Below are 144,179 nucleotides of genomic sequence, written 5' to 3' on the forward strand. Positions count from 1 at the left end.
GCTGCTCTATTCCCAGTCTTGGGCTCAGCACCAGTAGCTGTCTGGCTAGGTTTCCCCATGAAGCAGTGGGCATTTCCTGTATCTGGGGCCTGCAGAACACGGGAGGGGCAACTCCTGGGCTCAGGAAGGCTGGTGGGTTAGTTCCAGCCTGGGCATGTGGCCCTCCTTCTCTGGCAGGAGGTGCATGAAGAGGTATTTTTGGAAGGTGCAGGAGTTCTGTAGCCATTTGGAAAATGCCTGCTCATAGGCTGGGCTGGATTTTCATTTTAAAATGATGATGTGGCTGAAGGGCCTGACCTGGCCAGTTTTCCTGGATCTACGGGTGGGGAAAGCGAAGAGACATGCTCATTTTTTCCCCCTTTTTCTTTAAATTGTGTCACCATTTTCTTTTTGTCTCAAATCCCTCTAACCCACAAGCTTCAAGAGAATCGTGAAGTGTCTCCCGCAGTTCATTGGCTCTTTGATGCTGTTTGCAGGTAGGTGTTTTTTCTTGTCTCAAATCAGCCAGGGCTCTGGGGTCACTTTAAGTCGAGTGAGAGTTTAACCTTCAGTTCTCCACCAAGGATCTCTGGCTCTGGAGCCCTCACCTGGAGTCCCCTGCGCTTCCAGGCAGGGCCCTGAGTGCCCTCCTACTCTCTCCCCTGCGTCTCTCTCTGCTTTGCCCTGCTGCCTTCATCCTCACTGAGAGCTGCAGCTTTTTTAAAAAAAAAAAATTGTAATTGATTTACAGTGTTGAGCTAATCCCTACTGTATAGCAAAGTGATTCTGTTATATATACGTATGTACATCTTTTTCATGTGTTTTCTATTATGGTTTATCAAAGGATATTGAATAGAGTTCCCTGTACTGTACAGTCGGACCTTGTCGTTCACCCAGTGTATATATAATAGCTTACATCTGCTAACCCAACCTCCCACTCTGCCCCTTGCCCAGCCCCCTCCCCCTTGGCGATCACCAGTCTGTCTTCTGTGTCTGTGAGTCTTTCTCTTTTGTAGATAGGTTCACATTTTAGGTTCCGCATGTAAGTGATATCATACTGTATTTGTCTTTCTCTTTCTGTCTGACTTAGTATGATCATCTCTAGGTCCATCCATGTTGTGGAAAAGGCATTATTTCATTCTTTTTTATGGTTGCGTAGTATTCCATAAATATATACTACATCTTCTCTATCCTTTCATCTGTCGATGGACATTTGTTTTCTTGTCTTGGCTATTGTGAATAGCACTGCTGTGAGCACTATTATAGAGGTGCATGTATCTTTTTGAACTGTGGTTTTGCCTGGATATATGCCCAGGAGTGGGCTTACTGGACCATATGGCAACTCTAGTTTTAGTTTTCTGAGGATCATCCATACTGTTTTACGTACTGGTTGTACCAACTTACCTTCCCACCAACAGGGTAGGAGGGTTCCCTTTTCTGTACACCCTCTCCATCATTTATTTGTAGACTCTTTTTTTAATTGGAGCATAATTGTTTTATGAGGTTGTGTTAGTGTCTGTTGTACAATGAAATGAATCAGCTATATGTATACGTATATCCCCTCCCTTTTGGACTTCCCTCCCCAACCCCCCATCCCACCCATCTAGGTCACCAAAGAGCAACAAGCTGAGTTCTCTGTACTGTATCACAAGTTCTCCATTTTGACCGGCATGAGGTGGTACCTTACTGTAGTTTTGATTTGCATTTGTCTAATAATTAGCAATGTTGAGCATCTTTAATGTGCTTATTGGCCATTTATATGCCATCTTTTGGGATACCCTCATAGCTCAGTTGGTAAAGAATCCGCCTGCAATGCAGGAGACCCCGGTTCGATTCCTGAATCAGGAAGATCCCTTGGAGAAGGGATAGGCTACCCACTCCAGTATTCTGGCCTGGAGAATTCCATGGACTGTATAGTCCTTGGGGTCACAAAGAGTCGAATACGACTGAGTGACTTTCACTTTCATATGCCTTTTAGAGAAATGTCTATTTAGCAGCTGCAGGTGTTTTTTATTTTAAGTGATTTTATTTATGTATTTATTGGCTATGCTGGGTCTTGTTGCTGCTCAGGCTTTTGCTGTAGTTGATGTGAGCAGGGGCTACTCTCCAGTTGTGGTGGGCGGGCTTCTCATCGCAGTGGCTTCTCTTGTTGCAGAGCACAGGCTCCAGGGCATGTGGGCTGCAGTAGTTGCAGTTCCTGAGCTCTAGTGCACAGGCTCAATAGTTGTGGCACGCAGGCTTGGTTGTTCTGCTTATGGGGATCAGGGATCAAACCCATGTCTCCTGTATTGGCGGGCAGATTCTTTACCACTGAGCCACCTAGGAAGCCCCAGTTGCCGTTTTTGCTAATCATCTATCCATTCACTCACTCATCCATTCATTTGACCAGTGCCAAGCCCTGTCCTGGAAACAGGATGGAGGATCAGGTAGACAAACGACTTTGTATCATCACCATTTTTGCCTTCACCCTTGAGAACTCTTTGTCCCCACTTCTCTACTTCCTCCCAAGGCCATTTCCATGCTCTCTGAAGAACCTCTGCTCCTTCACTTGCATAGCAAAGGGAGCCTGTCCTCCCCATTATCTGTGTCCAAACCCCTTGCTCAGTTCAGTTCAGTCGCTCAGTCATGTCTGACTCTTTGTGACCCCATGAACTGCAGCACACCAGGCCTCCCTGTCCATCACCAATTCCTAGAGCTTACTCAAACTCATCTCCATTGAGTTGGTGATGCCGTCCAACCATCTCATCCTCTGTCGTCCCCTTCGCCTCCCGTCTTCGATCTTTCCCAGCATCAGGGTCTTTTCCAATGAGTCAGCTCTTCGCATCCAGTGGCCAAAGTATTGGAGTTTCAGCTTCAACATCAATCCTTCCAATGAACACTCAGGACTCATATCCTTTAGGATGGACTGGTTGGATCTCCTTGCAGTCCAAGGAACTCTCAAGAGTCTTCTCCAACACCACAGTTCAAAAGCATCAATTCTTCGGCGCTCAGCTTTCTTCACAGTCCAACTCTCACATCCATACATGACCACTGGAAAAACCATAGCCTTGACTAGATGGACCTTTGTTGGCAAAGTGATGTCTCTACTTTTCAATATGCTGTCTATGTTGGTCATAACTTTTCTTCCAATGGCCGCACTCACCATCTGCAGTGATTTTGGAGCGCAAAAAAATAAAGTCTGCCACTGTTTCCACTGTTTCTCCATCTATTTCCCATGAAGTGATGGGACCAGATGCCATGATCTCAGTTTTCTGAATGTTGAGCTTTTACCCAACTTTTTCACTCTCCTCTTTCACTTTCGTCAAGAGGCTCTTTAGTTCTTCACTTTCTGCCATACGGGTTGTGTCATCTGCATATCTGAGGTTATTGATATTTTTCTCAGCAATCTTGATTCCAGCTTGTGCTTCATCCAGCCCAGCATTTCTCATGATGTACTCTCAGTTCAGTTCAGTTCAGTCACTCAGTCGTGTCCGACTCTTTGCGACCCCATGAATCACAGCACGCCAGGCCTCCTTGTCCATCACCAACTCCCAGAGTTCACTCAGACTCACGTCCATCGAGTCAGTGATGCCATCCAGCCATCTCATCCTCTGTCATCCCCTTCTCCTCCTGCCCCCAATCCCTCCCAGCATCAGAGTCTTTTCCAGTGAGTCAACTCTTCACATGAGGTGGCCAAAGTACTGGAGTTTCAGCTTTAGCATCATCCTTGCCAAAGAAATCCCAGGGCTGATCTCTTTCAGAATGGACTGGTTGGATCTCCTTGCAGTCCAAGGGACTCTCAAGAGTCTTCTCCAACACCACAGTTCAAAAGCATCAATTCTTGGGGTGCTCAGCCTTCTTCATAGTCCAACTCTCACATCCATACATGACCACAGGAAAAACCATAGCCTTGACTAGACAGACCTTTGTTGGCAAAGTAATGTATCTGCTTTTGAATATGCTATCTAGGTTGGTCATAACTTTCCTTCCAAGGAGTAAGCGTCTTTTAATTTCATGGCTGCAGTCACCATCTGCAGTGATTTTGGAGCCCAGAAAAATAAAGTCTGACACTGTTTCCACTCTTTCCCCATCTATTTCCCATGAAGTGATGGGACCGGATGCCATGAGCTTTCAGCCCACTTTTTAACTCTCCACTTTCACTTTCATCAAGAGGCTTTTGAGTTCCTCTTCACTTTCTGCCATAAGGGTGATGTCATCTGCATATCTGAGGTTATTGATATTTCTTCCAGCAATCTTGATTCCAGCTTGTGTTTCTTCCAGTTCCAGCGTTTCTCATAATGTACTCTGCATATAAGTTAAATAAGCAGGGTGACAATATACAGCCTTGACGTACTCCTTTTCCTATTTGGAACCAGTCTGTTGTTCCATGTCCAGTTCTAACTGTTGCTTCCTGACCGGCATACAGATTTCTCAAGAAGCAGGTCAAATGGTCTGGTATTCCCATCTCTTTCAGAATTTTCCACAGTTTATTGTGATCCACACAGTCAAAGGCTTTGGCATAGTCAATAAAGCAGAAATAGATGCTTTTCTGGAACTCTCTTGCTATTTCCATCATCCAGCGGATGTTGGCAATTTGATCTCTGGTTCCTCTGCCTTCTCTAAAACCAGCTTGAACATCAGGAAGTTCACGGTTCATGTATTGCTGAAGCCTGGCTTGGAGAATTTTGAGCATCACTTTACTAGCGCGTGAGATGAGTGCAATTGTGCGGTAGTTTGAGCATTCTTTGGCATTGCCTTTCTTTGGGATTGGAATGAAAACTGACCTTTTCCAGTCCTGTGGCCACTGCTGAGTTTTCCAAATTTGTTGACATATTGAGTGCAGCACTTTCACAGCATCATCTTTCAGGATTTGGAATAGCTCAACTGGAATGCCATCACCTCCACTAGCTTTGTTCGTAGTGATGCTTTCTAAGGCCCGCTTGACTTCACATTCCAGGATGTCTGGCTCTAGATGAGTGATCACAGCATCGTGATTATCTTGGTCGTGAAGATCTTTTTTGTACAGTTCTTCTGTGTAGTTAAATAAGCAGGGTGACAATATACAGCCTTGACATACCACTTTTCTATTTGGAACCAGTCTGTTGTTCCATGTCCAGTTCTAACTGTTGCCTCCTGACCTGCATACAAATTTCTCAAGAGGCAGGTCAGGTGGTCTGGTATTCCCATCTCTTTCAGAATTTTCCACAGTTTGTTGTGATCCACACAGTCAAAGTCTTTGGCGTAGTCAATAATGCAGAAGTAGATGTTTTTTCTGGAACTCTCTTGCTTTTTTGATGATCCAATGGATGTTGGCAATTTGATCTCTGGTTCCTTTGCCTTTTCTAAATCCAGATGCCTTCTCTAAACCCCTTGCTGCTGACCCTCATTTCTAGCTCTCTTGGTCCGAGACAGAGAATAAAAAAGTAATTCCTTTGGCATGAGTTTCTTCCGCAGCTTTCCCTTTCTGAGACCCTCTCTGTCCCCCATCCTCTCTCCATGCCAGATCCTGGAATGGAAGTGCCATTTGTAGGCACTGCTGTACTTTTGTCCTTCCAGAAACCAAAGCAGGGAGTTCCCCAGTTGCCTAATGGTTAGGACTCGGAGCTGTTACTGCCCAGGCCCCAGATTTGATCCCTATTTGGGGAACTAAGATCCCATAAGCTGCATGGGTCAGTCCAAATAAAAGAAACCAAAGCAAAACCAAAGAGTGGTGGCAGAGGTGAGAGGAAGGGATGGAGAGGGTCTCAGAAAAGAAAAGTTGGGGAAGAAAATAAAATAAGGGCTCTGAAGGGCTGGGCTGCTTGCTGGGAGATGACTCTCTGAGGCAGAAGCAGGGTAAAGGGTGACCTAGAAGATGGCAGTGGCTTCTGGGTGCTCACCGGGGTGTCAGTGAACACTCTTCCACTTCTTCTCTTTTCTTGGACCTGCCAGACTTGAAAGAAGCAGTCTCTGAGTCCTTTAAACTGCCTATTGGTCAGAGGGAGAAGCTGTCTAGGCTCTCAGGTAAGGTCTCTGAATCTGAGCTGATCACCTGGAAGAGGTGTATAGCTGGGGAGGGAAAATAGATCCAGGGCATTCAGAGAATATGTGCTGAACCTGAGAGTCACTAAATGACACAGAGCAATACATATGCCATGTGAACTGGATGTTCATAAAGCCTTGATCAGTGAGTTTTCCAGAAAAGAGTCTTTAAAAAAATTACATATTTGTTCATTTCAAATAGATAATCCAAGCACAGGGCACAACATTTCAAAAAGTGCCAGAAGGTATGCGTAGTAAAAAATAAATGTCTTTCCTCTTCTGTGCCCAAGTTCTTCAGTTCCCTTTGCAGAAACAACTACTGTTGTCAGTTTTTATTATTGTTGTTCAGTTGCTAAGTTGTGTCTGATTCTTGGCAATCCTGGCATGGATTGCAGCAGGCCAGGCTCCCCTTCACTATCTCCCAGAGTTTGCTCAAACTCATATCCATTGAGTTGGTGATGCCATCCAGCTCATCCTCTGTCACCCCTTCAATCTTTCCCAGCATCAGGGTCCTTTCCAATGAGTTGGTTCTTTACATCAGGTGGCTAAACAAAGTATTGGAGCTTCAGCTTCAGCATCAGTCCTTCCAATGAATGTTCAGGGTTGATTTCATTTAGGATTGACTGATTTGATCTCTGAAAATCACAAGTGTGTTTGTGTGTCTGTGTGTACTTGAAAAAATACAAATGGGCATATTATATATACTGTTTTTAACTGTGTTCTTTTAAGAGTATATTTTAGAGTCTATTTTCTTAACATATACTGTATGGGTTGGGGTAGCTTTGAAAAGCAGAAAAACTTTGTTCCCATACAGCCCTGGAGCTTTACTTCAGATCAAACAGCTCCTTATTTGCAGCTGTTTTTTTTTTTTTTTTTTACAGACAGTGTGGTCCTGGGGCGACCTGAAGCTGTCTTGCTCAGGGAAACATCCTGGCATGGAACAGGCAAGGAGCTAACATCCCTGCCAGATTTCACTGGGATTCACGTCCCCCATTCATATGGAATTCCCTACATCTGGAATTTGTTCTCAGAGTTTATATGAGAGATACCAGCACCAAGCTCCTACCTGGCTACTCAATTTTTTTTTTTTCCCCCAGGTCTTGTAGGTGGGTGAAGTGTTTTCTGGGTGTTGTGGAGGTCATTTCACAAAGCTGCATTTCTGGCTCATGGAGAGAGGCTGGCAGGGGCTGTGTTTAAGGGATTAATGCCCCATGGTGCTGTCTGTGGCTTCAAGATTACTCAGGTCAGGGTGAGCTGTTTCCCTGAAGCGGTCTGGAATGCAGGAAGTGGAATGGGACATAGCTCTTAATGTTAAAAGACTGGTTAATCAAACCACTTTGGGTGCAGGTGTATCTGAATCACCTTGTAGAATGCTGTGTCCTTTCCCTTTCCTCTTGCTCTCTGCCTGCCAACGTTGTTCATTTTCTTTTCTTTTTCATATTTATTTTATTCATTTATTTGGCTGTATTGGGTCTTAGTTGCATGGCACAGGGAATCTCTGATCTTTGCGGCATGTGGGGTCTTTAGTTGTGGCCTGTGGGATCTAGTTCCCTGACCAGGGATCAATCCCGGGTCCCCTGCATAGGGAACAAAGAGTCTTAGCCACTGGACTACCAGGGAAGTCCTGCACCTTTTCTTTTGATGAGCTTTCTAATCCTAGTGGTCCATTTCTGCTGCCCCAAAGCAGCTTGGGTCAGATCAGATCAGCTTCCTATTTGATTTAATGTTCCAAAGAAAAAATATCACGGTGGGTATTTCTTTAAATTTCGTCAGATCGAATTGCTTACAAGATTTTTCCAATCAAATAAAGGGAAAACAACCAGATATAGTGATCCCTTGTTCTTAGAGTGGCACCATAGCCTGAGGCTCTTGGAGGTTTATTACCTTATTTGCTCTTTTAAAAAAATAACAGCTTTATTCAGATATAATCCACATACCATATAACTCACCGATTTCAAGTAAACAATTCAGTGGGTTTTTTTTTAATATATTCAAAGAATTGCACAACTATCGCCTCAATCAATTTTAGAACATTTTCATCAATCACTCCCTCCCATCAAAAAGCCCCATAGCCATTAGCAATTACTTCCCCCTCAGTCCAAGGCATCCACTAATATACTTGTTTTTTTCTATGGATTTGCCTGTTCTGGACATTTCATATAAAGGGGCTCATATAATATATGGTCTTTCAAGACTGGCTTCTTTCATCTAGCAGGGTATTTTCAAGATTCAGCCCTGTTGTAGCATTTATCAGTACTGACTGGAAGAAACACAAGCTGGAATCAAGATTGCCGGGAGAAATATCAATAACCTCAGATATGCAGATGACATCACCCTTATGGCAGAAAGTGAAGAGGAACTCAAAAGCCTCTTGATGAAAGTGAAAGTGGAGAGTGAAAAAGTTGGCTTAAAGCTCAACATTCAGAAAACGAAGATCATGGAATCCGGTCCCATCACTTCATGGGAAATAGATGGGCAAACAGTGGAAACAGTGTCAGACTTTATTTTTCTGGGCTCCAAAATCACTACAGATGGTGACTGCAGCCATGAAATTAAAAGACGCTTACTCCTTGGAAGGAAAGTTGATGACCAACCTAGATAGCGTATTCAAAAGCAGATACATTACTTTGCCAACAAAGGTTCATCTAGTCAAGGCTATGGTTTTTCCTGTGGTCATGTATGGATGTGAGAGTTGCACTGTGATAAAGGCTGAGTGCTGAAGAATTGATGCTTTTAAACTGTGATGTTGGAGAAGACTCTTGAGAGTCCCTTGAACTGCAAGGAGATCCAACCAGTCCATTCTGAAAGAGATCAGCCCTGGGATTTCTTTGGAAGGAATGATGCTAAAGCTGAAACTCCAGTACTTTGGCCACCTCATGGCGAAGAGTTGACTCATTGGAAAAGACTCTGATGCTGGGAGGGATTGGGGGCAAGAGGAGAAGGGGACGACAGAGGATGAGATGGCTGGATGGCATCACTGACTCGATGGACATGAGTCTCAGTGAACTCCAGGAGTTGGTGATGGACAGGGAGGCCTGGCGTGCTGCGATTCATGGGGTCGCAAAGAGTCGGACACGACTGAGCGACTGATCTGATTTGATCACTCTTGTTTACGGTCAAGTAATATTCCATTGTGTGGCTCTGTCATATTTTACTTATTCATTAATTAGCTGATGGACATCTGGGTTTTTTCCACTTTATTGGCTATAATGAGTAAGGGTTCTATGAACATTCCTGTAGACATTTTTGTGTGGACCTCACTTGAATTGGGCATCCCCAGTGGCTCAGCGGTAAAGAATCTGCCTGCAATGGAAGAGATGCGGTTCTATCCCTGGGTTGGGAAGGTCCCCTGGAGGCGGGAATGGCAACCCACTCCAATGTTCTTCCCTGGGAAATCCTATGGACAAAGGAGCGTGGTGAGCTACAGTCCATGGGGTCACAGTCAGACATGACTGAGCACATAGGTACACTTGATCTTTACAGCAACTCTCAGAGGTTTACAGACCTAGTTCTATAGACAACAAAACTCATTCCAAGATTGTAGACAGAGCCCATGCTTTTTCCAGTCTATGTTCACAGAGCTGAAATAACTGCTTCGACAGAACGTGCTGTGGATATGTCCGCAGGAAGGACCTGTGAACAGGAATGGTTATTTTTCAGTTGTGAAATTTCAGCCCTCTCCCCAATGTCCCCCTTCTCTTTGCCTTTTCCCTCCTCTCCTAGTTTTCACTTTTAAGTATCGGGGTTTCCGCCTCTCTGGTGGGTACAGAATCCACTCTCACTCATTTATACTTTGATGTGGAATATAATTTTGTGAGAATGTGATATTTGCACTTTCGAATCACCCCGATGAGGTGAAATCTCCTCTGCTAGTAGCAAGCACTGAGGTGCTATTTGAAGCAGGGACAGGCAGAGGGAGGATTTCTTGGAAAAGCTCCTTCTCCTGTCGGGTCCCAGGTTTCCAGGATGAAGGCCACCCACCGTGGGGGTTGGGCTGCGTGGACCGCCACCTGTCCGCGGCCTCCCCTCTACCCCCAGCTAGGCCGCGCGCACCGTTGCTCTGCAACCACCCGCTCACGCAGGTGGCGGCCCCAGAACCCTGCAGGGAGCGCGCGCACACACCGGGACTCAGGGCCGCCCGCGCAGCCCCGACGTCAGACCCACCCCTCTCTTCAGTGCCTGCCGGGCCCGGCGGGAGGCCGAGCCCCGCCCCCCTCGGAGGGCAGCCTGTGGAACCCACGAATCAGAGAGACCGACACATCGCCCAGCCGGGAGCCGGGCAACCAATCGCCGCACGTGTGTGATCCCGTGCCCGCTGGGGAGGCTGGCTGCGGGAGCTGAGGCGGCGACGGCGGGAGTCGCTGCTGAGGCGGCCGCGGGCGCGGGTCGTGTCAGCGCAGCTCCTCGGGGCTGGGCCAGGCTGGCAGCAGCTGGCGCCTGGCGGTGAGGGCGGGCTCCCGGGGTGGGCGGAATGGCCCCCACCTAGGGCCGTGGCAGTAGTGGCTGAGCCCAGGATGCTGAGGAGGCGGCGCGGCGGCTCCTCGCTCTTTCCAGGTAAGGGGGACGCCGCGCTCGTGGCGGCGCGCCTCCCCGGCCCCGCTGTCTCCCTGCTGCCGCTCACCTGGCTCCGAGTCCCGGCCGCGTCTGTCCTGGCATCCCTCGGCCCCAGTCACCGCCGGCCCGCGTATCTCCCCTGGGGCTAGTCCAGCCCCGCCCCCTCAGCGCGGAGCCCCGTGTCCCGGCCCGGCCGGGCCCGGCTCCGGAGCCCGCACCCCTGTCCTCGGCGCCCGCGTTTCCCGGTCTCGGGCTTCCCCGTGGCCCGACTCGCCCCCGCCGTGGTCGGCCTCCGCTCTCTCCCGCCCCCTCCTCGCCTTCCTGTCCCTCAGGCTGGGCCGGCACAGTTTCCCAGCCTCCGCAGTCCTTCGGGGCGCCTTCCGGGGATGAGCCGCCAGGGCGTCCCCCGGATCGGACTTCTGCCCTCTTCTCTACCGGGACTTCCCTTACCCAGGCTCACCCCATCCTTGCCCTCCTGTACTGGGTCCTCTAGGCATTTCACTCGCGCCCTCCCGCCCCCCACCCCACGCCCTGTGTCCCTGGGTTTTGCCCTTTTGCCCCCAGATGCTTTCCTTTCCCAACTCGCCCCTTCTCTCTCCATTTTCATCCCCCACCGTCGCTAACACATCTTTTCCTCTACGCTTAAACCTTCAGACAGTGGTCCTCTGCTGAGTGCCCGGTCTATACAGTTTTAGCGTAAGTCGTCTTTAAATGAGCGACACCCTTAACAGGTAAAGTGTGTTGCTTAGAGTTTGGCACACAATAGGTCTGGTACGTGGTAGGTGCTCACGCGTGTTACCCTCTTCCTCCTTTGAGGCCTTTGTGCCCTCCAGATAGAGGTAGCAAGACGTCCAGTATCCAGTACCTCAAGAGTAGAATGGGAGGTGGCAGGATGAATTAGGCACCTCCAAGTGTGATGAAGAGATTGCATTGTCAGTTATTTACTTACAGCAGTCATTCCGAAGAATTGAATTTTGCCATCTTTGTGTCATGTATCGTTTTCTAATAATTGGCTTTGTAAAGAGTTCTTAATAAGGTTTGCAACTTAGTCCCACCACCCCATCTCCTTTGCTGAACTTTTATTTTTAGGGAAGGAAGAGCCCGCACCTCCTAGTTGAAATTGCATTGTGTCTAAGAAGGGTTTAGAGTGTTTATCTCCCAGCTGGATAGTCCAGTCCCGCAGTGAATTTTCACCCTTTAAGAACCTAGAGAAATCAGGTTTAGATTTCTTGGAATCAACCGTGGAAGGGATCAGAAATGCTTAGGAGTGGAAGTTCTGACAAGTTCTCTCAGAGTGAAGGAGGAATTAGCCACCCCCGCCCCGCTTTCTGGCTATCAGAGGAAATAACTAGAGTCGATTTTTAAAAAGAATAAAATAAGTTTGACTTTTGAAAATTATAAGCCGTGTTACTGGCCTCAAGCCATTCTTGCTCATTTGCTCTGATGATTTCCAAGCCTGGGTGAATCAAACAGTTGGCTTTTTCTGCTCCTGGAGGCTTGAGGAAAGCGTGTGACTGAACTGCTGGTGCTGTTCTAAACTTTTGGATTCCAACTTTGCTCGCGATGCCTGGAGATCCTTTGACTCACTACCTATGTACCTCTTATGTACCTAGACCTCATTGCTATTTCTAGAGCTTTACCATTTTCCTCTTCTTGACTTATCTTACTCTTGATTTCTTTACATTTCTTATTTTGCCTCTTACCTCGCAGAATTGGTGGGCATCAGCCCTGAACCCTTAAGGGTCTGTCGTTTATCTGTGTGCTTGTACCTATCTGATTTCTGATCGCCTTTTCTTTTATCAGAGGAAGAAGGTATTACTTTCTGAGGCTAACATCTTTCATGTTCTGTATTCTCTCTTTTTCTCAGCTTGCACACATGCTCAGGTTTTCACCATCTACAACAAACCAAAACGAAACATTGCCTTGATGTTCTTTCCCTTAGATTAATGTGGTATTCCTTAGGATTTTGTTTTCTGTTCTTTCCCCTGTCCTCTAGTTTGTGTTATTACACTTTCGTTCATGGCTTCTAGTAGCACCCATATATTTTTGGTTTCAGTTCAGTTCAGTCGCTCAGTCATGTCCGACTCTTTGTGACCGCATGAATCACAGCATGCCAGGCCTCCCTGTCCATCACCAACTCCTGGAGTTCACTCAGACTCATGTCCATCAAGTCAGTGATGCCATCCAGCCATCTCATCCTCTGTCGTCCCCTCTCCTCCTGCCCCCAATCCCTCCCAGCATCAGAGTCTTTTCCAATGAGTCAACTCTTCGCATGAGGTGGCCAAAGTACTGGAGTTTCAGCTTTAGCATCATTCCTTCCAAAGAAATCCCAGGGCTGATCTCCTTCAGAATGGACTGGTTGGATCTCCTTGCAGTCCAAGGGACTCTCAAGAGCCTTCTCCAACACCACAGTTCAAAAGCATCAATTCTTCGGCGCTCAGCCTTCTTCACAGTCCAACTCTCACATCCATACATGAGCACTGGAAAAACATGACCAAAAAAAATATTTTTGGTTTACAACGGTATATATTCAGTCCTCATTTTTCTTGAACTTCAGGTATTTCATATGTTTGTCTATAGGATAACTATACTTGGATACTTGTACTTCAAACTGGGGTATTTTTTCCTTTCTCTTCTTACTCATAGCTGCCTTAAGGACATCCACAAACCTCCTATTTTAAGTTCTGTACCCTAGAAACTTTAGAATCCTCTTCTTCTCTCCTATCATTATATCTGCCATAGATCCTGTTGTTGCTACCTGAAATCCTTTTCTTTTCTCTCCTCATTGCCAGAAGATTGCTTGTGGCCTGGGTTATGTTTTTCCTGAACAGATTGCAACCCAGGCTCTACTTTAAAACCACCTGGGAGTTTCAAAGGTTGAGGATGAAGGGATCAAGGCCTCCATAGAGATTCTGGGTCTTGGTCTGCTGTGGGGCCAGACCTTTTCATTTAAAAAATCTTTCTCATGCAGCAGTAATAGGCAGCAAAGGCTGAGAACTGGCTTGAGAGCTCTAAGAGGGACTGAGAATGGTGAGGAGCTATATATAGCATTTAACTCATCCTTTAAAAATCAACGTAAATGTCACTTTTGTTGGCATGGTTACTTTCCTGACTTTGTATATTTACCTGTTAAAGTACTTATCACATTAAAAAAAATTTTTTTTTAATTAGAGGGTAATTTCTTTACAATGTTGTGAATTTCTGCTATACAACAATGCAAGTCAGTCATCATTTTATATTTATATGTATGTATATATCCCTTTCCTCTTGAGCCTTCCTCCCACCTCTCATCCTACCCCCCAAATTTTATTTAAATCATTTCTCATGGGCCCATTTTTCTCATAACTAGGATTTTCTTGAGGTCTGTGATTATGCCCAAAGGTAAATTATTGTTTCTTACACTATTCACAGCACTTCTGATACCAAATATGTAGGTTTTTCCCTCACATTAAATAGTTCTCCAATTCTCCAGACAGCAACTGAGTATTCTACACTTTAACTTAATTATTACTATTAATACCTGGATTTAGTGCAGACCCCATAGATTAAGGACTCAGTCCCACAAGACTCCTCTCAACTTCAGACCAATCCCAAGTCTTAGGTTGTGACCTGTACTTGAAGCCAGTTGGCAATAAATTGAGGCTTCTTACAACTCCCTCCTCAGGTGTATAATTTGCTATAAAGGCTCACGGAATTCAGGAAAGCTCATTACTTACTTTTACCCATTGACTAAACAATGAAAACAGTGACAGATTTTATCTTCTTTGGCTTCAAAGTTACTGTGGACTGCCACCATGAACTTAAAAGATGCTTGGTCCTTGGAAGAAAAGCTATGACAAATCTAGTCAGCGTATTAAAAAGCAGAGACATCACTTTGCCAACAAAGGTTTGTCTAGTCAAAGCTATGGTTTTCCCAGTGTGAGAGTTGGACCATAAAGAAGGCTGAGCACCGAAAAATTGATACTTTTGAACTGTGGTGTTGGAAAAGACTCTTGAGAGTCCCTTGGACTGAAAGGAGATCCAACCAGTCAATCCTAAAGGAAATTAACCGTAAATATTCATTGGAAATACTGGTGCTGAAGCTCCAATACTTTGGTTACCTGATACAAAGAACTGACTCATTGGAAAAGACCCTGGTGCTGGGAAAGATAGAAGGCAGGAGGAGAAAGGGATGACAGAGGATGAGATGGTTGGATGGCATCACCGACTTGATGGACCATGAGTTTGAGCAAACTGTGGGATATAGTGAAGGACAGGGAAACCTGACATGCTGCAGTCCATGGGGTCACAAAGAGTTGGACACGGCTGAGCGACTGAACAACAAAATTCTGGAAGCCGTTCCATATGCTATTAAGAGGTTCCAGGGAAACTGAGACTCCATTGTTTCCTGGGTTAAATTTGTGGTTAAACACACTTTTATACTGGCTTTTGATGACTGACTTTTGATTGTATCCTGGACCTTTGTGATATTTTGTTAGGAGACTCTGGATCCTATTTAAATCTTTTATAGGTGAGGGAGATTAAGAATTGCTTCTAGTTATAAAATAAATCTTGGGGATGAAATATATAGTACAGGGAATGTAGTCAAATATTGTAATAACTTTGTATGGTGACAGGTGGTAACTAGACTTATGGTAGTGACCATTTTGTAATGTTTAAAAATATTAAATCACTATGTTGTACACCTAAAATTAATATAGTAATGTAAGTCAGTTACCCTTCAATAAAAAGAAAAGTCTTCTGTTTTAGTAGCAGTTGCCCTAAAAAGTTTCATGCATAGGGCCCAGTCTACTTTCTTTTATTTTTGGTAGCAGCTTTATTGAGCTATCATTCACATTTCATACGTTCGCCCATTTAAGGTATAATTTTTTTTAGTATGTTTGGTATATTTTAGTTGTTGTTTAGTTGCTATAGTTGTGCCAGATTTTTTTGCAGTCCCATGGACTATATCCCGCCAGGTTCCTCTGTCCATGGGATTCCCCAGGCAAGAATACCGGAGTGGTTTGCCATTTCCTTCTCCAGGGGATTTCCTGACCCAGGGATCAAACCTGGATCTCCTGCATTGGTAGGCAGATTCTTTAGCACTGAGGCACCAGCGAAGTCCTGTGCAACCCTTATTACAGACAACTTTAGAATGTTTTCAAGAAACTGTGCACTCCCTACCTGTCACTTCCAACTCCCACTTGTCATCCTGTCAGTTTAGTTCAGTTGCTCAGTTTTGTCCGACTCTTTGCGACCCCATGGACTGCAGCACTCCAGGTTTCCCTGTCCATCACCAATGCCTGGAACTTGCTCAAACTCATGTCCATCAAGTCGGTGATGCCATCCAACCATCTCATCTTCTGTTGTCCCCTTCTCTTCTTGCTTTCAATCTTTCCCAGCATCAGGGTCTTTTCCAATGAGTCGGTTCTTTGTATCAGGTGGCCAAAGTATTGGAGCTTCAGCATCAGTCCTTCCAATGAATATTCAGGACTGATTTCCTTTAGGATGGACTGGTTGGATCTCCTTGCAGTCCAAGGGACTCTCAAGAGTCTTCTCCAACACCACAGTTCAAAAGCATCAATTCTTTGGTGCTCAGATTTCTTTATGGTCCAACTCTCACATCCACACGTGACTACTGGAGAAACCATAGCTTTGACTAGATAGACCTTTGTCAGCAAAGTTATGTTTCTACTTTTTAATATGCTGTCTAGGTTGGTTATAGCTTTTCTTCCAAGGAGCAAGCATGTTTTAATTTCGTGCCTGCAGTCACCATCAGCAGTGATTTTCGAGCCCAAGAAAATAAGGTCTTTCACTGTTTCCATTGTTTCCCCATGTGTTTCCCATGAAGTGATAGGACCGGATGCCATGATCTTAGTTGTTTGAATGTTGAGTTTTAAGCCAACTTTTTCACTCTCCTCTTTCACTTTCATCAAGAGGCTCTTTAGTTCTTCTTCGCTTTCTACCATAAGGGTGGTGTCATCTGCATATCTGAGGTTATTGATATTTCTCCCGGCTGTCTTGATTCCAGCTCCTGCTTCATCCAGCCTGGCATTTTGCATGATGTAATAAGCAGGATGACGACATACAGCCTTGACGTACTCCTTCCCCAATTTGAAACCAGTCCGTTGTTCCATGTCTGGTTCTAGCTGTTGCTACTTGACCTGCATACAGATTTCTCAGGAGGCAAGTCAGGTGGTCTGGTATTCCCATCTCTTTCAGAATTTTCCACAGTTTATTGTGACCCACACAGTCAAAGGCTTTGGCGTAGTCAATAAAGCAGAAATAGATGTTTTTCTGGAACTCTCTTGCTTTTTCGATGATCCAGCGGATGTTGGCAATTTGATCTCTGGTTCCTCTGCCTTTTCTAAAACCAGCTTGTACATCTGGAAGTTCTCAGTTCATGTACTGTTGAAGCCTCGCTTGGAGAATTTTGAGCATTACTTTGCTAACATGTGACATGAGTGCAATTGTGTGGTAGTTTGAACATTCTTTGGCATTGCCTTTCTTTGGGATTGGAATGAAAACTGACCTTTTCCAGTCCTGTGGCCACTGCTGAGTTTTCCAGATTTGCTGGCATATTGAGTGCAGCACTTTCACCGCATCATCTTTTAAGATTTGAAATGCTGGAATTCTATCACCTCCATTAGCTTCGTTGGTAGTGATGCTTCCTGTGGCCCACTTGACTTTGCATTCCAGGATGTCTGGCTCTAGGTGAGTGATCACATCATCATGATTATCTGGGTCATGAAGATCTTTTCTGTATAATTGTTCTGTGTATTCTTGCCATCTCTTCTTAATATCTTCTGCTTCTGTTAGGTCCATACTGTTTCTGTGTTTATTGTGCCCATCTTTGCATGAAATGTTCCCTTGATATGTCTAATTTTCTTGAAGAGATCTCTAGTCTTTCCCATTCTATTGTTTTCCTCTATTTCGTTGCACTGATCACTGGGAAAGGCTTTCTTATATCTCCTTGCTATTCTGTGGAACTCTGCATTCAGATGTGTATATCTTTCTTTTCTCCTTTGACTTTAGCTTCTCTTCTTTTCTTAGCTATTTGTAAAGCCTCCTCAGACAACCGTTTTGCCCTTTTGCATTTCTTTTTCTGGGGATGGTCTTGATCACCGCCTCCTGTTGTACAGTGTCACGAACGTCCATCCATAGTTCTTCAGGCACTCCGTCTATCAAATCTAATCCCTGTCCCTTGGCAACTGCTAATGTGTTTTCTCTCTCTACAGATTTGCTTGTTCTGGACATTTCATATGAATGTAATCATACAACATGTAGTCCTTTGTTACTGGTTTCTTTCACTTTGCATGTTTTCATGGTTCTTCAATGTCGTAGAATGTATCAGTATTTTATTTCTTTTTCTTGCTGGATAATATTGTTTTGTGTGTAGACCACATTTATATATTAATCAGTTGATGGGTGTTTGGGTATTTGTACATTTTGACTATTACGACTAATGCTGCTATAAACATCTGTGTACAAATTTTTGGGTGCGCATGTTTCATTTCTCTTGGATATACACCTGTGGGTGGCATTGCTGGGTCATATAACTCTAGAACTGTAGGTCTGATATCTTGAGCAACTGCTAGACTGTTTTCCAAAATGGCTACTCTGTTTTGCATTTCTGTTAGCAATGTATGAAGGTTCCAATTTTTCTACCTCCTTGCCAAAACTTGTTATTGTCTGACCTTCATGTTCTAGCTATCCTAATATGTGTGAAGTAATATCTCATTGTGGTTTTGATTGCATTTCCCTGATGGTTAAAGATGTTGAGCAACTTTTCATGGGCTTTTTGGCTATTTGTGTATCTTTGGAGAAATCTGTGTTCTTTGTCCATTTTCAGATTGAGTTATTTGTCTTTCTGTTTCTGAGTTGTAAGGTTTCTTTATATATTCTGGATACTAGACCCTTATCAGATATGATTAACAGATATAAATCTCCCATTCTGTAGGTGTCTTCACTTTCTTGATGGTATAAAGTTTTAAAATTTTGATTAAGTCCAATTTGTCTTTTTTTCTTTTGTTGCTTGTGTTTTGTGTTTCATATTTAAGAAACTGGTGCCTGTTCAAAGTCATGAAAATCTCCTATGTTTTCTTCCAGGAGTTTCATAGTTTCAGCTCTTACATTTAGATCTTTAATTCATCTTTGTGAATTTTGTATGAGGTATGAGATAGGGGTCCAATCTCATTTTTTGCTTATAGATATTCAGTTGTCTTAGCACCATATGTTGTAAAAATACTCTTTTACTCTTTGATTTGTCTTGACACCATTGTCTGATTGGAATTTTGATAGAGATTGCATTGAACAGTTTGGGGAATATTGGCATCTTAATTCTTATTAGTCTTCTAACTCATGAGTGTGTAATGACTTTTCACTCATTTAGATCATCATTAATTTACTTCAAAAGCGTTTTCTGTTTTTCAGTGTACAAATTTTGCATTTTTTTTGTTAAATATTTTTCTTTTGTTTGTTTCATTTATTTTAAACTAAGGAGCATCTTAGATTAGTCATTATATAATGTATTTTTATCCACTTTCCAGTTTTTCTTTTTTTTTTTAATTTTTGTTTTGTTTTGGAGTATAGTCAATTAACAGTGTTGTGATAGTTTCAGGTGGACAACAAGGGGATTCAACCATACGTGTACGTGTATCCGTTCTCCCCCAAACCCCCTCCCATCCAGGATGCCACATATCTCTGAGCAGAGTTCCATGTGTGTATTTCTTAATGTTTCATTCTTTTGGTGCTATTGTGAGTGGAATTCTTTTGTTAATTTTGTTTTTGGATTGTCAATGATAATATATAGAAATATAATTGAATTCTTCATATTAGTCAAGTATCTTAAAATCATACCGAACTCATGTAACAGTTCTGATAGTTTTTTAGTGTTTTATTAGAATTTTATATATACGATATATACTCTCTGAAGAGAGGTAGTTTTACTTCTTCCTTCCAATCTGGATTGCTTTCTTTTTCTTTCCTAATTGCCCTGGCTAAAATTTCCTGTATAATACTATTAGAAATGGTGAGAGTGTACATCTTGTCTTGGTCCTGATCTTAGAGGGAATTGTTAAATGTGAAGTTATCTGTGGGTTTTCTTAGTTGTCGTTTTTCAAGTTGATGATGTCCTCTTCTATTTCTAGTGTATTCATTGTGTTTATTGTGAAAGAGTGTTGTGGTGGTGGTTTAGTCACTAAGGTGGGTCCGACTGCATGACAGGCTCCTCTGTCCATAGGATTCTTCAGGCAAGAATACTGAAGTGAGTTGCCATTTCCTTCTCCAGGGGATCTTCCCGACCCAGGAATCGAACCTGGGTCTCCTGCACTGCAGGCAGACTGAGCTATGAGGGAAGCCCGAAAGAGTGTTGGATTTTGTCAAATGCTTCTTCAGCGCCTATTAAGATTTATCAGGTGGTTTTTGGTCTTTTATTCTATTAATAATGGTGTGTGACATTAATCTATTTTCATATGTTAAGTCAGCTTTACACACATGGGATATACCACATTTGGTCATGGTGTGTGATCCTTTATATGTGTTGCTGGATTGATTTGCTGCTATTTTGTTGGAGATTTTTGCATTTATATAGTGAATATTTGTTTATAGTTTTCTTGTATTGTTTTCGTCTGGTTTTGGAATCAGGGAAAACTGGCTTCACAGAATGAGTTGGAAAGTATTCCTATCTTTTCTGTATTTTGGAAGAATTTATGGGTTGGTGTTCATTCTTAATGTTTCATAGCATTCACCAGTGAAGCCATCTGGTCCTGGACTTTGGGGGAAGTTTTGTTTGCTAATTCAATTTCTTTACTTGTTATAGCTTTATTCAGATTACTTCTTTGTGAGTTGATTTTAGTACTCTGTGTTTTCTAGGAATTTGTCCATTTCATGTAGGTTTTGTAATTTGTTAGATTATAGTTTTTTATAGCATTCCCTATAGCCCTTTATAATCATTAATGTAAAGTCAGTAGTTATTTACTGATTTTAGTTTTGGGTCTTCTCTCTTTTGTTCTTGTTCAGTCTAGCTAAGTGATTGTCAATTCTTCTGATCTTTTCGAAGAATCAACCTTTTATTTTGTTGATTTTCTGTATTCTTTTATTCTCTTCTGTATTTATTTCACTAATTATTTCCTTCTGGCTTTGGGTTTAGTTTGTTCTTCTTTTACTAATTTCTTGAAGTGGACAGTTAGGTTGTTGATTTGAAATCTTTTTAATTTTTAAAATTTAAAAGTTGAAAATTGAGATATAATTTACATAACATTGTATAAGTTTAAGATGTATAACATGCTAACTTGAGATCTTTTTTTATGCCATAAGTTTATTTACAAAGATAACAAGGCTGCTGAGTTCAAATGTTTGATCCTTTTTTCAGAGATTGCACCGCTTAAAATGATCCTCTTCATATCTGTCTCATGGATAATTTTTTAAGCAATTAATGTCTTACTATAAAGAAAAGTGCAGCAAATCCAGTCCCAGAGCACAAAATCATGCTAGTAACTTACACTTGTTTTCCACTGAAAATGGTATATTCTTCCCTGGACTTTCCTCCTAGTGGCTCCTACAGACCACAAAGATCGTGAACCTCTGGACGCTGTGTCCCATCATAGTGCCAAAGGCGCAGAGACTGAAGGCACAAGAAATGGCAGCAGGGTACCATGCGCTCCTTTCCTCACGACCTTGTTCCCCTGAGTTGAGTTTTTTTTTTAACTAGAAGTATTTACAGCTATAAATTTTCTCATAGTGTGGCTCTTGCTGCTTTTGTTACATACCATAGGTTTTGTGTTTTTATCTTAAAGTATTTTCTAACTTCCCTTATGATTTCTTCTTTGGCTTATTGGTTATTTAGGGGAGTAGTGTTTATTTTCACATCTTTGTGTGAATTTCCTAAGCTTTTTTTCTGCTATTGTTTTCCAGTTTCATTCCATTATCTTTGGAGAATATACTTTGTATGATTCCAGTCCTTTAAATTTACCAAGACTTCTTTTATGGCCTGTTTTAGAGAATGTTAACATGTGCACTTGAAAACAAAATATATTCTGCCATTGTTGTTTGGACTGTTTTATAGATGTTTGCTATATCTAGTTGACTTGAGTGTTGTTCAGGTCTTCTGGTTCCTTGTAAATCCTTTGTCTGGTTATGTTATCCATATTGAAAGTAGAGTATTGAAGTCTCTAACTATTATTATTGAATTATCTATTTCTTCTTTCAATTCTATCAGTTTGTAGTTGTTGCTTCTTATATTTGGGGTTTTTGTTAGGTGCATATGTGTTTACATATGTACCTAATATGTTGACATACTTTCTACAAGTATGTCTTATAGAAAGCATATATTTGGATTTTTTTAAATTGTTTTTTATTTCTGTTTTGATCCATTCTGCCAATCCTCACCTCTTGAGTGTTGAATCCATTTACATTTAATGTGATTACTGGTATATTAGGATTTATTGGGTTGACCAAAAAGTTCATTCAGGTTTCCTGGTAACATCTTATGGAAAAATCCAGTGAACTTTTTGGTCAACTGAATGTGCTGTACTTGGTTGCTGAGTCATGCCGGACTCTCTGTGACCCCGTGGATGATAGCCCGCCAGTCTTCTCTGTCCATGGGGATACTCCAGGCAAGAATACTGGAGTGGGTTGCAATGCCCTCTTCCAGGGCATCTTCCCAACCCAGGGATCGCAGCCAGGTCACCCACATTGCAGGTGGATTCTTTACTGTCTGAGCCACCAGGGAAGCCCTGGCCAATCGAATATGTCTCCCATTTTGCTATTTGTTTTCTATATGTCTTAACGTTTTTTTAGTTTCTCTATTCCTCCTATTCCTATACAAGAAATAAAGGGAGCCCTTAGTGCTGAAATGAAAAGACACTAGACAGTAACCCAAATCCACACGAAGAAATAAGCACTAATAAAGGTAACTGCACAGATTAATACAAGAGACGGTGAACATGTTTTTGCTTGTAACTTGTTTCTATATGAAAGAAGACAGCTGCATAAAGCAATAACTATAAAACTGTTGACAGGATTAAATTTTTTTGTATTAAAATTTTCCAGTATATGTTTACATTAGCTTATTTCTTTTATTATAATATTTTTTATTTTTCTGGAGATTACAGTTAATATCTTAGAGCAATCTACTTTGGATTAATATCAATTTAATTTCAATAGTACACAAAAACTTTGTTTTAATAGAGTTCTGCTCATTTCCTCTTTCTTTGTATTCTTATTGTAAGGTGCATACTTTGTATTACAATTCTGTCAACGGTTTTATAGTTATTGCTTTATGCAGTTGTCTCCTTTTGTATAAAAAATAAGTTACAAGCAAAAATATGTTCACTGTCTTTTGTATTTATCTGTGCAGTTACCTTTATTAGTGCTTATTTCTTCGTGTGGATTTGGGTTACTGTCTAGTCTTTTCATTTCAGCATTAAGGGCTCCCTTTATTTCTTGTATAGGAAGAAATCTACTTTTTTCCTTAAAAAATATTTTTAAGGAAAGGAAGCAGCCCTTCTAGCATTGAATTCTTTCAGTTTTGTTTACTGGGAATGTCTTAGTTTCTCCTTCATTTTTGAAGGATAGTTTTACTGGATATAGAATTTTTGATTGATACTCTTTGTCATTTAGCACTGTGAATATGTCATCTCACTGTCTCTGGCCTCTGGTTTTGACTGAGAAGTCAGCTCATTATCTTACTGAGGATTTTCAATGCAGCAAGTCACTTTTTTCTTGGTATCTTCAATATCATGTTTTTGGCTTCTGACAGTTTGATTATAATGTGTTTAACTATACATCTCTTCGATTTATCCTACTTGATGTTTAGAGATTAATATTTTTGACTGAATTTAGGGTGTTTTCAGCTATTTCTATAAGTCTGATTTTTTCTTTTTGTCTTCTGAGACTTTGGCATATTTTGGTATACTTGATGATATCCCACAGATCTGAGGCTGAATTCATTTTTGTTCATTCTTCTTTCTGTTATTCAGACTGAAGATTGATCTCTCTTTAAGTTTGCAGATTCTTCAGCTAGCTTAAATCTACTGTGGAGCCCCTTTAGTGAAGTTTTCATTTTAATTATTGTACTTTTCAACTCCAGAATGTCTGCTTCTTTTTTTTAAATAATAATTTTTATCTCTATTGATACTATTTGGTGAGAAATCATTTTCATAATTCATTTTAATTCTTTAGACATGCTCTCCTTTAGTTCTTTGAATGTATTTACAATAGCTGATTTAAACTCCTTATCTACTAAATCTAATACCTGGGCTTCCTCGGGGATAGTTTTTATTGGCTGCCATTTTCCCCCTGTGTTTGGGTCATACTCTCTTGTTTTGGTGTGTCCTTCATGGTTTTTGCTGAAAAATGGACATTTTAAATATTGTAATGCAGCTACTCTGGAAATCACCCTCTCTCCCAGGGGTTTGTTGTTTTTGCTGTTTGCTTTTTACTTTTTTGGACTAATTCTGTTAACTCTGTAGCCTTTGTCCTGTGTAACCACTGAAGTCTCTGCTTGGTTTTCTTAGTGGTTAGCAAACGATTGGGCAGATTTCCTTAATGTATTCAACCCATAAGTCCCCAGCCTAGTGGAGGGACCCTGTGTGTGTGTGTGTCTCTCCGTGTGTTATGGCTCCTTTCATGCACCAGCAGTTTACATTGTGCCTTAACCTTTACTTTCTGCTTGTGTAGAACATCAAGATCAGACAGAGGTGAGAGTAGGGCCTTCCTAGGCCTTTCTTGGGTATGTACGTGCCTTCCAGATTCCTAAAAATATGTTGAAGCTTTTCTGAACCTTCTATGTACATCTCTTTCCTCAGTTTTTCCTTTTAAGTTTTTGAATCAATGTATTTGCCCCAGTTGTTGTTGCCACTGCAGACAGCTGTGGCATTAAAAAAATTGTCTCTGATTATTTTAACAAATGCCCTGGGATAGGATTGTTCACATTGAGGGTGCTCGGATTCAGGTCCAGTAAGGATAAGCCCTGAGAATGGAGTTTTTCCAGTGAGCTGCTGGACAAGTTAAGTAGTACAGTTCTTTTTTAAAATAATGTTATTGATTTATTTTTGGCTGTACTGGATCTTTGTTGCTGTGCAGGCTTTTCTCTAGTTGTGGCAGGTGGGCGCTACTTTCTAGTTGTGGTGCTCTGGCATCTCAATGCAGGGGTTTCTCTTGGGTCAAAACAGGCTTTAGAGCACGTGGGCTTCAGTAGTTGCGGCTCCCGGCCTCCAGAGGGCAGGTTCAGCTGTTGTGGCGCTGGCTTAGTTGCCCCACAGCATGTGGGATTTTCCTAGACCAGTGATCGAACCTCTGTCTCCTGCATTGGTAGGCGGATTCCTTACCACTGAGCCACCAGGGAGGCCCTAAGTAGTACAGTACAGTCCCATGGACTATAGCCCGTTCTATACTATACTGTACTATAGTACAGTTCTTTAGAGATGTGGTTTTGAAGGAGCCTGCTAACCTCTTCTGCTCCTTAAGTGGCTTCTGGGCTGCTGTTATTCACAGCTGCCACGTTTACTGGTTGTTGGTTTCCCAGGCTTCCATGGAGCTGGGAAGAGGGAAATAGGGCAAGTTGAAATGCCATAAAGCTTGCTTTGCTTACTGAAAGTCAGCTGCTTTTCATGAATAAATGTTTCTTAAATTGTTGCAAGCTTTTGGTTAGTTTTAAGATCTCTGAAAAAGTTGGTTTTGACCATTTGTGCCAGCGTTCTCATCAATTTTATTGACGATCATGCTTTTAGAGGTCTTTCCTCTGCCATGCTGGATGTGTTACCTTTAGGCTTTTCTTATATTTATGTCATAGAAGTGTTTCATACGTTAGTTTTAGCACATTTTTTAGGTTACTGATAACTTCAAGACATTTTTGTTTTTCCTGTTTGCTTTTATTTTTCTGCACTCTGATTAAGCTGACTACTTGTATTATTTTCTGAATACATGCTCTCCCTTTCTAGTTTGAGGCTTCTTATTATCTTATTTTCTCTGCTCAAAACACTCTTTCTTCCATCACTCCCACAGTGGGAGTTCTGTTTATCTTCTAAGATTCATTTATGAGCCTATGGATGTGATCTTTTCTTGGAAAACTTGTATTTTTTCACATCTTTTGTATGACCTTTTAATTCCATCATATATATATATAGAGAGAATATGCATCCTAATTTCTTGTCTTTTCCACCCTCCTGCTAAATGCTAGTTCTTTGAAGGCAAATGATGAATCATACTCATTTATATGCTCAGTAAATATTTATTTAATTGAAGTGTAAGAGTAAGGTTTTATAGCAAGAATGTTCCACATTTTGAGTATTGTTACTGGGAATTGCATTTTATTCATTTACTATTGAACTCCAGGAAGAGGTCTACTCTGGAAAAATATACCAACCACACCCTATACTATATAATCTTTAGCAAGGTACAGGAACATAAGAGTATAAAGGCAAAATTCAATTTTTCTTATAGAAATTATTTTAATAGTGATTTCTAATCAAAGATTTGATACCCAAATTTTTATGAAGAAGGTCGCAGAATTCCAGCTGTAAGTAACTTTGTGTCAGACACATAATTTCTCTTGACAGAAGTGGGGATTTATTTACATTTGAGAGTGATTGTACTGAAGCAAAACTAAACTGCAGAAAAACACAGGAATTGTAGAGCTACTTGATGCCTTTCACGTACGTCTGTTATTTCTTGGGACCAGATCTAGCTCTCCATTCTTGATCCCATCTTGATGAAGTCATCAGGGACTTGCAGAAAGTGTGCAAAAATGCATGGTATCCGTTTATACAAATAAAGCAGAATGCATACATGGATTTAGAGTTTTCTTCTATCATTCTAATTAGATCTGAGATGACTGAAATAGGATAATTCAAAAGCTAGGTGCATTTTTTAAACCATAGGCTGATGAAAGCCTTATAACACTGCCAGAGTTTTAAATTCACTTCATTTGCATATTCATGTTGTCTGTGTTGCTTTTTGTTTATGCCAAGCCTAGGGAAGCACCATGGAATTGTCATCATAGTTTTAGAGCCAGACCTGGATCCAGCTTGGTTTGCCAGGTATTGATATCTTAAATGAGTTGCTTATTCTTTCTGAGCTTCAGTTTCCTTGTATGTAAAATGATTCTGGGAAAGAAGTGTTAATTTATCTTCTGGTTTGTTGCAGTGAGACTAAGAGAGTACAAAAAAAAGTAAGATTCTGATTTATTCATCAATGAGAGTATGAAATGATAGATGAAATAGACTGATCAATAAAGAAAGTGGATTAGAAGAGCAAGGGCCAGAGGGGGAAAAACAAGAATTGAACTTTGTACTTTAGTCTTTCTGAATATAGTCAAACTGTATTTTCACATTGGAATCAGGAAGAAAGATTGATCAGTATTCTAATTATAGTGTAATTATAGTGAAATGTTAGCTGTCTGGGATTTTAGTGAGAAAAAAAGTTTAGTGGGTTCACGCAACATTTATTGATGTGCAATATGCAGGTAGGATAAAGATGTAGTCAGTATCTTTATAGCTAATTACACTCATAGAATCTAGTTATATTAACTTGTTGGCAATCAAGAATCCATTAACTCATTCAAAAGTCCCTACTTTCAAGAAGTACACAATCTACTGAAAAAAGACGAATTACATAAGAAGAAATAAGATATGGGTAAGTACAAGGGCACTAGGAAGGACACCTGTGTTGTATGAAGCAGAGAGCTGTGAGGAAAGCTTCCTAGAAGGGATAGTCTTGAAACGGAATATTGAAGGACGAGTAGGAGTCGTAAGTGGTGCTTCAGGTTGTTAAGATGATGGCAGCATTGGGTGAGAGAGAGTGTGTGTGTGTGTGTGCATTTGGGGTGTTGATGATGTGGAGTAGTAAAAGCAGAGGCTGAGCGCCAGGTGAGGACTAGATCATGAAGGGCCTTATGTTATGGTGAGGACTTTTTTCTGAAAGAAGTAGAAAGCCATTGAAGAGTTTTAAGCAGGGGAGTGTCATAAGTTTATTTACATTTTAGAGAGATCTCTCCTGAAACAGGATAGTGAATGAACTGACTAAAGGAAGTCAGAGAGTAGTAGTCAGGAGGCTATGGAGTTATCTTTGAGAATAAGATGAGGGTGAGACTTAAAGCCATACCAACAAGGGAAGTACAAGGGAGAAGAAAAGATTCAAGAGCTATAAAGGAGGCAGAATTGATAGGACTTTATCTGCTGTGTATGAAGAGATTAAGGAAGGAGCTACAGAAAGGCTCCCAGATTTTTAGCTTGTGCATTTGGGAGGAAGTGGTTCATTTACCAGTAGAGAAAACTAAAGAGGAGGATTGATTTACTAGAGAAAATATGTTCCATTTTGTGTTCTTTGAATTTGATAGGCCCAGTGGAAAATCCAGATAGAGTTTATCCCTTGGTTTTTGAATGATCAGTTCTTGGGATTTAGCATAAAAGTTTTGGCTGCATATAGATTTGTGAGGCATCAGAAAATAAATAGGGGGCTGCCATAGATGAAGCTGGGTGAGTGTAGGAGTGTGGTTGAGGGAACCCAGTTGTTCTTTGTTGTTCAGTCGCTAAGTTGTGTTCTGACTCTTTGTGACCCTATGGACTGGAGCATGCCAGGCTCCTCTGTCTTCCACTATCTCCTGGAGTTTGCTCAAATTCATGTTCACTGAGTTGGTGATGCATCTCATCCTCTGCTGCTGTCTTCTCCTTCAATCTTTCCAAGCATCAGGGTCTCTTCGCACCAGGTGGCCAAAGTATTGGAGCTTCAGCAGCAGTCCTTCCAATGAATATTCAGGGTTGATTTCCTTTAGGATTGACTGGTTTGCTCTCCTTGCAGTTCAGGGCACTCTGAAGAGTCTTCTCCAGCACTTCTCCGGTTTGAAAGCATCAGCTCTTTGGTGCTTGGCCTTCTTTGTGGTCCAACTCTCACGTCTGTATATGACTACTGGAAAAACCAATGGTGGTGGTGGTTTAGTCACTAAGTCGTGTCCAACTTTTGCTACCCCATGTACTGTAGCCTGCCAGGCTCCTCTGTCCATGGGGTTCTCCAGGCAGAAATACTGGAGTGGGTTGCCATTTCCTTCTCCAGAGGATCTTCCCTACCCAGGAGTCAAACCTGGGTCTCCTTCATTGCAGGCAGATTCTTTACTGACTGAGCTACAAGGGAAGCCCCAGAAAAACCAATGCCATAAGTTAAATGATGTTTTGTGACTGGTTTAAAAATTTATATACGTAGTTGGGGCTGTTTTTTGAGGCTTTCTATTTTGTTCCATTGATTAATATTAGTATCATAACAGTTAAAATATTTTTGCTACCACCTTAATATCTGTATGGTTCTTTCCAAAGTGTTGGAAAAGTTGTTTTCCCCATCTTCTATGAATTTTGTAGATTCAATTGAAAAAACTCAGTTGGAATAATGACTGGGATTGCAAAACTGTTTCATGACCTCCAGATTACTTTGGTTTTGTTTATTTGTAGTTCCTGGTTTCATTTTTGACATTATTTGTTGAACATTTGCTTTCTTTCAGATGACTCTGTAGGCATTTTAAAGAGATTCAAGAAAAGATTTCACTAGTGCTTATTCATCTATAAATTCCTTTATATTTTATTTGATAATAGTGCACCTGCTGCATGAGTGATGAATGGGTTTTAATTTGTGCTCTAAGGGAGCTTATAGTTTAGTGGGGGTAAACTAACCACAATACAGTGCATGAGTGTGCAAACTAATGTGTTTTTACCAAGGCTTGAGGTTACAGAAGAAGAAGCAATTGATTTTGAGGGGAAGGGGGATGAGTAAAGAGCACTCAGGAGGCATGTACGACAGAGAATGGGGCTTGACACAGGAGGCAGCAGCGTGGGCAGGGGCCAGGTGTGTGTGGAGGGCCTGGTGTGGATGCGGGGTGGTCCTGAAAGGGGCAGGCTTCTGGGGGGAGTGCCAAGACATGAAGCTAGAGGAAGAGCTGAAGCCAGTGTATGAGGGGTGCCACAGGCCTGTGTTCTTTAGAGGTCCTTTCACAGGTTGTTCACCTGATGGTCACAGCAGCCTGGGAAACAAGAGAACTTGCAGGTGTTCCTTTATCTTTGCATTGTCTCTTCGGTCTTACTTCTTATACTTTCTACTCTAATTACATCTGGAAAAGAGTTTATCATTATCCCTGTTTTATGAATGAGGAACTTGATGCTCAATGATTTATCTAGTTCCATGTGACTAAGATAAAATGACTTTCAGATTAGAGCCCACGTTTTCTGACTAATACACTAGGCTGCCTTTATATTATTTCAGTGGCATCTTCTTTTCTATTTTTCCTATTGTAGTTACTTGAATAGTTTCCTATTCTAAACTTGAGAGGTTGGAGGGAAAATTGCCCAGTTGAATAACTGAATAAGAGTGTATAGTTTGAGCAAAGTTGTTCTTTCTTTTCTTTGGGTTCTCTCTCATGGGTGACTTAAAAAGACAATAAACGTAAGTGAAGAATCCAGGATAGGACGGTTAGCCTGCCGTGGGCCTCTGACTTATAAGTCTGAGGAGGTTAGAACTTGGTAACTTGAACCTTTTATTTCATTTAACCCTTTTATTATAAAAATTTTCAAACATATGCAGAAATAAATTATGTTGAGCCCTCAAGTACCCATCGCTCAGCTTCAACACTGATTAACTCGTAGTCATATAATTTCTCTCCTTCCCACACATCTGCCTTCAGATATTTTTGAAGTAATTCCCAGACATCATTTCACTGGATTTGAACTTTAGAAATGCCATGCTTGAGTTTAACATGTGCTGTTGTCTCTATTTGTGTCCTAGACATTCAGTTCAGTCGCTCAGTCATGTCCGACTCTTTGCGACCCCATGAACTGCAGCACGCCAGGCCTCCCAGTCCATCACCAACTCCCGGAGTCCACCCAAACCCATGTCCATTGAGTCAGTGATGCCATCCAACTATCTCATCCTCTGTCATCTCCTTCTCCTCCTGCCCTCAATCTTTCCCAGCATCAGGGTCTTTTCAAATGAGTCAGCTCTTCGCATCAGGTAGCCAAAGGATTGGAGTTTCAGCTTCAACATCAGTCCTTCCAATGAACACCCAGGACTGATCTCCCCCAGGATGGACTGGTTGGACCTCTTTGCAGTCCAGGGGACTCTCAAGAGTCTTCTCCAACACCACAGTTCAAAAGCATCAATTCTTCACTGCTCAGCTTTCTTTGTAATCCAACTCTCACATCCATACATGACCACTGGAAAAACTTAGCCTTGACTAGACGGACCTTTGTTGACAAAGTAATGTCTCTGCTTTTTAATATGCTGTCTAGGTTGGTCATAACTTTCCTTCCAAGGAGTAAGCGTCTTTCAATTTCATGGCTGCAATCACCATCTGCAGTGATTTTGGACCCCCAAAAAATAAAGTCAGCCACTGTTTCCCCATCTATATGCCATGAAGCGATGGGACTGGATGCCATGATCTTAGTTTTCTGAATGTTGAGCTTTAAGGGAACTTTTTCACTCTCCTCTTTCACTTTCATCTGGAGGCTCTTTAGTTCTTGTTCACTTTGTGCCATAAGGGTGGTGTCATCTGCATATCTGAGGTTATTGATATTTCTCCAAGTGATCTTGATTCCAGCTTGTGCTTCCTCCAGCCCAGGGTTTCTCATGATGTACTCTGCATATAAGTTAAATAAGCAGGGTGACAATATACAGCCTTGACGTACTCCTTTTCTATTTGGAACCAGTCTGTTGTTCCATGTCCAGTTCTAACTGTTGCTTCGAGATCTGCATACAGGTTTCTCAAGAGGCAGGTGAGGTGGTCTGGTATTCCCATCTCCTTCAGAATTTTCCACAGTTTATTGTGATCCACACAGTTAAAGGCTTTGGCATAGTCAATAAAGTAGAAGTAGATGTTTTTCTGGAACTCTCTTGCTTTTTCGATGATCCAGCTGTTGTTGGCAATTTGATCTCTGGTTCCTCTGCCTTTTCTAAAACCAGCTTGAACATATGGAAGTTCACAATTCACGTATTGCTGAAGCCTGGCTTGGAGAATTTTGAGCATTACTTTACTAGCGTGTGAGATGAGTGCAATTGTGCGGTAGCTTGAGCATTCTTTGGCATTGCGTTTCTTTGGGATTGGAATGAAAACTGACCTTTTCCAGTCCTGTGGGCACTGCTGAGTTTTCCAAATTCGCTGACATATTGAGTGTAGCACTTTCACAGCATCATCTTTCAGGATTTGGAATAGCTCAACTGGAATTCCATCACCTCCACTAGCTTTGTTCTTAGTGATGCTTCCCTAAGGCCCCCCTGACTTCACATTCCAGAATGTCTGGCTCTAGGTGAGTGTGAGTGATCACAGCATTATCTGGGTGATTATCACATTATCACAGTGATTAATTGCGTTGTGAAAATCTTTTTTGTACAGTTCTTCTTTGTATTCTTGCCACCTCTTCTTAAAATCTTCTGCTTCTGTTAGGTCTGTACCATTTCTGTCCTTTATTGAGCCCATCTTTACATGAAATGTTTCCTTGGTTTCTCTAATTTTCTTGAAGAGATCTCTAGTCTTTCCCATTCTATTGTTTTCCTCTATTTCTTTGCACTGATCACTGAGGAAGGCTTTCTTATCTCTCCTTGCTATTCTTTGGAACTCTGCATTCAAATGGGTATATCTTTCCTTTTCTCCTTTGCTTTTCACTTCTCTTCTTTTCACAGCTATTTGTAAGGCCTCTTCAGACAACAATTTTGCTTTTTTGCATTTTTTTTTCTAAGGGATGGTCTTGATTCCTGTCTCCTAAACAGTGTCACAAACCTCAGTCCATAGTTCATCAGGCACTCTGTCTATCAGATCTAGTCCCTTAAATCTATTTCTCACTCCCACTGTATAGTCATAAGGGATTTGATTTAGGTCGTAACTGAATGGTCTAGTGGTTTTCCCCACTTTCTTCAATTTCAGTCTGAATTTGGCAATAAGGAGTTCATGATCTGAGCCACAGTCAGCTCCCGGTCTTGTTTTTGCTGACCGTATAGAGCTTCTCCATCTTTGGCTGCAAAGAATATATAATCAGTCTAATTTTGGTGTTGACCATCTGGTGATGTCCATGTATAGAGTCTTCTCTCGTGTTGTTTAAAGAGAGTGTTTGCTATGACCAGTGTGTTCTCTTGGCAAAATTCTATTAGCCTTTGCCCTGCTTCATTCCGTACTCCAAGGCCAAATTTGCCTGTACTCCAGGTGTTTCTTGACTTCCTACTTTAGCATTCCAGTCCCCTATAATGAAAAGGACATCTTTTTTGGGTGTTAGTTCTAAAAGGTCTTGTAGGTCTTCATAGAACCGTTCAACTTCAGCTTCTTCAGCGTTACTGGTTGGGGCATAGACTTGGATTACTTTGATTTTGAATGGTTTGCCTTGGAAACGAACAGAGATCATTCTGTCGTTTTTGAGACTGCATCCTAGTACTGCATTTTGGACTCTTTTGTTGACTATGAGGCATTAGGTCCAGCTTTTTCCCTTCTGGCCATGGGGTTTATTGAAACGAAAATCCCAGTACACTCCCAGAGTCCCAGTAGATTCCCAGAGATCAGCAGTTGTGTATACTGTATTCTTCTTACCATTTGTTTTAGTGCCAGTCAGTCCCCAGGGGGTGGCTAGAAAAAGATACTCCTGTGTTGGTACTCTGATCATGAGCAGACATAAAGATTGGTTTTACAGCTGTGGGTTTATTTGAAGTTTCTGCTAAATGACAAAACTCATTCAAATTAACCTCTGGACACTTACTAATCATCAAGTTCAAAGACATGAATTTTTCTTTTTGCTAAAAAGCTGGAAGCAAATAGAGAAACCATCTCTGGACAGGACTTTGGACAGGAGGCAAGGTAGCACTGGCTATTTCTGTTTGCCCCATTGGTTGGCATGAATAAGCACAGAAAGCAAGAAGCTAATGATTAACAAAGGAAAGAAAGCTTTTAGGGGATTGTTGCATTCCTATAATTTATCTTTTGCTGGAAAATCTACCCAGAATATCTTTGTATGTAGCACATGGCTACCTTCCGGATTTTAAAGGAAGGATGTAAAGAATGTGCTCATGAGCACATGTGGGCCTGTGTGTATGTGCCGAGTGTTGGGCATGGTCTGCTGATTACCAGTCTCTTACACCGCTATGTTTGTTGACTGAAACTGTTTGCTTAGAAATCTTTATAAAATTGACAGTGATCCAAGTATGAAGTTTAATGTCAGCCTTTTCTTTTTCTCCAGAACTTTATTTCTGGGAGTCTTTCATTTGGCTTTCTGGGGAAGAGAAGTCTTGTTAATAGTAATTTTTCAGATATGTCTGAGGCTGTGCTTTTTCTTTCTCCTGGAGATAAAAATGAGACTGAACTTTCTCATGTTTCCTTCTAGCTCAGCCTCAGTTTTGTAAATGTCCCATTTGAGAAAATGTTGAGCCTCCTTGTCTGAAAATACAGTGATGTGGACTTTAGGAAATGGAAAGAGGCCAGTGTAAGAGTGCATGTGTGGCATATGCAGGCGGACAGTGGTCAAATATGTAATGGTAATTATCAGACAAGCTTTCTTCTTAAATTATAGAGCTACTTTTTCCCAGAGATTGAGAAGACTCAGTATTGAGGTATGAATAGAGGCCTCAAGCTCTGCAGAGTCTCTTTTCTATAGATGTTTTCTTCTGAGTCTGAGTAGTTTACTGATGCTTTTTGAAGGCTCAGTGTACACTGCGACCTTGTGCTCTGTGAAGCATGCTGTGGTAGGGAACGGGACATAGACAAGGTTTCTGAGCTTCAGGACTTTAAAATCTTTTGGAGTAAGTAAAATATACCCAATAAATGAAGTGACCTTCAAAGAACAGGTAAGATTTAAAGAGGTGGTGAGAAGAATGTGCTACTTGGGCCTTGGACCAAATGATGTAAAGTAGCATTCATGCTCTATGATTCTTCAAGTTAAGAAACATCTAAAGGACAGGACCTTAGGCTTCATAAACTTAGTAAAAAGTAATGAGAATATTTCTGGGGAAACCGAGAATCCTCTTCTTTTCCTTTTCTGTATCTCTTACAAGGCCTTTGACTACTGTCTTACTTGCTTTTGAACATTTGGAAGGGGAGATAGAACATACTTTTTTCCCCTAAGTGTGTTGGGGAAGACAGTGTTCAATTTAAAATACAACAGTAATGAAGGCTTGAAAAAAATCACCTCAAATTATGTTAATTGACTCAACTATCAAGTTGTGAGGACACATGCTGGGATACATGGCAGGGTTTTCTTTACCCCAAACTGTCCCTTAGTGAAGAGGAAGTTGCCTTCATTTGAGTCCTTATGCTATGCTATGCTAAGTCGCTTCAGTCGTGTCCGACTCTGTGCGACCCCATAGACAGCAGCCCACTAGGCTCCACCATCCCTGGGATTCTCCAGGCAAGAATACTGGAGTGGGTTGCCATTTCCTTCTCCAATGCATGAAAGAGAAAAGTGAAAGTGAAGTCGCTCAGTCGTGTCCGACTTTTAGCGACCCCATGGAGTGCAGCCTACCAGGCTCCTCCGTCCATGGGATTTTCCAGGCAGGAGTACTGGAGTGGGGTGCCATTGCCTTCTCCAAGCCTCTAATGTGAAGAAGCCTCTACTATTTCACTTTGAACAGCAAACTACTGTTTTGGAATAGTGTTAATAAGCCTGACTTCCATCAGTGCTTTTGATGACTATTGACAGAATCAGTAGAATGAGACAGAGGAATTTAACGTGAGATTTAGTGTTGGATGTCTTCAAATAAACCTTTTCAAGACCATTTTGAAAGATAATACCAGGCTTTGAGCAAAGGATTGACACGTTCTGACTTAAGTTTTGGAAAGATCTCTTTGGCTGTTGAGTTGAGAACAGACTGTGGGGGGCAGGAGCAGAAGTAAGGGCACCTTTCAGAAATCCTGATGGAGAATCTGGATGGTCCTAGTGGAAATGTTAAGTGGTGGGATTCTGACTATATTTTGAAGGGAGAGCTGGCAGAAATTTTGTCAGATTTGAATGTAGGGTAATGAGAAAGAGGTAAATAAAATATGTATTAAAAGTTTTAAAATCAAGCACATCTTACACCCTTTGACCTAGCAATTCCTCTTTTAAAAATTCAGAGTAGGACTTCCCTGGTGGTCCATTGGTTAAGAATCTACCTGCCAATGCAGGGGACGGGTTCAATCCCTGGTCCAGGAAGATCTCACATGCCACGGAACAACTAAGCCCGGGCTCCACAACTACTGAGCATTCTGGAGCCTCAGGCTGAAATGTAGGTTTCATTTCTATAGAACTCAGGAGTGCACTTGTTAGGTTGTATGATAAGTATATGTTTAAATATAAACGTAAGTATGTTTATATTTATTAGACTCTGCCAGACTCTCTTTTTCTGTAATTTTTATTGGAGTATTGTTGATTTACAATGTTGTGTTAGTTTCTGCTGTACAGAAGAGTGAATCAGTTATGCACATATCCACTCTTTCTTAGATTGTTTCCCCATATATGTCATTCGACCGCACAGACTCTTTTTTATAGTGGACGTACCATTGTGCAATGTATGAGAAAGAGTTGCTCCTTATCTTTGTCAGCACTTGATATTGTCTGTCAGAATTTTTTATTTAAGCCATCCTAATAAGTGTGTAGTCCTTTTTTTTTTAAGCAGTATTATTGAGATGTAATCCACAAACCATAAATTTTCCCACAACCTGGGTTTAGAACACTTTCATCAGCCCAAAAAGAAACCACATATTTGTCACTGCCATCTTCCTTTTCCCCTCAGCCCCAGGAACCTACTAATTTTTGTCTCTACAAGTTTGCCTTTTCTGCATATTTTGTATAAATGAGATCATACAATATGTGATCTTTTATGAGCTTCTTTAGTCAATTAGCATAATGTTTTTAAGGTTCATCCAAATTGTAACATGTATCAGTACTCCTTTTTATGACTGAATAATACTCTATTGCATGGATGCACCATTTATTATTTACTCATTTATCAGTTGATGGACATTCGGGTTGTTGCTACTTTCTGGTGATGAATAATGATGCCACAAACATTTGTGTACAAGTTCTTTTTGTGGGCACATGTATTCAGTTCTCTTGGGTGGAATTGCTGGATGGTATGGTAACTCTGTGTTTAATTTTTTGAGGAACTGACTTACTGTTTTCTAAAGTGACTATGCCCTCACCAGTTTACAGTCCCACCCACTGGCATATATGAGGGTTTCAGTTTCTCCACATTTGTTACTGTCTTCATTTGTTATTCTCTTCATTTGTTACTGTCTGTGTTTTTTATTGTTGCTGTTTAGCGGGTTTGAAATGGTATCCCATTTTGGTATTGATTTGCATTTTCCTAAGACTAACATTGTTGAGCATTTTTTCATGTGCTAATTAACTATTTGTATGCCTTCTTTGGAAAAGATCTGTTTAGAGTTTTTGTCCATTTTTTATTGGGTTATTTGTCCTTACTGATGAATTGTAAGTTCTTTATATTTTCTGGATACAGGTCCCTTACTGGAGATGTGATTTGCATATATCTTCTCCCAGTTTTTGGTTTGTCTCTCACTTTTAGGATATTGTCGTTTGAAGTACGAAAGTTTTAAATTTTGATGAAGTCTAGTTTATCTGTTCTTTCTTTGTCTCTTGTACTTTTGTATCTAAGAAACTATGACCTAACACAAGGTCACAAAAATTTGCACTTCTGTTTTTGTCTAAGAATTTTATCATTTTAGCTTTTCCAATTAGGTCTCTGGCTCCTTTTGAGTTAATTTTGGTGACTAAGTATTCCACTTCCTTCCTTTACACGTGGATATCGAGCTGTCCTAGTGTCAGTTGTTGAAAAGAGTGCTCTTCCTTCCCTGAGTTATCTTGTCATCCTTGTCAAAAGTTAGTCGACCATGAATCTAATGGTTTGTTTCTGGACTTCCAGTCATCTGTGTGCCTGTTTTATAATGCTCGTATTGCATTAATTTCATTACTGTCATTTTGCAGTAAGTTCTGTGTTTTGTTTTTAATTTTTTCACTGCACGGCATGCGGGCTCCTAGTTTCCCTGGCCAGGAGTCAAACCTGCACCCTCTGCACTGGAAGCAGAGTCTTAACTCTGGACTGCCAGGGACGTCCCTGTAGTAAGTTTTGAAATTGGGAATTGTGAATCTTACAACTTTGTTTTTTAAAATAGTTTTGGCCAGACTGAGATCATATAAACCTAAATAGAATTAAGTAACTCCCTGCTTAGAATCTTTATATGAGTCATATCTGATGGAATCTATGATAAAATTTTATATCCTTAACCTGATCCACAAAATGTTTTTATTTTTAAAAACATTTTGTGGATCAGGTTAGGGATATAAAATATATTTATTTATTGAGGTCTTAGCTGTGATATGCAGGATCTTTCATTGTGGCACGCAGACTCAGGAGTGGGTGGACTCTGTAGTTGTGTAATGTAGGCTCTCTAGCTGCAGCATGTGGGGTTAGTTGCCCCACAGCATGTAGGGTCTTAGTTCCATGACTAGGGATCAAACTTGTGTCTCTTGCATTGAAAGGTGGATTCTTAACTACTGGACCACCAGGGAAGTCCCTGACTCATAAGATCTGACCCCTGCCCATCTTTCCAGTTTCATTTCTCATTCACTTTCTGTCTTGTTTACTTAAGCCTTAGCCTGCTCCTTGAAAGCTTGAAAAATGCCTTTCCATCGCAGGGCTTTTGTGTATCCGTTTAGTTTTGCTTAGAGTGCTCTTCTTAGCATTCTTTACCTAATTCCTACTCATTCTTCAGATTTTTACCTATCAGTTTTTAAGAAAGGCTATGCCAATTATTTTTAAAATACTTGTTTTTCTTTTCCTACTTAGAAAGGTAATTCATGTTCACTGTAGCAAATTTGAAAAATAAGGAAAGGTATCTTACAAGAAAACCAGAGAATAAGCATTTAATGTTGTAGAGACATCTAATGCTACCTTGTTATTTGGTTCTTTGGCTTTATTTTCTTTATCTGTTTGGAAGCCTGCAGAACTGTTTCATTCACATTTGAAGTTGAACTGTATTTGAAATTTGAAATCATCATATTTGAAATTGCCAGGGTGTTGCCAGATTGAGTTTATTGTCATTTGTTTTGCTTGAAAGGTAGGCCCTCACATGTATAAACTAATGTCTCTTTTCTTCATTTCAGAAAGATTTTTTTCCCCTTTGTGCTTGTGATGCAGTTTTAGTTTCTAAAGCCAAAATGTCATTTTCCTCAGGTTGAATCTTAATTCTCCATTCTTTATATTACTATCTTTTCTCTCCATTATTTTCTTTCCTTCCCACTTACTCCCTTTTAAATTAAATACTGGTGTAACATCTGAAGTGTGCCTTCTATGTTATGGATACAGTTTTCTGCATAGATATTTCAATGCTATATTGCTACCAATTATCTTAATTTTTTCTTTGCAGTCTGTTTTAAAAAAAGGTTTCATTTATTTATTTATTTTTGGCTGTGCTGGATCTTTATTGCTCTGCTTGGGCTTTCTCTAGTTGTGGCAAGCAGGGGGTACTCTTTGTTATGGTGTGTGGGCTTCTTAGTGTGGTGACTTATCTTGTTGTGGAGCATGGGCTCTAGGTGTGCAGGCTTCAGTGGTTGCAGTGTGTGGGCTCAGTAGTTACGGCAAACAGTTTTATGAGCTACAGCCTCAAACTACTCAAGCTCTTCTCGCTCCTTGCACACGTGCCGGCTGGAATGTCACACTGGCAGCACAGTGGGGCATGTGCATTACGCTCCCATTCAGCCTGAGCGATCTCCATTGATTCCAGCTTCAAAGGCTCTAGGCCTTGTAGTTTGTTCTGCCTTGCCCTACTCTGCCGAACCTCTGCATCTGCTGAGTGGATGAATGGTGGGGTGGGAGTAGTCAGGCACAAACACTGGAGGTTCTCACTGTTCTTACTCAGTGTTGAGCAGTTTTTAAAACATAAATGCTTCTTGGGTTGTTGTATGTCTTTGGTCAGTTTCATCCTGTTTTATAATTTGTTTTTGAGGCCCGGGGGTAGGGGAGGGGGCAACAGGGAGCAAGAATTAGCTTACCTTCTCATTAGTTCATAGCTAGAAGTCATGCTTCTTAGAATGTATTCTTTTTCCATTATAGTTAGTAATTTCCCCAGGTGTACTCACTGTCAGTCAGGATTGTTCAGTTGCCAAGTTGTGTCTGACTGTTTGCAGCCCCTTGAACTGCAGCACGCCAGGCTTCCCTGTCCTTCTCTATCTCCCTGAGTTTACTCAAACTCATGTCCGTTGAGTTGGTGATGCCATCCAACCATCTCATCCTCTGTTACCCCTTTCTCCTCTTGCACTCAATCTTTCCCAGCATCAGGGTCTTTTCCATGAGTCAGCTCTTTGCATCAGGTGGCCAGAGTATTGGAGCTTCGACATCAGTCCTTTCAATGAATAGTCAGGGTTGATTTCCTTGAGGGTTGACTGGTTTGCTCTCCTTGCAGTCCAACGGACTCTCAAGAGTCTTCTCCAACACCACAGTTCAAAAGCATCAATTCTTTGGCACTTACCTTTCTTTATGGTCCAACTCGCACATCTGTTCATGACTACTGGAAAAACCATAACTTTGACTATAGGGACCTTTGTCAGCAAAGTGATATCTCTGCTTTTTAATATGCTGTATAGATTTGTCATAGCTTTTCTTCTAAGGACCAAGCATCTTTTAATTTTGTGGCTGTAGTCACCATCCACAGTGATTTTGGAGCCCAAGAAAATAAAATCTGTCACTGTTTCCACTTTTTCCCCATCTATTTGCTGTGAAGGGATAGGACCAGATGCCATGATCTTCATTTTTTGAATGTTGAGTTTTAAGCTAGCTTTTTCCACTCTTTCACTTTGATCAGAAGGCTCTTTAGTTCCTCTTCACTTTCTGCCAGTAAAGGGGTACCATCTGCATATTTGAGGCTGTTGATATTTCTTTTGGCAGATTCCAGCTTGTGAGTCATCCAGCCTGGCATTTCTCATGATGTGCTCTGCATATAAGTTAAATAAGCAGGGTGACTATAAACAGCCTTGATGTACTCCTTTCCCAATTTTAAACCAGTCCGTTGTTCCATGTTGAGTTCTGTTTTTTCTTGTCCTGCTTACAGGTTTCTCAGGAGGCAGGTAAGGTGGTCTGGTATTCCCATCTCTTTAAGAATTTTCCATAGTTTGTTGTGATTCACACAGTCAAAGGCTTTAGCGTAGTCAATAAAGCAGAGGTATATGTATTTTTAGAATTTGCTTGCTTTTTCTATGATCCAGTGGACGTTGGCAATTTGATCTCTGGTTCCTCTGCCTTTTCTAAATCTGGCTTGTACATCTGGAAGTTCTCGGTTCACATACTGCTGAAGCCTAGCTCGAAGGATTTTGAGCATAATTTTGCCAGCATGTGAAACGAGTGCAGTTGTACAGTAATTTGAACATTCTTTGGCATTGCCTTTCTTTGGGATTAGAATGAAAATTGACCTTTTCCAGTCTTGTGGGACCTGCTGAGTTTTGTAAATTTGCTGGCATATTGAGTGCAGCATATATATATGCATACGTATATATATGTACATATATATATCTGAGAGTTTTTAAGGAATGTGATTATGGCACTGGCATTTCTAAAATCCATACAATAGTCTGGCAGGTAAGAGGTGATGTTAGCCTTGAGTCTAAATTCTTCAGGGCAGCAGGCTGGAAACTCAGGGTTTCTGTGTTGTTGTCTTGAGGAAAATCTCCCTTTTCTTCAGGAAATGTGTCTTTTCTCTTAAGGACTTCAGTTGTTGGATGAGGCCCACCTATGTTTTGTAGGATAACCTACTTTACTCACAGTTCAGTCTGTTGATTTGTTAGTCATTTAAAAAAAAAAAAAAAAAAAAAAAAACCTTCACAGAAACATTAGACTGGTGTTTGACCAAACACTGGGCACCATAGCCTAGCGAAGTTGACAGATAAAATTAAACACCACGCTTGCTCTCTGAAATTCAGGTTAAATTTACGTGCACATAGTATATGTGTCTAACGTGTATGCCTCTGCTCTTATGTGTCTGTGTCTTTGGTCATGGTGTATCTTCAGTTTAGAATATTCTTTGTGCCCAGATCTTATCTGTTCTTCTGAAGGCTAGATCACAGACACACACAGTTTTCTTTGCACCCTATACTAGCTCTTCTGAACTACTTCTTGTCACCTGATTCCTCTGTGTTCTGTCATGCCATTGTGCTTTTGCACACAAATTTCTGTTGCTTAGTGTAGTCTTTCCTCTTGTTTTATATAAGGCTTTTGTAGCTTCCTGAGGCATGCTTTGTGTGTTTTTTCATTATACTCCCATGGTCTCCTTTGCTTATTTCTGTTAAGGCACTGATCACATTTTGCTGTCATTGTATATCTGTCTGCCCATGAGACTGTTTCTTGAGAGCAGGGGTCATTGCACTGCTGTCCTTTTCAAAGTTTATCCTCAGCCAAGCCCAAGTATCTGGACTGTATCTAAATAAATACTTTATAGAATGAATAAACTGAATCTGTCTTAAAAATTTGATAGTTGTATATTTCTTCTGTGATTTCTCTTTAAAGTATAATGTGGAGATAATGAATTCTTGGCAATGAAGCAGCTCTGACTATCAGAGATGAACCTTGAGTTAGACTTGAAACATACTTGGGAATATTGAATATTTGCTTGGCTAACTAGAAATAATTCTATTTATTTTTCCATTCTGTGCAATGTCTGTAGCTTCAGTATTGTTACATAAAGAAAAGCTATTTCTGATTAGAAATGTTGATTTATTTTTGCTTTCATTTATATATGCTTGTATTCTAAGAATATCAGTGTACTTAAGACTGCTTCAGCTTCTTTCTAGCTCAAATGTAATGGTGATAACTGATTATTAAATTTGTCAACAACCTCAGTGTGATGGTAAAATAACTTTTTCCTTCTCTATTAGATGTTGGTCATCTTTCTGAAGTACACTGTCCATGGCCTGAATGTTTTCTGAAAATCATTTGGAGCAAAATATCTGTTCAATAGCAAGATAATCACATCAAGATGGTTGGAAAACTGAAGCAGAACTTACTATTGGCATGTCTGGTGATTAGTTCTGTGACTGTATTTTACTTGGGCCAACACGCCATGGAATGCCATCACCGAATAGAAGAACGTAGCCAACCCCTCAAACTGGAGAACATAAAGACCACTGTGCGAACTGCCCTGGACATCAAGGCCAATAAAACCTTTGCCTATCACAAAGATATGCCTTTAATATTTATTGGAGGTGTGCCACGGAGTGGAACCACGCTCATGAGGGCCATGCTAGATGCACACCCTGACATTCGCTGTGGAGAGGAAACCAGGGTCATTCCTCGAATCCTGGCTTTGAAGCAGATATGGTCACGGTCCAGTAAGGAGAAAATACGCTTGGATGAGGCTGGTGTCACCGATGAAGTGCTGGATTCTGCCATGCAGGCCTTCTTACTAGAAATCATTGTGAAGCATGGGGAGCCAGCCCCTTATTTATGTAATAAAGATCCTTTTGCCCTGAAATCCTTAACTTACCTTGCTAGGTTATTCCCCAATGCCAAATTTCTCCTGATGGTCCGAGATGGCCGGGCATCAGTGCATTCAATGATTTCTCGAAAAGTTACTATAGCTGGATTTGACCTGAACAGCTATAGGGACTGTTTGACCAAGTGGAATCGTGCCATTGAGACCATGTATAACCAGTGTATGGAGGTTGGCTATAAAAAATGCATGTTAGTTCACTATGAGCAACTTGTCTTACATCCAGAACGGTGGATGAGAACAGTCTTAAAGTTCCTCCAAATTCCTTGGAACCACTCAGTATTACACCATGAAGAGATGATTGGAAAAGCTGGGGGAGTATCTCTGTCAAAGTGAGTAGATTTTATGTTTTTTGTTTGACCCTATATTCAGCTAATAAAGGGGTGTGTGTGTGTGTGTAAACTATAGCTCTTTCCTGGAATAGAGAGAGCTTCATCAATGAGTTCTTAAAAGTTCTCTAACTGGTTCATTACACTTTAATTTACTTAATTCACTTTTAAATTTATGAATTATCCTTTTTATGTACTTGATGGAGGCAAAAATGGAGGCAAATCCAGTTTATAGCAGTAAAAGCACGGCAGACTTTCAAGTCCAACATTCAAATTTAGTGGCTTCTGATATTTAATTTCCAGATATTTTTGTTAATAAGGGTAGTTGACTTTTGTGTAGAGTATAGTCAGTATGAGGAAAAGCATCTACCATATTGAAAGTGAAAGTGTTAGTTGCTCTGTGACCCCATGGACTGTAGTCCTTGAGGCTCTTCTGTCCCTGGAATTCTACAGGCAAGAACACTGGAATGGGTTGCCATTTCCTTCTCCAGGGGATCTTCCCGACCCTGGGATTGAACTTGGATCTCCTGCATTGCAGGCAGATTCTTTACCATCTGAGCCACCAGAGAAGCCCATAGGTAGTAAATTCTAAGTATATAGAACATTTTAGTGAGAGGAAAAATAAAGGTAAAATTATCTAACTCAGTCCCTTCATTTTATAGGGAAGAGGTCTGAGTCAGTCAGTCTGAAAGATCAAAATGATTTACTCAAATTTAGGTGGCAGGGCCAGAATTAGAATCTGTCAGATCAAATCAGTCGCTCAGTTGTGCCCGACTCTTTGCAACCCCATGAATCGCAGCACGCCAGGCCTCCCCGTCCATCACCAACTCCCAGAGTTCACTGAGACTCATGTCCATCGAGTCAGTGATGCCATCCAGCCATCTCATCCTCTGTCGGCCCCTTCTCCTCCTGCCCCCAATCCCTCCCAGCATCAGAGTCTTTTCCAATGAGTCAACTCTTCGCATGAGGTGGCCAAAGTACTTTTGTTTCAGCTTTAGCATCATTCCTTCCAAAGAAATCCCAGGGCTGATCTCCTTCAGAATGGACTGGTTGGATCTCCTTGCAGTCCAAGGGACTCTCAAGAGCCTTCTCCAACACCACAGTTCAAAAGCATCAATTCTTCGGCGCTCAGCCTTCTTCACAGCCCAACTCTCACATCCATACATGACCACAGGAAAAACCATAGCCTTGACTAGACGGACCTTTGTTGGCAAAGTAATGTCTCTGCTTTTGAATATGCTATCTAGGTTGGTCATCACTTTCCTTCCAAGGAGTAAGCATCTTTTAATTTCATGGCTTCAGTCACCATCTGTAGTGATTTTGGAGCCCAGAAAAATAAAGTCTGACACTGTTTCCATTGTTTCCCCATCTATTTCCCATGAACTAATGGGACCGGATGCCGTGATCTTTGTTTTCTGAATGTTGAGCTTTAAGCCAACTTTTTCACTCTCCACTTTCACTTTCATCAAGAGGCTTTTGAGTTCCTCTTCACTTTCTGCCATAAGGGTGGTGTCTTCTGCATATCTGAGGTTATTGATATTTCTCCTGGCAATCTTGATTCCAGCTTGTGCTTCTTCCAGCCCAGCGTTTCTCATGATGTACTCTGCATATAAGTTAAATAAACAGGGTGACAATATACAGCCTTGACGAACTCCTTTTCCTTTTTGGAACCAGTCTGTTGTTCCATGTCCAGTTCTAACTGTTGCTTCCTGACCGGCATACAGATTTCTCAAGAGGCAGATTAGGTGGTCTGGTATTCCCATCTCTTTCAGAATTTTCCACACTTTATTGTGATCCACACAGTCAAAGGCTTTGGCATAGTCAATAAAGCAGAAATAGATGCTTTTCTGGAGCTCTCTTGCTTTTTCCATGATCCAGCAGATGTTTGGCAATTTGATCTCTGGTTCCTCTGCCTTTTCTAAAACCAGCTTGAACATCAGGAAGTTCACAGTTCACATATTGCTGAAGCCTGGCTTGGAGAATTTTGAGCATTACTTTACTAGCGTGTGAGATGAGTGCAATTGTGCAGTAGTTTGAGCATTCTTTGGCATTGCGTTTCTTTGGGATTGGAATGAAAACTGACCTTTTCCAGTCCTGTGCCCACTGCTGAGTTTTCCAAATTTGCTAGCATATTGAGCGCAGCACTTTCACAGCATCATCTTTCAGGATTTGGAATAGCTCAACTGGAATTCCATCACCTCCACTAGCTTTGTTCTTAGTGATGCTTTCTGAGGCCCACTTGACTTCACATTCCAGGATGTCTGGCTCTAGGTCAGTGATCACACCATCGTGATTATCTGGGTCGTGAAGATCTTTTTTGTACAGTTCTTCTGTGTATTCTTGCCATCTCTTCTTAATATCTTCTGCTTCTGTTAGGTCCATACCATTTCTGTCCTTTATCGAGCCCATCTTTGTATGAAATGTTCCTTTGGTATCTCTGATTTTCTTGAAGAGATCTCTAGTCTTTCCCATTCTGTTGTTTTCCTAAATTTCTTTGCATTGATCGCTGAAGAAGGCTTTCATATCTCTTCTTGCTATTCTTTGGAAGTCTGCATTCAGATGTTTATATCTTTCCTTTTCTCCTTTGCTTTGGTCTAAATGAGCTGGTACTTTTGTCCATGGTATTTTATTGCATCTAGTGTTTTCTTTAGTCATCTGATGGATACATCTTCCCTTGAGTTTTACAAAAGGTTAGAGAATCACTGAAATTTAGAAGTTTAATCCATAATCCATACTAGAAGTTCCTTGAATTAAAATACTTCTAAAATCATTGCAATTTTCTTCCTTTCTCATAAAGTGATGACTAGGTTGGCTTGACTTGATCTGATAACATAATTTGATGACGTACACATCAAATAAGGACATAATGTTATAAAAAGTACTCTTAAATTCAGGTAGCATCTCCTCATGAAGAAAAGTTGACTTTGACTCTATTTTTTATCTTTCCGTTTATAAAAGTAATATATATCCCCTGTAAAGATAAAGAAAAAGCAACGAACTTCCCTCATGTGTCCTACTTGCCCCTATCAAGGAATGTCTTCTTGATTTTTTTCAAGTGTAGAAGTTGTACAGTAAACATTGCCTTCCTCATATGGATAATTTGAAAGCAACAGCTACTTTTCTGCAGCTAGCTTTCAGTTACTGACTATAAATTATTAGATATCATCACTCTAGTGGCTCCAGGTTATTTATTGATTCAAAAAAATTACAGTTTTAGCTCCTGTCATCACAGTTCATTGTTCTTTCCATATAATAGACCATAACTTGTTTCTAATCATCTGTATTTTTAGGTAAGCATTTCATTCTGTATGCTTATATGTTGGCCCAGAAATTCTGATGCTGGTTCCATCTATTAATATAAAATAAGCCTATTAACACCCCCCATCTCTCTAAGTAGGGAGTAAAGAGATTGGCTGAAGTTAAATTTCTGTGGAAATCAGGAGAAAATAATTTTGCAGGGACTTCTCTGGCAGTTCAGTGATTAAGACTTTTGGCTGTCTACTACAGGGGAGCACGAGTTTGATCCCTAGTTGGGGAACTAAACTCTTGTATGGCTCATGGGTGGCCAAGGAAATTCATAGGAAGTTTGAATCAGTGAACTTTAGAAGGGGAAGAGACCTTATTTAGCTGTAGTATATGAAATGCAGACCTGTGAAGTTTTATGCTTTGTCAAGAATCACACATGGCACAACTAGAACTTCAAATGCCTATTCCAAGACTCTTACCACTATGAGGTTTTTTTTTTAATTAACATATATAAAGATAGTTTAAAAATATATAGATAACTATATAAAGATAGTTTAAAATTACTGGCATTTAGGAGACTCCTGTATACTCCTTCCTAGTCAATATCCTCCTCAACCCCGAAGTAACCAGAGGTGATGAGGTTGCATATGAAGTTCAAAAACAGTCTTGCTTCATATAAATGCTGTCATGTCTATTTACTATCTTGTTCCTGGATTTTGTCATGTAACGTTTAGATTCACCTATATTATTTTACATAGCAATAGTTCATTCTTTTTCCATTACTATGTGATATTTCAATATGTAAATATAACACTATTTACATATGCTTTATCTCAGTTTTCATATTTACCCTTTCACCGTTACCCACGGATACTTTAAAAACCTCCATTTTATAGATGAAAGGCCTGTCCCTCTCAGAGAGGTTGAGGAGCTTGTCCTCAGTTCCATGGTTGAAACATAGGAGAAAGAGGATATGGGTTCATGTCTCTCCATCTTTAGAAACTGTGCTCTTAACCTCTGTGTTATATTTACGTTACAGGGCTTATGAATATTAAATAAAATAACGACTGTGAAAGTGGCTAAACAGTCAGACAAAGGTCCAAATCCTAGCTCTATCCTTTATTAGTTGTATGACCTTGAGTGAGTTACTTGATTTTGCTCATTCTTAGTTACCTCATCTTCCGCCTTAGTTTTCTTATCCTGGAAATGGAGATGAAACTATCCATTAAGGTTATCCTGAAGACTAAATTAGGTGACTATGAAGTCTTAGCCCAGTACCTGGCATTAGTAGGTGATCAAACATGTTACCTATTGGGAATTCCCTGGTTGTCCAGTGGCTAGGACTTTGCACTTTCGCCACTAAGAGCTTGGGTTCAATCCCTGGTCAGGGAACTAAGATCCCACAAGCTGCAGTGTGGCAAAAAGTGTTACCTGTTATCTTTATTATTATTATTATCAAGATGATGATAACTGTACCCATTGTGGATGGTGATCATAGTATGTACTTCATAGAGTTGTTGTAAGGATTAAATTAAAATTACTGTAAAGCCTTTAGTATAGGCCCTGGCATAAATGTTATAGTATATATTTTAAAATTATTATTAAATGTTTATGCTCTGTCAAAAAAACAAAAAAATGCACGTGAAACACCTAGCATGGTGCCTAGCACAGAACCAAGTGCTTCATAAGCTTTTGTTGCCACACATTCTCTATAAGTGTTTTAGTGTAGAGATGGTCTTAACTCATGAATGAAGCAAAATGGGCACCTGACTGAACAGCTCCTCTCGGGATACTGACAGGGCAGATTGGCCTTACAGTAGCAATATTTGAAACTACTTTATGGTGATCATCTGTTGCTATTGTCATGTTTTTCCCCTTTTGTTTGTTTAGTTTGCCTGTTTGTGAACTTCATATAAATGGTATCATAGTCTGTTTTTTTCTGTCCATTTTTGTTTGTTTTCTTGTAACATTATCTTGAGATTTATCTTTCTGAGGTGTATAGCTATTTTTAATTTGTTTTTATGGCCATTGTTCTATCCTGATATCAATTAATAATAATAGATACAATTATTTATACTATTGATGACCATTTGAGTTGTTTTTGGTTTAGAGCTATGTACATTTTTTAAAGGTTCTCCTCTTCAAGAGTTTCTCTTAAGATACACACCTAAGCGTAGGATTGCTGGACCATGGGGGATGTTCATATTCAGCTTCACTAGGTAATGCCAGATTGTTTTCCAAAGAGTTCATAGTAGCTTACACTGCTACTGTCAATATACAAATCCCCAGGAATCTATATCCTCATCAACATGGCTTTTTAAAAAAGAAACAGCAAACCTTCTTATTTACTGTTACTATAGATTACAGCCTGGCTTTTTAATTTTTCTAATTGAGTAAGAGTAAATGGTACTTCATTGAAATTTCAATTTGTAATTCTCTGTTAATGAATTTGAGCACCTTATATTTTCATTGGTTATTGGTAGTTCTCTTTTATTCCCACCTAAAAGGTTGCATTTAAGAAAGAAAATCGAGCCACTCTTAGAAAGGATACAGATGAAGAAGTACATAGGGTGACATCTGGAAGGGTCCCAAAACAGGAGCTTCTGGCCCCATGATATAAGGATACTCTGCCCTCTGCATATGGATGTGTTCACCAACCTGGAAGTTCCTAAAAATATAGTGAGTTTAGTGTTTGCTTAAAATAGCAAATGTGTATTTTGTCACAGTTTTGGTGGGTTGATAATATGGGCTTGTCTTAGCTGAGTCTCATAGCTCAGAATCTCATACAGGCTGCAGCCAAGGTTAACTGGTAAGGGACAGTTTCCCAGCTCATGTGGTTTTGGACAGGATTCAGTTCCCCATGGGTGTTGGATGGAGGACCTCACTTCCTTGCCATGAAGCTTTCTCTCTATGGTTACTAACACAGCAGCTGACTTCATCAGAGCAAGCAAATGAAAAGAGTCAAGGAGAGTGAGCAAGACAGAATTCACATCTTCTTAACCTAATCTCGCAAATGACATCCTGTCATCTTTGCCATATTCATTAGAAGCAAGTCTCTAGGTCCAGCCCCAGTCAAGGGGAGGGTATTACACAAAGGAATATCTGGAGTTGGGAATCATTTTAGAAGAAGTCAGCCAATCTGCCCTCTGGTTGCCAATGCCTCATATGCAAAATATATTTTCCCCCTCACCAAGTGCCAAATTCTTATCTTGTTACAAGCTCAGAGTCCTTCATCTTGCCATCTAAATCAGGTCTAGTTGTGGTTGAGGCTTTTGGGTGTAGTTCCTTATTAAATACAGGTCCTTGAATACAACAATTTTCAATCTGAAGATACGTCTAAAGATACAAGTTATGTCCCCATCCCGCCCCCAATGCTAGTATAAAATGGTGAAACAGGCGTAAGATAGTAGACCTTTTTATTTAAAATGAAGGTAAATGGGGGGAGAGGGCAAGGTATCACTGTTCAGTTGCTCAATCGTGTCCGACTCTTTGCGACCCCCTGGACTGCAACACACCAGGCCTCCCTGCCATCACCAACTCCTGGAGTTTACCCAAACCCGTGTCCATTGAGTTGGTGATGCCATCCAACCATCTCATCCTCTGTCCGCTTCTCCTGCCTTCAATCTTTCTCAGCATCGGGGTCTTTTCAAATGAGTCAGTTCTTCGCATCAGGTGGCCAAAATATTGGGGTAAGTAAAGTATCACGCTGGGAGGGATTGGGGGCAGGAGGAAAAGGGGATGACAGAGGATGAGATGGCTGGATGGCATCGCCGACTTGATGGACGTGAGTTTGAGAGAACTCCGGGAGATGGTGATGGACAGGGAGGCCTGTCGTGCTGTGATTCATGGGGTGGCAAAGAGTCAGACACGACTGAGCGACTGAACTGAACTGAACTGAACTGAAGGTATCACTGGTTCATATCAATTCTGAAATCCATCTGGGAAAATGTTAGACATTCTTTGATTAGGTCTCAATTGAATATAAATAATTCTAGAAATTATTTTCCATGTCTCTCAGCTCTGCTCTTTGGGCTCTTGAGTGATCGTTTCATTTTCATGAAAGATAGCACATATTTTGTAGCTGTGTGGTTTTATCAGACTACCTCCTGCCAGAAGAATTCTGGAAATCCAATGTGTGTTTTCATTTTGTACTGTTTCTGTCTCTTTCAGTCCAAGTTGGTAATGTTGCTGCTGATAAACTTCTCAAAAACTTTGTGGGTCCTCTGTAAATCTTACTGGGGTTCGTTCCATTTGGATAATAGTTTTCCCCACAAACCTCTGAGATAAACCGTTCTTTGCTTTGGACTCCTGCTGAGATGCCTAAGGGATAATGTGCTTAAGCTTCCTAGAGGCCTTACTGTTAAATTGAGAAGACCTGTGAGGCACACCTTTAATTTGTTTAAATGACTCTGTGTGACTGAATAATTGGGAGCCATTTAGAAGTAACCTACCATTGAGGTTATTTGATTGAAGCAGTTATATGACTCCTTTTTCCCTCCTTGAAGCTACTATGTAAGTTACATTAATACATTTTGTAATGTTGATTTAACCTTGAATTTCTGGTAAATCTTCAACTTAGTGGAGCACTAATTATCTAATTAGTGCTGGATATGATATGCTAACTTTTAGTTTAGAATTCTTACATCTATTTCATGAGTGATACTGACGTGTAGGTTTTATTATTCTTACACTCTTTGTCTGGTTTTGATAGGGATAGAGTAGGTAGACAGGTAGTTTTAGAAATCCCACTAGGGGATTATAGATAGAGAGGGAACCTTAGGGAACTTTGGGAGATCCCTGTCCAAAATAAGGGACTTTCCTGTAGCTCAAACAGTGAAGAATCTGCCTGCAATGCAGGAGACCAGGGTTCGATCCCTGGGTCAGGAAGATTCCCTGGAGAAAGGAATGGCTACCCACTCCAGTATTCTTGCCTGGAGAATCCCATGGAGAGAGGAGCCTGATGGGCTACAGTCCATGGGGTTGCAAAGAGCAACTAACACTTTAACTATAAAGCTTTTATCAATGAAAGCATGAGATATGCCTCAGACCATTAAGTTAAAAAAATGAGGCCTGCATCCTGCTAGTCAAGTCTAGCAAGATAATGATCCTTAGAACCAAGGACAGGACTATAAGGGAAAGATGACATTCCAAAGTAGAAGACCCTCATTATAATGAAAACTGAGATGATTTAACGTATTTCAGTATATGTTACCACCCTTCTGATTTGAATAAGAACCAGGACAGTCCTGGTTTGACCTTATACGGTCAGTCTTCTGCCTGATGTGGAGGATCTAGTGATATAAGCCTAATGTCTACTCGTAGAATGAGGAAGAAGGTAGTCCTCTTCCCGTTCCCACTTTCCTTTGATTATAAACATGTAACTCACTTAATTCTCGGGCCAGAGCCCCCTTGCCTACCTGCTTGTATCCCTCACAAGCATCCTATGTTAATAAATCTGAAGTGAAGTCCTTATCTATTACTTTGCCTCTCACTGAATTTCTTCTGCACTGAGACATACAGAACCTGAGCCTCAGTAAGTCCTGACACCAGGTGAGTGAGTCTAGTTAAAAAGTATGGGTTCACATCCCAGTCTGGGGGTTGGCTGGGTTCAAGTCTCAGTCTGTGGGTTCAAGTCTCAATCTAAGGTGTGAGGTTTCAGTTTCGTTATATCATACTGCTGGCCTTATTACTTAGAGAGTGTTCCCTCCTGTTCTGTGCACCTTTTGGTTGTCTTTTCCGTTGTTATTGGATCATATTTTCTTGGTTCTGTGTATCTGAGTAATTTTTGGAGTTATGTTTTGAGTCTCTGAGTCCTGCTAAAATCCTCTGGAGTGTTTTGTTTTGTTGAGTAATCAGTCTGGTTAGTTTCTAAACCTCAAGTTTGTGTCTCCTTCTATGAATAATGTTTCCAGTATCATTTTACTTTTCACAGTTTGCTATACTGCTTTGGGTTTTGTCACTGACAAATCATTTGTGAGTTTGGAGCAGCAGTGGCAGTTTATTTCATAGTTTAATTCTCAAAGCCTTTGCTGTGCTACTTCCATCTCTCCCAGGTGTGAGTTGGAAGTTGTGCTAACTCATATACAAAATTATGGGACATGTTCTCTGGCTCTCTCTTTCCCTTGATCTCCGCCCCCCCACCCCACATACTAGCTGGGGCTACATTTCTTGTTATTCTGGCCTGAAGTATGGCTTTCTCTCAGTTTTAGCTGCGTGCACCATCACTGTGTATTTCTGTATGCTGGGTGTCACCATGAGGGGAAAGAGATGAGAGAAAACTGTCAAGAATAACAAGGATGTTTCCTATATTCTTCAGACCCCAGGGCTCCCTTTTCCCATTATTTTTTGCCTAAAAGATGGGGTTTTGTTCAGTTTTTGCTGCTTACATTTGTGCATCGGGTGTACTGATTTTTCTTTTATTCTAAGGATTTTAATGTTTCTAAGTTTTATTTGGAAAAGTCTTTAATTTTTGGAAGATTATTTTTGTTCAATTAGGTCTGGGTTGGCAGCAATTTTCTCCTAGTACTTTGAAGGTAGTATTCCACTGTCCATTAGTTGCAGTTGTTGCTCTTGAGAAATCTGCTGTCAGTCTAATTGTCAGGTTTTTTTTTTTCCAGTTCTTTTTTTATATGACATTTCCATGACCATTTTAAGGTCTCTTCTTTTGTGTTCTGTGTTTTTACTAATATATTTTGTGAATAGGTATCAATTTCTTTAAAACATAGAAAGTGAAAGTGAAAGTTGCTTAGTCGTGTCTGACTCCTTGCGACCCCATGGACTGTATAGTCCATGGGATTCTCCAGGCCAGAATACTGGAGTGGGTAGCCTTTCCCTTCTTCAAGGGATCTTCCCAACACAGGGATCAAACCCAGGTCTCCCACATTGCAGGCATAGTCTTTACCAGCTGAGCCACTAGGGAAGCCCAAGAATACTGGAGTGGGTAGCCTATCCCTTCTCAAGGGGATCTTCCTGACCCAGAAATCGAACTGGGGTCTCCTGCATTGCAGGCAAATTCTTTACCAACTGAGCTATGAGGGAAGCCCTTAAAAGATAAAGGTTATTTAAATAATTTCTTCTTGAATATGCTTTGTGTCTTTCAGAAGGAGTTTGTCCATTTTTTCTCAGTTCTTGACTCTATAGGCATAAATTTTTTATAGCATTCCGTTATTGTCATTTTTATATCTGTTGAATCTGTAACGATCTGTTGAAACTGTCATTCCTGAAATTGGTAATTTCTACTTGGAGTCTGTTGGGCTTTTTGAATCTGGATTTTATAGTTTCTATACAATGTGGGAAAACTTGTACATTATTTCTTCAGGTATATTTTTTACTCTTCTCTTTTGAAGGCCCCCAACTATAAATATGTGAGATTGTTTGAAATTGTTCCAGAGCTCACTAATGCCTTTTAAAAGTTAAAAAAAAATTTAATTGAAGCATAGTTGATTTATAATGTTGTATTAATTTCTACTATATAGCAAAATGATTCAATTATGCATATATACTTCCTTTTTTATATTCTTTTCTGTTATGGTTTACCACCAGGTATTGAATATAGTTTCCTGTGCTATCCAGTGTGTGCATGTGTGCTCGGTCGCTAAGTTGTGTCTGACTCTTCGTGACCCCATGGACTGCCAGGGTCCTCTGTCCATGGGATTTCCCAGGCAGGAATACTGGAATAGGTTGCCATTTTCTCCTCCAGGGGATCTCCCCAACCCAGGGATCAAACCTGTGTCTCCTGCATTAGTGGATGGATTCTTTATTAGTGAATCAGTAGGGCCTTGTTATTTATCCACTCAGCAATTTGCATCTGCTAACCTCAGACTCCCACTCCATTCCTCCCCCACTTCTTCTCCCCCTCGGCAACTGCAAGTCTGTTCTCTGTCTTTCTTCTTCATATATAGGTTCATTTGTGTCATATTTAATTCCATGGGCTCCAGGGTGTGTGGGCTTCAGTAGTTGCAGAATGTGGGCTCAGTAGTTGCAGCTCCTGAGCTCTAGAACACAGGCTCAGTAGTTGTGCTCCATGGCATGTGGGATCTTCCTGGATTGAACCTGTGTTTACATATTTGCCAGTGGATTCTTTACTGCTGAGCCACCAGGGAAGTGCCCCAGGAATGGAATTGCTGGATCATATGGCAACTGGTTTTAGTTTTTTTGAGGAACCTTTGTAACCGTTTTCCATACTCACTGCACCAGCTTACGTTCTCGCCAATAGTGTAGGAGGTTTCCCTTTTCTGTACACCCTCTCCAGCATTTGTTATTTGTAGACTTTATTGATGGCCATTCTGACCAGTATGAAGTGTTGTCTCATTGTAGTTTTGATTTGCATTTCTCTAATACTTCATTCAATATCACAGTAATCCAAGTCTATGTCCCAAAAGCAGAGGAGAAAAGGAAAGATATAAACATCAGAATGCAGAGTTCCAAAGAATAGCAAGAAGAGATAAGAAAGCCTTCTTCAGCGATCAACGCAAAGAAATTTAGGAAAACAACAGAATGGGAAAGACTAGAGATCTCTTCAAGAAAATCAGAGATACCAAAGGAACATTTCATGCAAAGATGGGCTCGATAAAGGACAGAAATGTTATGGACCTAACAGAAGCAGAAGATATTAAGAAGAGATGGCAAGAATACACAGAAGAACTGTACAAAAAAGATCTTCACGACCCAGATATTCATGATGGTGTGATCACTGACCTAGAGCTAGACATCCTGGAATGTGAAGTCAAGTGGGCCTTAGAAAGCATCACTACGAACAAAGCTAGTGGAGGTGATGGAATTCCAGTTGAGCTATTTCAAATCCTGAAAGATGATGCTGTGAAAGTGCTGCACTCAATATGCTAGCAAATTTGGAAAACTCAGCAGTGGGCACAGGACTGGAAAAGGTCAGTTTTCATTCCAATCCCAAAGAAAGGCAATGCCAAAGAATGCTCAAACTACCGCACAATTGCACTCATCTCACACGCTAGTAAAGTAATGCTCAAAATTCTCCAAGCCAGGCTTCAGCAATATGTGAACCGTGAACTTCCTGATGTTGAAGCTGGTTTTAGAAAAGGCAGAGGAACCAGAGATCAAATTGCCAACATCCGCTGGATCATCAAAAAAGCAAGAGAGTTCCAGAAAAGCATCTATTTCTGCTTTATTGACTATGCCAAAGCCTTTGACTGTGTGGATCACAACAAACTGTGGAAAATTCTGAAAGAGATGGGAATACCAGACCACCTAATCTGCCTCTTGAGAAATTTGTATGCAGGTCAGGAAGCAACAGTTAGAACTGGACATGGAACAACAGACTGGTTCCAAAAAGGAAAAGGAGTTCGTCAAGGCTGTATATTGTCACCCTGTTTATTTAACTTATATGCAGAGTACATCATAAGAAATGCTGGGCTGGAAGAAACACAAGCTGGAATCAAGATTGCCAGGAGAAATATCAATAACCTCAGATATGCAAATGACACCACCCTTATGGCAGAAAGTGAAGAGGAACTAAAAAGCCTCTTGATGAAAGTGAAAGTGGAGAGTGAAAAAGTTGGCTTAAAGCTCAACATTCAGAAAACGAAGATCATGGCATCAGGTCCCACCGTTTCATAGGAAATAGATGGGGAAACAGTGTCAGACTTTATTTTTGGGGGCTCCAAAATCACTGCAGATGGTGACTGCAGCCATGAAATTAAAAGACGCTTACTCCTTGGAAGGAAAGTTATGACCAACCTAGATAGCATATTCAAAAGCAGAGACATTACTTTGCCAACAAAGGTCCGTCTAGTCAAGGCTATGGTTTTTCCTGTGGTCATGTATGGATGTGAGAGTTGGACTGTGAAGAAGGCTGAGCGCCGAAGAATTGATGCTTTTGAACTGTGATGTCGGAGAAGACTCTTGAGAGTCCCTTGGACTGCAAGGAGATCCAACCAGTCCATTCTGAAGGAGATCAGCCCTGGGATTTCTTTGGAAGGAATGATGCTAAAGCTGAAACTCCAGTACTTTGGCTACCTCATGAGAAGAGTTGACTCATTGGAAAAGACTTTGATGCTGGGAGGGATTGGGGGCAGGAGGAGAAGGGGCCGACAGAGGATGAGATGGCTGGATGGCATCACTGACTCGATGGACATGAGTCTCAGTGAACTCTGGGAGTTGGTGATGGACAGGGAGGCCTGGCGTGCTGTGATTCATGGGCTCGCAAAGAGTTGGACATGACTGAGCGACTGATCTGATCTGATGGTTTATTTCTGGGCTGTCTATTCTGTTCCATTGATCCATATGTCTGTTTTTTTGCTAATACCGTGCTGTTTTGATTACTGTAGCTTTGTAGTATTGTCTGAAGTCTGGGAAGGTTATGTCTCCTGCTTTGTCCTTTTTCCTCAGATTGCTTTGGCAATTCTGGGTCTTTTATGGTTCCATTTAAATTTTAGGATTGTTTGTCCTAGTTCTGTGAAGAATGTCACTGGTAATTTGATAAAGGTTGCATTAACCCTGTAGATTGCTTTGGGTAGTATAGCCGTTTTAACAATATTAATTCTTCTAATCCAAGATGATTTTTTTTTAATTTTTAAAAACAGACTTTTTTAAAGAGACGTTTCAGTTTCACAGGAAAATTGAGCACAAAATACAGGGATTTCCTATATAGTCTCAGCTCCCACACAGGAATAGCCTTTTGGGATCAAAATCCCAAACCGGACTGGTCCATTTGTTACAGTTGATGAACCAACATTGATACGTCATTATCATACAGAGTGCATATTATACAGGAGGGTTCAAGCTTGGTGTTGTTCATTTTACAAGTTTTGACAAATGTGTAGTCACATACCCACTGTTACAGAATCATACAGAGTAGTTTCACTGTCCTAAAAGTTCCCTGTGCTTTGCTTGTTTGTGCCCCTAGTGCCTGGCAACCACTGATATTTTTATAGTCGCTATAGTTTTGCCTTTTCCAAAATGTCATTTTGTTAGAATCGTACTGTATGTAGCCTTTTCTTACTACTTCTTTCACTTAGTATCAATAGTGTGCATTTAAAGTTCCTCCCTGTCTTTTCATAGATTGATAGCTCATTTCTTTTTAGTACTGAGAGGAACATTTTATTGCTCTTTCCAAATAACTAGCCTCTGATTTTGTTGATTTTTTCCTACTGATTTTCTGTTTTCAACTTTGTTGAATTCTGCTGTAATTATTATTGTTTTTTCTTCTGCTGCCTATTTTTTAAATTTATTTTTTATTGAAGGATAATTGCTTTACAGAATTTTGCTGTTTTCTATCAAACTTCAACATGAATCAGCCATAGGTATACATATATCTGCTCCTTTTTGAACCTCCTTCCCTTCTCCCTCCCCATCCCACCCCTCCAGGGTGACACAGAGCCCGTTTCAGTTTCCTGAGCCGTACAGATATCCATCCTGTTGGCTATCTATTTTACATATGGTAGTGTAAGTGTCCTTGTTACTCTTTCCATATGTCTCATCCTCTCCTCCCTTCTCCCCATGTCCATAAGTCTATTTTCTATGTCTGTTTCTCCATTGTTGCCCTGTAAATGAATTCTTCAGTACCATTTTCCTAGATTCTGTATATATGCATTAGAATATGGTATTTATCTTTCTCTTTAGTCACTTCACTCTGTACAACAGGTTCTAGGTTCATCCACCTCATTAGAACTGACTCAAATGTATTCCTTTTTATGGCTGAGTAATATTCCATTGTGTATATGTACCACAACTTCTTTATCCATTCATCTGTCAGTGGACATCTAGGTTGCTTCCATGTTCTCACTATTGTAAATAGTGCTGCAATGATCAGCGGCATACATGTGTTTCTTTCAATTTTCGTTTCCTCAGGGTATATGCCTAGGAGTGGGATTGCTGGGTCATATGGTGGTTTTGTTCCTAGTTTTTAAAGGAATCTCCATACTGTCTTCCATAGTGGCTGTGTCAATTTACATTCCCACCAATAGTGCAGGAGTGTTCCCTTTTCTCCACACCCTCTCCAGTATTTATTGTTTATAGACTTTTTGATGATGGCCATTCTGACCAGTGTGAGGTCATATCTTATTGTAGTTTTGATTTGCATTTTTCTAATAATGAGCGATGTTGAGCATCTTTTCATGTGTTTGTTAGCCATCTGTGTGCCTTCTTTGGAGAAATGTCTGTTTAGGTCTTTTTCCCACTTTTTGATTGGGTTGTTTGTCTTTCTGGTATTGAGTTGTATGGGCTGCTTGTATATTTTGGAAATTAATCCTTTGTCAGTTGTTTCATTTGCTATTATTTTCTCCCATTCTGAGGGTTGTCTTTTCACCTTGCTTATAGTTTCCTTTGCTGTGCAAAAGCTTGTAAGTTAATCAGGTCCCACTTGTTTACTTTTGTTTTTATGTCCGTTTCTGTAGGAGGTGGGTCATAGAGGATCTTGCTTTGACTTCAAGTGTTCTGCCTATGTTTTCCTCTAAGAGTTTTATAGTTTCTGGTCTTACATTTAGGTCTTTAATCCATTTTGAGTTTATCTTTGTGTGTGGTGTTAGGAAGTGTTCTAATTTCATTCTTTTACATGTAGCTGTCCAGTTTTCCCAGCACCATTTATTGAAGAGACTGTCTTTACCCCCATTGTATATTCTTGCCTCCTTTGTCAAAAATAAGGTACCCATAGGTGCATGGGTTTATTTCTGGGCTTTCTATCTTGTTTCATTGGTCTGTATTTCTGTTTTTGTGCCAGTACCATACTGTCTTGATGACTGTAGCTTTGTAGTATAATCTGAAGTCAGGAAGGCTGATTCCTCCAGCTCTATTCTTCTTTCTCAAGACTGCTTTGGCTATTCAGGGTCTTTTGTGTTTCCTTATGGATTGTGAAATTTTTGAACAAAAAATGTTCTGTGAAAAATGCCATTGGTAATTTGATAGGGATTGAATTAAATCTGTAGATTGCATTTTGTAGTATAGTCATTTTCACAATATTGATTCTTCCTCCGCAGGAACATGGAATATCTCTCCATCTGTTTATGTCGTCTTTGATTTCTTTCATTAATGTCTTATAATTTTCTGTGAACAGTTCTTTTGTATCCTTAGGTAAGTTTATTCTTAGATATTTAATTCTTTTTGTTGCAATGGTGAATGGGATTGATTCCTTAATTTCTCTTTCTGATTTTTCATTGTTAGTGTATAGAAATGCAAGTGATTTCTGTGTATTGATTTTGTATCCTGCAACTTTTCTGAATTCACTGATTAGCTCTAGTAATTTTCTTACACTATCTTTAGGGTTTTCTATGTACAGTATCATATCTTCTGCAAACAGTGAGAGCTTTACCTTTTCTTTTCTGACCTGGATTCCTTTTATTTCTTCTTCTTCTCTGATCGCTGTAGCTTGGACTTCCAGAACTATGTTGAATAATAGTAGTGAAAGTGGACACCTTTGTCTTGTTCCTGATCTTAAGGGGAATGCTTTCAGTTTTTTGCCATTGAGAATAGTGTTTGCTGTAGGCTTATCATATATGGCCTTTACTATGTTGAGGTAGGTTCCTTCTGTGCCCATTTTTTGAAGAGTTTTAATCAAGGCAATGGCAACCCACTCCAGTACTCTTGCCTGGAAAATCCCATGGGTGGAGGAGCCTGGTAGGTTACAGTCCATGGGGTCGCGAAGAGTCGAACACGACTGAGCGACTTCACTTTCACTTTTCACTTTCATGCATTGGAGAAGGAAATGGCAACTCACTCCAGTGTTCTTGCCTGGAGAATCCCAGGGACGGGGGAGCCTGGTGGGCTGCCGTCTATGGGGTCGCACAGAGTCGGACACGACTGAAGCGACTTAGCAGCAGCAGCAGCAATCATAAATGGGTGCTGAATTTTGTCAAAGGCTTTTTCTGCATCTATTGAGATGATCATATGGTTTTTATCTTTCAATTTGTTAATATGGTGTATCACATTGATTGATTTCCGTATATTGAAGAATCCTTGCATCCCTGGAATAAACCCAACTTGATCATGGTGTATGTGCTTTTTGATGTGTTGCTGAATTCTGTTTGCTAAAATTTTATGAGGATTTTTGCATCTATGTTCATCAGTGATATTGGCCTATATTTTCTTTTTTGTGTGTTGTCTTTGGTTTTGGTATCAGGGTGATGGTTGCCTCACAGAATGAATTTGGAAGTGTTCCTTCCTCTGCAATTTTTTGAAAGAGTTTTAGAAGGATAGGCATTAGCTCTTCTCTAAATGTTTGATAGAATTCTCCTATGAAGCCATCTGTTCCTGGGCTTTTGTTTTCTGGGAGATTTTTGATCTCAGCTTCAATTTCAGTGCTTGTAATTGGGTTGTTTATAATTTCTATTTCTTCTTGGTTCAGTCTTGAAAAATCGAACTTTTCTAAGAATCCGTTCATTTCTTCCAGGTTATCCGTTTTATTAATAGAGTTGTTCATAATAGTCTCTTATAATCCTTTGTATTTCTTCATTCTCTGTTTAACCTCTCCTTTTTCATTTCTAATTTTGTTGATTTGATTCTTCTCTCTTTTTTTCTTGATGAGTCTGGCTAAGGGTTTGTCAATTTTATCTTCTCAAAGAACCAACTTTTAGTTTAATAATCTTTACTATTGTTCCTTTATTTCTTTTTTATTTATTTCTGCTTGGATCTTTATGATTTATTTCCTTCTACTAATTTTGGGTTTTTTTTGTTCTTCTTTTTCTAGTTGTTTTAGGTGTAGTGTTAGGCTGTCTATTCTATGTTTCTCTTGTTTCTTGAGGTAGGATTGTATTGCTATAAACTTCCTTCTTAGGACTGCTTTTGCTGCATCCCATAGGTTTTGAGTTGTCACATTTTCATTGTCATTTGTTTCTAGAAATTATTTTATTTGTTCAGTAACCTGTTAGTTATTTAGAAATATGTTGTTTAATATCCATGTGTTTTTGTTTCTTACAGTTTTTTTCTCGTAATTGATATCTAGTCTCATAGCATTGTAGTCAGAGAAGATGTTTGATATGATTTCAATTTTCATAAATTTACTGAGGTTTGATTTGTGACCCATGATGTGGTCTATCCTGGAGAATGTTCCATGTGCACTTAAGAAGGTATATTCTTCTGCATTTGGATGGAATGTCCTGAAGATATCAATTAGATCCATCTCATCTAATATATCATTTAAGACTCATGTTTCCTTATTAATTTTCTGTTTTGATGATCTGTCCATTGGTGTGAGTGGTGTGTTAAAGTCGCCTACTATTATTGTGTTACTGTCAATTTCTCCTTTTATGTCTGTTAGTGTTTGTCTTATGTATTGAGGTGCTCCTATGTTGGGTGCATAGATATTTACAGTTGTTATGTCTTCCTCTTGGATTGATTCCGTGATCATTATGTAGTGTCCTTCCTTATCTCTTGTAATCTTCTTTAAGGTCTATTTTGTCTGATATGAGGATTGTTACTCCAGCTTTCTTTTGCTTCCCATTTGCATAGAATATATTTTTCCATCCTCTCACTTCAGTCTATATGTGTCTTGAGGTCTGAAGTAGGTTTCTTGTAGCCAGCATATGTATAGGTCTTGTTTTTGTATCCATTCAGCCAGTCTGTGTCTTTTTGTTGGAGCATTTAATCTATGTATATCATGTTCCTATTTCCATTTTCTAATTGTTTGGGGTTGATTTTGTAGATTTTTTTTCTTCTGTTGTATTTTTTGAGTATATAAGTCTGTTTAACATTTGTTGTAAAGCTGGTTTGGTGGTACTAAATTCTCTTTCCTTTTGTTTGTCTGAAAAGCTTTTTATTTCTCCCTCAATTTTGAATGAGATCCTTGCTGGGTACAGTAATCTTGGTTGTATATTTTTCTCTTTCAGTACTTTAAATATATCCTGCCATTCCCTTCTGGCCTGCACAGTTTCTGCTGAAAGATCAACTGTTAAGCATATGGGGTTTCCCTTGTATGTTACTTGTTGCTTCTCCCTTGCTGCTTTTAATATTCTTTCTTTGTGTTTAGTCTTTGTTAGTTTGATCAGTATGTGTCTTGGTGTGTTTCTCCTTGGGTTTATCCTGTATGGGACTCTTAGTGCCTCTTGGACTTGATTGGGGAAATTTTCAACTATAATCTCTTCAAAAAATTTCTAATACCCTTTCTTTTTCTCCTCTTCTTCTGGGACCCCTATAATTCAAATGTTGGTGCGTTTGATATGGTCCCAGAGGTCTCTGAGACTGTCCTCAGCTCTTTTCATTCCTTGCTTTATTCTGCTCTTCAGAAGTTATTTCCACCATTTTATCTTCCAGCTCACTGATTCGTTCTTCTGCTTCAGATATTCTGCTATTGATTCCTTCTAGAGTATTTTTAATTTCAGTAATTGTGTTGTCTCTTTATGTTTATTCTTTAATTCTTCTAGGTGTTTGTTAATTGATTCTTGCATTTTCTCCCTTTTGTTTTCAAGGTTTTTAATCATCTTAACTATCATTATTCTGAATTCTTTTTCAGGTAATTTTCCTGTTTCCTCTTCATTTATTTGAACTTCTGTGTTTCTAGTTTGTTCTTTTATTTGTGCAGTATTTCTCTGCCTTTTCATTTTTTTTTTAAGTTATTGTGTTTGAGGTCTCCTTTTCCAAGGCTTCAAGGAAAGTTGAATTCTTTCCTTGAAGAAGGTTGAATTCTTTCTTCCTTTTAGTTTCTGCCCTCCTAGGGCTGGTCCAGTGGTTTGCATGCGCTTCCTATAGGTGAGATTTGTGCTGAGTTTTTGTTTGTTTGTTTTTCCTCTAAAAAGGCTGAGTAAGGTGGTAATCCTGTCTGCTGATGATTGGGTTTGTATTTTTGTTTTGTTTGTTGTTTAGATGAGGCATCCTGCACAGGGTGCTTACTGGTGGTTGGGTGATGCCAGGTCTTGTATTCAAGTGGTTTCCTTTGTGTGAATTCTCACTAGTTGATATTCCCTAGGGTTAGTTCTCTGGTAGTCTAGGGTCTTGGAGTCAGTGCTCCCACTCCAAAGGCTCAGGGCTTGATCTCTGGTCAGGAATGAAGATTCCACAAGTGGTTTGTTATGGCATTGAGATTAAAACAAATATCCAAAAATGAGAAATCAGAGATGAACCCCAGATTAATGGCAGTTACAAAATCAGGCAAATAATAATTAAAATAATGGCATATACACATATACATATACACCCATGAGCATAGTGAAAACAGTCCAACAAAAATACAGTAGATTGATCTGGTGAACAAAGGAAATCAAAAATTATATTTACCAGTTAAGAACAAAACTAACTTGAGCACAAACTGGAAGACAAAACTAAAGCAAGGTGCCAAGTGGGGAATAAAGCAATGAAAACAAAACTAACAAGTATGTTTGAGAGGAGAGGAAAGAAATAAAGAATAGATATGCAAAGTTAAATAGACATAGATAAAGAAGATTTGTATACATTAAAGATTAACTGCAAGGGGAAAAGAACAGTAGGAAAGGCAAACAAAGGGATAAATGTTGAAAAAATATAATAGGTTAAAAAAAAATAAAAATTAAAATTATAAAAAAGAAAAAAGAGAAAAAAACAGAACAAGAAAGGGAAAAGGAGAGAAAAAAAGGAAAACTCCACAGAACTGCAAAGCCCAATGTAGAGGCAGAGGTTTATAACAGTAGAAAATGTGACACAATATACACATATACATACGCACCCATAGGCAAAATCATAACAGTTCAACAAAAATAAAGTACAATAGATTGACCAGGTGAACAAAGGAAACCAAAAATTATGTCTACCAGAACAAAACTAAAGCACAAACTGGAAAACAAAACTAAAGCAAGGTGCCAATTGGGGAATAAAGCAATGAAAATAAAACTAACAAATATGTAGACAGGAAAGGAGAGAAAGAAAAGAATAGATATGCAAAGTTAAATAGAGGTAGATAAAGATTTATATACGTTAAAGATTAACTGCAAAGGGAAAAGAACAGTGGGAAAAGCAAACAAAGAAATAAATGTAGAAAAAATAATAATAGGTTTAAAAAAAATTAAAAAAGAAAGAAGAGGAAAACTCCATAGAACTTCAAAAGCCCAGCGTAGAGGCAGAGGTTTATGGCAACAATTAAAAATATGACTGAGGAGAAAAAAAAGCTCAAAAGCTTAATAGGGGTTCTTAGTGCCAATAAAATCAGTAACTACAACAGAGGGGGGAAAACGGAAACCAGAGGGAAAAAAAATCCAAAAGAATCTACAGAACAAGTCAAAAAATAAGAATAATAAATGTTTTTCTTGAGTCACTGCTGTCAGAGTCCTTTCCCGAGCTGGGAATCACAGTCCACCTTACCTCTCTAGGATGCCCTCCAATACTGCTCATCTCTGGACCTGCTGTGGGGGCTGGTCAGATTCTAATCTGTCCCTACTCCTGTGTGTTCTTGCCTCCAGTGTCCACAGCTCTCAGAGCTAGTGCGTTTTCTTTTGTGGGCACTTTCAATGGCCTTTTGTATATTCCATAGACAGAGTCTGCTTAGTTGATCATGTGGATTTAATCTGCAGCTTGTACAGCTGGTGGGAAGGTTTTGGATTTGGATCTTTTTCCTTAGCCACGCTGCCCCTGGGTTTCAATTGTGGTTTTATTTCCACCTCTACATTTGGGTCATCCACTGGGGTTTAGCTCTTGAGGCTGCCCTGGAGGGCTCGGGTTTGCTGCTTTGGGGGCCAAGTGTGGAGGTGCTGCAGAGGCTTGGGTCACAGGAGGAGGAGTTGGCGGCTAGGGTAGCAGGAAATACAGTGCTCTAGAAGGGTATGGCAACCAGTCTTGGCCAATACGCTCCAGTATTCTTACCTGGAGAACCCCTTCTCTGACAGAGAAGCCTGGCAGGCCACAATCTACAGGGTCGCAAAGAGTTGGACATTACCGAAGCGATCCTGTGTGCATAAACGCGACTATTTTGCCTGTGGCAGCTCTGCCTCAGTGAGAGTTGTGTGTGAAGGTGGTCCAGCTGTTTGGCTTGTGGGGACCCTGGCGGCACCAGGTGTGCAGGGCTACGGACTGTCTTCATTGCAGAAGTTATGGCCCTATCAGAGTCTTTTGAGCCACTATGTAGCTGGCGATCAGAAAGCCTCTTTGGCCAGTCTTTCTCCATAGCTCCACCATTCAGGCACTTAGAGGGCTCCCTTGCCTGGGGTCCTTCTCTGTTGTTCAGGGCATCAGGGACATAGAGGGCCCCCCTGCCCCTGACTGGGGTCCTACTCTGTAGTTCAGTGCGTCAGACATTTGATGGGCCAGCCTCTGTATTGTTCAGCTACCGATGCTGGTGTGTGGGGAGAGAGGCTGTAGACTTTACCCCCTACGCCACTCAGCAGTATCGCCTTGCTTCCATGGCTGCCTGGCTTTCCTCCACCAGCATTTCCCACCACGATCTCTTCCCTCACATCTCCGCAGTCAACAGCAGCCCTTGCCCTGGGATTGCTCCAGAATCCCTAAACTCCAGCTCCCAGCCTCTGCCCCTTCCAGATCAGTGTTTCTGCCTGGGGTGTATATGGCTGCGGCAAGGACTGTCTGATTCTCATTCTGTTTAGGCTGCCACAGATCAGCTGTTTCACGCTCAGCCTTAAATGTTTCTCCTCTGACTCAGGCAGTTGCCCTTTTGTGGGGATCGGACCCCTGCTTCAGTTCCCCCACCCGCCAAGGGCAGGTCCAGTCTTACTAACATTCCTGTTTTTTCCCCTAGTTCCTTCATCCTACTGAGTTTTTCGTGGTTCTATATATTCTTTTCCACTGGTCAGGTACTCCTGTCCGCTCTCAGCTGGTGTACTGCATGCACTTCTGTGTCTGAAGGTGTATTCCTGATGTATCAGTGGAGAGAGAGGTACTCCATGCCCACCTACTCCTCTGCCATCTTGTTCTCTCTGCTGCCTGTTTTTTAACCAGTTTTTTTAAAATATAACTAAATTTTTTTTTCTTTTTGGCTGCACCACTTGGGATGCAGACTCTTCATTTCTTAACCAGGGATGGAACCTGCCTTCCCTGCAGTGCAAGGGTGAAGTCTTAACCGCTGGCCCGCCAGGGAAGTCCCTAACCAGTCACCTTTTATTACGTGTTAATTCTCCATTACTATATGAAAGGATTCAGGGTGCTGGGCTAAGGTTATGGTCAGGAATGCAGAGTGCCCCTCTTCAGTGGTAGTTGCATAGCTGCTCATGTTTGAGTCCTTGTAGGAACTGCATTAGTTGAAAAGCTAGCACCATAGAAAGCCCAGTGATGCTGCCTTTATTCACATTGATGTACTTGTTTTAATACCAGTAGTTTCCCTGGTGGCTCAGGCGGTAAAGAATCTGCCTGCAATGTGGAAGACCTGAGTTCGATCCCTGGGTTGGGAAGATCCCCATGAGGAGGACCTTGCAACCCATTCTAGTATTCTTGCCTGTAGAATCCCCACGGACAGAGGAGTTGGTGGGCTACAGTCCATGAGGTCACAAAGAGTCGGATACGACTGACCAACTAAGCACACAGCCTCTTTGAAACACTCCAGCAGTGCCTTTATGGGTGAAATCCTACATCAGTATCCAGCTTGGCACTCCCCTAGTTTGACTTTCAGGAGCTTCTTCTCCTTCAGTAGTATGATTGATGCCATCTTGGAGTCCTGGCAGTCCACTCGACCAGGCTATGTGAAGACTGCTGCTGCTTTTTTTAAATATGCATTCTCTGTGATGTAAAATTTTCCTTCTAAGCACTGTTTTCACTGTGTTCCACATACTTTGATAAGTTGTATTTTCATTTTCCTTTAAAGTATTTATAAGTTTTTTTCTTGAGATTTCTTTTTTAATCCATGTATTACTGAGCAGTGTATAGTTTAGTCTCCCAAGTATTTTGAGATTTTCTAGCTGCCTTTTTGTTACTGATTTCTAATTTAAATCCATTTTAGTCTGTGAGAATACCTTGTATAACTTCTCTTTGTTTTTTATAGCCCAAATGTGATCTTGTTGTTTGTTTCATTTGTGCTTAAGATGTGTGTATTCTGTTGTTGAGTGAAGTATTTTATAAATGTCAATTATACCCAGTTGGTTGATCATTATTTTTCTCTCAGCACTTGAGATGTTTTACTCTACTCTGTCCTTGCTGATATTCTTCTTATAGAATCTGCCCATTTCAATTAGAGACATGTTAAGCTCTCTAACAATAATGGTGAATTCATCTTTCTCCTTACATTTTTATCCTTTCTTTTCTCATGTTTTTTTGTAGGCACCTACACATTAAGAATTGTTATATCTCTCAGAGTTGAGCCTTCTATCATGAATATGGCTACTCTAGCTTTCTTTTGATTATTGTTTAACATGATATATCTTTCTCCATCTGTTTACTTTTAATATATATGTGTCTTTGTATTTAAATTGCATTTCTTGTAGACAACAAACAATTGGGGCTTGCTTTTTGATCACAGTCACTTTCTTTTAATTGGTGAGTTTAGACCATTGATGTTCAAAGTGATTTTTATCATAGTTGGATTAATGTCTACTATAGTGATACTATATATATATAGTGATATAGTTTTCCACTCTTTTTCTGCCATTTGTGGTTTTAATTGACCATTTTATATAATTTGATTTTGTCTCCTTTCTTAGCATGTCAGTTATACTTTTTAGTGGTTGCCCTAGAGTCTTCAATATACATTTACAACTAATGTAAATCCACTTTCAGATAACACTATACCACTTCATGGGTAGTTCAGGTACCTTATAATAGCAAAGTATTCCTGATTCCTCTCTCTGTCCCTTGTATAATTGCTGTCGTTAATATCACTTATACATGCTGTTTAGTGGCAAAGTCATGTCTGACTCTTTGCTGTCCCATGGACTATAGTCCATGAGGCTTCTCTGTTCCTGGGATTCTCCAGGTAAGAATACTGGAGCAGGTTGCCATTTCCTTCTCCAGGAACTAATATTTAAGCATATATAATCAAATACATAGTTGCTATTATTATTTTGAGCAAATTCTTATCTGGTAGATCAATTAACAACAAGAAAAAAATAAAAAATTTTTCTTTACCTTTTCTTACCTCTTCTCTAATCCTCTTCCCTCCTTTATATGGATCAGGTTTCTAACCATATCAATATCTTTCTCTCTAAAGAGCTTCTTTTGGCATCTCTTGCAGGGCAGGTCTACTGGCAACAAATTCCCTCAATATTTATTTGTGAAAGTCTTTTACCTCTTCACTTTTTGAGGAATAATTTCACAAGATACACAATTACAGGCTGGTGACTTTTTTATCTCAGCACTTAAAATGTTTTACTCCATTCTACTTGCTTGCGTGGTTTCTGAAGAGGTCACATGTGATTCTTATCTTTGCTCTTCTATAGGTAGGATAATTAATCCTCTGGCTTCTTTCAAGAGTTTTTCCTTATCTTGGTTTTCTGTTCAAGTCTCCCTTTCTTCCTTCTCTCTCTCTTTTTTCTTCTTACTCCCTTCATTTCCTTCCTTCCTCTTTTTTCTTCCTTTCTCCCTCTTTTTTTTTTTTGTAGTAGAATTTATTATCCTTGTCAGAAAGAATATTTGAAGAAATAATGAATGAAAACCCCAGTTTTCATGAAACATATGTATCTAAACATCTAAGAAATAGTGAACTCTAGGATAAAACCAAAAGAGATTCATTCCTAGACATATCATAGTCAAACTTTGAAAGATAAAGAGAACCTTTAAAGCAGGATGAGAAAAGGGCTCATGGCATGCAAAGATCCCCAATAAGAGGAACAACTGCATTTTCATTAGAAATCATGGATTCCTAAAAGGCAGTGGGATGGCATATACACAGTGCTGAAAGGAAAAAAATCAAACCTTTCATTGGGTTGACCCAAAAGTTAATGTTACAGAAAAACCTGACTGAACTTTTGGGCCAACCCAATATGCCTGTCAAAACTATCCTTCAAAAATGAAGGAGAAATGAGATGATCCCCCAGAACAAAAAGTTATAGAATCTGTCATCTGTAGAACTGCCTATGTACTACTGCCACGTCCAAGGTAAGAGAAACCCAAGTAAGATGGTAGGTGTTGCAAGAGGGCATCAGAGGGCAGACACACTGAAACCATAATTACAGAAAACTAGTCAATCTAATCACACTAGGACCACAGCCTTGTCTAACTCAGTGAAACTAAGCCATGCCCTGTGGGGCCACCCAAGACAGGTGGGTCATGGTGGAGAGGTCTGACAGAATGTGGTCCACCAGAGAAGGGAATGGCAAACCACTTCAGTATTCTTTCCTTGAGAACCCCATGAACAGTATGAAAAGGCAAAATTATAGAATACTGAAAGAGGAACTCCCCAGGTCAGTAGGTGCCCAATATGCTACTGGAGATCAGTGGAGAAATAACTCCAGAAAGAATGAAGGGATGGAGCCAAAGCAAAAACAATACCTAGTTGTAGATGTGACTGTTAATAGAAGCAAGGTCTGATGCTGTAAAGAGCAATATTGCATAGGAACCTGGAATGTTAGGTCCATGAATCAAGGCAAATTGGAAGTGGTCAAACAGGAGATGGCAAGAGTGAACGTCGACATTCTAGGAATCAGCGAACTGAAATGGACTGGAATAGGTGAATTTAACTCCAATGACCATTATATCTACTACTGCAGGCAGGAATCCCTTAGAAGAAATGGAGTAGCCATCATGGTCAACAAAAGGGTCTGAAATGCAGTACTTGGATGCAATCTCAAAAATGACAGAATGATCTCTGTTCATTTCCAAGGCAAACCATTCAATATCACAGTAATCCAAGTCTATGCCCCAACCAGTAATGCTGAAGAAGCTGAAGTTGAATGGTTCTATGAAGACCTACAAGACCTTTTAGAACTAACACCTAAAAAAGATGTCCTTTTCATTATCAGTTCAGTTCAGTCGCTCAGTCGTGTCCGACTCTTTGCGACCCCATGAATTGCAGCACGCCAGGCCTCCCTGTCCATCACCAACTCCCGGAGTTCACTCAAACTCACATCCATCGAGTCGGTGATGCCATCCAGCCATCTCATCCTCTGTCGTCCCCTTCTCCTCCTGCCCCCAAACCCTCCCAGCATCAGAGTCTTTTCCAATGAGCCAACTCTTCGCATGAGGTGGCCAAAGTACTGGAGTTTCAGCTTTAGCATCATTCCTTCCAAAGAACACTCAGGGTTGATCTCCTTTAGAATGGACTGGTTGGATCTCGTTGGAGTCCAAGGGACTCTCAAGAGTCTTCTCCAACACCACAGTTCAAAGGCATCAATTCTTTGGTGCTCAGCTTTCTTCACAGTCCAACTCTCACATCCATACATGACCACTGGAAAAACCATAGCCTTGACTAGATGGACCTTTGTTGGCAAAGTAATGCCTCTGCTTTTGAATATGCTATCTAGGTTGGTTATAACTTTCCTTCCAAGGAGTAAGCGTCTTTTAATTTCATGGCTGCAATCACCATCTGCAGTGATTTTGGAGCCCCCAAAAATAAAGTCATTATAGGGGACTGGAATGCAAAAGTAGGAAGTCAAGAAACACCTGGAGTAACAGGCAAATTTGGCCTTGGAATATGGAATGAAGCAGGGCAAAGGCTAATAGAGTTTTGCCAAGAGAACACACTGGTCATAGCAAACACCCTCTTCCAACAGCACAAGAGAAGACTCTACACATGGACATCACCAGATGGTCAACACCAAAATCAGATTGATTATATTCTTTGCAGCCAAAGATGGAGAAGCTCTTATACAGTCAGCAAAAACAAGACTGGGAGCTGACTGTGGCTCAGACCATGAACTCCTTATTGCCAAATTCAGACTGAAATTGAAGAAAGTGGGGAAAACCACTAGACCATTCAGTTATGACCTAAATCAAATCCCTTATGATTATACAGTGGAAGTGAGAAATAGATTTAAGGGACTAGATCTGATAGATAGAATGCCTGATGAACTATGGAATGAGGTTCGTGACATTGTACAGGAGACAGGGATCAAGACCATCCCCATGGAAAAGAAATGCAAAAAAGCAAAATGGCTGTCTGGGGAGGCCTTACAAATAGCTGTGAAAAGAAGAGAAGTGAAAAGCAAAGGAGAAAAGGAAAGATATACCCATATGAATGCAGAGTTCCAAAGAATAGCAAGAAGAGATAAGAAAGCCTTTCTCAGCGATCAATGCAAAGAAATAGAGGAAAACAACAGAATGGGAAAGACTAGAGATCTCTTCAAGAAAATTAGAAATACCAAGGGAACACTTCATGCAAAGATGGGCTCGTTAAAGGACAGAAATGTTATGGACCTAACAGAAGCAGGAGATATCAAGAAGAGGTGGCAAGAATACACAGAAGAACTGTACAAAAAAGATCTTCACGACCCAGATAATCACGATGGTGTGATCACTGACCTAGAGCCAGACATCCTGGAATGTGAAGTCAAGTGGGCCTTAGAAAGCATCACTACGAACAAAGCTAGTGGAGGTGATGGAATTCCAGTTGAGCTATTCCAAATCCTGAAAGATGATGCTGTGAAAGTGCTGCACTCAATATGCTAGCAAATTTGGAAAACTCAGCAGTGCCCACAGGACTGGAAAAGGTCAGTTTTCATTCCAATCCCAAAGAAAGGCAATGCCAAAGAATGCTCAAATTACCACACAATTGCACTCATCTCACATGCTAGTAAAGTAATGCTCAAAATTCTCCAAGCCAGGCTTCAGCAATATGTGAACCGTGAACTTCCTGATGTTGAAGCTGGTTTTAGAAAAGGCAGAGGAACCAGAGATCAAATTGCCAACATCAGCTGGATCATGGAAAAAGCAAGAGAGTTCCAGAAAAGCATCTATTTCTGCTTTATTGACTATGCCAAAGCCTTTGACTGTGTGGATCACAATAAAGTGTGGAAAATTCTGAAAGAGATGGGAATACCAGATCACTTCACCTGCCTCTTGAGAAACCTGTATGCAGGTCAGGAAGCAACAGTTAGAACTGGACATGGAACAACAGACTGGTTCCAAATAGGAAAAGGAGTACGTCAAGGCTATATATTGTCACCCTGCTTATTTAACTTCTATGCAGAATACATCATGAGAAACACTGGGCTGGATGAAGCACACGCTGGAATCAAGATTGCTGGGAGAAATATCAATAACCTCAGATACGCAGATGACACCACTCTTATGGCAGAAAGTGAAGAGGAACTCAAAAGCCTCTTGATGAAAGTGGAGAGTGAAAAGTTGGCTTAAAGCTCAACATTCAGAAAACGAAGATCATGGCATCTGGTCCCACCACTTCATGGGAAATAGATGGGCAAACAGTGGAAACAGTGTCAGACTTTATTTTTTTTGGGCTCCAAAATCACTGCAGATGGTGATTGCAGCCATGAAATTAAAAGACGCTTACTCCTTGGAAGGAAAGTTATGACCAACCTAGATAGCATATTCAAAAGCAGAGACATTACTTTGCCAACAAAGGTCCGTCTAGTCAGGCTATGGCTTTTCCAGTGGTCATGTATGGATGTGAGACTTGGACTGTGAAGAAAGCTGAGCGCCGAAGAATTGATGCTTTTGAACTGTGGTTTTGGAGAAGACTCTTGAGAGTCCCTTGGACTCCAACGAGATCCAACCAGTCCATTCTAAAGGAGATCAGCCCTGAGTGTTCTTTGGAAGGAATGATGCTAAAACTGAAACTCCAGTACTTTGGCCACCTCATGCGAAGAGTTGGCTCATTGGAAAAGACTCTGATGCTGGGAGGGTTTGGGGGCAGGAGGAGAAGGGGACGGCAGAGGATGAGATGGCTGGATGGCATCACCGACTCGATGGACGTGAGTCTGAGTGAACTCCGGGAGTTGGTGATGGACAGGGAAGCCTGGCATGCTGCGATTCATGGGGTCGCAAAGAGTAGGACATGACTGAGCGACTGAACTGAACTGAACTGAACTGAAGAACTGCCTACAACAAGTGCTAGTGGGAGTCCTTCAAGCTGAAATATGAAGGAACACTATATTCAAATCTGTATTTAGAAAATAATAAAGAACGTGGGTAAAGTCACTACCTAGGTTGACTTAGCACTGGCCAAACTGGTCCCTAGAAAAAGGAGATCTTCAGAAGATCACTTACTTCAAAACGGCAAAGATAAAGCCACACTGCTCCCTTCTTTCATTCAGTACATAATTTCTGAATAGATTAATGAGGTGAGATCTGTTCTAAATCTACTTAAGTAAATAGATATAGTGAATGAATGAATTAGTAGGGTTAATATTAGTCAACAGGAGTTACAAATTAAAACCATAGTGAGATACCCTTACATTTCCACCAGAATAGTTAATATTAAATGAGTAGGCAATACAGTGTAGGCAAGGATGTGAAGCAACTGGAACTCTTATTGTTAATGTAAAATAGTAAATTCACCTGGGAAAACTATTTGTTACAGGTGTTTAGCAAAATATATGCCTCTCTTATGACCCATCATATTTCTCCAGGATACATACACAACAGTAGAAGTTATAAACTTAAGAAAATCACACCAAAAGACTTTACAAAATATACATAGCAGCACTATTTATACAAATAGCCTGAAATTGGAAATAAATCCAAATGTCCATCATCAGGGGAATAGGTAATGTGATATATTCATGTGATAAGATACTATTCAACAAAGAACAAATTGCTGATACAACATGATTGAATCTCACAAATACTGTGCTTTTCATAAAAGTCCAGACACAAATGAATTTATAGTGTGTTTTCATTTATATGAAGTTCAAAGGTTACTGATCTATGTAGTAGTTAAAACAATGGTTATCATAGGGCTACTACTGTGATGTAACACAAAGAAGCCAGTTTGGAGTCTGGAAGTGTTCTTTATCTTATTCTGGATGGTGGTTATGCGGACATATTCATAAAAATTTAAGTTAAACACCTTATAAAATTTACTGTTCTTGAAGTTCTGCTTGTACTTGTGAAAGATAATAATTTAAAACTTTGAAGAAATATATATATCCTTCTTGCTCTTCAGTGTTATTTAAATAGAGGTAAATAATACATACAATTCAATCACTGTGTAAGAAAATTCCAACTACAGTTTCATTACTTCTAACTGCTAAAAGCCTGAAATTAAAATATAACATATTAAAACAATTTACCTTTAGGAGATAAAAACATATACCTAATTCTAATGATGGATCTGCTGATTACCCTATTTGCTTTTAGGTAATAATTAAATAGGGGGTTCCCAGGTGGTTCAATGGTAAAGAATCCATTTAACAATGCAGAAGACATGGGTTCCATCTCTGGTTCAGGGAGATCTCCTGGAGAAGGAAATGGCAACCCACTCCAATATTCTTGCCTGGGAAATCCCTTGGACAGAGGAACCTGCCAGGCTAGTCCATGGGATCATAAAGAATAAGCAACGACTTAGCAACTGAGAATGCATGCATGTAATAATTAAATATTTTATTCCTGAAGTCCAGAATAGACTAAGGACAGTTATTAGCAACCTTTAACGAACTTGTGTCTGTTATTTCATGCTGGAGGAACAAAGCAGAATGAACAAGTGAGGGAACTTTCAAGAAATGAAGTGCCACTGTCTTTACAACTACTTGTGGGCCATAAAGAAGAAATGAAATGTGTTCGTTTTGAAGAATGCAAGTCTGGCCAAACACCAGGATGTTGCTACACAGAGAAAACAACCAGGGACAAAACCACAACAGAGCTGCTTTCATCCCAGAATGTCAAGGAACTGAAGAATAAGGCCTGAGATATGACCAGGAACAGTGGAGAGGAAGGGTGATCGGGGAGGGGAGAGATTTTTTTATTTCTTGACCTTGTGCTAACTATTAATCTAAACCTAAAATGCTGCTTTTATCTGAAGAATCAGAAATGGATTTATTCAATAAATTCTTATTGACCTCTTATTATGTGCCTAGGAGCCTGGCAGGTGGCAGTCCATGGGGTCGCACAGAGTCAGACACAACTGAGCGACTTCACTTTCACTTTTCACTTTCATGAATTGGAGAAGGAAATGGCAACCCACTCCAGTGTTCTTGCCTGGAGAATCCCAGGGACGGGGGAGCCTGGTGGGCTTCCGTCTACGGGGTCGCACAGAGTTGGACGCGACTGAAGTGACTTAGCAGCAGCAGGACTATTGTAGGCAGTTTATGTATAGCAACAAAAGAGGCAAAAAATCCTGTCCTTATGGAACATATATTCTCTGGGTGGGGGATAGCCCAGGAATGCATACACACATTATCACGCTGCAGTGAGCTTACATTAGATACCTATGTTTCTTGCTTAGCCTCAACTAAACATACATTATGGGACCTCTGGTTTAATGCTACTATCTGAGCCTCATTACCCCTTCTAATGAGACCTTGCTCAGTACTTCAGTAGTAAAATATTCTTGTGTATGGATCAAGATTGATCTGTCCTGATAAATGATAAATAAGAAATAGACCCAAATTATATGGGAACTTAGGACAGTGGCATATCTTTCACGAAGGATTAATGGTATTGGATCCTAAAGTCAATGTAGCTAAGAGCTGAAATTAATAAAGGAGAAATAGTAGAAAGAATAAAAACCAAATTCGGTATTTGAGATGATCGATTAAAAGGTAAACCCTTTGCAGTATTGATAAAAGTCTAAGAGAGTAAATATATATCACATAAAGGATGAGAAAGGAGATATAATCACAGATATAAAAGAAAAGAATGTGTGAGAATGCTACATGGAAGGACTTTTGTAATAAATTGAAAGCCTAGAGACAATAGCTGATTTTTCAGGATAGATGGAGAACTTAAATAGGTTGATTAGCTACAAAGAGCTTGAAAATGTGACTAAGAGATACCATTAAAAACGTTGTGAATGATCAAGAACTGAATTATTTCTAACTTTTAAAAAACAGATGAACCCAAGCCTGTTTAAATTAAGTTAGGTCATAGAGAAAAAATTGGAAAACTCCCAGTTCATTTTATGAAACCATGATTTAATGACAGAACCCAACAGAAGTTACAGAGAAGAAAACCTGACACCAATTATCTTATACACATTGATGCCAAAATCATAAATATTAGTAAACAAAACTCAGCAGTGTATCAAGACTGATAAGCAATTATCATCAAATAGTTTTCATTTCAAAAATGAAAGAATGGTTCCTATCAGAAAATCTATTAAATCACTATATCAATAAAGAGAAAACCAAATGATCATATCATTCAATGCTGAAAAAGCTCTTGGCAAAATTCAGTTGTCATTCATTAAAAAAACTTAAAGAATAGAAAAATCTACTTGAATTTCACCTAAATGTTTTTACTGAGCACCTATCATGTGCCAGGTAATGTTTTACAAGCTGGCATTGTATTTGCATGCTAAGTTGCTTCAGTCATGTCCGACTCTGTGCTACCTTATGGACTGAAGCCCACCAGGCTTCTCTGTCTATGGGATTCTCCAGGTAAGAATACTGGAGTGGGTTGCTATCCCTTCTCCAGAGGATCTTCCTGAGCCAGGGATCAAACCCATGTCTCTTATGTCTCCTGCGTTGGCAGACGGGTTCTTTACCACTAGTGCTACCAAAGTTCTACATGCTGGGGTTATAGCAGTTAACAAAACAAAATAACAAATCCTTTTTTTCATGGAACTTACATTAGCATTTGGGAGTTACCCATAAAAAAAATAGACAAGTTAAATGTCTCTTTTGTCAGGTAATAAGTGCTCAGGGCTTCCCCGGTGGCTCAGATGGGAAAGAATCCGCCTGCCATGCAGTAAACCTGGATTTGATCCCTGAGTTGGGAAGATCCCCTGGAGGAGGGCATGGCAACCCCCTCCAGTATTCTGGCCTGGAGAATCCCCATGCACAGAGGAATCTGGCAGGCTGCAGTCCATGGGGTCGCAGAGTCAAACATGACTGAGCAACTAAACAGAGCACAATAAATGCTAAAGAGAGAAAGCAGAAAATAGGTAGTTGCCAAGACCTGGGGTGTAGGAATAGAAGGAAGTCTTTATCAGTAAGGTGACAATTTGAGCAGAGCCCTGTGGGAAAGCAAGAGCAAGTGAACGAAACACAAAAATTCCTGCCTTCATGAGAGGAGGCACCAAAACTCTATACTACATTAAAAAAAAAAAAAAAAAGTATATTAGGTTATGAACGCGGAAAAAAGATCAGAAGAATGAAGGGGACCATGACCTAGGAGATTTTGAGGGGCGGGTTGTATTAGTAGTTAAATAGAGTGGTCAGGGTATGCCTCATTGAGAAGGTGAGATCTGAGGAAAGTCTTGAAGAAGGTGAGGTACTTAGCTAAGTGGATATCTGGGGAGTGTTCCAGGCAGAGGAAACAGCCTCTGCAAAGATGCCAGTGAGGAGATGTGTGGCCTAGGCAAGCAATTGCAAAAAGGTCAATGGGGCTGAAACAGGATAGATACGGCAGTATGTAAAAGTCAGCTTATTTTATGTAGGGCCTTGCAGACCATCATAAGAACTATTTAAAAGTTAGTTTAAGGGAGACTTTCCTGGTGGTCCTGTAGCTAGGACTCCATGCTCCCAATGCAGGGAGCTGGGATTATATCCCTGGTCAGGGAACTAGTTCCCACATGCCACAACTAAGACCTCATGCAGCCAAATAAATGATAAATACTTTTTAAAGTTAGTTTAATAATTTTAATAAGGCAGACACCCTTCTAACTATCACCAATATCATGAAATTGGACTGTTAGTTAGTCCAGAAACCTTTCCATGTACCCTAACTCAAATCTTCTCTTTCCCCACCAGACTATCCACTACTCTGGCACTTTTATAGAAATCACCTTCTTATGTTCCTTTATAGTTTTAGGAACTATATATATACATCTCTATATATTATAGAGATGTATATATATATATATATGTATGTAAATATACATGTCTATATATTATAGTCTCACTCATTAAAAGTAATTTAATGTGTCTTTTAAGTTTCTTTTAATCTAAAGGTTTCCAGGGAGTTCTCTGGTTGTTCAGTGGTTAGGACTCTGTGCTTTCACTGCGGTAGCCCGGGTTCAGTCCCTGGTCAGGGAACTAAGAACCTACAAGTGGTGTGGCATGCCAAAAACATTCTTTACCATACATTTTATTTTTTTAAGAGCTTGAGTCATTTAGCCTGTAAAGTTAATAATCTGAATTTTGATTATTGCAAAATTTTTTCAGTCAAACTGCTGATTGTTCAATATATTCTTTTTTTTATGGTACTGTGGTTTATCATTTTATTTATTTATTTTTGGCTGTGCTGGGTCTTCGCTAATGCTCAGGCTTTTCTCTCATTGCAATGCGTGGGCTGCTCACTGTGCTGGCTTCTCATTGCAGAGCACAGGCTCTGCACGAGGGCTCAATAGTGGGGGTGCACAGACTTAGTTGCTCCACGGCATGTGGGATCTTCCTGGGCCAGGAATAGAACCTGTGTCTTCAGTGTTGGCAGGCAGATTCTTTAGTGCTGAGCTACCAGGAAAGCCCCAACATATTCTTCTGATTCTGTACTTTGTGCAAATTGGCAGTTGAATCCAAAGGCTCAAGATCTGTAGAAATCTGATTTGGCAAGGCCATCATTATGTGTACTTTTCTTTCTTTTTGTAATTTTAGCAACCATTGGTCTTCAGTGCCTGGATTCATCAGTTTTTTGGATCTTGCAAAATTTTTGTATTCCAATTCAGATTTCTGTTTTTTAATTGGAAAAATTTTATAACAAGATACCTTCTTGTATCTTTTATTTGGTTTTCCAGGGTTACAGTTCACATAGGAAAAAAGCATGGTAAATACTTGATTCTTATTCTTTTTTTTCCAAAACAGATTGTTTAATGTACATTCTTAGCATCTTATTTTTTATTTTTATCTTTTTGGTCACACTGTGTGACATGTAGGAACTTAGTTCCCCAATCATTTTATAGTACAGAAATTGGCAAACTGGCTTGCTACCTGTTTTTGAATGACCTGTGAGCTAATAATGGTATTTTGTGTTCATGTTCAGTCACTCAGTCGTGTCTAACTCTTTGTGGCCCCATGGACTCTAGCCTGACAAACTCCTTCTGTCCATGGACTTTTCCAGGCAAGAATATGGAAACCCATTGCCATTTCCTACTCGGGGGGATCTTCCCGACTCAGGGATTGAAACTTCGTAGGTGAATTCTTTACCACTGTGCCACTTGGGAATCCCCAGTAATGATATTTACTAAGTTTTAAAAGGTTGTAAATTTTTTTTTAAAGGAGGATGTACAACAGAGAATGTGGCTTGAAAGTCACAAAACATTTGCTGTCTAGTCTTTTACAGAGAAAGTTTGGTTTGCCAACTTATGCTCTAGTAGATTCTTCAGAAGGTGTCCATGGAAACAACATTCCCTGAGTCCTTAATTTTGATAACAGTTTCTCTGTGCCCTTTATACCTGAAAGTCAGTTTTGCTGGATATAAAATTCTTGGCTTAATTTTCTTCTATGTAAATGTTAAATAGATTGCTCCATTTTCTTCTGGTAACAAGTGTTGATGTTGAAAAGTCTGATAATCTAATTTTGATTCTTATTCTTTATTTGTACCTTTAATTTTACTGGAACATGTCTTGATACTCATCATTAAAAAGCAGATATTCTCAGATAGACCATGTACATTGTCAATCATGTAGTTAAATTTTTTTAAAGAGTGTCTTCTTTGAATTTTGTTTTTTAGTATTTCTGAACTTTCATTTTCTACTTCCTATTATTATGCTGAGTTCCGTTTTGTTCTTTATTTGACCTTCATAATTTGATCACTTTGTCTTGAATTTTTTCTCTTCATTAATTTTTTATTTTTTAGTATTTCTTCTATTTCCAGTTTTTTAAATTAATTTAAAATTGGAAAACATTTAAGTCTTTTGAAAGCATTATTCTATTTCACTTTTAATATCTTTTAAGAGTATCTATTTTATTTCTTTTTCTTTCAAGATTAGTCTTCATTTATGAAATAATCTTTTTTCATTTCTGATTTTCCCGAGTTCTGTCACTTCATTTCTGAGTTTTTATACTTATGATTTATATTGTTCTTTCCTATCTTATATCGTTTTTAAATGTCTTTTAGCTGTTTAAAAATAATAAGTTATGAGGTGTGTATACACACACACACACACACATAAATGGCTGAGTCCCTTTGCTGTCCACCTGAAACTGTTACAACATTGTTAATCAGCTATAATCCAGTACAAAATAAAAAGTTTTAAAAAATGCAAAAAAAGTCATGTTTACACTAAGAAAAAACTTAGTAAGTTACAGACTTCCCTGGTGGTCCAGTGGCTAAGACACCACACTCCCATTGCATGGGGACCAGGCTTCAATCCCTGGTCAGGGAACTAGATCCCACATGCTACATCTAAGACCTGGCACAACCAAGTAAATCTTTTTTAAAAAATAAAATAGTAAGTTACAGTTTTAATATTTTGTGGCCATGTCTTTCTGACTGCTTTTCCTTATCCATAGGGATGTTATTTCCTTTTTTCCTTATAATAAAAAAAACCTTGAGATTTGGTCTTGTATTTTCTTGTTGTTCATTTGTACATAAAAATAATTTTCTTAAACTTTTAGAAGGAGTAATGGTTCAGGATATCTTTATCAATTGCACAGATCACTCTCTTCTCATTTTTTGGTACAGTATTAAATGGCTTGCTTTACTGAGATTCCTGGCTCTGTACCCCTCTGTCAAAGGTATCTGAACTTGCTCAGTCCTTTGTCTCTCTCCCTATTCTAATTCTTCTCCAGAAGTTGCCCTTCATTGTGATGCCCCGTCTTGGATAGGACCTTTGGCTGGTTGGTTTTAAGAATTCATTTTTCCCAGCCTACTGATCCCTTTCTCAACTTACGAGGGCCTCTTACTCTGATCTTTTGGTTTGGGTGAAACCCTTCCACTTTAGTGTTTCAGACTGGTCTGTTCTGGTTTTCAGAGTACGGCTATCTTTCATATGCCATGTTGCTTCCCTCTCTTTCCTCCCACAGAAACATTGCTTCTATGCAGGTATTGCGGCTGTGCTGGCTGTTTCCACACTTGCATTTGGGGGTTTGTGGGGCTACTTTGTTACCTACTTTTGTTTTAAATGTTGGTTATGGGGTTTTGGTTTTGCTATCTGGTTTCTTGTTTTTAGGGAATATTTGGCAAGATGAAACAATATTCTGTGGTTTCTCAGATTCCCTCTCATTTGCAGGATGTGGATTCGGAATACTTGACATTGGCAGTGGGGGAATGGGTGGCGTTTGCAGGATTTTGAGTAGAAGAGTGACAAAATCTACCTTATATTTTTAAAGGCTCTGTCTGCTTGTGTAATGAGAATAGACCACAGAGACATAAAGGAAGAAGCAGGGAGACTTAGAAGAATATGATAGAAATCCAGGCAAGAGACAGTGTTGGCTTGAATCAGGAGTAGCAGTGACATTAATGAGAAGTGATCATATTTGATACATTTTAAAGGATAGTTGACAAGCTTTTCTGATGAAGTGGATGTGGAGTATGAGAGAAAGAGAGCAGTCAAAAGACAGTTCCACTTTTACTTTGTGTTATCCTGCACAGCCAGAAGAATCGAGCTGCTTTTAACTGAGACGGGGAGGGCTATTGAATTTCTGTTGCGTACACATTTAAAAATCCACTTTCACAAGATATAACCTGAACACTTTCTAAGAGTGAAATAGACTTTGAAAACATGACTTTTAATGGTGTTTCATCTTTTTACTGTATTAAGTCTAGCTGTGTGGATTATGTTACCCTTTTACCCATTCTGTTTTGCATATCCATTCCAGCCCTGATGCTTTAGTCTAGAGGATTTGGTTTCCTGTAGTAGTTGCTGCATATCATAATTCAGACCTGTGGTTTGGCAGCCCGCCTAGCTGTAGGGTTTAACTAAGATGCGTGGAAGCTCCATGCTTTTAAAATGAGTGTCTTGGAGAATAATGTTCATCTCAGTCATTCAAAACTTTGGCACTGTCTCCATTCCCCGAGGAAGAATGCCTTCCACTGTGAATGCTGCAGAGTAGGGGAGCCTGGACAGTTAAGACTCCTGCTTCAAGCTCCTCACCTGCAGATTCACAGATATCTTGCCTTGCCTTGCAGTGCTGTGCCTGGGATGTGGGTGTTGAAATATATATGATTCATAGATATCTTGCCTTGCCCAGAGTCACAGATACCTTGCCTTGCCTTGCAGTGCTGTGCCTGGGATGTGGGTGTTGAAATATATATCTGTCAGGCTCTGTTTTATGGCCCCTGTGAGACTAGAGGGTATGGGAGTGAGAACTAGTTTATACTCAGGTACTCTTCAGGCCTAAGTGTTAGTTAACTTCTGGAAGGACTGAAGGAGTAAAGGATATTGGGTGAACTCCATCCTGCCTGCAGATTGTTGTCTGGAGAAGAAAATTCGATTCTTTGGAGGAAGTTCATAGCTCTCAAATAACTGTTTTCTTTTTACAAATATTTATTTATGTTTTTATTTATTTATGCTTGGCTGCTCTGGGTCTGTCATTGCTGTGCGCAGGCTTTCTCTAGTTGCAGCAAGCAGGGGCTACTCTCTAGTTGCGGTGTGTGGGCTTCTCCTTGCTGTGGCTTCTCTTGTTACAGAGCACAGGGTCTAGACACACGGGCTTCAGTAGTGGTAGCACACGGGCTTAGTTGGAATCTTCCCAAACCTGGGATTGAACCCCAGTCCCCGACATTGGCAGGCAGATTCTTAATCACTGGACCACCAAGGAAGTCCTAACTGTATCCTTTTGAACAGAGAATGACAAACTTTTTCTGTAAAGGATCGGACATTTTTGACTTTATAGGCCATATAATGTCTCTCGTAACTGTTCAGCTTTGATGTCAGCACAAAAGCAGCCATAGATAGTATAGAAACAAGTGGATGTGGCTTTGTCCCAATAGCACTTTGATTTGTAAAACAAGAAGCAGGCCAGATTTGGGTCATAGTTCGCTTCTATGTTCGCTCAGAAGTAACACTTCTGAGCAGTGTTACAAACTGTGTCTCAGGCCCAACTTCCAGGTCCTCATTCTTACCATTACATCTTGCTGCCTCTTAGAAAAAAAGGCCGACTAAATACCTAGAAACCATGGAAAGAGAGAAAAAAAATGAGCCAAAAGGGATGATTTGGAACTACAAAGCAATTCCCTGAGTTTAAGAGTGGGAAGTTTGTGTGGCTCCCCAACCAGCAGTGACCTCCTGGAGGATTGGGATCACTCTGTCTCTTGTTTTTCAATTTATTTTCTATTTTATTTTCCCCTATCCTATTCATCACACAACAAATGTCTTTCTTGAATCTGATAAGTACAAAGTAAACAGTATGTTTCTTTCCTCCTTCGTCTCCCTCTCCACCCAAAAGCTGCTCCAAATACATCCTTAGCTCTCCTTATGTGTCGCTCTCTAATGTACCAGGCTCTCAAGTGTGTGAAAGTTGATGTGGTCCTTCTTGAGGAAGGCTGTCATGAGACCACCACGCGCCACAGACCCTCCGTGCCGTTAAGGTACAGTCTTAGATTGGGGTTGATGAATTTTTTCTGCAAAGGGCTGGATAATAAATATTTTAAGTCTGGGGAATCGTATAGTCTTTTTTTTTCTTTCTTTTTTTTTTAATGTTTGGCTGTGCTGGGTCCTCATTACCACGCACAGGCTTTCTCTAGTTGAGATGAGACAAGCCGGGGCTACTCTGTAGTTGTGGTGTGCAAGCTTTTCCCTATGGTGCTTCTCTTGCTGCAGAGTGCTGACTCAGTACTTGTGCATGGCACACTATTAGCAGCAGTTGTTGTCTCGCAGCATGTAGAATCATCTTGGACCAGGGATCAAACCCGTGTTCCCTGTATTGGCAGGCAGATTCTGAACCACTAGGTGACCACAGGGAGGTCCAGCCACAGGGCTTTACCTCAGCTACTCAGCTCTGCCGTTATGGCACAGAAGCAGCCATGGACAGTATGTGAACAAATGAGTGTGGCTGTGTTCTAATAAAACTTTAGAAATCTGAATTCCATATGATTTTCACATTTTATAAAATACTCTTTTGATTTTTTAAAGAAGCATTTAAAGTATAAAGCCCTTCTTAGCTTGAAGGACAGATAAAAATGGGCAGTAGGACTGGATTTGGGCTGTGACCCATAGATTGCTGACATTTGCCCTAGCTGTTGGTAATTTATGCTGACTCATGTCCCATTCCAGGAGAAGAATGGCCTAGTTCTGTTATGTACAGTCCCATAATATGATTTCTAACCTCTGACATCACATTTATCATGCTGCATATTAATCATGTATATGTTTATCTCTCTTAAGGGACTCTGAGCTTCTTGAGAGGAGGGCCATAACCTCATGTTTGCATCCTTAATATCTAACACTTGACACATAATGGGCTCAAAAAATATTTAATTTGGATTTTATGCTCAACAACATAAAATGCCATTACTGCTCCTTTAAAGAGAAGCACCTGATCACTATGTAGTAGGCCTTCCCAAGTTCTTCCCCTTAAGAAGTCCATAGCAACTGAAAGGTTGTTGTTGAATCACAGGAATACACTGGGATTCTTGGCCCCCGGAGGAGAAGAATTCAATCCGGGGCCAGAGACGAGGCTTGATCGCTCGGAGCTTTTGTGTAATAAAGTTTTATTAAAGTATAAAGGAGATAGAGAAAGCTTCTGACATAGGCATCAGAAGGGGGTAGAAAGAGTACCCGCTTGCTAGTGTTAACAATGAAGTTATATACTCTCCAATGAATCCAAAGAATGTCTGGAGGTTGTAAAGACCTCATCAGACCTACTCCCATAATTTACATTTTAAGATAACACTGTCCTCAGGCAGGATACATCCTTGTAAAGACCAGGTCTACTCCCATAATTAACATTTTAAGATAACAGAAGGTTGAATCCAAAGACTGTCCTTAGGCAGGATACATTATTGTTATATAATCCTAAGGAATGTGGAAAAAGAAAAAAGTTTGTCCTTTCTTCCTCCTTGAGAATTCCAGACCCCTCTCTCCTTGGGGACCCCTAGACTCCCTATCAACCTGCCTAGGAACTGACTCTCTCACAACTGCATTCATTACCAATGGAGCTTGTGACTCAGTGGTTACATAACAAAAAGCCTTTTCATTTTAGAATTCTGTCTGTCAGACAGGAGATGGTTGAACTTTATCTGTAAATCATTTATGCAATCATAATAAATAATGACTTTCACTTTTCTTCTGAATCAGTGCTACAATCTGGATACAAAAATAATAATAGCTGTTTTTTTACTGAATACATACTACATTTCAGTCTTTTAGTCAGCTCTAGTTTTCCTTTAGACTTTTGGAAACTTCCTGACTACTAAAAAAATTTATCTCTTCTCTTTTGTTCCCTACATCTGAAATGAAACTAAGCAATAATACTTAAGCTTTCCCTCTATGTTGTCTATTGATCTCTCTATTAGTGAATGATAACATTGTATATTCAGTCCTTCAAGTCAAAAATGAATTCATCTAGACTCCTTTCTCTCCTCCCCATATCTAATTGGCCACTGTCTTATCAGTTTAAAAAAATCTGTGCAGATTCTTTTCTTTCCGTCTCTATGCCATTTACAGTAGTTGAAGCTTTAATCATTTCTCAGTTCTTTCAGTATATAGTTGAACATCTTCACTGGTTTTTCTGACTGCAGTTACCTCTTCCTTCAATCTACTCTTCCCGTAGTTATCAATATTGAATGCAGATAAGGATGATCTGGTCTTGTCGGTTCTGTAATAAAATCTGGTCTTGTCAGTTCGGTAATAAAAACCCTTATATCATTCCCCATCATTTTCAAGATAAAATCAACTTCCCAATCATGACATATAAGACCATATCTATGTACGACTTCATTGGTTAACACAGATGTGTTTTAGAATTCAGAAATTTTTGGATGCTAGAAAGGTCATTTGATGTACGTAACACATAACATCCTCTGTGCATTCTAGGTCAGCACTCTGTAATCAAGTACATATTTCTGCATCAAAGACTGATTGTTTACTCCAAGAAGAATAAAGACTATAAATAGGTTCTTATCAGTTCAGGTTTTGCTCCCATATGAGTTACAGGAAAATGTTTAGTTTTGGAAACTTTTTGGATTTCAGGATTTTGGATAAGAGACTGTGGCCCTATATATCCAGTGGTCTGTTGGAGCTGGATTGCCTCAGCTGTTTGTTGTTCAATTGCTGAGTCGTGTCTGCCTCTTTGCGACCCCATGGACTGCAGTACGCCCGGCTTCTCTGTCCTGGAGCTTGCTCAAATTCATGTCCATTGAGTTGGTGATGCCATCCAACCATATCGTCCTCTGTTGTCCCCTTCTCCTCCTGCCTTCAATTCTTTCCCAGCATAGAGAAACCTTTTTTGTGCATCTCTTCTCAGCTCTGTGGTTGATGACATAGTGGGAGTATTTACACCGTTGCATGCATGTGTGTTCATTGTCACTCAGTTGTGTCCAGCTCTGTGACCCAATGGACTGTAGCCCACCAGGTTTCTTTGTCCATGGGATTATCCAGACTGGGTTGGAGTGGGTTGCTAATTCCTTCTCCATGGGACTTTCCCTACCCAGGGATCCAACCCACGTCTCCTACTTCTCTTCTTTGGCAGGCAGATTATTTACCACTGACCCACCCAGGAAGCCCTTTTTAATAAAACATTGCCCTCCTTATATTCTAGTGGAAGGATAAGATAGTTGGACAGGGAAGCCAGCTACTTAAATGCAGGGAAATTAGGAGACTTTTGTAGTAATCTGGGTGAGAAATGATGGTGACATGAACTAAGGTTAGTGGCAGTAAGACCAGTGGGAGAGATTTTCCTACTCAAAGATAGAGCCTCCAGCACTTGAATAATTTGGGAGTGATCTTGCTTTCTGCCTGTCCCATCTGAGATCTCTGGGTTTGCTTTGTAGACAGGTGGTGGTGCCATTTATCAGGATAAGATGTATATGAAGAGAAGTAGATTTTGAACAAAAGATGAGGGGTTCAGTTTTGGACCACCTTAGTTTTTGGGTGTGTGCAGGGTATATGGGTAGGGTGACCGTATAATGTGTCATACAAACTTGGACGTTCATGGGTATGAGTGTGATGTGCTGTTCATCATTAAGCTGGGGGCACTTGATTTAAATTGGACCTGTCCTAGACATACTAGGATGTTCTTCACTCAGGTAAAAAAATATCAAGAAAAAATCATAGAGATGAAGCCATACAGGGAAAATGCATAGAGTGAAGAGAGCATTGGAGTCCTGGAGAAATTTTTGAGAGAGAAAAAAGAAGGTGGCCATCAAGACAGGGAGGAAACCTGGGTTTAGTGGCCTCACAGAATCCCAGGGAAGAATCATTTTATTTTCTCTTGTGTATTTTTGAAGGAGTGTAGCCCCTTTGAGGGATTCTTTATTAGATAATGTTTATCTTCAGTGAGAGATTGAAAAAGGAAAAGGTTTTTTTTTAACCTTTTATCAGAATACTGTGTTTGAATGACTTCTAATGTATTATGATATTAATATAAAACTCTTTTAGGCATTTTTTTGCCACTTTTTTTTGATAGTCATTAGGCCTAAATCTGCTAGTTCAGATCCAATTTAAATACAGATGTCTTTTTGTATTATATTTTGCGCTAATGTTATGAGTTTTTGATCAAACATAGTATCACTATAGGCTTAAAGTAAATATCTAGGTCAAGATTTAGAACACATTTATTTTGTAATAGCAAAAGTCATAAAAGCACTTTTCTTCCTTAAAAAACAGAGTTCTTTAGGAAATCAACAAAAAAATAAGACATAGGAATCTTTTGCATTGTTAGTGGATAGTGGTCGACTATTTTCCCCCTAATATTTTATTATGAAGAATTTCAAACATACAAAAAACTGAAAGAATTATATCCACTAGCTACAATTAACATTTTGCTGTATTTACTTTTTCACATAATGTGTACATCTTTCTGTCCCTTTGGTCATCTTTCATCAAGCCGTCTTATTTACCTGTGTTTTTTTGATATATTTCAACTAAGTTGATCAGCTGTTTTTCTGAGCATCTTATGTTTTTTTTTTTTCTGAATGTTGTAATCAAAGTGTCAGTAATACATTTTGTGCACATGTTTTCAGCTAACCCTTTTTCCTATTTCTAGAAATCTGAGACTGCCAATAATTGCTGTGAAATTGAGAACATTAAAAAAAAAGTCTAGTAAATAATGTTAAGCCTGAAAAATGTGCCCCTTTTCAATAGCTTTATAATCCAGAGACTTGTAATTTTTAAAGTCATCAAAAATAATTTCCAATACTGTTTTTGATATTCTAAATACATATTTACTCAGATTATATTGTTTTCAGAGTGGAGAGATCTACAGACCAAGTCATCAAGCCAGTCAATGTGGGAGCTCTATCAAAATGGGTTGGGAAGATACCTCCAGATGTTTTACAAGACATGGCAGTGATTGCACCCATGCTTGCCAAACTTGGATATGACCCATATGCCAATCCACCTAACTATGGAAAACCTGATCCCAAAATCCTTGAAAACACCAGAAGGGTAAGTGAGAACTTCCAAGTGAATTGAGAAAACTGGGTATGGAATTTGGGTCCGGGAAAGTTTTTTGTTTTATTTCTTGCTTTTTTTATGATCAGAAAATTATTTTAAATTAGGAAAATCCTATTTGTAAAATGCTTCATCGTCAGAAATCTTCCACTGCATTATAGGATAACTATGGCTCTTTCCAGGGACTGTGGGGACAATTCTTCAATCTCTTTTTTCCCATTTTTCTAAGAATAGTGCTTACTGTTGAAGAGATTTATCCTATTAGCTGATTATCATAAACTAGTCTAAACACCAGAATTGTTAGTGACCTCACTTCTAGTTTCTTTTTACTCTGAATCTAATGGCTGCTTTACTTTGGTTAGATGAGGCATGATTTCTTGGTATTTGAAAACTAAGCATTGACTCCATGAGAAGAAGAATTATAAATAGGTACAATAAACTACCCTCTGACCTAGAGAAAGTTGCTAGTAAAGTATGACTACAACTATATCTTTTAATAAGTTATGCTCACATCTCTATAATCTTATTTGAGAAAAGCTCAAAACTCAAAAAATCTGAATATATACCTTACCTGAATAATCTATCTCAAATCAGATCTTAATGTATTCTTTTTTTTTTTATTGTGGTAAAATTCAAATAACAAAATTTACCATTTTAACAATTTATAAGTATACAATTCAGTACATTTGCATTGTTGTATGGCTGTCACCACCATCCATCTCAAAGACTTTTTTCATCTTTCAAATTTGAAACAACATACTCATTATACATTCCCCCTTCTTCCAGCCCCTGGCAACCACAATTCTACTTTCAATCTCTAGATTTAGTCTTTTTTGAAACTACAGTTTAAATAAGACAAACATGTTAGCATAAGTCACTGATAGGCTATTTGATTTTCAAGATTAAAATTTCTTTTTCTGGTATTCTCTTTTTATGCAGTGTTCTCCCCTCCCCACAATCTTATATTATCTCTTTATTCTGTCTTTCTTTTGATACTTTTAATTGACTAACTTATATTTCATGAGGCTGATTTCCATGTGGATTTTTTACTCTTAGATATTACTTTTGTTTTCTTTTTTCAAGTCATTAGTGGCTATTTGGAATGAGCTGTTTTCTTATAAACCATCATATAAGGAGGCAGATTTTTTAGTTTTAAAATTATCTTTATCCTTTTAATATTTTTCATATATATAAGGATTATTATAAAATTATAAGCTCGGCTTATAAAACTTATAAAATTAAAAAGATAGGAAAAAATTCACCTATAATGTTACCACCCAGACAAATACCATTGTTAGTATTTTGATGAATTTTCCTTTCTTCTGTACATGTTAAACAAAGGTAAGATTGCATAACTTTTAATCTTACTTTTGCACACACAAAATCTTATATCCCACCCTTTCCACTTAATATTCATGAGCATTTTCTCATTGTGCACATGTTTTTTAACATAATTTTTCATGGTTGTATAAATAACATTATATGAACCACTTTAAATCCTTTTGAAACACAGTAATAAGTGAATGAATGAATGAAAAGTGAATGAATGAATGAGGTTTCCCTAGTATATGTTATATATTCATTTCACTGTTTTTCTTTTGTTGTTTATAATTTTCTCTTCGGCAAACAGTGCTACAATGAACATCTTTGCACATACTGTATTTTAATGGGTTCTCTTTTTAAAGGTTAGAATAATGAAAGTGGAATTAAACTATGTCAGAGTATCTAAAATTTTAAGGTACATGATATATGTTGATAAAGTTTTTTTAATCTTTTGAACTATCAGCATAATATAGGTGATTTTATTTTAGATTTTTGCTAATTTTAATAAGTTTCATTAATGTAATCAAACATTTCCAATTATTACCTACATACATATATTCTTTTATGAAACTATTTCCTAAGTTTAAAAAAAGTTTTATGTGTGTTAAAGTTTTGTCAATTATGTTCTGCTAAAGACAGTACACAGTCCAGCATCCATTATCATAGTCCTTTTTAATCTCTTGGTAATTGGTAATTCATAGCTTTTGCTTTTGTACATACTAAAATGGTTTTTATAAACCAAGGTACATGTATAAATGATATTTAGAGGTTTCCCAAGCAGTAGACATTATAGTTTTCCTACATGTGAGTTGGCTGGTTAGACTGTTCTTGGCTTGCTTAAGTGGTTAAGTAGGGAAGAATGCTGTGGTTTGAATCCTTGTGACTAGAGAGTTTGTTTCATACACATTTGTGGCTTTTGAAGAGTTTCAAAGTATACACTGGAAAAAACCTCCCTCCCCAACCCCATCTATCTCTAAAGTTAACAAGTAATTTTGGGAATAAAAAGATAAAGTATGAACCAAAGTTGCATTTTTGAGCTTTTTGTGATAAAGCATACAAGCTGACATCCTTGTTTCCCGGAATTTTCCAAAGCTATATATTTTCAAGGCTTTTTTCTGTAAAAGCTCAGATACTAATATATCGAGCATTGATGATCGTGAAGTTTCATAAGGTAATGCTTAAAAATTGTTCTTCGCTTGTCAGCTGTGACATGAGATTGACTCCAGAGAAAGAAGATGGCTGGGGAGATTATGCCTTTTATTTATGGGATGGGAGTAGGGGGAAAATTCACGTTTTGACTGGGAATATAGAATTCAAAGTTCTAGGCCTAAAATTGTTGTTTTTCATGCAACTTTGTATAGTCTTGAAGTATTGATGTCTGAGTCAGTGTATTTTGGAGACATGTTGCTCAATTTTGAGTAGAAAATCATGTGCTTCATGGCTTCTCTGACTCAGATGGTAAACTGGAAATGAAATGCTAACATATTCCATGTCCTTTCCCATCACCGAGGTCTCTAATCCCCAAATTGTAGCACATTTCAGTAAATAGCGCCCTCTAGGTTACATTCCAGCAGTCTCCCTCCCCAGATTACATTCTAGCAATCTCCTTGCCTGTGGGTTTTTAATCTTTTTAGATTTATAGACCTTGAGATCTGATAAAACTATGGGTCCCTGTCTGAGAAATAAGACAACATATATATAGAGAGAATTTTATTCTGTAATTTTAATGGATTCATAGATGCCTCTAAAGCCCATCAGATTAAGAACTTCTGTTTTATAGTCTCCTTGAAAAGCTCATTCACTCGTGTAACTTTGATTACAATCTATTTGCTGATTATCATAAATCTGTATCTCCTAGGGTCTCTTTCTTGAGCCCCAAGCTCATTTTTTTTTTCAGCTTTCTGTATCTCTCCACCTGGTTGTTCACAAGGACTTCAAACTCAATGTCCAAAATGAATTTATTGTCCATACCTGTTCCCTGATAGAAGCTCAACAGATTATTCTCTAAACTGAGCACGAATATAGACTAGGGGCGAGATTAGGCTGTGTTTATCTATATTTGCACTGTCTATGAGCCAGGGAGCAGAGTCCTCAGGACACATGGGTCAAGCCCCAAACAGCAGTAACAGACCTGGTTACTAAACCTGAAGAGGGAGCTGAAAAGCAAATCCAAGTGTGAATGGAATATCCAGTTGAAGACCAGATTAGATAGTACTAAGGAAGAACAAATAGTCAAATAGAAAAGCACGTATCAGTGTACAGAACCCACAGAGCAAACAAAAAGGAACTTGAATATTAGTTAGGTGGGAGAGGGAGTTGGTTTATATTCCTAAACCAAACAGTAAGGGCACCCAAAGCTGGTGCTCAGTGACATCCTGGAGGGATAGGGTAGGGAAGGAAGTGGGTGGGGGCTTCAGATGGAAGGGGCACATGTATACCTGTGGCCAGTTCATATTAATGTATGGCAAATACCATCACGATATTGTAATTATCCTCTAATTAAAATAAAATTTTTTTAAAAGGACACACTGAAAAAAAGAGAAGCTACAGCTGTTGGAATCAATGTTCTTGCATTAACGGGAGAGCCTGTACCGCACACCTGTGTTTTCAAAAACTTCTCTGTGTTTTTCCTGTCTCCATCATAGCATTTCTGTTTGTCTAGTGATCAAAGGTAGTTAGGATTACCTAGCTTTGCAGATGACATGTAATTAATTAATCACCAAGCCCCCTTGATTATATATTTGAAATTATCTTGACTCAGCTCCTATTTTAGCTACCTTATTTATTTCAGTTTCTCTTCATTTTTCACATGAATTATGGTTTATTCTCCTTTGTGTATGTGAGTGTATTCATTCTTCTACATTTAAAAACATACTCAATGACAGTTACTTTTTTTAACAGTTCAAATCTGAATGTATCTGAACATACTATTCCCTTGTGTACACCTTGAATAGCTCCACCAGTACTATAGGATAAAGCCCAGACTTCTCAGAATGGTACTTTTCAGCCAAATCTTTGGAAAGTTTTTGATGCACTTTTTATTGTTGGTTTCTAAGTTAATTCCATTACAATTAGAGAATGCACTAGTGTGGTTTCAGTCCTTTGAAATATATTGAAAATTGCTTTATGGCCAGCATATGTTCTCACATGTCACTTGAGAGGATGTATATTCTGCAATTGTTGCAGAATTCTATAAATATTGATTAGGTCATATTGTTTCACAGTGTTGCTCAGATCTTCTAATTCTTATTGCTTTTGGGGGGTCTAATTTTATCAGTTTTGGATAAAGATGTGAATTTGTTCTTTTATTTCTATCAATTTTGCTTCATGTGTTTTGAATCTGTATCATTAGGAGCATACCTTTTTATATATTTGTAAGTAGTTAGCTCTCATTATGAAGTGTGTCTCATCATCTCTGATGTTTCTCTCTGGAAATCTCCTTCATCTCATGTAAGCGTAGCCATTTCATTGTTTTTATGCAACCATGTTGAAAATGTCATTATTTCTCCTTCATTATATGAGAATATTTTGCTTGGTGTAGAGTTCTAGATTGACAGGTTTTTTAGGTTTGTTTGCTTGTTTGTTTTACTTTCAGCACCCAGAATATGTTATTTTATTGCTTGTCATTGTTTTTATGGGAAGTCAACTAAAATTCTTATGAATGTGATAGCTTTTTTTGTTTGTTTGTTTTTTGGTTTTGAGTACTAAAGTTCAGCAGTTCTGTACTTCTCTGACACATTGCTCACTTGATAGAATTTGTTGTTGTTTAGTTGCTAAGCTGTGTCCAACTCTTTTTGATGGTATAGACTGTAGCCTGCCAGGCTCCTCTGTCCATGGATTTCCCAGGCAAGAATACTGGAGTGGGTCACCATTTGCTTCTACAGGGGATGTTTCCAACCCAGGGACTGAATCCACATCTCTTGCATTGGCAGGCAGATTCTTTACCGCTGGGCCATCAGGGAAGCCCTGTTTTTTGTTTTTGACTGCTATAAGATTTTTCTCTTCAGTTTTTGCCAGTTTGACTAAAAAGTGCCAGATTCACTGATCCTCTTTTTGCCGTCTCTCGCTTCAGGTTTAATTTGCTTTTAATTAACTTACGTTTGAATTCATTGATCCTTTCTTCTTCTGTGTCCAACCTGCTATTAATCCCATCCAACAACTTCATTTCAGATAATTTATTTTTCAGAACTAGAATTTCTGTTTCTTTGCTGGAATCCTCCATCTCTTTACTCATTCTGTTCATCTTCTCCTCTGAATTCTTTTAACATTTTTATAATTATTTTAAAGTTCTTATACATGGGTCTTTCTTTTGGCTCTTTTTCTTAATTATGAATTATGCTTATTTACTTCTTTGCATGTTTTAGAGTTTGTTTCATACTGGACCTTTTTTATAAAAGAAGTAACCTAGATAATATTTTTCCTTTATTTTTCCCAGATGGGGCATATTCTTTCCTCTCTCAGGCAGCTGGGGTATTTGGCTGATCATTCATATTTCATTGAGTCAGACTGAGCTGGATCTGAGCAGCAGTTTTAGTCCATTTACTTCTAGATTTAAATGAAATTATGGAGATTTGACCTTTAGCCCAACCCGCAGTTTCCTGTGTTCTGAGGATGAAAGGCTGATTTCTTTGGCTTTTTAAAAATAGCAGCTGGCAGGGAGTGGGTTGAAGCTTAAATTAATTTGTTTCACCTCTGGATTGCAGCTGCAGCAGGGCCCTAGAATCTAAGGACCACACAAGTTTGGGAGATCTCTCTCCTTTCTCTGCTTCCTCTGCTGCTTACTCAGCAGAAGTCCCTTGGGTTATAGTCATTAGACCAAGAGATTTATTTTTACATCTGGGCCTCTTCTAGATTGAATTCATCATACCAGTTCACACTGCCACTTAAAGTTCAGCTTCTTTTTGTCTTATCAGCAAAATCTTTCACCTCTGGTAGGCCTGCTTTTCTGCCTACCTATATGCAGATTAGGCAATTGATTCAAGATAGAAAGAGACTCTTCGCTCACCTTTGAAGAACTCATCCTTCTCTGGAAGTCATCTAGACTTCATTGCTTCTTTGCATCCACTGCTCTTTGATGGCTTTAAAGAAAAGTTTATCCAATATTTTCTTGTCGTTTCAATGAGATCTTCTGTTTCATAACCATAATGGAACTCCTTAAAACAGCATTAAGATTCTTCGTCTGCTGCATTCAGTCTTACTTTTCAACCTCATCTCTCTTTATCCTTCTAGTCACACCACACTACCTGCCTTTCATTCTCTTGGCACATTTTTATAACAACCCTGTACCTTTGCACTTGCTCTTCTTGCCTTGATTAACTTGCTTCTCTTCTTCATTTTACAACTTTGTCCTTTAAGACTCAGCTCACATGACGCCTCTTATGTGCCACAGATTCTTCTGCTATTCTTCGTGCCTGCCTTTGCTCTTGCAGTTATAGTATCATTTATATTATTTACTACTTCTTTTATACTAAGGATTTTTTATAGGCATGGACCACATATACACTTGTATCTTGAGCACTTGAGAGTTAGTAGGTGTTCAATAAAATGATTGTTATTAGCAAAAATAAACCTTAGACAGAGGAAGAAGAATATTTCTTTGACCAAAAGTATTGTGTCCTAATATGAAGTTCTTGTAGGCAACATTTGAAGTCATAGCCCAAACAATCTGGAAATTAACACACTTCTGAATAATTAATGAGCCAAAGAAAAAAAAATCATAAGAGATATTAGAAAATATTTTAAACTGAATGACAAAGAAGATACAACATATCAAAATTTGTGTTGATAATTGTTTTATAGTCCTGCATCTGTTCTATCTCAGGGAATGTACAATGTGCACGTGATAAGAATGTGTATTTTGCATGTGTTGAATGTAGTGTCCTTTAAGTATCAATTAGAAATTAAATCAAGGTTAACCGTGAACTTAATTGACAAATGTTCTGCGTGTCCTGATTGCTTTACTGATTGGTGATTCCCCCATCTCTCTCCCTCTCCTTGGGCCTCACTATTTCCTGAGACATAGCAATATTGAAATTAGGCCAATTTATAACCCTACAATGGCCTCTAAGTGTTAAGTGAAAGAAAAAGTTATATACCTCTTACCTTACATCAGAGTTGGAGATGATTAAGCTTGGTGAAGAGAGCATGTAGAAAGCTGAGACAGACTAAAAGCCAGACTTCTTGCACCTTCAGTTAGCCAAGTTGTGAATGCAAAGGGAAAGCTCTTGAAGGAAATTAAAAGTGCTCCTCCAGTGAACACACAAATGTTAAGAAAGCAAACAGCCCAGGTCTCCCACATTGCAGGTGGATTCTTTACCAGCTGAGCTACAAGGGAAGCCCAAAATATTCCTTTCCAAATATTACTTCTCACTGACAATGTACTTGGTCACCCAAGAGATCTGATGGGAATGAACAATGAGATTTTTTTTTTTTTCCATGCCTGCTAACACAGCATTCATTCTGAAGCCCATGGGTCAAGGAATAATTTTGACTTTCAAGTCTTATTTAAGAAATATCTTTATAATACTGTATCTTAGATAGAAAGCAGTTCCTCTGATGGAGCTGAGCTAAGGAAATTAAAAACCTCCTAGAAAGGATTCACCATTCTAGATGTTGTTAAGAACATTCATGATTCATGGGAAGAGATCAAAATATCAACATTAACAGGAGTTTAGAAGAAGTTGATTCCAGCTGTCATAGATGACTTGAAGGGGTTCAAGACTTCAGTGGAAGAAGTAACTGCAGATGTGGTGGAAACAGCAAGAGAACTAGAATTAGAAATAGAACCTGAGGATGTGACTGAATTGCGGTAACCTCATGATAAAACTTTAATTCATGAGGAGGTGCTTCTTCTGGATGAGCAAGAAAAGTGGTTTCTTGAGATAGAATCTACTACTGGTGAAGATGCTATGAAGATTGTTGAAATGAAAACAAAGGATTTAGAATATCATATAAATTTAGTAGATAAAGCAGCAGTAGAATTTGAGAGGATTGATTCCAGTTTTGAAAGAAGTTCTACTCTGTGGGTAAAGTGCTATCAAACAGTATTGTATGCTGCAGACAAATCGTTCATGAAAGGAAGAGTCAGTGCAGCAGACTTCATTGTTGTCTTATTCTTAAAAATTGCCATAGCCACCCTAACCTACAGCCGCCACCACCCTGATGGTCAGCAGTCATTAGCATTGAGGCAAGACCCTCTACCAGCAAAATGATTATGATTCACTGGATAGTGTCAACATAACTTTTATAGGCACTGGGACACCAAAAAAATCTGTGTGACTAGCTTTGTTGCAATATTTGCTTCATTGTAGTTGTCTAGAACCAAACTCACAGTATCTCCAAGGTGTGCCTGTATTATTTCCTGTTGTTGTTGAATCAATGTAGTGACACTGATAGACATTCAACATTGCTTTTTTCAAATGTTCATTTTTGGGACTTGAAATCTTGAATAAGTATCAGTGGGCTTCATGTGAATTCTTTATATATTTTTCACTTAATACATTTTGCATTTCAACAAGTGACTGCTGCTGTTTTATCACTGTCATGTCCAACTCTTTGCGACGCCATGGTCTGTAGCCCGCCAGGCTCCTCTGTTTGTGGGATTTCCCAGGCAAGAATACTGAAGTAGGTTGCCATTTCCTTCTCCAGGGGATTTGGGATTGAAAATGCGGCTTGTGTTGCGTCTTCTCCATCTCAGGTGGATTCTTTACGACTGAGTGACACGTTCTCCTAAATAGTGATTTGACAGACACGCGGGCATACAAAGACCTCATCTTGTACGGAAAGCCTATTGACCGTGTTTTATCACTGAATGAAGACTGTGCAGACTACTGCCAGTTCCTTTCTATTTTTCCACCACTTTTCAACCCAGAGATGCTGCTGCTCTTCAAGGAGACAGTAGGAGTACTCAGAAGCCCTGTGCCTGCGCCTCCAAATTATTTCTTCCTCCTCTTTCCTTCTTTCCACGGATAACTTCTATCCTAAATTCTGCCATCATGGATTTAATTTTGCTTGCTTTTAAATTTCATATAAATGAAATCATACAGTTTATTTTGAAGAAAGGAAAAAAGCAATCTCAGACACCATAGAACTGATCTGACACAACCTCTAGCCCATGGTTGATTAGAAACTGACTTTTTGTGCTCACCACTAAAATATGATGGTCTTCACCTGGGTACCAATGATCTCACAGAACCCCAACACAAGACAGGAGTCCTCTTTAACCACGATGAACTGAGAAAAGACAAGACCACTTTGTAGTAACAATGAAATACCAAATACCCACATCTTGCTTCTTAACCAAAAACAGCTTTATTCTCACTTCTATTGTTCCTTTCTTTTAGATAAGATTTATTAAGATACCCATTTAGAGAATAATCACTGCTTGCTGGCAGCCCCCAGTCCAGAGAAAAACCCTGTTTCCTTGGACTTTTCCCCAAATCACCTAACCAAAATCATGAGAGTCCTTCCTGATGCTCTTTTCCTGAGACATCCCACATTTCCATGGTGTGTGTGTTCCCTTGCTTAAAGGAGTAATGAATTCAACATGTTCAACTACAGCTATATTCCTGGTAGTCTTTAGCTGCAGGGTATTGACAGTATTCTTTTGTGTCTGGTTTCTGTCGTTTAACATTCGTGAGTTTCATGTTGTTGCATTTCACAGTAATTCATTTTTGTTTTTAAATGTGATACTATAGTTGCACAACTATTTGGACATTTGAGTTGTTTATAGTTGTAGGGATGTTTTAATGTTGATATACAATATCCTTGTACATGTCTTTTAATGTTGATATACAGTATCCTTGTACATACAGTATCCTGGTACATGTCTTAACAAAAGTGCATACATGAGTATGCATTTTTCTTAAGAATATGCCTGAGAGTTACATTAGGATTTTCCAAGACAGTAGTCTTAAAATTCTTATGCTTCCAAGTGTAGCTGATTATAGCAAAAAGATGGAAAGTAAAACCTACAAAGGGAAAAGGCACATGGGGTAAAAACTCTGGAGGAAACCAGGTGCTGTCTTTCAAATGTCCCTCACAGTGGAGTCACATAGGGTTTGCTTCATTCACCCGGCAATATGTGTGACAGCACATGTGAATTGTTCCCAACCAGGGAGCTCACCAGAGCTTCTGAATCCAGGGTTTTTATTGGGGATTGGTCATGTAGGCATGTAGACGCCCCCCCCCCCGCCCCGCCCCAGAGAAAAAACAGATGTTCACCATAAATAAATTACTAACATAAACTAGCTGCTCAAACTGGGACAGGCCAGCCCAAGGCCTCAGACATGTATTCCTATAGACAGAACACTCTAGGCTCAGATCCCTGGAGCCAGCAAAGAGCAGTCCTGAAAATAGGCCTTTCTTGGGAATGTGCAACATTTGAGCAAAATAACCCTGCTAAGTTAATCTTTTCCATCACAGAATGAATGAATGTATGGGTCAGAGGGCATTTGAATGTGCAAATTTAGGAGATAATACTAAGTGACTATATTCTCTCACTAGCAGGTATATGAGAATTTCAGTTGTTCTACATCGTCAATGTTAGAGTCAATCTTTTAAAATTTTAGTCTTTCTTATAGGAGCGTAGTGATGTTTTATTATGGTTAAAATGAGTATTCCTTAATAACTAAAGAGAGCAAACCCTGTTTCATGCTATTTGCCACTGAACTATGTTATGAAATGCTTTTTCAAGTCTCTTACCCAATTTTCTACGAAATCATTTGCTTTTTCCTTAATGATTTTTAGAAATTCTCTTCGTATTTTTTATTTTATTTTTTTATTTTTTTTGCCATTTCCGTGTTCATCCTTGGTTCCCTGATACTTTTTTTTTTTTTCTTAAACTTCGTTTTTTATTTATTTTTTTTTAAATTAATTTTATTCTATTCTCAAACTTTACATAATTGTATTAGTTCTGCCAAACATCAAAATGAATCCACCACGGGTATACATGTGTTCCCCATCCTGAACCCCCCTCCCTCCTCCCTCCGCACACCATCCCTCTGGGTCGTCCCAGTGCACCAGCCCCAAGCATCCAGTATCGTGCATTGAACCTGGACTGGCATCTCGTTTCATACATGATATTTTACATGTTTCAATGCCATTCTCCCAAATCTTCCCACCCTCTCCCTCTCCCACAGAGTCCATAAGACTGTTCTATACGTCAGTGTCTCTTTTGCTGTCGCATATACAGGGTTATCGTTACCATCTTTCTAAATTCCATATATATGCGTTAGTATACTGTATTGGTGTTTTTCCTTCTGGCTTACTTCACTCTGTATAATAGGCTCCAGTTTCATCCACCTCATTAGAACTGATTCAAATGTATTCTTTTTAATGGCTGAGTAATACTCCATTGTGTATATGTACCACAGCTTTCTTATCCATTCATCTGCTGATGGACATCTAGGTTGCTTCCATGTCCTGGCTATTATAAACAGTGCTGCGATGAACATTGGGGTACACGTGTCTCTTTCCCTTCTGGTTTCCTCAGTGTGTATGCCCAGCAGTGGGATTGCTGGATCATAAGGCAGTTCTATTTCCAGTTTTTTAAGGAATCTCCACACTGTTCTCCATAGTGGCTGTACTAGTTTGCATTCCCACCAACAGTGTAAGAGGGTTCCCTTTTCTCCACACCCTCTCCAGCATTTATTATTTGTAGACTTTTGGATTGCAGCCATTCTGACTGGTGTGAAATGGTACCTCATAGTGGTTTTGATTTGCATTTCTCTGATAATGAGTGATGTTGAGCATCTCTTCATGTGTTTGTTAGCCATCTGTATGTCTTCTTTGGAGAAATGTCTATTTAGATCTTTGGCCCATTTTTTGATTGGGTCATTTATTTTTCTGGAGTTGAGCTGTAGGAGTTGCTTGTATATTTTTGAGATTAGTTGTTTGTCGGTTGCTTCATTTGCTATTATTTTCTCCCATTCTGAAGGCTGTCTTTTCACCTTGCTAATAGTTTCCTTTGATGTGCAGAAGCTTTTAAGTTTAATTAGGTCCCATTTGAAAAATGGGAAAGCATTTCAATTTGAAAAATTGAAAGCATTTCCTCTAAAGTCAGGAACAAGACAAGGGTGCCCACTTTCACCATTACTATTCAACATAGTTTTGGAAGTTTTGGCCACAGCAGTCAGAGCAGAAAAAGAAATAAAAGGAATCCAAATTGGAAAAGAAGAAGTAAAACTCTCACTATTTGCAGATGACATGATCCTCTACATAGAAAACCCTAAAGACTCCACCAGAAAATTACTAGAACTAATCAATGATTATAGTAAAGTTGCAGGATATAAAATCAACACACAGAAATCCCTTGCATTCCTATACACTAATAATGAGAAAACAGAAAGAGAAATTAAGGAAACAATTCCATTCACCATTGCAACGAAAAGAATAAAATACTTAGGAATATATCTACCTAAAGAAACTAAAGACCTATATATAGAAAACTATAAAACACTGGTGAAAGAAATCAAAGAGGACACTAATAGATGGAGAAATATACCATGTTCATGGATTGGAAGAATCAATATAGTGAAAATGAGTATACTACCCAAAGCAATTTATAGATTCAATGCAATCCCTATCAAGCTACCAACAGTATTCTTCACAGAGCTAGAACAAATAATTTCACAATTTGTATGGAAATACAAAAAACCTCGAATAGCCAAAGCGATCTTGAGAAAGAAAAATGGAACTGGAGGAATCAACCTACCTGACTTCAGGCTCTACTACAAAGCCACAGTTATCAAGACAGTATGGTACTGGCACAAAGACAGAAATATAGATCAATGGAACAAAATAGAAAGCCCAGAGATAAATCCACGCACATATGGACACCTTATCTTTGACAAAGGAGGCAAGAATATACAATGGATTAAAGACAATCTCTTTAACAAGTGGTGCTGGGAAATCTGGTCAACCACTTGTAAAAGAATGAAACTAGAACACTTTCTAACACCATATACAAAAATAAACTCAAAATGGATTAAAGATCTCAACGTAAGACCAGAAACTATAAAACTCCTAGAGGAGAACATAGGCAAAACACTCTCTGACATACATCACAGCAGGATCCTCTATGACCCACCTCTCTTCGTATTTTGATGTGTGATGTTTTTATGTATCTCACATATATTCTCACACTTACCTGCTTTGCCTTTTCTCTCCGTTAAGGCTGTCTTTTTAAGAATAGAAATTCCTGGGACTTCCTGGTGGTCCAGTGGTTTAGGCTGTTACCTAATAATGAACAGAGTTCCCTGTGCAATATTACAGAAGGTTAATTTTAAATATAGCAGTGTGTACATGTCAATCCCAAACTCCCTAACTATCCCTCCTCCCATAAACTTAAATTCATTCTATAAGTCTGTGAGTCTATTTCTGTTTTGTAAGCAAGTTCATTTGTAACATTTCTTTTTCTATTCTGCTTATACATGGTATCATACGATATTTCTCTTTCTCTGACTTATTTCACTCAGTGTGACAATCTCTCGGTCCATCCATGTTGCTGCAGGTGGCATTATTTCATTCTTTTTCATGGTTGATTCTTGAATTCATTTATTTCCAAAAATAGAATTGAATAGAATTGAAAAGTAGAATTGAATTGAATAGAAAAGTAGAATTGAATAGAATGAGTTAACAGTATTCTATAACATAATGTCATATCTAGCCCTCAAGGTTCAGTAAGTTCCAATCAGGGAGGGCCCAATGAAGTTGCTTCTTCTGCTTCTCTGCTTAATCTATACTGTAAATTGGCCTCAGAAACTATTTTCGGTCCATCATCTGTAAAAATGGAGACCATTAGGAAGGAATCTCTTCATTCATTTCTTTTTTGTCCAACAGTCCATTCATCCCTGCATCCAGGATATACAGATAATTAAGGATCTGTCCCTCTCCTTAAGAAGTATGCTGAAAATAGATGTGTAACTAACTGTAGTTCAACATGATAACTACCATAAATTTAAGGCATTTGGGATGCTATGTGAACACAGAACTGGCTCTACTGGATTGTCATGTTTAAAGGATAAGTTAAAAGTTCCTAGTTTGAGAAAAGAAGGAAAAAGCACCCCAGTGAAAGGAAATTGATAAAATTATTATTGACTGTACCTGTGTGTATTAACTGCCCTTCAGTGTTACTGAAAATTATGTTCAACACGTTTACCTTTGAATAGAGATGTATTCATTCTTGCCTGGTAAGTATCCCATGGTAAAATACAGTTTCTTAATCATCCTGCATGTTAAACTTTTCTCCCCTGGATATCAATCCCCTGATGCTAAGTTTGCTCTATTTATACTGCTTTCTTATAGAGGTTCCTATGTCACATTTATTACACGTTCCCAATTCAATTTACGTTCCGATTCATCTTGTCCAGCCTCACCCAAAAGTCAATACACTTTTTCTTAAAAACCTTTTTGGAGGAGTAGATGATGCTTATGAACTGATGAATATATTTCTTCTTGATATAGGGAATGTACTAATAGCACTTGTCCATTGTTTGTAACACACAATTGTTGAATGCTGCAGAAACCCAGTCTGAGGTTTGCAAAGCTGCCAGAATACTTTTAAGACAAATGAGAATATGTAAACATGCATGTTATCAGCTGTTTCATGTTTGTATTTTAGCGATAATAAGTCTCTAGTGGGCCAGAAGAGCCCAGTGGGATTAAAGATGTAAATTTCAAAATCTAGATTCCTTTCTGCATTATCATATCTGGCTGGAGTTGTGTTTTCTCTGCATGTGAAACTAACATTGTTTCTTGAGGGGAAATGCTCTTTATATTATTAAAAATAGTGAACTGCATAACAAAATAAATAGCGGGCCATGCATGGACCAATGGTGAAAGTTTGTCGTTAACTAAGAAGTAATCCAATTCTGTGCACTTGAGCGCTCTTGGAAAGAGGATGGAAAGAAGGAAGAAGGCAGAAAGGAGGAATAAATTAGATTTGAGCTTACAGTGAAATTTGAATTCATAACCAGAGGTTATAAGACTAATCTTTTAACCCTTGGAATGTGTGTGTATGTATACACATATGTGTATATACATGCACACACTTTGAAGAAAACAATGAGCAAAAGTAGCACTTTAAAATCTGCAGTGCATGTAGTATGGTCATTAGTATGTGTTTCTGGACGTTGTTTAAAATTTTCTTATTTTGAAAGAATGTTTTGAGTTAAGTCATTGTTCATCTTGAGTACCCAAGCCAGAAGAAACAGACTTTTGTGACCTAATCTCAGAAATAACATTCATCACTTTTGCCATATTCTAGTTGTTAGAATCTAGTCACTAGGTCCAACTCACACTTAAAGGAAGGGAATTACATAGGTCTTAAATACCAGACACAGGGATCATCAGGGAATGTGGCCACAAACACTTTTAGCATGAAAATAATTTAGAAATAGTTTCATATTCTCCATAAGATCAAGCCAGATTCAGAATTAGGCCTCATAACATGTCTGCCACCTTTTCCTGTAAATTGTAGACGCTTGACTGTCTGAGATCCTTGGGGAACCCATCATTCTAGAAAGTCAGGTTTCTGGGTAGATGTGTCTCATTTAGGACCAAACCTTAATATTTTGATGTAGAATTCCTCTGCATTTTGATGATTTATTTCATTACCTTCTTACGTAAATTATTGATCATAATTTGAATTTTTATTTCATCCAAAGGAAATTACTGTTTGTATTAGAAAATGCCCATCCTCTCTTTATATAGGATATGGAACTGTGGGTCCCTTTCTTAAAGAACTCAAGGCTTCCTATCTGCCTTTTACAATTTCTGTGTCTTCCTTTGTTTCATTTGTCACTTCTCAGTTATCAGTACTTGCCCATTACCTTCCTGTTTGCTGTATCTGATTGCTATAGGTTGAAACCAGATAACTTGTGATGGTTAAAAATGTGTATAAAGGAAAAGGGACCTAAAAGACTCAATTAAATAGAAGACTCAATCTTCAGTCTGCAGGTATGTTAATGACATCCATTTTAGCTCCATGGAGACTTCTGTTTACGTCTTAATTGTAAACTATTACTATAGGTGAGGCTGTGGTAGCAGGTGAAGTGGTACTGGGCATGGCTGGTCAGCTTCTAATTAATCTTGTAAGAAAATGGAAAGTGGCCTGAGGACAAATAACAAGAAGATGCATTGCTTACTTCAGTCAGTATTCAGAACCTCTTCTTTCTTGGGTTTTTGAAGCTTCACAGGCAGCTTAGATAACTTCTCTTCTCTTCTCTAGCTTTGTACTCTAGGTGATCCACAACTGAAGGGTTTGCTTATAACGGAGTTGGTGATACCTCACTCCACGAATTTGAATCTGACATTAGTCAGAGTCACTTGACTTCTAAATACCACTTTTTAAAATTTTCCTTCTCTGTCATTGGTGGCCTCTTCTCAGTCTTTGCTGGTTCTCCCTCTTCTCCTCGACCTCTTAATGTTGGAATACCTCCATGCTTCAGTGTTAAGCCCTCTGCTCCCTCTCTCTACCCTGAGCACCTAGGTCATCTCATCAGGTATCAAGTTTTAAATACCATCTATAAGTTGATGATTCTCAAATTTATATATCCCAGCACAGACCTCTTCCATGAATCCTAGATTTGTATTTCTGACTACTTGACATTTTCATGTATTGTCCAGTAGATGTCTCAAGCTTAACATTTCCAAATTAAACCCCTGAAAATCTGTTATATCCCAGAACCTTTCCCAGCTGAGTTGATGGCAACTTCATATTTCCAGTTGGTAGTTGCTTAAGCCAAAAACTTTGTCATCCTTGACTCCCTTCTGCTCTTTATCTTTCCACATCTAGTCTATTAGGATATCTAGATATAATTAGGGGGGAAAATCCACAAAGGTACTGCTTTGCACCACCTCCACCACCACCTCCCTGTCCTGTCTAGATTACTGCTGTTGCTCCAGACTCTGTCCTTTATCCTCTGCAGACTAACAGAGCAATTAAGATGACCCTTTTAAAATGGAAGTTCAATCATGGTATTTAGTAACTTGCCATTTTACTACAATGGACAAATTAATGTCTCTGTGCCTCACAGTTACTTCATCTGTAAAAAGAGAATAATACCTCCCTCAGAGGACTGTGGGATTAGATAAGGGGAAACATGAAACGCATGCTCAGCACCAACCTGATGCAGAGAAAATCAAATTTGCCTGCTGTTGTTATTTTTATTTCCAGTGCACCCTCTAAATCAGAAGCCTACTTTTGTCTCCTTGTTTTGCAGAGCTTGAGGTGGGAGGGTTCTCTAGGAACGTTTAGATTCTGTGTACCTAGCTCATTTCTGTCTAGTAAAATCCTCAGTTCATTAGTACCAGAGGATAGAATGTCCAGAAACACTATTCCTTTAGCCAGAGGAAATTCCATTTCTAACTTCGCTGTTTTTATAAGTGATTCTGTACTTGGTTTCCTGCACTAAATAGAAATTGCTTGGTCAATAGAAAGTTCCTAACTTCTGTCAGTACCATAGCTCCTAACTTTTGAAGCATTTTTTTCCCTAAAGGATAATGAGGAGACACAGTTTCCCACTTATTTGTTGATTGAGCCTTTTGTTTGATGTCTTATCCTGACCCCTTTTTGTTTTTTTTTATTAAATTGCGATATCACATATTTAGGGTTTTGGTGTGTTTTTTTCCCCTTTCATATGAGCCTTACCTCTCTGAACGTATTGATTCCTGGAAGACACTTATAATATTTAATATTCCCACTCATATTTTCTGTTATGTCTTGCTGGTTTTTACAACAAACCAAAAAGAGAAGGAAGAATTTAACGATAAGAATTTTCCAATAGTAATAAGATGCAGAGCGTAGTATAAAGGGAGAGTGCTGAGCTGGGGACTTCTGAGCCTCATTCTGCCACTGACTAGCCATTTGACGCTGTGGGCTTGTGTTGCACCTTCTACTTGAATTCTAGCAGAAGAGGCTGAGAGAAAGAAGACTCGGTTCCTGAGAGGATGTGAGGAATATAAAAAAAGTTTGTTAGGGACCAAACCCGCTAACAGTGGAAGGGGTACTGGAGCAAACATGCTGGTTTTGGTTCATAAAGGACCCAGGGTGCAGGACCTTAAGCCTGAGCAGCTTATGCCCAGGGCTTGGAGAGGGGGGCTTCGGACTCAGTTCTCTGAATAGAGGGAGAAGGAAAGACTTGAGAATCTTGTAAAAAGCAAAAACAAAAAACCTATTCTGATAACTTGAGCCCCTGTTTTGATATAGTGTCTGCTTGCCCCACAGATAGTAGACAGAAGCACCGTGAAGTCAGTGTTAGCATGATATAGACACTTACTATGTCAGAAGGCTGGAGCAGTAATACAGTGTTATATGTCAGTTGTATCTCAGTAAAACTAGGGGGAAATGAACAGAACTGGAACAATCTCTGGACTCTGAGGCTGGGGTAAAGCAAATAGGATTCTTACATGTAGATTCTTTGGAGAGCAGTTAGACCAGCTCTCCAGTGACCTGGGACTGTTTGAAGATATGAAGGAGATGGAGGCAGCTTTTGAGACCCTCCTAGCAGCTGCACTGTTGTTATCCTGCACACCTACCTCAGTTTCCAGTGTGATGCATTGCTAAAGAAATATCAAGTCTCTTTGTGCTTTAATTTAGGCTTCCTAGGACTGTAGCAGAGACCCTAAAGAATAGACTAGGTTTTAGAAATTGCAGAGGAAGAGACAGGAAAAAAGTACATCCATTCTCTGAGTCTCAGAAGGCATACTGCTACTTTTAGAAGTGAAAGTCATCTTATACCCAAGTGAAATCCTTTAAGTTAGTAGGCTTTAGTATTCACCATTTAAAAGGTTGTTCTGTGCTCAGAGGTGCTACCCACTGACTCTTCTCAGTAACAATCCATAGTTTCTTTCTATAGTTTCTCAACAGTTATCAAAGCTCTTGCTGATGGAAACCTTCCTCACTTGATTAACATGAATAGTTCCCAATTTTTTGCCATTGTTGACAGTGTTGAAAGAGACATCTTTGTACTTAAATAAATTGTGTGTGTGTGAAAGAGCAAGCCTAGTAAATTCTTAAGCTACTGGCTTAATTTGTTCAGTTTTTTTTTTTTTTGAAGTATAGTATATATACAGAAAAGTATACAAACCACAGCTCAGTAAATATTCACAAAATGCACACATGTTTATAATCACTACCCATATCAAGACAGAAAATCATCAGCACCCTACAAGCTTCTCTCATCCTTCTTCCCAAGCTCTGCCACCCCACTCTTCCCCACAGTAAACACTATCCTTATTTCTAACATCAGAGTTGCTTTGCCTGGTTTTGAGCTTTAAAGGTTTTAAATTGAGGAACTTGCCTGGTGGTCCAGTGGTTGAGAATCTGCCTTGCAATGTAGGGGACACGAGTTTGATCCCTGGTTGGGGAACTAAGATCCCACATGCCTTAGAGCAACTAAGCCTGCATGCCACAACTAGAGAATCCATGCCCCACAACTGAAAGATCCCGCATGACACAACTAAGACTCAGTGCAGCCAAATAAATAAATATTAAAAAACTTTAATGGAGACACATGTTATATTATTTTTTGGAGATCTGGCTCTTTTCTCATCATTATGTATTGGGATTCATCTAGGTTGTTGGTATAGTATTAGTTCATTTCTAAAACTTCAGGATAGTATATCATTATATACATAAACACATTTATTTGTTCATTCTAACTGCACTGCTCTGCAGGGCCACCTTTGTCATAAACCATTTATCTGTAAATGAGGGTCTGTTTCTGGATTCTTCATTCTGTTTCATTAATATATGTGTCTGTCTTTGTGCCAAAACCTTACTGTCTTGATTATAGGTATATTTTTTGTATGTATGTGTTTTTTGTATGTTTTGTTGTTGTTCAGTTGCCAAGTTGTGTCTAACTCTTTGCAACCCCATGGACTGCAGCACACCAGGCTTCCCTGTCCTCCACTCTCTCCTGGAGTTTGCTCAAGTTCATGTCTGTTGAGTTGGTGATGCTATCTAACCATCTCATCCTCTGCCTCCCTCTTCTTTTGCCTTCAGTCTTTCCCAGCATCAGGGTCTTTTCCAGTGAGTCAACTCTTTGCATCAGGTGGCCAGTGTATTGGAGCTTCAGTTTCACCATTAGTCCTTCCACTGATTCAGAGCTGATTTCCTTTAGGATTGACTGGTTTGATCTCCTTGCAGTCCAAGGGACTCTCAAGAGTCTTCTCTAGTACCACAATTCAAAAACATCAATTCTTTAGCACTCAACCTTTTTATGGTACAACTCTCACATCCCTACATGACTACTAGAAAAACCATAGCTTTGACTGTGTCTTTGCTTTTTAATACGCTGTCTGGTTTGTCATAGCTTTCCTTCCAAGAAGCAAATGTCTTCTAATTTCATGGCTGCAGTCACCATCCTCAGTAATTTTGGAGCCCAAGAAAAGAAAAACTTTTACTGCTTCTACTTTTTCTACTTTCCCTGCTTCTTTTGTATGTTTAATGTAACTTAATTATAGCTGAAAATAATGTCTTAACTTCCCTGGTGGCTCAGACAGTAAAGTGTCTGCCTACAGTGCAGGAGAACTGGGTTCAATCCCTTGGTTGGGAAGATCTGGAGAAGGAAATGGCAACCCAGTCCAGTATTCTTGCCTGTAAAATCCCATGGATGGTGGAACCTGGTAGGCTACAGTCCATGGGGTCACAAAGAGTCGGACACGACTGAGCAACTTCACTTTCAATAATGTCTTAATATATTTTAGAATAAGTCCTTCCACCTTGTTCTTTTTAAGATTACCTTGATAATTTTTGACCCTATGCATTTCCACAAAACTTTTATAATCAGCTTGAAATTACCCCTCCTTCTTCCCCCAAAAAGCATGCTAGAGTTTTTATTGGAAATCCTGTGAGGAGAATGGACAGCTTTATTATATTGAATGTTACAATCCCTGAAAGTGATGTGCCTATCTGGTCTTTGATTTCTGTCAATAATATTTTATGGTTTCCTATGTAAAGATCCTACACATCTTTTTAAAAACTATTCCCTAATTATTGCTGCTTTTAGAAACATAACTTTACATATTGAAAAGTGCAAGTTTTTAATTATAAGATTTCATGAGGTTAAAAGTATATATCATTTTAAGAACCACCTAGTATTCAAATTACTATGAGAATATTGGGTACATTAAGAAAAGTAAAGCTGGAGATTTCAGAAGGAAATCAAGAGGAACCTGTTCCTAAATTATGTGAATTCTTTGTTGGATGCTGGAGAGAAATGGCCAAGGGCTTACTTTCTCAGCTATTAATAAAATAATTGGAACTTGGAATATTAGGATTCTTTTCTTTCTTCTTCAGAGACTCTAAGCCTTCTCCCAGGCAGCCCATATTTGGGAGCACCTAGGGAAGAGTAGAGCAGGTGGGGTCAGAGTGAATAGAAATTTCACTCAGTCCTCAACTCTGGCTGCTCTTGAACTGACAGACTTCCTTCCTATTCCAAAACTCACCAAGAATGAAGCAGTGAACCCACCCACCATCAGGCAATGCAAGCTTCCCAAAGCGATGATGACAGTGAATATTTCCTTAAACTTATACTTGGCTTTTATTTTTTTTCTAGGTCTATAAAGGAGAATTTCAGCTTCCTGAATTTCTTAAAGAAAAACCTCAGGTACTGTATCTGCTTCCTCCTCTTGGTGTAATAATAAATGGGCTCTTGCATTGAAGTCATCCTCTCAATGAGATAATGATATATGCTGGGGGTAGAAAGACTGGCTCCTGGTAATTGTTGACAATCACTTAACATAATCTCAATTTCAGAGGGCTCAGTGTCTTCTAAAGCTAGGGAAATAATTTATTGATAACTAAAATCTGATTGCTTGAGGTCACTCACAAACCACACAGCATCCCACAAATAAGGAACCTGCCTTGGTGAGTCTGCTCCAGGCTTCTGACACCTTACTTGAAATAATAATGTACAGCCACCCTTTGTTCGTATTACATGTACATCATTGCCTTTTAGTTTTCCTCATTTGGAGCCTGGAAGACTTATGAATACATGTTACACACTGCCATTGGCCTTCAGCTACCAAGTTCACCAAGCTGGGAGTGGGTGATGTGAGTTTGAAGCTTATAACTTTTACTTTTTAAAAAAATTAAAGCAGATCCAGAGATCTCCTTGTCATGTTACACTATCACTCTCTTGGATTCCAATATTGTTTCTTGAGTTGAAGAGGAATAGGTGATGTTATGGCCAACAGATGTAGAGTAGCCCAGAGTGTCCTGCGAGAGCGTATCTCCTGCCATTCCTGTGTAGTCATAGGAAGAAGTCAGTGACTATTGCCTGAGCCGAGAGAAAACGTCCCTGTCCAGCATGGTGATAATGCATGTTGCTTCCAGGTTGCTACTTACAGCAATTAGCTTGTTAATAGGAAATGAGGACCCAGCACTGAATTCAGTCGCTAAAAGTGTTCCAGATCTGGGTTGTTGAGGGGAACCTCACAGACTGTATGAAGTCGTATTGCCTGAAGCAAGACTAGAGTAAACAGGCTTTTCTCTAAGAGTAGCTGTATCTCAACCAAGGTTGAAAACTCTGTCTTCTCAGATCCTTGTCTTAAAACAGCCATTAATAATTGATACATATTACTTGAGTATTTTAAACTACTTTCATGGTATATGCTATGCTAAGTTGCTTCAGTTATGTCCGACTCTGTGTGACCCCATAGACAGCAGCCCACCAGGCTGCCCCGTCCCTGGGTTTCTCCAGGCAAGAATACTGGAGTGGGTTGCCATTTCCTTCTCCAATGCATGAAAGTGAAAACTGAAACTGAAGTCGCTCAGTTATGTACGACTCTTAGCGACCCCATGGACTGCAGCCTACCAGGCTCCTCTGTCCATGGATTTTCCAGGCAGGAATACTGGAGTGGGGTGCCATTGCCTTCTCTGATGGTATATGGTTATTAACAAATATTTAATTTTAATCCATCCATCCATTCATTTAATTTATTCAACAACTGTCTACTGAATTACTTTTATGTGTGAGAAATTGGAATGTGTCCTCAAGAGTCAGAGGGAAAAGAGATCTTCTCAAGGGGACTCCTGGTCTATCCAAAGACTTTGGTCAACTTTTGCAACAAGGGGGCACAGGGGCCCTGAGCCTTGGCTGGGCAAGGTGCACCAGAAACCTGGATGAATTCATGAACAAGTGGTCACTTACAGGCTATGGCAGCTGGAGCCAGAGAATAATCCAAGAGGCACTCTTAAAGAAATGTCCAATCCAAAGGCTGTTTTGTGTAATAAATCTGAAGGAGTCAAGAAAGGGACTTTGAGACTGAAATTAATGGGACAGCCCTGATTCACAGCATACATAAAAATCCTTTCCAGGTTGATTATAGAACTCAATGTGAAAGGCAAAATAATAAAGTGTTTAGGAGGCAATAGAGAATATCTTTATGACCTTAAGAGGGAAAGATTTCTTAAACATTATAAAAACTACTAATCATTAATTTTAAAATGGATAAGTTGGACTACATTAAAATTGAGAATGTTTACTTATTAGAAAGCATCATATAAAAAAGTACACCTTAAGTAGAAGAATATTTTGAAACAAAGGATTCATCAGTATAGAGAATTTCTGTAATAAATAAGGAAAAGATAACAAAAAATAGAGTAAAAGGCTTAATATGGGCACTTCAAGCCCCCTGTTCAGGTTAGTTTCATTTAATGCATCACATAGGTACTTAGAGCCTATAAAAGGCTTTGATTTAACTCCTAATAAAGAGAAAACTGAAGTCCACAGAACCCTCACATTTGATCTTTAGTTAGAATTCTCATAGAACTCAAGAAAGCACTGTACTTAAGGTTACAGTTTTGGAAATTCCCTGGCATTCCAGTGGTTAGGACTCAACGATTCCACTGCCAGGGACCCAGGTTCGATCCCTGGTCTGGGAACTAAGATTACACAAGCCTTGCAGTGTGGAAAAACAACAACAAAAAAGATTATAGTTTTACTATAAAGGAAACAAGTCAAGACCAACCAAATGAAGAAACACATAAGACAAGGTCTGGGAAAGTCTCAGGCTCAGAGCTTCTGTGCCCTTCTCCGAGGTGGGCGGGTACGTCTCCCTCACAGCACATCCATGTGTTCACCAACCAGGGTGCTCCACTGAACTTCAGCATCCAGAGTTTTTGTTGAAGTCTAATTACATAGGCATGATTGACTCACTGTCGTAGAATTGAACTCAATCCCCAAAGTCCCCTACCCAGAAGCTGGGCTGGGTCAGGGCCCCAGCCCTCAAATCACAGGTTGGTCTTCCTTGTGATCAGCCCTCATACTGAGTCATCTTATCTCTTAGCAGACACTCAGGTATAATCTAAGGGGCTCATAAATAACAAAGACATTCATGTTACCTGGAAAATTCCCAGGGTTTAGTCTCCCTACTAAGAACCAGAGACAAAAGCCAGTCTTCTTTACTGTCAGCAGTAGCAGACAGAATTCATTAAGAAGTCTAATCAGAGCCTGCAAGCTACATCTGATATTTCAACAAGAGCAGTCATTTCTCATGCTGACCGACTTTAAAACATCTTTTGCTTCCTTCCACAGTCTGAGCAGGTGGAGTAGCAGAGCCAGAAACCTCTTACATACATGAGGTGAGGTTGGGGACACTGCTGGCCTGGACCTTTGGGTTTCATTCTCGTAGGAGGCAGCGCAGTGGGGTGGGGAGCACAGCTCTGAAGTCCGTTCACCTGGATTGGAATCTTGACTGTGTTTGGCACTGAGCAGACTACTTAACTTCTGTGTGTCTTAGTTTCTTCATTTGTAAAGTGAGGACAATGTAAATAAGAGATTGGTAGAATGAACCATAGTAATGTCTGCCAGAAGCCTGACACACGGCGAGCACTCAGTGTTAGTTGTTATTTTCAGTATGAGGAGGGGTGTTAAATGGTAAAATATTTTAGCTGAAGAAACACCCTCAACCACCTGTTTTCTGATAAGGAAACTGATCCTAGAGAGACCAGATTATCGGTCAAGGTCACATCACAGGTCGGAAGAACCCAGTGGTAATGAGCACCGTCTTCTGACGTCCAGCCAGGGATTCTTTCGCCACCCATGTTGCTTCCTCTGTGTGCGGCATGTGCCAACATTTTTGCACTAATACTTTTGGGAGTTGCTTGGTTGGTTTTTCAAGTCTGCCCTTGCTGATGTTAATGCATTATGGTGTTATATGTTTATAAGCCATGTTGTCTTGTAGTTAAGGGCTACAGTGTGGGGCAGGCCTTCTTGGCCTCCTTTCTATCCGAGTGATCATCAGGTACATGTCTTGGATTCCAGTGGCAAAGCTGGTTCTGAACCTAGACCCCCTGACATGGCTGTTCAGACCTCACACCACTCTCCAGATTTTAAGATTCCATTTTGGTCTGAATAATGTGGTTATGTTGTAGACCAGGGGTCCCCAGCCTCTGGGATCTAATGCCTGATGATCTGCGATGGGGCTGATGCAATAATAATAGAAATGGAGTGCACAGTAAATGTAATGTGCTTGAATCATCTCCAAACCATCCCCCATCCCTGGTCCATTGATAAATTATCTTCCATGAAACCAGTCCCTTATTTGCTTGTTGAGGTCCCTGGTGCCAAAAAGGTTGGGGACCATTACAACCATTTGGAACTTGAAAAGCTTTCATTAAAATCTAATTTTTGTCATAGTTTTGTTTGCTGTTCTGTTTTTACTTTATATAATAGCCATGTATTGACTGTGTACTCCATACCAGGCATGAAATACCAAGCATCACATATATATAGTATATAAATAATATATGATGAATGATATCTTTAAGATCTATGAATTATTCATATATATATATGCACACACATATATATGAATGATTTCATTCAAGTCTGGCAAGTAGGTGGTATTTTTTCTGTTCTACTGATGAGAAAACTGAGATTGAAAATTCAGTCTGAATAAGAAACTTTTATGACGTGCTGTGTATTAATAGATTACAGATAGAAAAAAGTGAATACTGCTATACCATGTCAAAATTACCAATGATAATGAATTTATACTATTCATACTCAGTGGGCATACAGGTATAGCAGCATTTATCAGGCCTTGTGTAATTTTGTTTATTCAAAATATTTTCAAAAGTATAGATGAGAGACTTCTCTGGTGGTCCAGTGGCTAAGACTCCATGCTCCCAACACAGGGGGCCCAGGTTCAATCCCTGGTCAGGGAACTAGATCCCACATGCCGCCACTGAGTTCGAAAGTTCAAATGCTACAACTAAAGATCCCACGTGCGACAACTAAGACGCAGTGCAGCCAAAAAAAAAAGTATAGATGAATTCCTTCCTGGAAACATTCATACAGGGATGCATTATCTACCAGCTGTTTTACAGGTCAGATGACTCCAGCTTTGAGTTACCACTACAGCAGCAATACATCCTGTTTGCTTGTCGAGGCCTGTAGTGGCCCTCATGCAATGAGAGAAGAACTCAGGAGAAGCTAGGAAGACACCAAGGTATCTCAAGACAAATCATAGTCTTTCATCTTGTCTTTGGGATCCCTTTGGTGTATGAACAGCAGTCAGTGTATCTCCTAAAGTTTGCTTTAAAGAACCTCAGTATCCACCTTTTGATATTAAACAGTCAGCATTCAACCCCTGGACATTTGACATCCCTGTCAAATGCCCCCAGAGTTGCTTCAGTTGCAGACGACAGTTTCAGTCATTTGGAAGTGGGCAGGAACAGCCCTTGCTTTGGCTTCCATCCTTTTGTTTTGCATATCAAAGCTCCTGGCAGGCAGCTAAAAGCATCCCAAACTGAGGGAGAGTGTGCCTCTCCAGTAGTCCTTCTGAAGCAGCTGTTCTCAGTGGTCCATCCCCCTGCTTGTCTCCCCTGCTGTGCTGGGCTCACAGCTGGAAAGGAAGTGGTGTCGTGCAGGGAAGAACAAAGTGAGATTAGAGTACACACCTCTAATGCATTCTGTTTGTCTGCCCTAGGGAAGACTGCTGCCTTTTTGGCCACAGAGAAGTTTCTAGGACTGGCTGTCCCCTGCTGAAATGAGTGGAGTGTATGTAGCATGCCTACATCTCCTGCTTATTTGCTGGTCTCCTTCCCCCGAGAGGGTGGGATGTCAGCACACGTTAGGACCCTCCTGAGTGACCTGCTTCCCATGTACAGCGCTCTCGATCCTAATTACATGCACAGCCCTGCGGAGAAGGAACCCAGCTGGGATGTGTGCTTTCTGTTAAAACTGCTCTGGCCCTCATCTTTTCTTACCAGAGTCCAAACTTTGTTTTCAAGGGGAAGGTTTAAAAATGGGATCCTGTAAGCAAAATTGGGCAGTTTCATCTTGGACTAGGTTGTCTGTACATGTTCTAATGTTTTGTAGAACACTCGTACCTGTTGAAATGTTTGATGTGTGGATAATGTTAAATGTCTTAATTATTTAAATAATTCATTGTATTGTTTCTGAGAAGTTGAATTACCACATACATTTACAACTTGATGACTTTTGTATTTTATTTTTCAAAATAAAAGCTTTAAATGTGAAGCAGTCTGCTAGTTTACATGTTTTCATTGCCGTGATTTTAGAGAAGCAATAAGACATATCAGATGATGATCTAAGAAACCAAAGTTTCTTCAGTTGCTGTATTTCAGATATTCTGAGTGGAGTTTTTGCTGTAATTTATTTCAGAGAGACCCACTACCATCCTTTTGTCTCAGAATCCTGTTCTTTTGTTTCCTTCTCAATTGTCTGGTGTCCATAAAGTCTAATTTCAGAGAGACTTCCCCTGATGCCCTTTCTGCCAACCTCATTCACAATATAATCTTATCACACTTTGCAGTGTTTTTAATTTGCAGTTTTTAATGTTTCTTGACTTCTTAAATTGTCTCTTACATTAGATGGTAAGATCCTAGAAGGCAGAGATGTGTCTTTTTGTGTCCATTTTTGTACCCCTGACACCTAGCAAAATGTCTGGCACATTGTAAGAACCTAGTAAAATATTTGGTAAATGATTAATCTTCCCAGAAGCCTCTAACATATCAGTTTCAGATGAAGAAACAGAGGCTGGCCTAGTCAAGTCATTTACGCGAGGCCCCTCAGCTAGTGCCACGGACATGGTTTCAAGCCTGACCCTACAATCCTTCTTTCTGCTCCACTCCCCTAGCCCTGTCCCCTTCAACTGAAAATGAATCCTGCTGCCAGAGCAGTCCTTTGTTCAGCACTGTGTCTTAAGTCACTCTTTTGTTCAAAAACCTTTGATTCTCTAATGCCTCACACATGACATCTGAACTGTTCTGCCTCCACAGTGTGGCCTTGGCACCCCTTGTGAACAGTACACTTCCTCCCTGGGCCCTTACACTATTTTCTGCTGCTCTCAGATGCCCAGAAACCCAATCCCTCTCCTGTCTCCCTGGGAAATCCCAGCTCTGTTATGGGCTCAGCTGTCTTAAGTCCCATTGCTTGTTACTGCTCTAGTTACTGCTCCAGCCTCCAGAAAGCAATAAAATCAGCTTTAGCATAATGTAATTCGTGTTTTTGTTTTTTCCTTATTTCCTGTATTAGTCTTATGTTACCAGCATTGTAGGGAGGAGGTCACACACCCTTCCAGAGCCTATTAGAATGGGAGGCAAGGACATTTGTAAACTATAGCCCAGCCTGACTCCAATACTCAGCCCTAGGTGAACATATGGAGAAGGCGATGGCACCCCATTCCAGTACTCTTGCCTGGAAAATCCCATGGACGGAGGAGCCTGGTGGGCTGCAGTCCATGGGGTCTCGAAGAGTCGGACATGACTGAGTGACTTCACTTTCACTTTTCACTTTCATGCATTGGAGAAGGAAATGGCAACCCCACTCCAGTGTTCTTGCCTGGAGCCGTCTATGGGGTTACACAGAGTTGGACACAACTGAAGTGACTTAGCAGCAGCAGCAGCAGGTAAACATAAAGATTTTTATTCCCTATGGCTGCCCAGCTCTGGAGACTCCACCTTCATGATTGGGATTGTATTGGAATAGGAAAAGGAACAATTGCACAAAACGGCTGGCTCAGGAAAGAAGAACCACTGCACAAGTGGCCCAGAGAAGCAGATGCTATGGTGTCTGCATCCCCATTGACATTCCTTCCTTCACAAAGCCTGATTTTCCCATCTGAGCACATTTCTTTTGAGCCCTGTAAAGGAAAGCATTTCTGTTCCATGGGACATCTTAGAGCACCCCTATGAAGATGACTGTTTGTGAAATGTTATGATTCGATGGAATTAAATGGAACTCCTGTTGAACAAATGAAAGACATGTGGAGTAAAATTTAAAAAGAGGTAACCGGGTGAGGGACCAGGGGAAGATGTGTCTGTCACCTGTGAAGATCAGAGAGCTGCTTGGGGCCAGCAAAGCCGTGGCTGCAGCCATCAGGTGAACCTGTGGAGCCAGGGAGAGGCCAGGGTCCTCAGTGTCTGAGGAGCTTGGAGAGAGCAGCATCCATGACGAGTCATAGAATTTCAAAATGAGAGGAAAAAAATCTTAGTAATCACTAAGGCTCATAATCACTCTAGAAACATTTATCGAGAACTTCTCATGGTCCAAGCCCTGTGCCTGAATGCGTGTGTCTAAACTCATTTAATTCTCAAAATCACACCAGAGGTAGGTATTATTTCTACCTGCATTTTCACAGTGGAGAAGGCAATGGCACCCCACTCCAGTACTCTTGCCTGGAAAATCCCATGGACGGAGGAGCCTGGTAGGCTGCAGTCCATGGGGTCGCGAAGAGTCGGACACGACTGAGCAACTTCACTTTCACTTTTTACTTTCATGCATTGGAGAAAGAAATGGCAACCCACTCCAGTGTTCTTGCCTGGAGAATCCCAGGGACGGGGGAGCCTTGTGGGCTGCCGTCTATGGGGTTGCACAGAGTCGGACACGACTGAAGCAACTTAGCCGCAGCAGCAGCATTTTCACAGACACTGGGTCAGGAGGCAGTACTAGCTTTCCAGATCAGCTAGTAAGTGATGGAATCAGGATGCAAGTACAGGCAACCTGGCTCTAGAGCCAACACCCTTACCCACCACTCTGCCTCTCAATAATCATCTTTTTACTAGAATAGAAACTTGTCATTAGCACTGAGTGACAACTATTTAAATACCCCCCTTGTACTTAGTCATTTGCTGGGTATAATTATTGTGCCAAGAAGTGCTGCCTTGTAAATTTTATGATCTTGGTGAAAATCAAGAAGAATGTACATAAAACAATGGGCTCTAGCTAACAAAACCTATAGTATTACCTACCACAACCTGACTGGTAGGTGATGGATAAGTAATAGTCTAGGCAGGACTCCAATGTTGCCCCCAAATTTGTCTTCCTAGGGACCTCCAGATCCTGGGGCTGTCTGGGCTTTTCTCTGGCAAGACCTATATTTTGGGCATTGAGCTCCCTTCCCTGCTTGTTTATCACTATCTTCTGTGGGGAATTTAGGTCTTTGCATAAAGCTGAGCTCTCCTTTTCTGAATTGGGCAAAAAAGATAATTTGTATTCATTTTGGATTTAAGTCTTAATAAAGCACACTATTTGAGGGTTTTTTGTTTGTTTGTTTGTTTTTGCAGGGAGGAATTCTGGTTATATATAAAAATAAATGACTGATTCTCCCTTTGGAATTTGCTGATTATTACTGGACATCCAAAATTATATTTTTCACAATCAGATCAGATCAGATCAGTCGCTCAGTCATGTCCGACTCTTTGCGACCCCATGAATCGCAGCACGCCAGGCCTCCCTGTCCATCACCAACTCCCGGAGTTCACCCAGACTCAACGTCCATCGAGTCAGTGATGCCATCCAGCCATCTCATCCTCTGTCGTCCCCTTCTCCTCTTGCCCCCAATCCCTCCCAGCATCAGAGTCTTTTCCAATGAGTCAACTCTTCGCGTGAGGTGGCCAAAGTACTGGAGTTTCAGCTTTAGCATCATTCCTTCCAAAGAAAACCACTATTTTGTTATGTCTGGTAGAAATGGCTTTATGGCCTTTCTCTGAGATGGAAGCTCTAAATGCCCTCTGTTGGTCAAACATGGAATAACTGCTGAATGTACAGAAAAGTAAATACGGAAATACAGATGTGTGTAAAAGTTTCCCCACAAAGATGTCCACTGCAATGAAGTTTAGAGAAACAAAAAACTGGAAAAGAAAACTAATGAAAGGCAGGTTTAGTTAAATGATTTATGGTACATCCACATAACAATATTCAGCTAATATGATACTGTAGAAAATGTTCATAACAAGGAAAAATGTTCACATTACATTAAGTGAAAATTTGAAATCACAAAGCTGTTTGGTTGCTCCCACTTCTGTTATTTAAAGGATGGATAGAAAACTAAATGGAGTCACTAAATTGAAAGACAACAGAAAGGACATGTGCCAAGACATTAACAGTCTCATCTCTTTGTGGTGGGGTTGTGGGTATTTTTATTGTCTTTCTGCTTAACCCTGTTTTCTAAATGCTACAATCATCATGAATTACTTTCAGTAAAGAAGTGAAAAACAATGAGAGCTTTATAAAAGAAATAAATCAAGAGATTGAATGCCCTAATCTTAGAAAATCTGGGGTCTAGAGTAGTACTGTGACTTACCCAAGACAAGCCATCTAGTTAGATTTAACAGGAACTTTCCATTCACTTATTTTCTGATGTCTCTTTATTTAGCCATTCCTTTTGATGAAAAATCAGTAAAATTAATAATCAAGTCTTGGCTATTGGTTGTTCGTCACAAATGAGTGGCTGAGACTTGAATTAGAAATGAAGCTTTGGTATTTCTGTACATAACAAGCAGCTCCCTTGTTGCAGTCTATTGAAACTCAGCCCTTGACACAAGTGTTTATAAAAAAGAAGAAAAATTTCTAAAAAGACATGAAGCTGGGTATTAACTATTAAGGCATTTAGATGGAGCAAAAGATCACAATGCACTTAGATCTATTTCTCTTGTGTAGGGATTCAGTTCAGTTCAGTCTCTCATTTGTGTCCGACTCTAAGACCCCATGGACTGCAACACGCCAGGCTTCCCTGTCCATCACCAACTCCCAGAGTTTACTCAAACTCATGTCCATTCTGTCAGTGATGCAATCCAACCATCTCATCCTCTGTCATCCCCTTTTCCTCCTGCCTTCAATCCTTCCCAGCATCAGGGTCTTTTCAGATTGAGTCAGTTCTTCACACCAGGTCGCCAAAGTACTGGAGTTCAGCGTCAGCATCAGTCCTTCCAATGAATGTTTAGGACTGATTTTCTTTAGGATGGACTGGTTGGATCTCCTTGCAGTCCAAGGGACTCTCAAGAGCCTTCTCCAACCCCACAGTTCAAAAGCATCAATTCTTCAGTACTCAGCTTTCTTTATAGTCCAACTCTCACATCCATACATAACTACTGGAAAAGCCATAGCTTTGACTAGATGGACCTTTGTTGGCAAAGTAATATCTCTGCTTTTTAATATGCTTTTTAATATGTTGGTCCTAACTTTTCTTCCAAGGAGCAAGCATCTTTTAATTTTGTGGCTGCACTCACCATCTGCAGTGATTTTGGAGCCCCCCAAAATAAAGTTTGTCACTGTTTCTGTTTCCCCATCTATTTGCCATGAAGTGATAAGTCCAGATGCCATGATCTCAGTTTTCTGAATGTTGAATTTTTCACTCTCCTCTTTCACTTTCAAGAGGCTCTTTAGTTCTTCCCTTTCTGCCACAAGAGTGGTGTCATCTGCATATCTGAGGTTATTGATATTTCTCCCAGCAGTCTTGATTCTAGCTTGTGCTTCATCCAACACAGTGTTTCTCATGATGTACTCTGCATATAAGATAAATAAGCAGGGTGACAATATACAGCCTTGATGTACTCCTTTCCCATTTGGAACCAGTCTGTTGTTTCATCTCTAGTCCTAACTGTTGCTTCCTGACCTGCATATTTCTCAGGAGGCAGGTGAGGTGGTCTGGTATTCCTATCTCTTGAAGAATTTTCCACAGTTTATTGTGATCCACACAGCAGAAGGCTTTGGCACAGTTAGTATAGCAGAAGTAGATGTTTTTCTGGAACTCTCTTGCTTTTTTGATGATCCAACACATGTTGGCAATTTGATCTCTTGTTCCTCTGCCTTTTCTAAATCCAGCTTGAACATCTGGAAGTTCACGGTTCATGTACTGTTGAAGCCTGGCTTGGAGAATTTTGAACATTACCAGAGTGTGAGATGAGTGCAATTGTGCGATGGTTTGAGCGTTCTTTGGCATTGCCTTTCTTTGGGATTGGAATGAAAACTGACCTTTTCCAGTCCTGTGGCCACTGCTGAATTTTCCAAATTTGCTGGCATATTGAGTGCAACACTTTCACAGCATCATCTTTTAGGATTTGAAATAGGTCAACTGGAGTTCCATCACCTCCACTAGCTTTGTTTGTAGTGATGCTTCCTAAGGCCCATTTGACTGCACTCCAGGATGTCTGGCTGTAGGTGAGTGATCACACCATTGTGATTATCTGGGTCGTGAAGATCTTTTTTGTATACTTTGTGTTTTGTTGCCACCTCTTCTGAGTATCTTCTGCTTCTGTTAGGTCCATACCGTTTCTGTCCTTTATTGAGCCCATCTTTGCATGAAATGTTTCCTTGGTATCTCTAATTTTCTTGAAGAGATCTCTAGTCTTTCCCATTCTATTGTTTTCCTTTCTTTCTTTGCACTGATCACTGAGGAAGGCTTTCTTATCTCTCCTTGCTATTCTTTGGAACTCTGCATTCAAATGGGTATATCTTTCCTTTTCTCCTTTGCGTTTCGCTTCTCTTCACAGCTATTTGTAAGGCCTCCTTAGACAACCATTTTGCCTTTTTGCATTTCTTTTTCTTGGGGATGGTCTTGATTCCTGTCTCCTGTACAATGTTATGAGCCTCCATTCATAGTTCTTCGGGCAATCTATCAAATCTAATCCCTTGAATCTGTTTGTCACTTCCACTGTATAATCGTAAGGAATTTGATTCAGTGCCGGAGTCCAACTCCAGCAGCCAGGGATTCAACCTGAAGAGGTGAACGGTGTCGGTGAATGAGACAGCCTCTCATTTTTCTTGGACTGCCTATTTATTTCAAGTTTAAGATTCTCTTTTATACTTTTACAAAAACATTAGGTCAGAGGTTTGACATTTTCAGTTCCCCCTCTCCCAGATTTATTATCTCCATAAATCATTGTTGCTCTTCAGAGTTCCTGCTTCAGTGATTATCTCAGAATCAGCCTTATCATCTACTATCTACCTCTTCTAATGTGTCCTGTAGTTAACTTGTGATTACATTGTAACTCATGCTACATTCCTCAGTTTACTACTTATCTTCCTAAATCCTGTTTGCCCCTAACATCCTGAGCTCACTGTCTCTTAAAAAGGCTTCTAGCTATAGTGTCTCTAAAAATTCCTAACTTCTATAAGCTATAGTAAAATATTCTAGTTTTACAACATTTCTTAAATCTTTAACTTCTAACTGTTTTAATTATTTCTAAGCCCTAAATTCAGTAAACTCCTTTGCCATAAACATTCTCACAAATAGGCTTCAGATATCAATCCCTCTCATGGCCTCAAGCTACAATGTGCTCATCCTGGAACACTCTTTTGTAAAAGTCCTTGAACAAATGTCAATGATTAACTTTATGAATTATTTTCTGAGCACAGCTGCAGAAGGCTTTGTGCCTTCTCATGCTCCTCTCAAGAACAATAAGCACCTTAATATTCCTTTTCAGTCAACTCAGCCTAGGAGAGGAAAAGACAAGTCAGAATTACAAGGCCTAACTCCTTCATCCCAGGATCCGTGCCTGAGGAATGAGGAGAGGGGGCTGGGGGCTGTGCCTCCATTTTGTCAGTAATGCCTAAGGCAGCTCCCGACAATTCAGGTCATACCTGAAAGGTCTAGTGGTTTTCCCTACTTTCTTCAATTTAAGTCTGAATTTGGCAATAAGGAGTTCATGATCTGAGCCGTGGTCTGCTCCCAGTCTTGTTTTTGCTGACTGTATAGAGCTTCTACATCTTTGGCTGCAAATAATATAATCAATCTGATTTCGGTGTTGGCCATCTGGTGATGTCCATGTGTAGAGTCTTCTCTTTTGTTGTTGGAAGACAGTGTTTGCTATGACCGGTGCGTTCTCTTGGCAAAACTCTATTAGCCTTTGCCCTGCTTCACTGTGTACTCCAAGGCCAAATTTGCCTGTTACTCCAGGTGTTTCTTGACTTCTTACTTTTGCATTCCAGTCCCCTATAATGAAAAGGCCATCTTTTGGGGGTGTTAGTTCTAGAAGGTCTTGTAGGTCTTCATAGAACCCTTCAACTTCAGCTTCTTCAGCATTACTGGTCGGGGCGTAGACTTGGATTACTGTGATATTGAATGGTTTGCCATTCAAATTCAAATGCCATTCTCATCTCAAATGAGCAGAGATCATTCTGTCGTTTTTGAGACTGCATCCAAGTATTGCAATTTGGACTCTTTTGTTGACTATGATGGCTACTCCATTTCTTCTGAGGGATTCTTGCCCACAGTAGTAGAGATAATGGTCATCTGAATTAAATTCACCCATTCCAGTCCATTTTAGTTCGCTGATTCCTAGAATGTCGACGTTCACTCTTGCCATCTCCTGTTTGACCACTTCTAATTTGCCTTGATTCATGGACTTAACATTCCAGGTTCCTATGCAATATTGCTCTTTACAGCATCGGACTTGGCTTCTATCACCAGTCGCATCCACAACTGGGTGTTGTTTTTGCTTTGGCTCTGTCTCTTCATTCTTTCTGAAGTTATTTCTCCACTGATCTCCAGTAGCATATTACCCACTCCAGTATTCTTGCCTGGAAAATCCCATGGACAGAGGAGCCTGGCAGGTTACAGTCCATGGGGTCACAAAGAGTTGGACACAACTGAGTGACTTGACTTCACTTCACTGACCTAGGGAGTTCATCTTTCAGTGTAGTATCTTTTTGCCTTTTCATACTGTTCATGGGGTTCTCAAGGCAAGAGTACTGAAGTGGTTTGCCATTCCCTTCTCCAGTGGACCACATTTTGTCCTGGATGGCTGCAGGCTGTGCCCCGTGAGCCACCAGGCGTCCTGACTGTGAGCTAGAGAAATAACCACATATGCTTCTGTGAACCTACTAGACCCCCTGTGAAACAGACGTGGTCACAACTCCATTTGTCACTGAGACTCCGTAATGTTTGTGGCATGCAGGATTTAGTTTCCTGACCAGGGATTGAACCTAGGCCCCCCTGCATTGGGAAAGTTCTAGATTGCTTTCTCCTAAGATGGTAGGCACTGGAGTGGTGGCTGCATGGTGCTGGAGCAGCTGTGAGGAGATACCCCACATCCAAGGGCAGAAAAGCCCCAGCGAGATGGTAGAAGGGGTGAATTGCCGTTTAGAATCAAACCCCATTCCCGCCAGAGACACTCAGAGGGCTCAAACAAAGCTTCTGTGCACCAGGACCCAGAAACCCCACAGGGACTGAGACAGAACTGTGTTTGAGTGTCTCCTGTGGAGGTGCAGGTCAGCAGTGGACTGCCGCAGGGGCAGGGGCTCTGGGTGCTGCAGACTTGGGCATGGCATAAGCCCTCTTGGAGGAGGTCGCCATTAACCCCACCACAGAGCCGCCAGAACTTACACAGAACTGGGGAAACAGACTCTTGGAGGGCACAAACAGAACCTTGTGCACACCAGGACCCAGGAGAAAGGAGCAGTGACCCCACAAGAGACTGGTCTAGGAGTCTCTGGTGGAGGCGTGGATCGGTGGTGGCCTGCTGCAGGCTGGGGGCACTGAGTGCAGCAGTACATGCATGGGATTTTTTGAAGGAGGTCGCCATTATCTTCATCACCTCCACCATAGTTTGAAGTTGAAGTGAAGTCGCTCAGTGATGTCCAGCTCTTTGTAACCGCAGGGACTGTAGCCTACTAGGCTCCTCAGTCCATGGAATTTTCCAGGCAAGAGTGCTGAAGTGGGTTACCATTTCCTTCTCCAGGGGATCTTCCCGACCCAGGGATTGAATCCTGGTCTCCCACATTGCAGGCAGATGCTTTACCTCTGAACCACTAGGGAAGCCCTCCACCACAGTTTCAGTTCAGTTCAGTTCAGTTCAGTCGCTCAGTCGTGTCCGACTCTTTGCGACCCCATGAATTGCAGCATGCCAGGCCTCCCTGTCCATCACCAACTCCCGGAGTTCACCCAGACTCACGTCCATCGAGTCAGTGATGCCATCCAGCCATCTCATCCTCTGTCGTCCCCTTCTCCTCCTGCCCCCAATCCCTCCCAGCATCAGAGTCTTTTCCAATGAGTCAACTCTTCGCATGAGGTGGCCAAAGTACTGGAGTTTCAGCTTTAGCATCATTCCTTCCAAAGAAATCCCAGGGCTGATCTCCTTCAGAATGGACTGGTTGGATCTCCTTGCAGTCCAAGGGACTCTCAAGAATCTTCTCCAACATAGTTTGGCCCCAGGTAAATAACAGGGAGGGAACACAGCTCCACCCATCAACAGAAAATTGGATTAAAGATTTACTGAGCATGGCCCATCAGAACAAGACCCAGTTTCCCCCTTGGTCAGTCTCTCCCATCAGGAAGCTTCCATAAGCCTCTTATCCTTCTCCATCAGAGATCAGACAGACTGAAAACCACAATCACAGAAAACTAACCAATCTGATCACATGGACCACAGCCTTGTCTAACTCAGTGAAACTATGAGCCATGGTGTGTAGGGCAACCCAAGATGGACGGGTCATGATGGAGAGTTCTGACAAAACATGGTCCACTGGCGAAGTGTTGGGGTTGGTAAACTACAACCATTGAGCCAAATCTGACCACACCGTTTATGTCTTATGACATAATTTACTACAAAACCTATGACATCACTTGCGTCTTGTCTATGGCTGCTTTTCCTCAATAGCAACGGAGCTAAATACAAACTCTATGGCCTGGTAAATTGAAAATATTTACTCTGGCCCTTTACAGAAAAAGTTTCAGACCCCCTACTCTTATAGATTATTTTAATCCTATATTGCCTCAGGATATTTTAATGTTTTACCAACCCACTCCAGTATTCTTGCCTGGAGAATCCCAGGGACAGGGGAGCCTGATGGGCTGCCATCTATGGGGTTGCAGAGTCAGACACGACTGAAGAGACTTAGCAGCAGCAGCAGCAAAGGACTCTTAGCTGACAGTTCCAAACAAATGGAACAAATATCAGTGCTAGGAAGCCCCCAAATGGCAAATTGTTTTTCTCCGATACTCTTTTACTGTCTCAGAGAAGCAGGCCATTTCTAACCTCAAATCTAGGGCAGTTTCTAAGTGGGCGGGGGTCCCTGCGGGGGAGAAAGGCTGTGGAATGGTGGAGCCGTCCCAAGAGATGGGGACCCCAGCAGACAAGGTGCATTTTATCAGGGCACGGGGGATTATATTTCCCGATAAATTCTTTTCCCACTTGATGGAATCATATTGAATAAAAGATTTTTTTTTGATGTCTGATCTTATTTGGTACTCTTAGAACATCTCATTTTTGACTGGACTCAGAAATAGAACCTCTCAGAGAGGACAGCCTCCGTCTCTTGGCAATCTGTTCCTGCCGTTTTTCTTTGGCCTCCTTCATTCTCTTGGCCAAAAGGTTAGCCTCTTTAGTTTTCTTAGTATGCTATTTCTTCAGAGCAATACACCGGTGTTTGTGTTGCAGAACTCGTGGAGTCACGAGACGCTGAATCTTGGGTGCTTTAGTCCTAGGTTTCTTACCGTCTTTGTTTAGGGGCTTTTGCACAACATACTGGCGGACATCATCTTCTTTAGAGAGATTGAAAAGTTTGCGGATTCTGCTCGCTCTTTTGGGACCCAGGCGATAAGGCACTGTAGTATCAGCGAGTCCAGGAATATCCTTCTCCCCTTTTTTCACGATGACCAAATTGAGAACACTCAGACTGGCATCCACAATGCAACCCCATACAGATTTGCACTTTCTCTCTCCAGTCCTCCTTGGTCTGTAACAGGAATGCCCCTTACTCAGTAGCAGGCGAACTCAGCCATGGGTCAAGACACCCTGCTTCATGGGGAAACCCTGCTTATCGTTCCTGCCACTGATTCGGACCACATAACCCTTCCATTCTTCACCCAAAGCATCAGCAGCAACTTCTGTGGCCATATGCTTCTCATAGAAGGTACAAAGTTTTCATTCATCATCTGCTTCATTGAGCTTCCGGCAGCCAGTGGGCGGGAAAGAGATGTTCAGCTTCATTCTGAAGCAGCCGACAGCTTCCAAGGTGCCACAAAGAGCTGACTAAAAGATTTTTAAACTGTGAAGTGCTTAAACCTGAACTGATAAGACCAGTGAAAATGCCACTCAAGAGAGTGGGAGGGAGAACTGGGGATGTGGCTCCAGGTAACTCAGCCAGCCACCAGTGAGATTTGACTGTAATGCTTCCAGAGGTGCCTGGAACAAGAGTTCACTTAGAGACATAAAGGGGTGGGAGAGTAATCGGCAGCAGTTGGTAGGACAGCTACCAACTCAAATCAAATTGCGTGCATGCTAAGTCGTTTCAGTCTTGTCCGACTCTATGACCCCATGGACTGTAGTCCACCAGGGGATTTTGTCCATGGGATTCTCCAGTAGGGAATACTGGAGTGGGTTGCTATGCCCTCCTCCAGGGGATCTTCCTGACCCAGGGATCGAACCTGCATCTCTTATGTCTTCTGCATTGACAGGTAGGTTCTTTACCACTAGCACCACCTGGGAAGCCCTCAAACCAAAATAATGAAACACTATTTTCAGGGGACTTCCCTGGTGGTCCAGCAGCTAAGACTCTGCACTCCCAGTGCAGAGGGTCCAGGGTCAATCCCTGGTCAGGGGACTAGATCCCACATACTTGCAGCTAAGACCTGGCACAGCCAAATAAATAAATAATTTAAAAGAGAATAATAAAACACTATTTTCATAGGATTCTGGATGTGATTGTTATCATTATTTTAATTTTTACTTTTTGGCTGCACCATGCGGCATGTGGGATCTTAGTTCCCCAGCCAGGGATTGAACTGGCACCCTCTGCAGTGGAAGTCTTAACCGCTGGACTGCCAGGGAAGTCCCAAGTTTGTTTGTTTGTTTTCCATTAACTTTTATTGGAGTATAATTGATTTACAATGTTGTGTTAGTTTCTACTGTTGGATGTGAGTTATTTTTGCATCTATATTTTACGTTTTATTATAATTAATTCATGGAAATATAAAACATTCATAAAAACTGACATACAAAGAGCTTAGGATGAGAACACTTTGGGGCCCATGTCATCTTGCACAGTGAAAATATGGTTACCAGTTACCATGGTTACCAATGTGCACTTCAAACCAAAGAGCCCCCCCACTGAATGTTCTGCCCTGGATAACACCCCTAGGACTTTTCAGAACTTGAGGGGTGCCCCTTCTCACCAACCCAGCATGATGCCATCCTGAAATTCCCTAGCTCTATGATATCAATAACAATCCATGTCTTTATATACTAATAATACCAATAAAATACTGGAGAAAAAAAATCTACAGAGAGAAGTAATTATTTGAACATTTCTTTCATGTATTCATCTGTTGAGTTTCTACTCTATGTCAGGCATTGTTCTGGACCATGGAGGCTGATTACAGAGATGAATAAGACAGCAAAATGGATGCCCTCACCCTAGTTCTGAAAATCCAGGAAGGTAAAGACCAACAGGGGACCTCTGCTGCACCACAGCAAAAAAAAAGTTTTAACATTTCCATATCCAAGATGGTCTGCTGAAAAAGCAAGAAGCAGGCCTCCAACTCAGGGTCCACTTTCCCCCTCCAAATCTCAAGTGCAGGGATCTGCTTGGTGAAAGTTAAGTCACCCGTAGAACCCAGGATTCAAGATACTATGGAAAAGTAGCTTTTAGATTTCAAGTTTCTGGCATTCAGTGAGGCACACTTGTGGGGGGTAGATGGGATTCAGAAAAGAAATGAGAGAGCCAATCTGAACATCAGCCATATTTTTCAAGTGGACAGTGGGTAAGGCTAAGGAACAGCAGTGGTTAATGAATGGGGGTGTGTCAGAGGCTGAGAGAGAGCTGAGCCGAGTTCTGAGCAAGTGTGTCCTTAGCCAAGCTTTTGTGCCTTGGGACTTGGGAAGCTGCTGGCAAACAGCCTCCTCCTCAAAGCTGGGAGAGAAAGGAAAGGCCAGTCCTTCAACTGGAAGGAAAAGAAGATGGATGCTTTTGTTTCCATTTTTATTTCCTTTATTGTTCTTATTCGCTGAATTAGAATTGGGAGAGAAAATTCAGTAGTTGGATCAGTACTTTGGAAATCTGTTGGCATTCAAAAGTTCTTTTCTTTAATGAGGCATGGAGGATAGAATCCAATTGACTAATTGCAGGGTTCCATGCCTGTAGGACTATCTGTTTGAGTGACTCCTGGAGGAAAAATAATCCCAGCAATGTTTAAGTGTCTGTGTTCCGAAAGAACCCACCCCTGCACGCCATGCCCCCTCCAAGGCTCATTGACCCTTTTCTCCAGACCTCATGCGGACTGGCCTGGAAATCATTTCACTGCAGGCTGGGGGTAGCCACTGCCAGCGAAGTGCCCTGCTTTCCCAGAAAACCTGCTCCAACCCCTGCCTACTTGCTCAGCAAATCCTCATTCCAGGCAGCTGATCTTGGATGTCCCCTCACCGTGTAAACAGAAACCAACTGGGAAACTATATTCTGGAAGAAAATATATTCCTCAACCGAAAAGGAAGATAAAAACTCGAACACATTCAGTAATGTAACCATGATGGCACATGGGCTTTCCTACATCCCGAGTCTCTGGGGCTCCCTTCCTATTCTTTTTATAAAGCCTTGCTTTAAGGTGTAGGAATAAATGTCACCCCAATAGCCCTTAGCTCTCTGGTTTTCTCTATGGATTCCTAGGGGAGGAGAGGCCATCTGGCAGAGGGGATAAATGAACCAAGCTGGTCCAGGTAACTCCTTGTTGCGTTACCTACTGAACCAACCCAGGATCTACTCAGACTTCTTGTTACATAAGATAATAAACTTCTCCTATTATTTAAGCTAGGGATCCCCAACCTCTGGGATCTAATACCTGATGATCTGAGGTGAAGCTGATGTAATAATAATAGAAATAAAGTGTACAACAAATGTAATGCACTTGAATCATCCAGAAACCATCCCATCCACAGAAAATTTGTCTTCCATAAAACTGGCCCCTGGTGCAAAAAAGGCTGCGGACCACTGATTTAAGCCACCTTTGGCTGCAATTTCTATTACAGCTGAAACTTCCTAAGGATGGAAAGAGGAAATTTGTTATAGATATTGTTCAGAGAGGCTGGAGCAGGTAGTGAGAGCCAAGAGATGGCCTCAAGGGGCCTTCATCAGGGCAGTGCTGCTCAAAACATGGTTCGAGGACCTGCAGCATCAAAATAACCTGGGCGTTTGTTAGGAATGCAAATTAAAGGGCTTCACCCCAAGATGCACCAAATCAGAGTCTCTGGAGGTGAGGCTGGGAATCTGTATTTTACCCCTCCAGTAATTCTGATGCAACTATATTTGGAGAAGGGCTTCCCTGGTGGCTCAGATGGTAAAGAATCTGCCTGCAATGCTGGAGACCCGCATTCCATCCCAGGAAGGGAAAGATCCCCTGGAGAAAGGAATGGCAACCCACTCCACTATTCTTGCCCGGAGAATCCTACCAAGAGAGAAGCCTGGCAGGCTACAATCCATGGAGTCACAAAGAATTGGACACGACTGAGCAACTGGGCTGGGAATCTGTTTTTTAAGAAATTCTCCCTCCAGTAATTTTGATGCAACTGTATTTAGAAAAAACACTGACCTAGGAGACTTCCCTGGTGGCTCAGACAGTAAAGCGTCTGTCTACAATGCGGAAGACCTGGGTTCCATCCTGGGTGGGGAAGATCCAGTGGAGAAGGAAATGGCAATCCACTCCAGTACTATTGCCTGGAAAATCCCATGGACAGAGGAGCCTGGTAGGCTACAGTCGCAAAGAGTCGGACACGACTGAGCGACTTCACTTCACTTCAGGAGACTCCTACAACTGGGAGTGTGATTGGTCCAACAGAGGAAGTGTTGTGCCTCTTGCTCATGGCTGACCTCCCTGAAGCTGTTTTAATCCTCTAGACCTCAGTTTCCTTTTCTGACACAACAATGTGAGATTCAAATGAAGAGCCAGATGTAAAAATGGTTTGAAAGAACTAAAATCTTGACCCCCTAGGAGAGGCCCTGAGCTGACTGTCATACCAGGAGACACGGATTCCAAGGCTGCAGACAGACGTGTTGGCCCAGGCTGGACTCCGCCTCCGCAGCCTGTGAGCTTATTTAGACAGGGCGTGTCTTCATCCGTGTCTCCAGGTGTCCAGAGGAAGACCTGACGCGTGGAGGGTGGAGAGTTACGCCATTCTTAATCGAACTCAATCGCCCCTGTTTTGAATTTCCTTTTTCGGATTGCTGCTTGAGTCAGTTGGGAAAGACTGGAAACCCAGGTTCCGTCTCTGCGGTTAGAGGAGGGCCAGCCCCTGTCGCAGTGCTGCCCTTCCTCTCCTACAACCTCAGTGACCTCAGCCTCCTCCCTCAGGAAAGGATGCTCAGGTTTTCCATTGAGGTGACCCGGTCCTCCGGGATTCGGATTTCCCCGGCCTCCGAGGCCCAAGGATGCGCAGGACCCGTTGCCCTGGAAACGTACGAACGATTAAGTCGTAAGCCCTCTCTCTCCTCAAGTTTCTAGGTGTCGACTGGGATGCGGGAGCCACCCTCCCCGCCAACAAGAAGGCCCGGCTTAGAGGTGGTGGCCGCGCGCGCGCCCGTTGCGCGGAGCGAGTGGTAGCTGGTGGAGAGGGCGAGCCCGCTGACCAGACGGCCAATCAGAGCCGGAAAGGCCAGCGGTCTGGCACCTGATGGCTACTCAGGCGCGGGCTGAAAGCTCTGTCTGCCCTGAGATTGGTCGAACTTCCTGCCAATCGGGGGCGGGCGCTAGCGGGATTCGGCCAATAGCGTGAGGCAGCCGGGTCAGACCAGTGGCCCTGTGGTCCCCACAGTGGTCGGCTAGCCGGTCGGCGCTGAGGGAGTCACCGCCCTAGAGCCTGCGCGCACTGCGCTCTCGGCCCCTCCGGCCCCGCCTGTCGGCCGCGCCGCGTCATGCCAGGATCTGCTGGGTGCTAGTGCCCGGGCTGCCGCCCTCCCGCCCGCCCGCCCGCCCAAAGCCGCGCCCACTGCCCAGAGCCAAAGGGATGGTGGTAGTCACGGGGCGGGAGCCAGACAGCCGTCGCCCGGACGGTGCCATGTCCAGCTCCGACGCCGAAGACGACTTTCTGGAGCCGGCCACCCCGACGGCCACGCAGGCGGGGCACTCACTGCCTCTGCTGCCGCAGGAGGTACCTGGACCCGGGGAGGGGTTGGGGGCGCGGGAAGGGCCGCAGAACGAGGAGCCAGTGTCCGGCAGAGCTGACCTTGGGATGTGAGCGGCGCGGAGGTGGAGGGTGGGGGTCGGGCCGAGGGCAGCGCCAGTCCTCTTTGCTCCCCTACAACCCCGCTCCCACCACCCACCGATCCCCCCCACCCCTTGTCAAACACACCAGGTGTGTCTTCCCTGTCCCAGGAGGCACCTGGCCTTCCCATCCGCCTCCTTCCAGGATTCACTGCCTCCTGGGTTGGTACTTCCATCCCTTTGTCCCACCCTTATCTACTGGAGGAGGGAGGGTAGCCATGGGAAGGGACCCTTGGAGCTCCAAGAGATGATAGTGTTTTCTAGAGAATCCAAGAGGACGCCTGGGTAGTTGTGCAGACCCAGTCTCCAGCTGCCCAGAGAGTGGGGTCAGGGGCAGCGTGCAGATGTAAAGCAGGCCAGTTCATAGCTGTAGCCTTACCCACCCGACAGCTCCATGGCCCTCCCTCCTAGATGCTGTGCTGTGACGCACCGTGGCTTCCACTGGTCTCACTGAACGCATGTGACACTATCTTGTGAACACCTGAAATGACCCTTGGGAGGAAAGAAGGCGGGGCCCTGCTGGACGCTGAAAACAGAGGCTAGGAGATAGGGGCTAAGGTAGTGGCAGACCTGGACGCATGTGACAGGTAGCATTCTAGATGAAGGGACTCAACCCCAGAAGGGCAAGGTGGGCCTGGGTGAGGCTCTTGGGAAGTTTCAGTGTCGTCTTGGGGTTAGGAGGCTGTGGTCTAAACATCATGGGACACTTGTGAAATGGGCAAAACTCCAGGAGGACTTTTGTAATTGAAGAAAGAAATGAGCCACTGGAGACACGGGGTGCCATTTGTGTGTGTGTGTGTGCGCGTGCTGTTACTGGGAAACAGTCTGTTTTGAGAGAAAAAGCATAGGACCTGGAGATTATAGGCCAGCACTCCAGTGCCAGCTCTTTCACAGATTAGATGGCTCCATGTGAGTAATGTAAAATATTGCATGGCTTCATGTGAGTAATGTAAAGTATTATTATCCCCCAATAATATTTGAGTCCTTGATGTGCACATAGAATAGTTTTAGTGGAGCTAGCTGTTGAATAAGCAGCAGGCATTTCCTATGTCCTCTGGGTGCAGAGTAACGTCACCTACATTCACAGAACTGTAAATGCTTGTCTGTCTGATTCATCATTCATTTGATGCTTATTTGAGGTTTTACTATGAGCCAGGCATACTGCACAAGACCCTGGACCACTTTGATGTACTGTGTTTCTTCCTCCTTTTATTTCACAAAGGATTTGAATGTTGGGAGAAAGGACTATCTAGATAAACACACACAGACTTTCACAGAGCCCGAGCGATGTTGTAATATTGAAGTATGCAGTGGGATACAATTTTAGTTAATCTGGAGGAGCTTTGTGGGAATATTAGAGAGAATTGGCCTGGTTTCTTTCAAAGCCACAAGTAGTGAAGAGATTAGGAGGGGGAAAAAAAAACCCTGAGCATATTAGGGAGAACCTAGAGTTTCTCAGGGCAAATGTTGGTTCCCTTATTCCCTGCCCTTGACTCCAGAACTGTAACTGGACTGGGGACTAATCTCACTGCACAGATTAAGGAGGGAAGCAGAGAGGTACAGAGGGTGAGGAGTCGATGCCTGGCGTTATTCAACAAGCATCTGTGAGCCTTGCTCTGGGTGGCCTCAGAATAGATGAACAAGATGCTGTCCCTGCCCTCGAAAACTTGGGCAGTAATACAGAACCACCAACAGCACAAAGCACCTATTGTGCAAGGCACTATTATAGAGGAGAATGTGGGTATAGTGAAGGCACAATGGTGGGAGTGTTTAGTTAAACCTATCTTGGGGCAGGCAAGGGACGACAGAGTAGAATTGCTCACGCAGGACTTCCCTGGTAATCCAGTGGTTAAGACTCAGTGCTCCTAAGGCATGGGTTAGATGCCTAGTCAGGGAACTAGACCCACATGCTGTGACTAAGACGCCTGAGCAGCCAAATAAATAAATATTTGAAAGAAAGTAAAAGAAAAAAATTTCTCACAGAGCAGGGGATCTTGAACAGAAGCTCTTTAAATGAATGGATGCTGCTAACCCATAGGGTGCCTTAGTGTGAATTAGCACAAGGGCGCACAGCTGGGCTAGCGGAGCCTGCTCACCCGGGTGCCCTTGCGCAGCGAACAGCACACACTGCCGTATGGGGCAGTTGCATTTGCTGAATGGACAGAAAGAGTGACAGGAGCACTGGGGACATGAGCAAAGGCACAAAGATGGGAAGTTCAGAAAGCGGAAGGAGGACAGCGAAGGCTTTGAACTCTGGAGCAGAGGTGGGAGGACTGCAGGGAAGAGACCCGATTTAAGAGCTGTGGAAGGAGGAGGGAGAGGACTTGGTAACGGATGAGGGGGTGGGGGGATGGGAGAGAAGCGGTCAGAACGACGCCAGGCTTTCGGGCAGCCCGGGCTTGCCTCCCCAGCTGCTGGATTGAAAACGCCGGCGATTCCTCCCCAGTTCCCTGAGGTCGTCCCCCTTAACATCGGAGGGGCTCACTTCACTACACGCCTGTCCACCCTGCGGCGCTACGAGGACACCATGCTGGCGGCCATGTTCAGCGGGCGACACTACATCCCCACCGACGCCGAGGGCCGCTACTTCATCGACCGCGATGGCGCGCACTTCGGGTACGTACTTCCCTTTGCCGTCACCTGCGCGGTCCTGGTGAGTGAGTGGCCTGGGCTGGGACCCAGGACCGTGATACCTTCCATAACACCCGGAAGAGGAGATAACCTGCTGGTGGGATTTAATAAATGTGCACTTTGAACTGGATCGGACTTCTTAGTTTCTTTCCCAGAGGAGGCAAGGACAGCCCCAGACATCCCAGGTAACATACATTGGGTAGGTGTGATGAAACCGCTTCTCTGCTATGCAAAGACTGGAAAGTGGAATTCCACCAGCGTCAGCATCACCATTAGGGAGGAACATGGTGTGTGGCGGTGGTTCCCAGACTTCTTGGAATAGTTAAACAGGGAGTTCCCTGGTGGTTTAGTGGTTAGGACTCCATGCTCTCCCTGGCAAGGGCCTGCATTCAGTCCCTGGTTGGGGAACTAAAGATCCCACAAGCTTCACAGTGCAGTGATAAATAAATAAATAAAAATAAAACAGGTAAGAGGAGGACCAACATAGGGTTGCCATCCTATAGTATTGCCAAGTCTTAAAACCTTCAGTTGTTACTGTCATTTTAACAGTAAAACATGGGAAGACATAATCTCAAAAAAAAAAAGTCTTTCCCAGAAATAACTTCTGACAGCTTTACACACAAGTTAAAGACTCTGTGTTTCCGTTTCCTTGTTTGTGAAATGAGAAATAATTATAGCTGCTTTGCAGGCCTGTCATGTGGATTAAATAGAGTCTTGGTGTGACCTTTGGCCAGGTCCTTTGAGTATATGGCCTAAGCTCTTTGCCCCATCCATCTAACTTTGGAGATGACTGGAGAACTAGCATGGTCCTTGACCTTGAACAAAAGGAAACCCTCCACTGCTACATCTCTGTGCCAGCCTCCAAGTAGGCTTGCCCACACCGGGAGGAGGGTCATTTTTCATCCTCAGAAAGGAGCCTCTGGTCAAATAATTTGCTTTGAAGCATCTGGATTTCCCCATTGGGCTGTCAGCTGCCTCCAATGCTGAGAAAACAAAGTGTCACATCTCTCTGCAGAGCTATAAAAAGATTTTTGTTTGCAGGCTGTTTGGGGGAGGAAAGTGCTGGCCCCAGCTGGCATCTTCCACAATACTCCTCTCTGGACCTGGCCCCGGGGTTATGCTTTTCAGAGCTCACTGAGGTTTGCCCTCGAGCCTAAAGGACTAATTTTGGAAGGAGTGTTGGGGAGGGGGCACTAGGTTTGGCCCTGGGCTGCTGTGCCCATGCTCAGGTAGCCACATGGAGAGTGGCAGGGCCAGGCAAGGGTGTGGCAGAAAACAGGATATTGTGGCATTCATCCTCAGACTACTGGACTCCAGTGGCCTGTGGTTCACCAGCAGCCTGTGAAGTTGTGGAAAGATTCAGATGAAAGAGTTTAGGGCTTTTCTCCATGGGTGAGCACACGTGCCCCCAGCACCCACTGTGGAGGCTGCTTGGGCCTCCCTTAGGCTGGTTTCCAGTTGGGCTCAGTACATAGCTCTTTGGACTAAAGTCTGGACCATTGTTGGTGTGAGCTTGGAGTCACCTGTGTCTGCATCTGGGCCTCCGGCTAGCCATGGCTCCTTTAGTAAGAGGGTTCCTTAAGCTCTCTGAGCCCCAGTTTTTCCTCATTTATAAAATGGATGCAAGAGAGCACTTACACCGTGTCATTGAAGGGATTATATGGGATAACACCTGAATAGTGGCTGACAGATTATTGCTTAGTGAGTTCTGGCTGGTGTTGCATCATGGTCATAAACCAAACTATTGAGGTAACAGCTTGATGTTGGGGTTTACTCATATACCCTCACAGAAGAGCCCTTCCACACCTGCCAATGATAGGTCCAATGACTCTTAGCACTGCAGAATCTAAAGAGAGAACTGAAAGAGCTGAATTTTTATTTTAAGAAAATACAGTGTGTCATTTTTATTCACTCCCAAAACCAGTTCAGGTGTCAGGGCTAGGCAGTCATCTTCTGTGTATAGCATAATACTGATGGCAGGGGTGGGTGGGGGTGCAGAACTCGTCCACGTGGCTAGTGGGAATGAAGTGCTACAACCACTTTGTCAAACAGGCATTTATGACCAAAAAGTTCTCCTGCTGACATTCACTTAAGAGGGATTGGTCCCCAAGTCCACAAAAAGTTTACAGGGAATATTTATCACAGCTCTACTTTAAGAGACCCCAAACCAGAAACAACTAAAATGTCCATCAGTAGGAGAATGGATAAATAGTCTATAGCACACCCATATAACGGTGTGATACTTAGCAATAAAAGAAAGAAAAACAGCAAAGGAAGGGAAATCCTGCTGCACACAACATAGGAAATCAATCTCAAAAACACTAGGTTGAAGGGAAGGAGCCAGGCACAAAGAGGACATACTGTATGATTCCACTTACATGAATTTCAAGAAGAGGCAAAAGTACTCTTTGTTGATAGAAGTTAGACCGTTTGCCTCTCTAGTGATTGGCTGGGAAGAGGCCCAAGGAAACTTTAAGGAGATGGGAATGTTCTGTATCTTGATGTAGGTGGTGGTGGTTATGGGTATATTCATAGGTGATATTAACTATACCCAATTAAAATATATAAAGAGGTTAAATATATATTTTCATTTTTCCTATATGTACTTAATAATTATATTAATAATGGTACTGATAACAACCACTAACACTTATTGAGGGCTTACTCTGTGCCAGATGTCTTTCTTTCTTGACCGCACCATGTGGCATGTGGGATCTTACTTCCCCGACCAGGAATTGAACCCATGGCCCCTGCATTGGGAGCATGGAGTCTTAACCACTGGAAGTCATTGTGCTAGGTATTTTCTAAGCACTTTTTATATGTTAACTTATTTAATCCCCTCATAACATGATGGGGTAGTTTTCTGACTTTCTCCCCCATTTTACGGAGTAGAAAATCAAGGCACAGAGAGATTAAATTCTCTTACCTGAGGTTACACAGTGGGCCACCTGGGTCCAGAGCCTGTGCTCTAACCTCTGGGAGGCCCTGTTCGGGCCCATCAGCTCCCCCTCACCCGTCCTCTTTCCTTCCTGCTCAGCGATGTGCTGAACTTCCTGCGCTCGGGGGACCTGCCACCCCGGGAGCGCGTGCGGGCCGTGTACAAGGAGGCCCAGTACTACGCCATCGGGCCCCTCCTGGAGCAGCTGGAGAACATGCAGCCACTGAAGGGGGAAAAGGTGCGCCAGGCATTCCTGGGGCTCATGCCCTACTACAAAGGTGAGGGGGCCACGACCCGGGGCAGTCGAGATGCGAGGAGGGAGGGTTGCGAGGCATCGGTCAGTGTCGGGGTCCCCACCAGGAGAGGGGGGGGTCACGGCTTCCTACACACCTGTCATACTTGGGATGGGAGCGAGTCCCGCTTCCCTTCCTGCCATCCTCTCAGTCACAGGGGGAGACTCAGGTGAAATAGGGCCCATCTTGCCTGCAGCGTCATCAAATTGTATTTCAGAAAGAGACCCTCATCGTGTCCCATTGGTTTCCTTTGGCCCTGCAGAACCGCCCACCATCCCTGGTGAAGTTTGTGCCCCTCATGGGCCCACAGAGTGCCCTCCCTGGGGGTCTGTCTCTCCCTCCAGACATCACTGGGGTGGTCTCTCTCTGCTCCCTACCCTACCTCCCAGCCTCGTCCAGTGATGGGCTCTGTGTTCACCTGCCGTAGACCACTTGGAGCGGATCGTGGAGATTGCCCGGTTGCGCGCTGTCCAGCGGAAGGCCCGCTTTGCCAAGCTCAAGGTCTGTGTCTTCAAGGAGGAGATGCCCATCACCCCCTACGAGTGCCCGCTGCTCAACTCGCTGCGCTTCGAGCGGAGCGAGAGTGACGGGCAGCTCTTTGAGCACCACTGCGAAGTGGACGTGTCTTTCGGGCCCTGGGAGGCCGTGGCTGACGTTTACGACCTGCTGCACTGCCTGGTCACGGACCTGTCGGCCCAGGGCCTCACCGTGGACCACCAGTGTATCGGGGTGTGCGACAAGCACCTCATCAACCACTACTACTGCAAGCGCCCCATCTATGAGTTCAAGATCACATGGTGGTGAGTAGCACTGGCGGGAGCAGAGTCCCGTCAGGGAGGGTAGCCGGTCCCCTTGCTGGCTCTGGGAGCGAGGTCCCCGGAGGGGCTCCTGGCTGCCCCAGCACCTCCTGATGTGAGGACGGGTCCTGAGGCTCGGCTCCAGGGGGACGGAGGGGCAGCCCTGGTCTCCCCGGCTATACCTCGGGGCCAGACTCGAGGCTGGTGGCCCCCAGGGGACCTCGGGCGGTCTCTGCCCGAGGCTGATGGGGTCCAGTTAGCGAGGGCTTGACCGGCAAGTCCAGAGAGGTTTTGTCATTTTCTTGACCTTGCAAGAGAGTTTGTGCCCTTTTAGAGCCACGTTGCCAAGCTGATGTAGGTGTAACCACTCTTCCACTCTTGTGCGCAGTGTCTCAGTATGAACCTAGAACACGGTGGGGGAACTTTGCCCGCGGGCCCCCCAACAGCCCCTGGCTGAAGAGGGAGCATCTTGTTTCCTTCTTCCCCCAGCGACAGCCCCACGCTTCATTTTAGGATGTGGAAAGAGTCTTTTCCTCCAAGACATACTCTTCACCACCTTTTGGAGATGTTACCCTAGTTGCCAAAGCCATGCACCAGATTGGCCTTAGAAAAGCACAATGTTTACAGCCCTGCCTCAGGGCCTGGGCTTCTCCTCCTTTCCACCAACCTGCCTTGCTTGAAGGGTGATTGCCTCCCAGGGCTGGAGTGTACATTTCAGGGACTCCTTCTGAAGTCAGTCAAGCAGGCAGGATGCCTAGATCTTTGAGATGTAACATCCTTTCTAGAGGCTCAGAATCCCTGCTTGGCCGCTATTCCATGTGTTAGGATCCAGTTTACGGTGAACCTCCCTGTACGGGGAACCCCTGTTGCTTTTTCCCATCAGTGTTCTCCTTCCAGGAGATTGTCTGTCTTGGGGAAGGGAAGAAAGGGCTGGGGGAGAGGCGCAGCTGTCCCTGGAGCTGAGGGATGACAAGCAGGAAGCCAGTTTGGAGAGAAAAAGATCCAGCAGCTTCTCCTCCACTGTGTTTCCTTCTTGCTACAAGTGCAGCCTGGGCCACCAGTCGGGGGTGGGTCTGTGGCCCCAGGAAATACTCTGCGGCCCCAGTCTTTGGAGCAGGGCATTCCCACACCATGTGTAGGGGTGCTCCCTGCAGTCGCGATTGAACTTAACTGCTCCCGAGTGCTCTTATAAGATTTTTTTCCTATGAGCCTCATCGGTCTCATTCTTCCAGGAGGAGACTGGTGAGGAGGGGGCGGGAGCTGAGGAGAAGCAGGCCAGCCCTTGGCTGAATTCCCTCACGGGGAAGTGACCCCTTGGCCCCTGTGTGAGAAGATTCCAGGGCATGGGCTCCCACTCATACATTGTATTCTTGTGTGCGTGGAGCAGGCGTCCAGGCCAACATCTGAGGGGATGGTCCAGTCAGTGCTTCAGGTTCCGAGATAACGCATCCTCTTCTTGTTCTCATCTACAAATGGATTGTCACTTTTCTGGAGCTGACATCCCTGTTTGGACCCCAATAGCATGACCCTTACCTTGTTCTCACAGGAAAGTCTCTGATTTAAGTTGCCCAGACTGGCCAGTAGCTTGAACTGTAAAAATTTGTTTTCAGACAGACAGTGAGGCAGACTCTTAAGGAGGGAGCTGGTGTGAGGAGAGAGCAGACAGTGAAGCCCAGAGCTTTCAGTAATTGCACCTCGGCCCCTTCTCTCTCCCTCCTCAGTGCAGAGCATCACAGCACTCAGTTATTTAGAGTCCACACACTAAAGACAGGGAGCGACTGGTTCACGCAAATGCAGGTTTGCTCAAAATCGGGCCCTTAAGACTTGCCAGGGGCTCCAAGGGCGCTGAGTAAGAACACTGGCCCTGTGCCTCTTGCTGGAAACACCCCTGTTTCTCTGCTCCCCGAGTTTTCCTTGTGGTGGTGTGCTCCGTGCCTCTGTGGGGAGACAAGGCTGCAGGCCGGTAGACCAGGCTGGGCAGAGACACCAGCAGCCAGCTTAGAGCTCTTTCCACATGGAGTAAGAGAATTTGATGACCACGTTGGGCCATCCTCTTATGAGCCAAGGCCAGGCTGCAAAGTGCTCTTGGACGTGGGGGTTTGTGGCAATGGCCTTCAAATGAAGGTCATCTCTGAGGAAGTGACCTCTCCCAGTTGGGTTCCCTTTTCAGCTTTCAGTGGCCAGGCCCAGAGCATACGAAGGGCTGGGTCAGGAAGAAGGGTTCCACAGGACAACTGCTTCCCAGAATGAAAGGAAGTCCATGCTCATGGAATTCTTGTGTGTAACGTCAGTTGGTCAAATCAAAGGACTTGCCTTAGAAGCTTCCCTTATGTTTGACTTTGGGCACCTTTTCTCCCAGGAGCTCTGCTCAGTGGTTGGGACGGTGCAGGTTTTAGGAGATAGGACTGCATGGTGCAATGCTGGCTGCAATTTAGTAAGAATGAAAAACTTAATGGCAACTCAGTTTGCAAAGATTGAAACACAACGAGAGAGACACAACAACACAGCGAGACCCATCCCACCATCCCAAGTGGGGGGAATTCTTTGGGTAATGCTCTAAATCGAAGAAATAAAGGGATCGTCACCATCCTTATTCAACTTCTGGTAAGCTCACCAGGCTGTCCAGTGCTTATCATGCGGAAGGCAGTCAACTGTGCTCTGCAATTTTCTGTCTTTCTCCCCGGGATTTGGGACATTCTGGGAGCTGTCTGGAGTCTTGTGCCTCCAGCTGCTCAGGTGGTGTCATCTTCCTGTTCTGGGTCACTCATTGGAGGACTGGGAAATTGACAACCGCAAGCCACAGCGTTGGGTGAGCCTCAGGGTGTCATCTTGGTCTCAGCTGGATCCTCTAATGGTTAAGACAGATAACAACAACAGAACAGAAACTACTCACACCCAGCATTTTGATCCCAGTTGGGATTTCAGATATCTTCCTTCTGCATACCTTCTGTCCATATCTGATTGTACTGTAAGTGATTAAGCTCTCTCAGGTACCATTTTGCCGTGGCTCTTTCAAGAAGGTGGTGCCTGCCTCATGATGCTTATTACAAGGGAGGGTTTATTCATCAGAAGCCAGAGTTGTGGGAGCAGGGGTGGGAGAGGCACTTTTTGGAATTTTGGAAGAATCATACGTGTATACATATATGTTAACTGGGGGAAGGGTGGGCTGGCTGAGGGGTCGGGGAGATGGGAACGGAGACTGAGAGGAGCAGGCAGCTGCCTCTGGGTGTGGGAGGTCATAGGTCCGTCTTCTTCCTTCTGTAGTGTTGGGTTTGTGTATACCGTATAATGCTACCTGTGTTCCTTCATTTTCCTGTCTGTGAGCACTTTGATCCACAGAGCCTCGGTACCCTCACCTAGCATTAAAGTCAAGAACTAGAACCTGGGTGTCGTGCCTTTCTTATTTAGAGATGTATTCTCATCCCTCCTTCACCTTCCAGGCTGCCAGCAAATGTGTTGTTTTCTGCTTAAAACGTGGTATGTTTGGTGTTGCCATGCTAAATCAAGCAGACCCTTCCCTGAGACATGCAGCTGAACTTCCACCCAGACTTGAAGTTAAAGGGGGATGGGCACCCCTGGAGGTCCCTCTGCAGTTACCCTCACCTGGTCTCTGTCCCGGTAGGCATACCCACCTGTGCCCCTGGATTTCTGGGGTTTTTATGCAGTACTGACCATTTGTTCACGACCCTCAACTTCCTCCCTTGACCATTCTATCTTTTTAGGAAGCGGGTTCACCTGATCCTTCACTGAGGACCCAGAATGCCCATTGCTGAAAGCCCTGTACCTCTTTTCTCCTGTCCTGGGCCTGCACCCCCAAGACACACTCC

The 144,179-nt window shown here is 41.2% G+C and overlaps 2 protein-coding genes and 2 pseudogenes across 3 annotated transcripts; 2 read left to right on the forward strand and 2 right to left on the reverse strand.

Annotated features, from left to right (window-relative positions):
* The first annotated feature begins 257 nt into the window (after positions 1–257).
* TPST1 (tyrosylprotein sulfotransferase 1) lies at positions 258–116,742 on the forward strand. 2 transcript variants are annotated; one of them, XM_005224894.4, is made up of 6 exons: positions 258–476; positions 42,381–43,326; positions 88,720–88,918; positions 110,809–110,859; positions 113,791–113,837; positions 116,189–116,742. In XM_005224894.4, the coding sequence occupies exons 2-5, from the start codon at positions 42,482–42,484 to the stop codon at positions 113,806–113,808; spliced, it is 1,113 nt and encodes a 370-aa protein (XP_005224951.1). In that variant the 5' UTR covers positions 258–476; positions 42,381–42,481; the 3' UTR covers positions 113,809–113,837; positions 116,189–116,742. The 2 variants fall into 2 exon arrangements, with proteins under 2 accessions (XP_005224951.1, NP_001071380.1); NM_001077912.1 differs by lacking the exon at positions 258–476 and adding an exon at positions 10,365–10,533.
* On the reverse strand, positions 20,912–21,170 carry LOC132343894 (cytochrome c oxidase subunit 7C, mitochondrial-like; annotated as a pseudogene).
* A 10,587-nt stretch (positions 116,743–127,329) lies between the features above and the next one.
* Positions 127,330–128,949, reverse strand: LOC783148 (small ribosomal subunit protein eS6-like; annotated as a pseudogene).
* A 4,314-nt stretch (positions 128,950–133,263) lies between these two features.
* KCTD7 (potassium channel tetramerization domain containing 7) lies at positions 133,264–143,733 on the forward strand. The gene is made up of 4 exons (NM_001102545.1): positions 133,264–133,580; positions 136,140–136,309; positions 139,362–139,540; positions 139,983–143,733. Exons 1-4 carry the CDS (start codon positions 133,437–133,439, stop codon positions 140,357–140,359), a joined length of 870 nt encoding a protein of 289 aa, NP_001096015.1. The 5' UTR covers positions 133,264–133,436; the 3' UTR covers positions 140,360–143,733.
* Positions 143,734–144,179: the final 446 nt, after the last annotated feature.

Source organism: Bos taurus, chromosome 25 (assembly GCF_002263795.3).
Source record: "Bos taurus isolate L1 Dominette 01449 registration number 42190680 breed Hereford chromosome 25, ARS-UCD2.0, whole genome shotgun sequence".
NCBI lineage: Eukaryota > Metazoa > Chordata > Mammalia > Artiodactyla > Bovidae > Bos > Bos taurus.

Bases quoted from the DNA above. Each gene is read 5' to 3' on its own strand.
- TPST1 (XM_005224894.4), top strand. From the start codon at position 42,482: ATGGTTGGAAAACTGAAGCAGAACTTACTATTGGCATGTCTGGTGATT. The intron at 43,327-88,719 runs GTGAGTAGATTT...TATTGTTTTCAG, and splicing joins GGGGGAGTATCTCTGTCAAA to AGTGGAGAGATCTACAGACC. The intron at 88,919-110,808 runs GTAAGTGAGAAC...TTTTTTTTCTAG, and splicing joins TCCTTGAAAACACCAGAAGG to GTCTATAAAGGAGAATTTCA.
- KCTD7 (NM_001102545.1), top strand. From the start codon at position 133,437: ATGGTGGTAGTCACGGGGCGGGAGCCAGACAGCCGTCGCCCGGACGGT. The intron at 136,310-139,361 runs GTACGTACTTCC...CTTCCTGCTCAG, and splicing joins CGCGATGGCGCGCACTTCGG to CGATGTGCTGAACTTCCTGC. The intron at 139,541-139,982 runs GTGAGGGGGCCA...CACCTGCCGTAG, and splicing joins GCTCATGCCCTACTACAAAG to ACCACTTGGAGCGGATCGTG.